Source organism: Bufo bufo, chromosome 4, assembly GCF_905171765.1.
Source record: "Bufo bufo chromosome 4, aBufBuf1.1, whole genome shotgun sequence".
NCBI lineage: Eukaryota > Metazoa > Chordata > Amphibia > Anura > Bufonidae > Bufo > Bufo bufo.
In genome coordinates, this window is record NC_053392.1 from 54,995,098 (window position 1) to 55,139,276 (window position 144,179).

Here is a 144,179-nt window from a genome sequence, read left to right on the forward strand (position 1 = left end):
TGGAAAAATGTTGCCTGGTCTGATGAGTCTCGATTTCTGTTGAGACATTCAAATGATAGAGTCCGAATTTGGCGTAAACAGAATGAGAACATGTATCCATCCTCTGATGGCTACTTCCAGCAGGATAATGCACCATGTCACAAAGCTCGAATCATTTCAAATTGGTTTCTTGAACATGACAATGAGTTCACTGTACTAAAATGGCCCCCACAGTCACCAGATCTCAACCCAATACAGCTTCTTTGGGATGTGGTGGAACAGGAGCTTCGTGCCCTGGATGTGCATCCCTCAAATCTCCATCAACTGCAAGATGCTATTCTATCAATATGGGCCAACATTTCTAAAGAATGCTATCAGCACCTTGTTGAATCAATGCCACGTAGAATTAAGGCAGTTCTGAAGGCAAAAGGGGGTCCAACACCGTATTAGTATGGTGTTCCTAATAATTCTTTAGGTGAGTGTATATAGGGGAGAAAATCCTGCACTTGTGGCCCGTTGCTAATGACGATCCCCAGCAAAAATGCACACAGTGGAGGATGCCCGCAGCGAACCACAAGTACCACAATAGACCTCCTTCACAAGATAGCAATTATGTGGATGTGATAATCAATATAGCAATATAACAAAATAATAACAAAGACAGGTACACTCTGCGGTCTCAAGACCGCAGAGTGTACCTGTCTTTGTTATTATTTTGTTACAAAAGCAGGAGTGGGTCCAAAACGCAGAAGGCACACACATTTCGATTATAGCTTTTCTCTTTAGGTTCCACTCCTGGTTTTGGCTTACAAATACTGACCAAGTACTGATGTAAAGTACTGACCAAATTCTGACCGTGAGGCCATAGGCTTGTTTCACACAAGCATATTCAGTCTGAGAAACACACTCCATGTGACAGCAGTATTTCCTGGGCTGAACACTGCTCCTGGAATTCACAGGATTATAAATCATTATAATTAGTGTTGAGTGAATTGAATCTGATGAAGTAGAATTCGATCTAAATTTGAGGGAAAATTCGATTTGACACAAAGCTGCATTTCCTCATGCTTCGTGGTAGCGAATCGATTTTCCCTGAATGGCAATAAAAGACAAAAAAAGAATATACTTACCTCATCTATTTGCTCGCGACAGGCCGGCCGCCACCACCTTGATTGAAGTATGACGTCACCATGCCGACTGACATGATGACGTTATTTTTTTACATTTTATACTGTGTTATTACTGTGAGATGCCGCGATCATCTATGAATATGGTATCTGAGGTGTACAATGATGGGGAGTAATGATGGGGAGGTGTACAATGTGCTTTGCGAGAAAGTAATTAATCACAAATAAAAAAAATTGTTAAATTCTGCGAAGCGCCAAATATAATTTTTTTAATACTTCTCTCATATCTAAATATGATGCTGTGAGTTTGTTCACAGGACCAGTGTTCAGCCCGGGAAATACTGCTGTCACGCAAAGCATGTTTCCCGGACTGAATAGGCTAATGTAAAACTGGACGTACACACGCTAAGAACAAGGCGCTTTATTTCCTCCTATTTATAACCAGGTCCTAACTAGGATGTAATCTAATGGCCACACATGTGACCCTGACCTCAGCCAAGCCCTAGGCCCACGGCTACAGTGTTAAAGGTATATTATACGCTAAATGTGGTGTTTGTATAAAAATTATATTGGTCTTTTCACACAATCCTCGTTCTAGCACACTTGTAAAACGAAGCCTGTTACAGAATGTATCATATAACATGGCAAATATAACGTCATGGCGGTCACCAGTTACTTCACTGATGGTTTAGGATACCATTTGCACGATGTGGGGTATTTAGGTGCTGTTACAGTTATCGTTGGAGCATGCTCTCAAAAGTATATTGGAAAACTGTATATTTTTTGATTATTCATTATAACATTTATAATGTTTTATCTTTAAAATCTGTATTATCTTTAAAATCTTTTCTATATTTTTTACTTTTAGGTAAGAGAAGTTATGCTGGGGAAAACTTGGCTAAAATGGAACTGTTTATCTTCTTCACAACATTGTTACAAAACTTCACATTCCAAGCACCTCCTGGTGCTAAACTGGACCTTACCCCTGGAGTGGGTTCTACCAATGCTTCCAAACCATATGAAATTTGTGCCATATCTCACAGATAAGCAGTTTATGCCTAATGTAAAGTTTTCTCTCTTTGGTATCCTTTGAAACCTTTTGTCATGCTCCGCCTCCTCAAGCCCTGTGTAACAAATGCATCAATTATGCTCAGAGTGTTTTAAACGTGTTGTTCAAGATTTTGAAGTGATGGCTGTAGGTTGGTGCCAGAAGTCTGCACTGTAACTACACAGATACACCTATGGTGTAGTGTACAGACAGGTATTGTCTGATTTTAGGAGTAAAGTGGACATTCTTCTGGGATCTGCCTGAAATAAATAACATGAAAATACCTCACAGACCCTGTACTGCCAATCTGGATCTTCTGACGGACTCTATTTACGGGCTTTAGCAGTGACGTCATGTTGACGACACATAACTATACAGCCAATTAATGGCCTTATCGGGTTCTGCTGACAACTCAGAAAGAACCATTGGGTTCTGCTGACAATCCATTGAACTGATTGGTAACCAGCTCTGTCCACTACGCAAAAATATTTCCAGAACCAGAGCTACTCCAGAACAGTTGATTGAAAGGTGTGGGATGTTGGATCCCTGTCCTTCAGATAGTGATGTCCTCTTTTGAAGACAGAACATCACTTGCAAAATCTTGGACAATACCCTTAAAGGGGTTGTCTGGGAAAAACAAATTTCTCACAGGTGTCGGCAGACTGCCTCCCCTACACAAAATTTGCTTTCTTCCTCCCAGCATGGCAACCACTGGCTTCAGTGGTAAATTATCTCTTGTGGACACATCACTGGTGAAGCCAGTAGTTTGCTGAAGAAGATCAAGTGAGCGTGCCCACGTCGGGAGGAAGAAAACACACTGAGGACCCAGAAAGATAGAGATAGTGGACCAGAGTGTTGGGGGAAGAAGTAAATATGAGCCTTTTAGTAGGGTAGGCAGGCTGCCGGCCGGCACCTGTCAGAAATTATGTATTCACAGACAAACCTTTCAAGCTAATGTGAATATAATGCTACAGTTATTTTGCTATGTATCATATAATAAAATATAAATTTTCAAAACATATAAAGATTTTATTGGACATCTGTGGATCTAGGGATATTGTAACATTACTAAAGCACCATGATGCTAAGAACCATATTACTGTAGTGGCTCCTAGGTCAATCAGCACTACCAAACTGGATTTATATCACTTACCAGTATAAACCCCCTCAGTATAAACAACCTCTTCTTAACCGTGTCAGCCAGATTTCAGTCTTAACAGTGCCAACCACACTACCAACTAAATACTGCTAAAAAGAAGTCTCTGAAGTAACATCACAGCCTGAATAGCCCCGTGCACTAATGTAGCCTTGGTACATCAAGAGCCCTTTTACATTGTCTTGTCCTCTCTACCAGTGTCTCTTCCCATCCACTCTTCTGGTTCTTCTACTTATCACTTAGCCTTTGCAGTCTCTGGTTTTGGACTCTCCACAGACACACTGCGACTTGGCAGCACACCATCCCTACTTTCTGCAAAAAGATGGCTAACCCTGCCTTCCTACCAGCCTCACTCTCCTACAGCAATTGGTCACCATTTGCCTCTTTTTGTATCCCCTTCCTGTTGCTCTGTGCAACTCACTGCACTAATCAGTGCAGCACCCTGACCACACTCACCACTCACAAAATCTACTCTTCTCAGGATCCGATTTGCCTCCTTTTGTACCCCCATTATAGGCTACCGGGGGAACAATAGGAGTCATTATTAGAGGAAGTCCAGGAAGCATGGTGAATTGGTGAAGGCTGGGTGTTCTGGCCCACATCTTATCTCCAAAGCCTCCTGCTCCATATTCATATTAGAGAGAATTGGAGGAGAACAAAACATGACCACCACAGAGGGACAACTTGGGATGGCATTCTGTGCTGCACTATGGTATTACTGACACTGCTACCTTGTATTGAACCCATCTACTTCTGCTGCCTCACCTTCTGTTGGTTTGGATTCATCTATAACATTGGGCCCACTTTTAGGTTTTTGCCAGGGCCACTTTAATTTTCCAGTCCGTCCCTGCCTCCATGGAATGTGGAGATTTTCTCTTATGCAGGTAAACAATCTGCTCCTCAAGTGTGTCCACCGTGTGACTTTAAACTCCTTGACAAATGGCTATGGAGGCTCAGTGGTCCTTTTCAGATAGCAATTCTCTAAAGACCTTTTCTCTACACCTCCTTTTTTTTATATCTGGCCTGCTTCCAGAGTATGCAAGGTATTTTGGGGCCTCGCACTAGTTGACACCTAACCCAGGGCTAGTGTCACCGCCAGTTCTGTGAGAAGGTCTGACAGACGTTCTTCTCTACCTCTTGTATGACGTTCTTTGTTTTGGTTTTACTTTGTCATCTCCTTACCTTCTGCCAGGTGTCACTTATTTAGACTAATCGTCTTCCTTTATATTCCCTCCCATACTGCCTCACTTTGCGGTTTACACTACTTCCTGGATGAAGTGTTCACTGCTGGAGGCTGCTGCTGCTGTTTGCTCAGATAAGTCTTTTCCTTTATTGTGTTTCCTTACTGGCTTGATTCTAGGTGACCCTGACTCCGTCCGTATTAAGTTCAGGGAGCCGGTGGTTGTGTCCCCTCACTATTTTAGGGTTTTCAGGTGTCACACAGTCTTAGGTATGTGGGCATGCAATCGTCTACCGTTGAGACCCTTGCATGTGCATAGCAGTCAGGGAGAGCTCTTAGGGTTTCATAGGGCTCACCTATATGCTCCTTAGTTTGGGATCAAGCCAGTCGGTCGTTTATTTATAAGTTCCAGCTATCTGCAACTTCACCTGTGACAGCTAGCTTCTATTTCAGCTCTTTCTCTTAACATGTGTACTATCTTCAAAGTCTGAACTCTAGCTCTAAAATATGCTAATTCAATCTTCCTTATGGGGAATGGAAAGCAGCTTGACTTCGTGACTGATGGTGGATACTTTGGTCTATTAATACCTTGTGCATACATATACAGGAGTTAATTTACCACACAAAATATATTTTAACCCTTTTAGCAGTATCTGCTGCTCTGCAGTTGGACACTACAAGAACCACCATTTACAAATGTTGAGCTACAAAGAAATACCCCCTGCACAAACCGTGTAAGCCTACACAGGACCACAACATTGCTATTCTAGGACTGCACAACAGAGGGTTTTATCTTGAGCCGAAAAGTCCTTATGCCCTATATGAAGACACTAGTAATATAAATCACACATGGTGTGTAAGGCCATAGGCCTAATTAGTGGAGTGCAGGATGAACGGAGGTCCTTGGCCCACTTAGATGACAGTTGTATTCTCTGCCCATTCCTGTGCTGGACCTCTAGCTATGCCTCTGGTGGAGGCCATGTTTCAGATTTTGCACTGGGATCCAGGAGCTTCAGGTTATACCTCTATTTTCTTCTGTCCTAGTAACTGCACGGATTGTAGCTTTCAGTAAACTTTATCTAAATCTAGGAATTCTACAACCAATATGACTTTCATATCAGCTACGACAGGGTCTTTCAGATGATTTATGCATTCCGTTCTGCCATTATTGACTCTAAGACAGATAAGTCACTACCTCTGTGGAAGTTGTAATCACTGGAATACCGGTTGTCACCCAGCGGTCCCGGAGGTTGATGCAACTTAAAGGGCCTCTGCTGGCAGATTTGTACCTATGAAACTGGCTAACCTGTTGCATGTCTGCTTGGCAGCTGGAGGCATCTGTGTTGGTCCCATGTTCATATGTGCCAGCGTTGCTGAGAAAAATTATGTTTTAATGTATGCAAATGAGCCTCTAAGAGCAACAGGGGTTTTGCTTTTACATCTAGAGTCTCTACTCACTCTGAAACTGCTGTGCCCTCTGCACCACCTCTGGTCCAGTGAATCAAAGTGGAGAGGGTGCGCCAGTTTTAGAGAGGGGAGAGTCTTTAGGTGTAACGGCAACACCCCCGTTGCTCCTACAGGCTCATTTGCATATATTAAAACATAATTATTCTCAGCAGTGCGGGCAGATATAAACATGGGACCAACACAGATGTCTTCAGCTGCCAAGTGCATGTGTAACAGGTCAGCCAGTGTCATAGGTACAAATCTGCTGACAGAGGCCCTTTAATAATAGCTAAATAAAAGACTTAAAGAAGTTGCACAGGTTAGAAGACCCGTTTTCACTTATCCTAATTCAGATTTAAAGGGATTCTCTGAGACCAGGGACCCATTTTCTTATTGCCAGGCAGTGTGCAGGTGTTGAAAAATGTCATTGGCTTTCTGGTTCAAGTTCCCTTCTCTTACGCTTCTGGTCCCTGTTGGATTGGAAGTGCGACATGTTAATAGTGCTGTGGCCTGCACATGTCGAGGCTGAAGCTATTAATTGGCCTGCAGGGATAAAATGCATGTGAACAGCATATCCCTCTGCTGTTACAGCCAGGACTGGAAGCTAACGAGAAGAGAGCTTGGTGCTGTACCCAGTGTGCCAGTCACAGGTGAGTCTTTTTACTCTTACCCCTGAATCCTACCCAGCCATATGGAAAAGAGTCCTGGTCTCGGAGAACCCCCTTTAATAGAGGGAGGTCCTCTGATCAGAATCCTCCTCTCTTGGCCAGAGTGGAGAGCGTCTCTTTCTCTGGAGGACCTGTCCTGCCTTGCGTCCTATAACTTATTGATTTGAATGTTGTTCTGTGTAATGCTTAATGATCCCTGCGGAGGCGCTCCAAAGAAATTTAACACAAGGTTTTTCTATAGATTACAGAGTGTAAAATAAAAAAAATTCTTACCTGATCCATTTTCTCGCTACGGGGAGGCTACCACCATCTTGCTTGAAGGTCTGGAGTGAAATCTTGCGTGGTTCGAGATGATGTCATCACACTGACTGGCGTTGTGATGTCATATGTCACCTCACATTGGATTTCGGCCGTGATCTTCAAGCAAGATGGCAGCAGCCAGCCCATTGCGAGCGAATGGATCAGGTAAGTATTATTTTTTTATTATTTTTACACCATTTCAGTTTAATTTGATTTGCTACCACGAAGCACGAGAGAATTCAACTTCGCAGCAAATCAAATTTATCCTGAATTCAAATCGAAGTCCACTTCATGGACTTCAATTCGCTCATCGCTACAAAGTATTATCAAGTAAACCTTCAAACACATAGGGATTGTCCAAAATGTTTTAAAGGATACATTCTACAATAAAATCATGAACATTCATTTAAAAAACCAAAATGCTTAGTCATAATTTACAGGTTTGCAAGTTGTTTCTCCTGTGAAGAGCCTGCAGTAGTAATATTACACCATCAGCAGAAGACAAACCTTGTGATGAGGAGGGGTAGGTTGTATTACACAATGCAATGAGGAGGGACCACGTGTTACATAATGCAGGCAGGTAAAAGGTGAGATTCTTCTGCTTGTAGAGGAAGGGTGAGACAAGATTAGTAGTAGGAAGTCATCGTGGGAGGAAAGTTAAATCATGCAGGTTATTATCTACATGGACATAGCGGTCAAATGTGTGTAAACTTTAGTCATGTTACCAACTCAGGAGTAGCTGAACAGGTCCCGATAGGATGTGACATAATAGATGGAAGATACTTGTGTTCTATATATTATATTGATAAGATCATTCTAGTGCACCTCTTTGAATGACTCTGTCCTGTGCTGTTCCTCTGTTGTGTGCCTGCACAGGGTGACACCATCTTACCAGGGCTGTCAGTGGCAGATTGTGCAGGGACGCACCTCCACCTAGTAACAGGCAGTCGGCAATCCATTTATAAACTTCTAGCAGGTATCACAGAGGCACAGCACCACATATGTAACGCCCCTAGTGGCATTACCACTCCTGCGCCCTTCTTCTGTCTGTATATATTTGCACCATCATAGCATATACGCTATTGCTAACCTTGATTGTGAGGCTGCAAACCAACACTATACAGGGTCAGTCCTCAGCCCACTATGATATAGATGTATGTATTGGTAATAATTTATTAGTATCTCCATTTCAGTTTTTTATTTCTATTAACATTCTATTTTTTTATTATTTTGAATTTTATTTTATACATGTATTATTGATAAAAACATATTTGTACATAAATAATGAATTTGATTGAGTGCCCTCCAATATATATAGTTTCTAAAACCAGTCATGAGAAGTGGCAGCTACTCCTTATCAAAGACGTGATGGCCAGAGGTAATTAAGTTGAGCTGGACTGGTCTATGAAAGCACTAGAACAGGGGTCAGCAACCTTCGGCTCTCCAGCTGTTGCCTACCCCTGCACTAGAAGGTCCTTCCAAGTGCCCAAGATCTTCAAGCATGATTCACAAATACCCTATTCGATCGTAAGGTTAGGTGATGTCTCTCAACAACATCTGCCCCGAGAAGAGGAGCCAACAATCCCAGAAAGGGGTCAACTTGCAGGAAAGGGGTGTGGTGCAAATTTACCCCAAAGTAGATGTTTTGGTGTTGTTTTTGTAGTGTTGAGCGAATCAAAATGTCCAAAGTGGACTTTGATCCGAATTTCAGCCGAGCTTTATGGTAAAATGGGGTAAAAAAAATTGTACTCACCTCAACCGTTTAAGTGTGAAGATCCCGTGTAAAATCTTGTGCGCTGTGATGTATGACATCCCCACGCTGGCAGACATGATGACATCATCACGCATTGCGTGAGATTTCACGCTGGATCTTCAATCAAGATGGCGGCTGAGGGCTCTTCATAATCAAATGGATGAAGTAAGTATGATTATTATTATTTTTTATATAGACCTTAATATTAATGTCAGATGCCGCGATCAGCGATGAGCACGGCATATGAGGGGTACAATGATGGGGAGCGGCACAATCGCAGTTCCCTGTCATTGCACCCACTACTTACAAATGAAGTAATTTGTCACAAAGCAAATTTCTTTGTAAAATATCTTTGTAAATCTTCACTCATCTCTAGTTGTAACCACTGGAAACGAGCCGTGTATAATGTGATGGAAAAATGTATCAAACCAGCAAAGGAGGCAATATGGACAATCACAGTACATTAGTAAGAGCATTGTATTAACTATGTCTACATGCATTTTAGAGAAAAGGCCCAATACCTTTTGTGTCCTTTGGGCTAATAGGATAGAATATACACTCACCTAAAGAATTATTAGGAACACCTGTTCTATTTCTCATTAATGCAATTATCTAGTCAACCAATCACATGGCAGTTGCTTCAATGCATTTAGGGGGGTGGTCCTGGTCAAGACAATCTGCTGAACTCCAAACTCAATGTCAGAATGGGAAAGAAAGGTGATTTAAGCAATTTTGAGCGTGGCATGGTTGTTGGTGCCAGACGGGCCGGTCTGAGTATTTCACAATCTGCTCAGTTACTGGGATTTTCCCGCACAACCATTTCTAGGGTTTACAAAGAATGGTGTGAAAAGGGAAAAACATCCAGTATGCGGCAGTCCTGTGGGCAAAAATGCCTTGTGGATGCTAGAGGTCAGAGGAGAATGGGCCGACTGATTCAAGCTGATAGAAGAGCAACGTTGACTGAAATAACCACTCGTTACAACCGAGGTATGCAGCAAAGCATTTGTGAAGCCACAACACGCACAACCTTGAGGCGGATGGGCTACGACAGCAGAAGACCCCACCGGGTACCACTCATCTCCACTACAAATAGGAAAAAGAGGCTACAATTTGCACGAGCTCACCAAAATTGGACTGTTGAAGACTGGAAAAATGTTGCCTGGTCTGATGAGTCTCGATTTCTGTTGAGACATTCAAATGGTAGAGTCCGAATTTGGCGTAAACAGAATGAGAACATGTATCCATCCTCTGATGGCTACTTCCAGCAGGATAATGCACCATGTCACAAAGCTCGAATCATTTCAACTTGGTTTCTTGAACATGACAATGAGTTCACTGTACTAAAATGGCCCCCACCGTCACCAGATCTCAACCCAATAGAGCATCTTTGGGATGTGGTGGAACGGGAGCTTCGTGCCCTGGATGTGCATCCCTCAAATCTCCATCAACTGCAAGATGCTATCCTATCAATATGGGCCAACATTTCTAAAGAATGCTATCAGCACCTTGTTGAATCAATGCCACGTATAATTAAGGCAGTTCTGAAGGCAAAAGGGGGTCCAACACCGTATTAGTATGGTGTTCCTAATAATTCTTTAGGTGAGTGTATATATATATATATCAAGGACTATTTAAGTTCATTTGCATCCATTTCTTCCCAGAATCCTAGAGGAGCATGTAAGGCCTATAAGTCTTCTCATGTTGACTAAGACACTCTGCCCCAAGGAGAGATAGTACCCCCAAAAAATTTTAGAAGAGTATAATCCTGGTTCTAGTTCTGTTGTCTCACTTTCAGTTTAACCTTACTTGGGTGCGTCTCTCTGAAATTACTCCCAAAATGGTCAAATGGATTTGCACACTCTTAAGTCTAAAAAATGAAAATATGTTGCAAATCATTTAAGACAATAAAAAGACATCTGCATATGAAAAACATGTGTAATTCGTCTTTTCTTCCCAAAAAGAGTTTAAAAAGCTGAGTGTTTTACAACGAAAGCATACCCTTCCAGTCATTGCTCAGCCGTTTAAACATACTTACGGATGTAGCAGTGTTAACAGTCACAATGTACTAACTAGATGTGATAACTCACCAAGTGTGTAAGTTAACTCTGCTGCATTTGTATTACTTTGCATAAGAAGTACAGCTGCAGTAGAGTTAACAGTTACAATGATAACACGTTAAAGGGAACCTGTCACCTGGATTTTGGGTATAGAGCTGAGGACATGGGTTGCTAGATTGCCACTAGCACATCCGCAATACCCAGTCCCCATAGCTCTGTGTGCTTTTTTTGTGTTAAAAAAACCTGATTTGATACATATGCAAATTAACCTGAGATGAATCAGAGCTTGAAAATTTGACTCTTCTCTGGTCACACAAGTAAGATATGACTCTTTTATGTTAATTTGCATATGTATCAAATCGTTTTTTTTTTACACAATAAAAGCACACAGAGCTATGGGGACTGGGTATTGCAGATGTGCTAGTGGCCATCTAGCAACCCATGTCCTCAGCTCTATACACAAAATCCAGGTGACAGGTTCCCTTTAAATAGATGCGATAAACAAGTGCGTTTGTTAACTCTGCTACATCTTTATGTAGCAAAACATCTAACAAAACTTCACATCTGCAACTAGCTCTTCTAGAACAAATACCTTTGATCAGAGCAAAGCAGATAGAATGAGCTTTGCTAGTTGAGAGGCCTTGGGAGGACCTCTGGGCAGTTACTATTTCTACTATGGAGACTAGTTAATAAAAGTGATGAATGTTGTAGGCTAGGCAAAGTTAGCACATCTGACATATGTTGATATCAGATAGGCTTAGGAAAGCTAATTTGAATCTGTCCCAGAAACCCAGAGGAGCATTACCTGGCCTAAAATACTACATGTACGTACTACACGTACTAGATGCTCTCCATAATGAGAAAGAGTACCAAACCAGACAACATACATATTACTGAGCTACCCAGAGTAGCATACTAGGAACTGTCTCAGAATTGATTCATAAAAAATTTGGAGTACCTGAAATTAATTGGATCTTAAAAGGTCATTCATCTATACTTGACTGTAGTCTTAAAGGGAACTTGTCATCTCCCAAAACCATCCCAAGCCGCCAGCAGTGGGTTTCTGATGATGCCTTTCTTCCTGAAGGCAGATGCAGCAAAAATACAGAATTTTTTTTTTTTTTAGCCCTTCCCGGCGCGCTTCTCCACTCATGCTTGAAGTCAAGGAGGCAGCGGCCTCCTTGCTTCAAGTCATGGTAACCGCGCCCCCTTCCCAGCCCCTTTGCTGTGACTGAGAAGTGCCCCGGGCAGGGGATAAAACAACGTTTTCAGTTCTTTTGCTGCATCTGCCTTCAGGAAGAAAGGCATCATCAGTAACACACTGCTGACTACACGCAGGTACTGCTGGCGGCTTAGGATGGTTTTTGGAGGTGACAGGTTCCCTTTAACCTTTGTCTCAGAGCTTGTTTAAAAGGTTGATGATTGTGTTCCCATTGAGAGTACCTTTTTCTCTTTTAGGAAATAGAGGTAATTTGCTGTGATTATTCTCATGTTTCTTATACTTTACTTGTAGGTTTGAACACGTTCACAATGGAGCTCATCTCACTTCTTCTATCTGTTCTCGTCATCCTGTTTCTGGCCAATGTGATCAAGAATCAGAAAAAGTACAAGTACAGCAATTTTCCTCCTGGGCCTAAACCTTTACCAATTATTGGAAACTTGCACATAATCAGCTCACTGAAACCTCAAAAATCATTTATGGAGGTAAAAAGAACATTAAAGTACAGAAGTAGAACATAGATGAAGCGGAATTTGGTCCGAAGATTAGGCAAACTTCGATTCCAAACAAGTCCGAATTTCCTTGCGCTTCATGGTAACAAATAAGTTTTCCTAAAATGGTGGCTGCACATGTTAGAAAGTGAAAGTAAGTGTAGAGGAGACAAGCTCAGGAACGCTAGATCACCCATAATGCTGTGCAGTCAGCCAATCAACAGGTAGCCATCCCCCTGTGATGTCACAGCTAGACAGAGCCATCTAAAACCCTGATCCACGTGGGCGCTGCCATTTTCCTGTGAGCTGAGCATAGGGGGCCATAGGGACAGTGTTGTTGCAAACTCTTAACAGAGTGCAGGGAGGGCATAGGAGACTGCTGAACTACAGACTCTGCTACAATTTATCGCCATGTACATAAGTGTGCAGTGCACCGATATTCATAGTTTATCCTTATTGTTAGCTGTAGAATTACTGTCAGACACACTGGCAGTGCATGGGTTCTTAAAAGCAGAGGCAAGCAGGCATCACGCAGTGTTAGGCCTCTTTCACACGGGCGTTGCGGAAAAATGTGCGGGTGCGTTGCGGGAACACCCGCGATTTTTCCGCGCGAGTGCAAAACATTTTAATGCGTTTTGCACTCGCGTGAGAAAAATCGCGCGTGTTTGGTACCCAAACCCGAACTTCTTCACAGAAGTTCGGGCTTGGGATCGGTGTTCTGTAAATAGTATTATTTTCCCTTATAACATGGTTATAAGGGAAAATAATAGCATTCTGAATACAGAATGCTAAGTAAAACAGGGCTGGAGGGGGTTAAAAAAAATAAAAAATCATTTAACTCACCTTAATCCACTTGCTCGCGATGCGGGCATCTCCGTCTGACTCTTTTACTGTATAGGACCTGCGGAGAGCATTAACTATAGTTTAAGGACCTGGGATGACGTCACTCCGGTCATCACATGGTACGTCACATGATCTTTTACCATGGTGATTCACCATGGTAAAAGATCATGTGACGTACCATGTGATGACCAGAGTGACGTCATCCCAGGTCCTTAAACTATAGTTAATGCTCTCCACAGGTCCTATACAGTAAAAGAGTCAGACGGAGATGCCCGGCATCGCGAGCAAGTGGATTAAGGTGAGTTAAATGATTTTTTATTTTTTTTAACCCCCTCCAGCCCTGTTTTACTTAGCATTCTGTATTCAGAATGCTATTATTTTCCCTTATAACCATGTTATAAGGGAAAATAATAAGGTTCGGGTCTCCATCCCGATCGTCTCCTAGCAACCGTGCGTGAAAGTCGCACCGCATCCGCACTTGCTTGCGGATGCTTGCGATTTTCACGCAACCCCATTCATTTCTATGGGGCCTGCGTTACGTGAAAAACGCACAAAGAGGAGCATGCTGCGATTTTCACGCAACGCAAAAGTGATGCGTGAAAATCACCGCTCGTGTGCACAGCCCCATAGAAATGAATGGGTCAGTATTCAGTGCGGGTGCAATGCGTTCACCTCCCGCATCGCATCCGCGCGGAATACTCGCTCGTGTGAAAGGGGCCTTAGAGAGAAAATGTGATACTCGGCAGTGTGGGAATGTTTCACACAGTCAGTGGGGGATATTAGCTTGGCGGTATGCTGGATGTGTGGGCAGAAGGTGAAGCGCGGCCCGAGTGCTAAAACACTGGTTTTAATAAATTATTCCAATAGTTTTCAACGATCCGCAGCTGTTGCTAGGGGGAGTTTTTTTAAGCTCATTTATAAAACAATATGCAGCAAGCTCTTAAAGGGAACCTGTCACAATCAAAATTCTAATTTATCTGCAGGCAGCATGTCATAGAGCAGGATGAGATGAGCGGATTAACGTAGAGTTTTGTGGGAAAAGATTCAGTAAAACTTGTGTTTCATTTATTTAAATTCCTGCACATTCTGGGCTTTGTCAAGGAGGTGGTCCTATCACTGATTGTCAGATATCTGTGCATACACAGTCATTGAGGGACAGCCTCCTTGACATCGAAACCCAGAATTATCACGGGTATAAATTAATAAATTTTTGGTTTAAATGAATCTTTTCCCATAACATGTTATATCAATCTGCTCAGCTTCACCTGTTCTATAACATGCTGCTTTAAGCTTAAACACCATCCTCAATGTGACAGGTCCCATTTAAAAGGGTTGTCCAGACAATAATATTAATGACCTATGGTCAGGATAGATCATCAATATCTCATCGGTTGGGATCTGACACCCGACACCCCCGTTGATCAGCTGTTCATTACCCTGCACTTCGTCTCGGAAGTGAAGTGTAATTCAAGTACTCACTCCATTCAAGTAGGTGGAGCGCGTGCTTATAATTACACTACGTCACGGCTCCACAGGAAATGAGGCCAGGAAATGAGACCAGGAAGCGGCGCTTGCATGATATGCCGCCTTCTCGTCAAACAGCTGTACAGTGGGGGTGCCAGGCGTCAGACCTCCACCGATCAGATATTGATGAGCTATCGTGACAATAGGTCATCAATATCAACGGCTGGACAACCCCTTTAAGTTTAGTTTAGAGGTGACTAGAGGCAGCTGGAATTGTACATTGTGAGGAATGTGGAATTAGGATTTAATGTCAGCCATGATCCAATTACAGCCATCTACTGTGAGATAGCAGAGGTAGTGAACCTTGCAGGGGTCCTGACTTCAAGCAGGCCACAGGCATACAAATATACACCTCCTCAGCCAGCACGGAGGCCTACAGGAAATTCCCCCTGCAGGGGTCTCAGCTAGTAACCAGTTCAATCAAATCTATTAGACATCATGGAAATGGTGATTCATAAGGAATTATTAATTACCCGTCCATCCCAGGCATAAACCAGCTATATATCTGCAACCCTGGGGCCAAGACGGACTTGCCCCTGGTCGTAGTTTGGTGGTAGGATACCAGGAAGGGGAGATACAGAGATCTCCCCGCAGAAACCTAATAATGGTGCAATGTTTGGTCTTCACCTCTAGCTGGGACCCGGGTGAACCCGTTGGTCCCAGAATCATCTCCCTATGACCTTCTGGTCTGGAGCTATGGGCCCTAATGGGTTTTGTGGGTCATTTGGCTACCAGGACCAGGAGGGAGAGGGGACCCATCCCAGAGGCAGGGAGGGGCATGGCCGACTACAGGTGAAAAGACCCATGCAGGCAGAGTCCAGCGTCTTTTCTCTGAAGGTGGGTCACGTCATTTTAACGTGTTTGGAGGGACCTGGAAACGTCTGACATCACTGCCCCCATGTGACTATAGCTAAGCATTACAGCAATCCAGAACTCAGCATAAACCAATGGACTACTGGTAACTGACCCTTGCCTGTTTAACTCTTTTGTACCATACCACCTGTATTTGCACATCCGACCACTATATATATTCCCTATGTATATTGTGTTATGTCTTGTGCGCCCTTGAGGCAATTAAATATATAATTTAATCTTGTGCTGTTCTTGTATCTCGATCACGAATCCCCACGTCCGTGTTTCGGCATAGTCATACGCTACAGCAGGTTGGTTTCTCACCCTATATAATTCCGTTAGCGGACCGGACTTATATCAAACGAGGAACTGGTGGCAGTCTACTGGGCTGAGACAGCGCTGTTTCCCTGGGTCAGTGGAAAGGCTCTCTCAGCTTGTGGCCTCTCTGTTCCCACGTGGACAGGAGGCACCTGTGTAAACTGTATCAAGCTGACCTTACGTCCTTCTAGGGAGGTCGTAACGTCATGGCTTGGAAACCAGTGACTATACCATATCTCGTGAGCTCGACGTAGTTGACATCAGGCGGGGCCTTGAGGTGCAGTATTCATCACATATATTTTACAGATGTGTCCTTCCTTACTGTACCTTTTCGCAGAACATTTCTTGATATGCGTGTCACAAAATGACCATCTTAAAAAACAACAACTTGATAGATAGATACCTGTCCTATATGTGTCTAGGTGTGGACACCCAGTGGTTGTGTGGTTAATTGCAGTCTGTTAACGGTTTTGCACAGAATCTTACCCCTAAAAAAACACTGTGTTTTAAGATGGGTGCTCATGTATTCTGCTTTCAGTTATCCAAAAAGTATGGCACGGTATTCAGCGTACAGTTTGGCACAGAAAAGATAGTTATCCTGTGTGGTTACGACACAGTGAAAGATGCTCTTATCAACCATGCTGAAGAATTTGCTGGAAGACCTGTTACTGCCATAGGTTCTAGGACATCACGTGGAAATGGTAAGTATGTGCATTAATTCAAAGTGATTAATAAAGGAGCATATAATAGGTTTAAAGTTATAACTAACTACCATCTAACAGGGCCAATATGGGGTACAGTCTCAACTGGCCCTGGAGCCTGAGATGGCCCATAGGATCCCTCTGCCTCATATGGAGGCCAGTATTGTTAACTATACATGATAGTTGAGGAGCCTTGTTAAAGATTTTGAATCGGGTCCAAGAGCTACAAGATATGCCACTGCCTTCATGTGTTCATATGTGTCGCCTGAGCATTCAAATGTATGGGAATTTTAGCAGACTCACTCTTCTAGAGAGTTGGCACAAAAACACCAAAGTTAATAGACTTGCTGGGTCTAATAGGAGGAAATATGGCTACCACTAATGTTTAGCATTGATATTTAGAGGCTCACTTTTATGTCAGTTATGGAGACGCATTAGGTGTCAATATAGGGGTATTGTCTTTTATAGCTATGGGGCACTATGACTTATCACAATTATGAGGACACTGTAACTAAAACTACTATAGAGGATTTCTGGTGGGTAGCTGTTACCATGTAGAAGTGCTTAAAGAACATGACGTAGGTCTGTTAGGCCAGAGCTTGCCCATTGGTAGTGCAGTAGTAAACTGGAGGCCATAGAGGGCTTCTTCACTGTGAGTGTGTTGGTGGACTGGAGGCCAAAGCAGCCTTTTCATCATCAAGAGATATGGTGGGAAGAAGGCCGAAAGAGGACTTATCCTTGTTAGTCTGGAAGTATGAGAAAATGTTTAAATGTGGGCAAGAGGGAATTTGTGTTTGTTCATGCTTCATGAAATACTCTTAGATAGTGGATTACCTTCAATAGAAGTAGACCATGCAGCTGCTATGAGGCCCATGGGGAAAAGGGGCCCCGCAGTGAACCAAAGGCCCCTCCACTGAATTACACTCATTACTGTCCAGCTCCAGTATAGTATTCCTATCATCAGTGGAGAAAGCTGATGTCATCACAGGTCCTGTACATCTAGTAAAAGAACTGCAGAGCATGGTGTAGTTCCCAGGTTAGAGAGGAACATCTGCCAGGACCTGTGATTACATCATCTTTAGCTTCACAGGTCCTGTGAATCTAGTAAAGGAACTGCACAGAGCATCATCACAGGTCCTTCAACCCCCAACAGCATGGAGAAGAACTGCAAGATAAGCTCTCCATTGAGACTAGAATGGAGGAGGATCTCTTCATTTGCCCCCATTTCTATTTTACTCATTAAATTTTATATATATATATATATATATATATATATATATATATATATATACAGGGAGTGCAGAATTATTAGGCAAGTTGTATTTTTGAGGATTAATTGTATTATTGAACAACAACCATGTTCTCAATGAACCCAAAAAACTCATTAATATCAAAGCTGAATATTTTTGGAAGTAGTTTTTAGTTTGTTTTTAGTTTTAGCTATTTTAGGGGGATATCTGTGTGTGCAGGTGACTATTACTGTGCATAATTATTAGGCAACTTAACAAAAAACAAATATATACCCATTTCAATTATTTATTTTTACCAGTGAAACCAATATAACATCTCAACATTCACAAATATACATTTCTGACATTCAAAAACAAAACAAAAACAAATCAGTGACCAATATAGCCACCTTTCTTTGCAAGGACACTCAAAAGCCTGCCATCCATGGATTCTGTCAGTGTTTTGATCTGTTCACCATCAACATTGCGTGCAGCAGCAACCACAGCCTCCCAGACACTGTTCAGAGAGGTGTACTGTTTTCCCTCCTTGTAAATCTCACATTTGATGATGGACCACAGGTTCTCAATGGGGTTCAGATCAGGTGAACAAGGAGGCCATGTCATTAGATTTTCTTCTTTTATACCCTTTCTTGCCAGCCACGCTGTGGAGTACTTGGACGCGTGTGATGGAGCATTGTCCTGCATGGAAATCATGTTTTTCTTGAAGGATGCAGACTTCTTCCTGTACCACTGCTTGAAGAAGGTGTCTTCCAGAAACTGGCAGTAGGACTGGGAGTTGAGCTTGACTCCATCCTCAACCCGAAAAGGCCCCACAAGCTCATCTTTGATGATACCAGCCCAAACCAGTAGTCGGACTGGAGCTCTCTGCCCTTTACCAATCCAGCCACGGGCCCATCCATCTGGCCCATCAAGACTCACTCTCATTTCATCAGTCCATAAAACCTTAGAAAAATCAGTCTTGAGATATTTCTTGGCCCAGTCTTGACGATTCAGCTTGTGTGTCTTGTTCAGTGGTGGTCGTCTTTCAGCCTTTCTTACCTTGGCCATGTCTCTGAGTATTGCACACCTTGTGCTTTTGGGCACTCCAGTGATGTTGCAGCTCTGAAATATGGCCAAACTGGTGGCAAGTGGCATCTTGGCAGCTGCACGCTTGACTTTTCTCAGTTCATGGGCAGTTATTTTGCGCCTTGGTTTTTCCACACGCTTCTTGCGACTCTGTTGACTATTTTGAATGAAACGCTTGATTGTTCGATGATCACGCTTCAGAAGCTTTGCAATTTTAAGAGTGCTGCATCCCTCTGCAAGATATCTCACTATTTTTGACTTTTCTGAGCCTGTCAAGTCCTTCTTTTGACCCATTTTGCCAAAGGAAAGGAAGTTGCCGAATAATTATGCACACCTAATATAGGGTGTTGATGTCATTAGACCACACCCCTTCTCATTACAGAGATGCACATCACCTAATATGCTTAATTGGTAGTAGGCTTCCGAGCCTATACAGCTTGGAGTAAGACAACATGCATAAAGAGGATGATGTGGTCAAAATACTCATTTGCCTAATAATTCTGCACGCAGTGTATATATATATATATATATATATATATATATATTAGTTCTTCAAACATTTACAGCCATTATTACTTCATGTACCTCACACAATAAACATAATAAATAACTGACCACATATATCTGTACAAACTGCATCTATTATATCTTGTATTTCTTACATCAGTACACTATTCAATTATATCTATACACTCACCTAAAGAATTATTAGGAACACCATACTAATACGGTGTTGGACCCCCTTTTGCCTTCAGAACTGCCTTAATTATACGTGGCATTGATTCAACAAGGTGCTGATAGCATTCTTTAGAAATGTTGGCCTATATTGATAGGATAGCATCTTGCAGTTGATGGAGATTTGAGGGATGCACATCCAGGGCACGAAGCTCCCGTTCCACCACATCCCAAAGATGCTCTATTGGGTTGAGATCTGGTGACTGTGGGGGCCATTTTAGTACAGTGAACTCATTGTCATGTTCAAGAAACCAATTTGAAATGATTTGAGCTTTGTGACATGGTGCATTATCCTGCTGGAAGTAGCCATCAGAGGATGGATACATGTTCTCATTCTGTTTACGCCAAATTCGGACTCATTTGAATGTCTCAACAGAAATCGAGACTCATCAGACCAGGTAACATTTTTCCAGTCTTCAACAGTCCAATTTTGGTGAGCTTGTGCAAATTGTAGCCTCTTTTTCCTATTTGTAGTGGAGATGAGTGGTACCCGGTGGGTTCTTCTGCTGTTGTAGCCCATCCGCCTCAAGGTTGTGCGTGTTGTGGCTTCACAAATGCTTTGCTGCATACCTCGGTTGTAACTAGTGGTTATTTCAGTCAACGTTGCTCTTCTATCAGATTGAATCAGTCGGCCCATTCTCCTCTGACCTCTAGCATCCACAAGGCATTTTCGCCCACAGGACTGCCGCATACTGGATGTTTTTCCCTTTTCACACCATTCTTTGTAAACCCTAGAAATGGTTGTGCGTGAAAATCCCAGTAACTGAGCAGATTGTGAAATACTCAGACCGGCCCGTCTGGCACCAACAACCATGCCACGCTCAAAATTGCTTAAATCACCTTTCTTTCCCATTCTGACATTCAGTTTGGAGGTCAGGAGATTGTCTTGACCAGGACCACCCCCCTAAATGCATTGAAGCAACTGCCATGTGATTGGTTGACTAGATAATTGCATTAATGAGAAATAGAACAGGTGTTCCTAATAATTCTTTAGGTGAGTGTATATATATATATATATATATATATATACATACACGTACACACTGCATCTAAGATACAGTATAATAGATGCAGTGGACACAGGTATGTAGTTTATCCAGCAGTGTACTTATATGTAGTGGACGAATATCGGCTGTGACGTTTCGCGAACGCGCGTTCACGATCAAATGTTTGCAAACGTTCGCGCCGGGCCCCATTGGCTTTAATGGCAGGCGAACCTTAAAAACCTTCAGGTCATATTTGCAGCCACCAAATACTTCCTATAAGTGCACAAATAGTCCCACAACATGGACAGTGACATACCAGAGGGGGATCATTGGCAAAAATTCCCATAAAAAATATGTACTTTAATCAGGGGCCATTTTTATGTGTCTTAAAGGGAAACTCTCAAAAATGTGCCCTGCTGGAGCGTAGAAAATTTTATTTTAGGCCACTGGAGTACAGGGCCCCAAAAATTAGGCATTCACCTGACAGAAAAGAACTTGTGATTATGTGGCTGGAAGTACATTAGGCAGTCACTAGCTAAAAATTTGACTGTAGGTCAGTACAGGCCCCAAAAATTAGGCATTAAACTGACAGAAAAGAACTTGTGTCTCACGATGCGGTTCGCCGTGATGTGCTTTGTGCCCCCCAGGCGGTATCGTCTCCCTGTGGGTATTCAGGTCTGTTGTGCCCTCTCATTCTGGCTGCGGTGTTCTGGTTGCTAGGGGCAAAGTCCTGTATCACAGCTTCTTTGCTGCGGTTTCTTGTTTACCTGATTAGGTACCTCCCTGCTTGGTTCTGATGGGGTTAATCTCCCTCTTCGGTTCCTGGGTGTGTCCTTTCAGGTGCGCTCGTTAGGCTGCGACTTCTGTCTTTGGGCGTGGAGGTTCAGGGCTCAGTCTGCATAGCTTGTGGTCAGTTCTGTTAATTCAGTCAGTTCCTGTTCTTGTGTGCATTCTGGGGGTCAGTACTGTTAATTCAGGCTGTCCAGTACCCTGCTATGTTTCTGCTCTTCAAGTCTTCATGCCACTCCATGCCATTCCTTGAGGGTATCTGTACCCTGCTATGTCTTTGTTCATGTCTGTCCTTGTCCATGCCCGGTGGATGTCATGCCCTTTTGTCTCTTTCATGTCTGTCTATGTTTTGCTTTGCTTGGTTTTGCGTTTGCCTTTGTCCTGCCATCTAAGTCTCGTTATGGACCGCCTGGTTCTGCATTGTTGTCTTCTGTTCCGTTCCGTGTCTTGTACCCTGCTTTGCCTGTTCATGTTTCTATGCTATGTTCATGTCATGATTGCTGCACTCCTAGTCAGCTCCAGTTGGCTCCAGGTTCACCTTCGGAAGAGGGTTCCATGTGTTTCCCGAAGTCGGAATGCCCTTTCTTTGCGATGGCTTGTCCCCACCTTGCTCGCAAAGCGTCCTGGAGGTACCCCCGGAACCTCCGGCACGTGACATTGTGATTATTTGCCTGGAGGTACATTAGGCTGATTATTTGCCTGGAAGTACAGGCCCCAACAATTAGGCATTCATCTGACAGAATAGAACTTGTGATTATGTGACTTGAGGTACATTAGGCAGTCACTGGATAAAAATGTACTGTAGGCCAGTACAAATACATGTTGAATACATATGTTTAAAATAACAAAAAATATAAAATTGGATTAAAAACACGGCTAACGAAATCCCCCCTCTTGAATAAACCCCAAATGATAATAGGTGAAATTAGATAACACGTGGTCATCACAGGTGTTGAATTCCTCCGAGGCCCCAAAAATTAGGCATTCACCTGACAGAAAAGAACTTGTGATTATTTGGCTGCAGGTATATTATGCAGTCGCTGGATAAAAATTTTACTGTTGACCACTGGAGTACAGGACCAAACAATTAGTCATTCACCGGACAGAAAAGAACTTGTGATTATGTGGCTTGAGGTACATTAGGCGGTTACTGATTAAAACATGTACTGTAGGCCAGTACAAATACATGTCAAAACATATGTTTAAAATAACTAAAAATATAAAATTGGATTAAAAACATGGCTAACGAAATCCCCCTTCTTAAATAAACCCCAAATGATAATAGGTGAAATTAAATTAAAGGTGGACGTCACAGGGGTTGAATTCCTCCTAGATCCATGCCTTATTCATTTTTAGAAATGTGAGGTAGTCCACACTGTCATGATCTAGGCAAGTGCGCTTATCAGTCACAATTTCCCCTGCTGCGCTAAACGTCCTTTCGGACAGGACACTCGACCAGAGGAAAGCCAAGAGTTCCATGGCAAATTGTGCCACAGGTCAAGCCTGCACACCCAGTAGTCCAGGAGTTCCTCGCTTCTTAGAGCGTCCACATCGGCCGTTAACCCGATGTAGTCGGACACCTGTTGGTCTAGGCATTCCCTGTGGCTGAATCCAGAGGGCGGCTATCGATGGGTTGGCCGCAAGAATGATCCCATATCTGAAGTGACCAACACATCTTCAAACCGCCCTCTTCTTACAGGTGCTGTAGGATTGGTACCCGCACCTGTTTCGCTGTGGGAGGAAATTCCTCTGCCAGTGCCCGCAACAGCAGAATGCAGCATCTCTCACAGCAAGGCATTGAAATGCTGCATTCTGACAGCCCTCTGTGATGCTGGTAACATGTCCGCCATGTTGTGTATGTACCGGGGGTCTAAGTACGTTGCCACCCAGTACTGGTCCTTGCCCTTAATGCTTTTTATACGGGGGTCCCTCTTCAAACACTGGAACATAAACGCCCCCATTTGCAATAAATTGGAAGCGGATGAGCGCCTTGGCTCCTGCTCATCGCCCAGGAGAATGTTGTTCTCGGTCTCCTTCCCCCAGCCACGGACAACACAAAGGAGCCTCAAAAAGTTTAAAGTCCCCCTCAAAGCCTGCTCTTCTTGCTCCCCCTCCTCCTCCCCCCAGCCACCATCCTCCTCTGACTCCTCTTCAGACTCCTGCTGACTTGTCTCAGATGGAGTAGCCCCCCATGGAATAAATTCAGCATTGCAACTTCCTCATCTTCCAGTTCCTGCTCCTTGACTGCTTAAACAATTACACGACGCAATGCACACTCCAGAAAGAAGACATAATGTACGATGTCACTGATGGTGCGACTGACCAGTTTGGTGATCTCATCAAATGGCCGCATAAGTCTGCATGTGTCGCACATGAGCAGCCACTGGCGCAGTGAAAAGAAACTAAGCTCCCCAGAACCTGTCCTGCTGCAGAGTTCGTACAGGTAGTCGTTAATGGCACTTTGCTGCTGGAGCAGCCTATCAAGCATATACAAGGTGGAGTTCCAGCGTGTCGGGCTGTCACAAATCCGACATCTGACGTGTTGTAGAAATTCGCTTTCATCAGACGCACATATCCAAGCTACGCTAAAAGTGCGCCGAAGTACGCCAACCACAAATAATTTCCCCCATGCTTAAAAGCACATTTTGTGTAAGGTAAGGTAACCCTCTTCAAGAGTCAGACAAGGTGTTTCATTGTAGACCTTCTGTTCAGCACTCCTCCTCCTCCTGCCCAGTCTCTTCACTTTTATTTTATAGACACCAAAGTGGTAACAATAGAAAGGGGCAGGCCCGTCACCCGACCACTTCCTTCATGTAACAAACATACAGGAAGTGATGATATACAGAAACATGAGAAACCACCATCACTTAAAATAACATAGCCAGCTAACAAAACAGTTGTATACAATAATCTCCCATTACCACTGGAGTGAACTATATCCAGCCTTGCTCAGTGATCAATGCCCAATAAAGTTACTATGATCCTCATGCATGTTTAATTACAGGACAACATCATTATCTCCAGCGGCTGATCAGGCGCACTAGAGACAACAAACGCACGTTCCTTTCATATATTGTTCTCTTAACAAATGCATCCACGCCAAGCCAATAAATCCACATCATGCGTGGGGGCCCTAGGCGGCATCCATACATTCGCCAAGAAAACACTGTTCTGCCGAACACTTCAGTCTCCCCCAGGCCACAGCCCAGTGCATAGCACATGGACCGTTCGCCAACGAAGACCTCTGCGTCTGCCAGCTGTGTCTCCACATCCACAGGAAGATATCCACTCCAAAGGTTTACACTGACACTGAGTGACATGATGACAATACACAATATATTAAAAACATATCCTAATAAAATTTCCACAACGGTCCCTCCTCTTTGTATGCTCCCCAGTGTCACTCGATGAATCTCCATCTTATTCTTTGAAAAAAATAGTCTCTTGTCTACGAAAAAGCCTGCTTAAAAAGAAATCTTGACTCAGAGATTTTTTTCTTTGGTAGGTGACTCAGGACGTGGCGTTTTGCATTGGTCGCCAGCTGGTTTGGAATCCTCTGCATCTGGTCCATAGTTTGGTCTTCAGGGCGTCTTGTCTGTTCGGGCTTCAATAACTCGGTCGATTAGACATCAGGAACATCTCTCTCCGGCGCATAGAAGAAATGGAAACAAAAAAAAACATAAGTACATGTCCTATTTCCTTTAGCCCGGATCCAATGGAAAACCAGTGAGCCCCAAGACCTCCCAAATCTTTAAAAAGGATTCCAACCTTGTCACTGGTGTCTGCTAGCCAGGCACAACCATCATCTAATTCACAGAAACCCTCTTTTGGATGCTCTACTGTCATTGATTCTCAGTGATCTCCCTCACAGCCTCAACGGTTTCATTGAACATCTCATCCACTATGGACGAGAAATTGTTCAATCGCTTCATAAGTCCAACTCCACATCCCGTCCAAGTAAGGATCCATACCCAGGCCTTGTCTGAGCCAGAAAACAACTCTCTTCCAGCTGTCCCTGCCCTTCTTACCTCCTTCCACACCATCAGTTCCTCCCAATCGGCTGCAACGTAAGATGCAGGGACAAGCTTCACTAGGACACATGAACCTCTGGCATTAGGGGGAATTACCTTATAAGCGGTTAACCCGCATAGGAAATAGTACGGACCCATCAACTCCACATAAGAATTTCTGACGCTCACGGGCCTCCAGTTATAACTGAATAGACTGGGGGATCGCTCCCTCAGTCTGAACTTCACACCCTTCTTTTCAGGAGATATAATCTGGTCTATGGGTGTTATTAAAGAGATCAGGGGTTTCATTGGTAAGGTTGACCGTTATACGTTACTCACAACTAGAGGATCCCACAAACTTATGCCCTTTACCACATCTACAGGCCACCTAGCTGCCCGGACACCCATACAGGATTGACAAGCGAGGAGCAGGAGCCAGAGCTACTATTAAACCTATAGCTGATATTACCCTCTAGGAATGTATCGTTATGTGCTATCAACAATTGTCTCCTTGTGGCCCTGGCTAGTTTGAGGTGCGTTCCCCTCCCTAAAAACTAAACTAAACAAATAAACAAAATTGATACTCTTCATTCTTTAATGTAGTTGAGCAGCTTCTTGCAGTGACTGGTGTGGATCCAGTTGTCTCATCCCTCAAACTTCAAAGAGGTTGGTGTCATCAGCAGCACCTGGAATGGCCCAAGATATCTCAGCTCTAGTCCCGTCCTTGGATGTTTCTTTAGCACAACCCAATGACCTGGTTGACTAGAATGAACACTGGTTAATGAGTCTGGGTCCGGGAGAGACTCCCGAACCCGGTGGTGGACATCGGGTGATAACCCGTGGGGCTGCCTGAGGGCATCCCAGATTGAATAAAGGGCTACAGCGGAACAATCAGGCCATGGATCGGCCGTGATTTTTACCTTCTTTGCAAAAATCTGACCCAAGTACCGTCAAAGAAAAGGCAGTCGTGATGGTTCTCGACGTGCTTCCCTGCTAGGTTAGAAAATTGATTGACAGTTGAGAGGTTAGAATGGTTAGTAAAAAGTTTGAAAATTGTTGTTTTCTGCACCACTTTCCCCCCCTTCTCATCATCCTCAAAACCAGGAAGAAGAGAAGCTGGATTCAAAATGGTGCATCGTCTCAAGGTTAGATGGAGAGATGAGGGAGGGATGAGAGAGAGAGAAAAAGAGACAGAGAGACAGAGAGAGATAGAGAGAGGGAGAGAAGCGACCCTGTCAGTAGTGGAGGTGGAAGTGACAGTTGGGGACTCACTTGGGTACTGGTTGTGTTTCAGTAGGCCCAGGTTTAGTGGATCCGGCCTGTTTCAAGAAAGTCAGCCCAGATAGAGCCTTTTCTGCTTCCTGCATCAGATCCCTAACCTCAGTTTTCCCCTCAGGCCAGGTGTACATCACTGGGTTCTTCCGGATTGAAACCGCTTTCTGTACGCCCTGCTTAATTACCACGATTGACTTTTGCAGCAACCATTGTGCTACCTCCAACATTTTTGCCGACTGGAGCCTGGGCCTGAACTTTGTAATAATTTTTTCCCATCTCCATACGTCAAAAATACCTTCCAAAGGAATACTCCAATTAGTTCCCTTGGACCACCTACTCCATTCTTTAAGGGGCTTTGTGGCCTTCACCCCATTACTAGATCTCATGTGCTGAACAGCCATCTGACCCCACGAGGGGACTATTTTTCTTCCCCCGAACATGGATCTGCCACAACCCATCTTTGGTTAACCAAGTCGTTACCAGTGTTGCCTGCGTCCAGGGACACGCTTTTGACCATACACGAAGGGTACCGCCCGGCTCCTTCTTACGGTACGGTACGACTTTTACACAGCCTATGTTGGACAGCTAGAAATCTCATGCACTGAGAGCGGCCTATTGCTACTCTCAATGCTATTTACAATCCCACAGGGCCTTTAGGCCAGAGCTCTTTTTGCTGGATTCCCAGTATGCTTCCTAAAGGGCTATACACACAGCTGAGCTACACCTGTGTTTGGCCAGCTGAGGCTACCCAATAAATGAGACCTGCTTTTCTCCAGCTCAATATGGCTCCTCCAGTCAATCTCCTGCTGATAAAGTAAAAAGAAATACGGAGTAACCTCTGGTTGTTAAAAGATAGAAGAGTCTCGGAGTGGAGAACTGTCACTTGGAAAAGAGAAATAGAAGTAAAAAAGTATGCCAAGATCGAATATAGAACTGCAGAAAAAGGTAAATATAAAACTTGCCTCACTATGCAAAGGTAAATCCTGTAATTAATCAAAGAAATACCTAAACAAAAATAGACAAAAATGACTGAAAATAAAACCGAAAAAAGATGTCAAAATATGAAAAAGGAAAAAACTGAAAAAGAACTCGATTACAACAATAAAAACCTAAAAATAAAAATGGGTTAGTAAAAGAAAACCTGTAAAAATTAGAGAAAACACCCCCAAAAAACCTAGCCTTCTCAAGAATCAAAAATGCCCAAACGATAACATGAAAAAAAAAACACCACTGAAGCACATTCTCTACCAAAAAAAACTTCAGTTCCTGGAAGTCTTGCTATATACATTGAGATTCAGTAAAAAGTACATTTTTACTTAAAACCGAAACTGAAATACAAAAAAACTAAAAACCTTTGGAACACATACAATTGTATAGGACTGAATTAACACATCAATGTCTTGGAGGGTTCGCCTGAAACTGTAAACACTGGCAGGATAATTTCTTCCCACCCAGTCATTGAAATGCTAATTTGCCCAGCCCCAAACCAACTTCAGCTTCATTTTACCAAAGAAGCAGGATTTAACATTACAAGGTCCCCAAAACTGGTTTCCAAGGAAAGGGAAAAGTCAATTTAAATTAGGTCTTAGAGTTCCTCCATATATTTTTTTTAAATACAAACAGTAAAATGGTTTACAAAGACCTCAATACCATCTCTTCATTTCCCCTTCTCTAGCACACAAAATTAGAAACTCTGCTTAATTCCAGGAACCGATCTCTTTATTCTCTAAGCTTCTCATTTTAACCGTTCATATTGGGATTTAAAATCTGCTTCCTGGATCTATGACCTTGGCTGTCCCTGGCTTCTATGCCTTTGCAAAGAATCATGTCTGGGACCATTACCCCACCTTGCTGAATAAACCACTTTACTTCTAGGTGTAATTCTGGGGTACTTAACATACCTGTGTCTGTTGCCATTAGCAACGTCACAATATCTTGCAATGTGCCCAAATCCCCTGCATGCAAAACAACAAATAGCTTGTCTCCCTGCACAAAACCTTCTTTGGGCACATGGTGATCTGCCTTGCTGCACAACATAGAAACATAGAATGTGTCGGCAGATAAGAACCATTTGGCCCATCTAGTCTGCCCAATATACTGAATGCTATGAATAGCCCTTGGCCCTATCTTATATGAAGGATGGCCTTATGCCTATACCATGCATGCTTAAACTCCTTCACTGTATTTGCATCTACCACTTCTGCAGGAAGGCTATTCCATGCATCCACTACTCTCTCAGTAAAGTAATACTTCCTTATATTACTTTTAAACCTTTGCCCCTCTAATTTAAAACTATGTCCTCTTGTAGCACTTTTTCTTTTTAAAACTTCTCTCCTCTGTTACCTTGTTGATTCCCTTTATGTATTTAAAAGTTTCTATCATATCCCCTCTGTCTCGTCTTTCTTCCAAGCTATACATGTTAAGGTCCTTTAATCTTTCCTGGTAAGTTTTGTCCTGCAATCCATGTACCAGTTTAGTAGATCTTCTCTGAACTCTCTCCAAAGTATCAATATCCTTCTGGAGATATGGTCTCCAGTACTGCGCACAATACTCCAAATGAGGTCTCACTAGTGCTCTGTAGAGCGGCATGAGCACCTCCCTCTTTCTACTGGTAATTCCTCTCCCTATAGACCCAAGCATTCTGCTAGCATTTCCTGCTGCTCTATGACATTGTCTGCCTACCTTTAAGCCTTCTGAAATAATGACCCCTAAATCCCTTTCCTCAGATACTGAGGTTAGAACTGTATCACACATTTTATATTCTGCTCTTGGGTTTTTACACCCCAGGTGCATTATCTTGCGCTTATCAACATTAAATTTTAGTTGCCAGATTTTTGACCATTCCTCTAGTTTTCCTAAATCATTTTTCATTTGGTGTATCCCTCCAGAAAAATCAACCCTGTTACAAATCTTTGTGTCATCAGCAAAAAGACACACCTTACCATCGAGGCCTTCTGCAATTTCGCTGATAAAGATATTAAACAATATGGGTCCCAGAAAAGATCCCTGAGGTACCCCACTGGTAACAAGACCATGGTCTTAATATACTCCATTGACTACAACCCTCTGTTGTCTGTCCCTCAGCCACTGCCTAATCCATTCAACAATATGGGAGTCCAAGCCCAAAGACTCTAATTTATTGATAAGCCTTCTATGTGGGACAGTATCAAAAGCCTTACTTAAGTCTAGATAAGCGATGTCTACTGCACCTCCGCCATCTATTATTTTAGTCACCCAATCCAAAAAAAACAATAAGTTTAGTTTGACATGATCTCCCTGAAGTAAACCCATGCTGTTTTTCATCTTTCAATAGATGGGATTTTAGATGTTCAACAATCCTCTCCTTGAGTATGGTTTCCATTAATTTCCCCACTATTGATGTCAGGCTTACTGGCCTATAGTTGCCAGATTCCTCCCTACTACCTTTCTTGTGACTAGGCACAACATTTGCAAATTTCCAATCTTCTGGGATGACTCCTGTTACCAGTGATTGGTTAAATAAATCTGTTAATGGTTTTGCTAGTTCACCGCTGAGCTCTTTTAATAGCTTTGGGTGTATCCCATCAGGCCCCTGTGACTTATTTGTATCAGTCAGTGAAAAAAAGCGATAAGACATTCTTCAGATACATAAATGAAAAAAGGAAACTAAAACAATGAATTACCAAATTAAAAATAAAAGAAGGAAGGTATATGGAAGAAGATAAAGAACTAGCTGACTGTCTCAATGAATACTTCTGTTCAGTTTTTACAAAGGAAAATGAAAGAAAAGGACCTCAGTTTAGAAGGAAGACTAATTAATCTGTTGATGCATGTGTCTTTACAGAGAAAGAGGTTCTAAGTCAGCTGTCTAAAATAAAAAAAAAACATTAACCATCACCAGGATGACTAGATCCCACACTACTATCTGTATTGAGCCCTCTTACCACGGACTCATCTGAGGAATCTTCTGCCATTGTGTTAATAGTTCCAACTCCTGGGTCAGAAAAATTGTCTATCTCCATCCCTGAATCGGTTCCAGTATCTGACCCAAAGTCCTCAGACTTCTCCATACTTACAGCCCATACATTGCCTCGAACCCCAGACACATTACTCTCTAACGGTTGTTTCAATGACTCTGGCTGCGCTAAGCACTGAGAATGTTCAACTTCTGTCCTCCTGCAGAGAGCAGACAATTCCCTTACAGCACACTGTGCGTGCATCAGGCTTTCAGACAACCATTCATTCTCCTTGCGCAGCTCAGTATTACACCTCACAGTACATTCAAAATCAGTGCTAGCTTCAGCTGCCTGTTGGACAAGAGTTCTCAATTTACCAATTTCCACTTTTAAATCTTCCACTTCTCCTTCCAAAGTCAGCTTCAGCCTACAAGACTCCTGATATTTATCCGCTATCCACCCAGCCGCAAAAATTAGAGCATACTTGCCTTTCCGTTTGCGCCATTTTCTGGTACCGATCAGGTTTGCTACACAATTCTGAGCCTGCAGCCATGGATCAATAGATCCCTGCATAGCTTGAAGAATGGCCGCCGTGTCCTTCAACTTTGCAACTTCTTTAAAAATGCTTTCCATTGTACAGGAATATAAACACCACAATGTTTGCTACAAAAAAAAAACACTGGTACCGATTTCTAGTTGTCCCAATACTTTTGGCACAGAACTATAAGCACCTCCTTTCTACACTGTAGTACCCGTATTAACTATGCCAAACAATTCTACAATTCAGTGCAACAGCCACAGATATACAAACATTAGGCAGAATCATCAACTGTAGGAAAATTTCACTGCTAATCTTCACACAATGATTCCCCTATCAGACTGGTCACTGAGCTATACCATAACCAAACACTTAACCGATATCCAGCACAAAACTTACCAAAACAAAATCAAACTGTACATAGAAAGGTTACAAAAAGACAAAATAACTATTCTGGACCAAACTGACATTTGAGGCAAAAACAAACAAACTGCTTTCCATAGACACCAAAACTAAAAGCTAAAGGTAAACCAGCTCAAACTAAAATGAATTCCTTGTTAAAACATGCAGCACCAAACTAACCAAGATGTCTGCCAAAGCCACATGGTCTTTACACAAAGGAAATCAAAGATGGCCGACAAAACCAAATGGCTTGACACACAAAGGAAGACAAAGATGGCCGACAAAACCACATGACTTGACACACAAAATCCAGCAATAGTAAAACCAAATTAAACAAAACAGTTTATCTGTTCCTTGTGCCCCACCCCCGAAACCAGAGCAAATCTCTACTCTACAGGCTAACAGTATAAAAATCCTCTCTAAATGCTGTCTCTCCTGTACAAACACTGCCTCTACAAACAAAAATCACCTTTTACAAAGACAGAGTAACAAAAGTTACACACAAACAGAGAAAAAAACATGATACCCTGTACTGGTCAGCACACACATCACAATCTCACAATACAATCTCTGTACAATCAACTCAGATCCACCAAAAACTGCACAATGGAAAAACACTTACCTCGTCCTTACACAAAGAGAGCGAAAACGTTCTTTTACCAAGCAGAAATTTCCTCTGACGCAACAGACAAAATTACAGTTTACTTTCTCTCCCCTTTTACCTGCTGTGCAGAGGAAAAAGTCAGTTGGTTCCCTTGATATACCTAGCTCGCCACTTTGTTGCATTAGATGCACATATCCAAGCTGCGCTAAAAGTGCGCCGAAGTACGCCAACCACAAAGAATTTCCCCCGTGCTTAAAAGCACATGTATCAAGCTCTTTTGTGTAAGGTAAGGTAACCCTCTTCAAGAGTCAGACAAGGTGTTTCATTGTAGACCTTCTGTTCAGCACTCCCCCATCTCCTGCCCAGTCTCTTCACTTTTATTTTATAGCCACCAAAGGGGTAACAATAGAAAGGTGCAGGCCTGTCACCCGACCACTTCCTTCATGTAACAAACATACAGGAAGTGATGATATACAGGAACATGAGAAACCACCATCATTCAAAATAGCATAGCCAGCTAACAAAACAGTTGTATACAATAATCTCCCATTACCACTGGAGTGAACTTTATCCAGCCTTGCTCAGTGATCAATGCCCAATAAAGTTACTATGATCCTCATGCATGTTTAATTACAGGACAACATCATTATCTCCAGCGGCTGATCAGGCGCACTAGAGACAACAAACGCACGTTCCTTTCATATATTGTTCTCTTAACAAATGCATCCACGCCAAGCCAATAATCCTGCATCTTGCGCGGGGTCCCTAGCCAGCATCCATACATTCGCCAAGAAAACACTGCTCCACTAAACACATCAGTCTCCCCCGGCCCACAGCCCAGTGCATAGCACATGGACCATTCCCCAACGGAGACCTCTGAGTCCGACAGCTGTGTCTCTACATACACAGGAACATATCTACTCCAATGGTTTACCCTGACACTGAGAGACATGATGACAATACACAATATATTAATAACACATCCTTATAAAATTTCCACAACAGACGGTCAGATGGTGTCGCCACTGAATGTCAGCAAGGCGAGCCTTGGCCGTGTAAGATCTTTGAAAATGGAGATTTTCCTGGCCTGCTGCAAAACGTCCTGAACCCCGGGGTATTTGGCAACGAATCGCTCCACGACTAAGTTCAGGACGTGTGCCATGCATGGCACGTGTGTCATTTTGCCCTGTTTCAGCGTGCTCAGCAGATTAGCACCGTTGTCACACACCACTTTACCAACTGTCAAATTGAGCGGGGTTAGCCACTGATCAGCATGTGAACGTAGAGATGAAAGCAGTGCAGGACCAGTATGTGGCTCTTGGCTTCCAGGCACAACAGCCGCAGCACAGCATGGAAACGTCTCACCTGGCATGTCGAATAGGTTCTGGGGAGCTTGGGGGGTGCAGCGGAAGAGGCAGTAGCAGAGGAAAAGGAGGAGTCAGCCGAAGAGAAAGCGGAGAATGGAGTAGGAGAAGGAGAAGAATAGGCAGGCCTGCATGCAGTCCCTGGCAGTAACACCCAATCCACACGGGTTACATGCTTGACTGCCTTCAAAAGGTTCAGCCAGTGGGCAGTAAAAGTTATGTACCTTCCCTGCCCGTGTTTGCTAGAACACGTGTCTGTGGTGAGATTTAATTTGGCACCGACACTGTGTGCCAGAGATATATTCACTTGCCTCTGAACGTGGCCATATAGCTCTGGGATGCCCTTGTGGGAGAAGTATTTTCTTCCGGGGACCTACCATTGAAGTGTGCCAATGGCAACAAATTTTCTATAGGCCTCTGAATCCACCAGTTATATGGCAGTAGTTGGCGGGCTAGCATTTCTGACAAGCCAGCGGTCAGCCCTTGGGCAAGAGGGTTATCCGGTATCATCAACTTTTTACGCTCGAACATTTGGGCTACGGAAGCCTGCCTTTTGCCAGATAAATGTGACAATGGCACGGTGGAAGGTGGAGTTTAGGACAAATAGGAGGAGATAGGAGAAGGAGAAAAAGCAGGACGTGAAGCGCCGAGAGTGTGGCTTTGTGGGTTCTGATGGCAATGCTCCCACTGTGCTCGGTGATGGGAGGCCAGGTGTTTTCTTAAGGCGGTCGCCGCAAGGTGAGTGTTGGGCTTACTGCGACTTATGCATTGACAGCACAGGCTGCAGATGGCAACACTATTGTGAGCAGCTGACACGTTAAAAAAAAGCCCACACTGAGGAGTCATGTGAAAGTTCCCTGGGAGCGCAAGATGTTACCGTGCATGGTGGATGGCTCGCTACAGATACATTTGCAGTCTGCTTTTTGCCTCCTATGCACTGCGAGTTCTGCCTGCTTCTCCTCTTTCTCTGCTGCTCCATCTCTCCCTCTGAACTACCCTCCTCTTCCTCTCTTGTGGGCACCCATATGACGTCCATCGACACATCATCATCGTCAACTTCACCACCACTGACATTAGAGATCTCGGAGTAGGCAGCAACAGCAGGGAACACCTTCTTGGGATATTCTGGGTACTGTAGTCAGACCGCTGGGTGGCAGCCGTAGCTGCCTCCTCTTCCTCATCGGATGCCAAGAATGGCTGCGCATCGGTAAGGTCTGGGAATGGATGGGAAAATAATTCCTCTGACTCGAGTGGAAAAGCTATGGTGGTGGTGGTGTCTTTGGGGGTGTACACAGCAGAGACTGAGGAGGGTGCAGATACAGAGGATGAGGAGGGTGCAGTAGCGGAAGACTGATTAAGCCACTCAACCAACTGTGGTGCGTCCTTTGACCTAATCACTTGCACCTTCTCCAACTTCCCATTTAGGCTCCGGCCTGGTGGACCTGCCCGACCTCTACCACCCCTGTGGAACGCCTCTTCCTCTGCCTGTCATTTTCAAAATGACCCTGTGCCAAAGTCCCTAGAGAAGAGCAGTATTTGTTGAAGCCAATGTATCGCAGGCCGCAATCAATATTTGGTGTAAGCAGGTATATCGCACCCCAAAATCTGTATTTTGTGGAAGCAGGTATATAGAACCCCTTAATTTGTATTTTGTAATAGCAGGTATATTGCACCCCTCAATAAGTATTTAGTGGAATCAGGTATATAAAACCCCATAATCAATATTTGGTGGAAGCAGGTATAATGCACCCCTAAATCAGTATTTTGTTGAAGAAGTTGAATCACAGGCCTCAATCAATATTTGGTGTAAGAAAATCTGTACTTTGTCGAAGCAGGTATATATTTTGTAATAGCAGGTATATTGCACAGCTCAATAAGTATTTAGTGGAATCAGGTATATAGAACCCCTGAATCAATATTTGGTGGAAGCAGGTATATTGCACTAGTGATGGACGAACATCTGCCGTGACGATCAAATGTTCGCGAACCGCAAGTTCACGGCGGGTCCCATTAATTTTAATGGCAGGCGAACCTGAAAAACCATGAGCTCATATTTGCAGCCAAGAAATAATTACTAGAAGTGCACAAATAGTCCCACAACATGGACAGTGACATACCAGATGTATTATTCGAATTTGCGATCTCCATTCATAATTTTTTTCAATGCGAAATATCGGCAATATAATTTTCGCGTACGCGCATGCGTAAATGCACTATACAGTACCCAAATGCACTATAAAGATAGTATATTGGTATATAACACCCCACTTCAAACGTTTTTTTTTGGGGGGCGACTGATATATCACACAAGTAGAAATGATTTGTTCCAATAACGCTTGTCCCTCTATATACCTGCAGTATCGCAGCAGAACCGCACACTACTGCCGCACAATACAAATGCACTGTAATATACTTTCTAACATAGAAAGTAAATTATAACATTGTACAAGGAAGGCAATCCATTAGAATATACATAAAGATAAAACGTAACCTTTAGTGGTAGGCAAACATGTTTGCCGTATTTGTGGGAGGGGAGGCTTGTTACCCTATATAAACCCCCCTCCCCTAGCAGGGTTCTCGACGGCGAATGCTTAGAGCGGCGTTACTCAGCTGAGAGGCACTTCCGGTTTCACGGCCAGACTGGGGTTCGCGTTCATTGCAGGAAGCAGCGGTCAGAAGACTGTGGTAGGATCGGGGCTGGGTTGGGGGGGGAAGCTCCGGACGGTAACCTAGTGCGGGTAGTTGGGGGTGAGAGGGAACGCAGGCAAGCCTGATCATACAGGGGTTTGATGTCGGCATCAGCGCCGCGGCAAGGGGGCGTGTGTCAGGTGCCGCGGCGTCGCGTTCTCTCAGCTCGGTACTGATGCTCAGGTCGGGTATGCTTACTCTGGCCTCTTGTGTATGAGGGGCAGCACGGTCAATATGTGTATGATAAGTAGAAGCGGGAGGTCATAGCGATCTGGTGTATGGGGCAAAAAAAAAAAGGGGGGGGCAGGGAAGAGGGGGAATATATGGGAAAATATATATATTATATAGGGTAGATTGTAGCATGCTTTAGCTTGGCGCAAGAAGGAGTTGTTAAAGGTAGATATATAAAAAAAAAAAAAAAAGGGAGAGAGAGGGAAGTAATATGGGGTAGATTATAATAAAGTTATATCATGGGGGGCGGGGAGGGGCGTTTTAAAAAAAAAAAAAAAAAAAAAAAAAGGGGGGGGGGGGGAAAGGTACATAGTGGGGATTTATTCATTTAGATATACAGTTAAGTTAGTGGCTACGCTGGAAGCCTAAGTCTATAATATGATGCATTTCGTAGGTTAGAAGCTTGTCGACTGGTAAGAGTATACGGCTCGTCACTTCATTTTGTTGGAAGCTTGATAGCAGGTAATTAAAATAAAAAAAAATAATAATAATAAAGGGGGGCTATAGACAAGGGGGACGGTGAGAGTATTAAAAAAAATAAAAAAAATATAAAAAATATATATACATTTTTTATTTCAGTATACGTTCACATACAGCATAAGACCTACGCATCTTTAAAGTTCTATTTTCAAGCAAGAAGTCTGTCACGTCTACAGACTCAATGTAAGTCCTGTCACGCCTTCAGGCAAGCGTACGTGCTGCCACATCTGCAGCTATTAAGACCTGTCACGACTTCAGGCAGTGGGTTCGGTCTGGCACGTCTTCAGACATATAAGTCCTGTCACGGCTTCAGGCTTCACGTATAGTCTGGCACGTCTTCAGACTCAGTAAGTCCTGACACGACTTCAGGGTCTCGTATAGTCTGTCACGTCTTCAGACTCAGTAAGTCCTGACACGACTTCAGGCACTACGCATGGGGACCTCACATATCACATTGCGGTTCCATTCGAGTTTAAGGGCATTATCGGTTATTTCACGATTGCGGTTCATCGGTTAGGCACAGAGTTGGGTTTGAGAGCACCAGCCGTGGTTATAACTAGTTCACCTTGGCTTCAGGGGAGTGGTTGCCTTATACAGGGGTTTTTCTATAGTTCTGCACCTTATCAGGTTGGTGGCGGGTGCATGGTGATGGGCCCTTTAATAGTGAGGTTACAAGTTCAATGCTCAAAGTTCTCTTTTTACTGTTCTAGTGCAAGATGTCTATTATCTCGGAAATTGGGGACACTCCTAGCTGTCATGGGAGCATTGATCTACAGTCCGAGAGTGGAGGACCTACCTACCGGTCATGGACCGTGCCTAAACTGATGGCAGAATTAACAAGAAGAGGGGTCCCATTTTCCACCGCAGCCAGGAAGGCTGAACTGTATAGACTTTTACAGTCAGAGTCTGCAGGGTCAAGTCAGGACGTGGTCTCTATGAACACAATTCAGACGTCCCTGACGCAACTGCACACTTTGATTAATTCGATGGCTACCTCATTGTCTGACGTGCAAGTTAGATTGGAATCTGTTGAGAATAAGGTCATCTCAGGTTCTTCGGCAGGGGCCAGTCGCCCGGCCACTCAGGGTATACAACAGGAACCCCAAGCAGCTCCTATTAGTTTTCCTGATATCGCGCCCTCGCATTTCGTCCCAAGCAATATTCGGCAGGACATTGTAGAGGGTAAGGATGTCAACTTAGCTACACTCCTTATCGCTACTCATGAAACGCCTGACAACAAAACGATTGCTTGCGGGGAAGTGTCAGTGGTCTTAAAATCAAAAGATGTTAGGCTCAATAGAAAGCTTACCGTTTCTGAATTTGTATTAGCGTTTAGTCTTTGGTGAGATGTTATTTGTTCAGTCACTCCTCAGAGAAGGGAAGAACTGGATTTGTATCTTTATAAGGTTGTGGAACTTGGGTATAAGTATGGGGGTACAGCGTTTTATGAGTACCACAGGTCTTTCTCTGCAAAAGCAGCAGCTGCTTTATCCCAATTTAATCAGAGGATTGACTGGTCAAAAATGGACCCTAGAATTATTCTGCCGACACTTTGCAGGCTTGAAAGCCCCGGCTTGTTCGTTATGCAATTCCTATTCTCATACGACAGCATGGTGCACTAGCAGCAATGGGTTGGTAGAATCTCAGCAGGTGAAGAATTTCCAGTTCCCTTCCACCAGTAAAATGGCTACAGGCATGGATAAATTAGGTCGACCTATCAGGTTCCTAGGCAGGTCACAACTTTGTAATAATTTTAACTTTGCGAATTGTCACTATAATCAATGTAGGTTACTACACTTGTGCTCTATTTGCTTTAGGGCCCACCCAAGGGCAGCCTGTCCACAGAGAGATGTCAAGACCACATGACTAGGTGTGGTAAATATAGATCTGTTCAAGCTATTGCTGGCGGATCACCCAGAGGCAGGTTGGGTACAGTTTGTCCTGGAGGGTTTAGCTAACGGGTTTCATACGGGTTTCATTGCACTCCCGCAGATTCCATACGAGTGTAGTAATCTACGTTCGGCGGATAAGAATCCATCAGTTGTGTCAGATTTAATCCAGCAGGAACTCGACAAAGGTTATCTGATCGGGCCTCTTAGTCAGTCACCATTCGATTGCTGGCGCGTCAACCCGGTGGGGGTTGTGACCGGGAAATTCAATCCTAATAAAAAAAGGCTTATTTACAATTTGTCAGCGCCTCATTCATCAGCCATTCCCAGTTTGAATTCTTTAATACCATCAGAAGAATTCACCATGAAATATGCCTCAATAGACAAAGCTATTCAGGTAATACTATCTTTAGGTTACAATACGTGGCTGTCAAAAGCGGATATTACTGACGCCTTTAAATTACTCCCCTTGCAACCACAGCTTTGGCGTTGGCACGGTATCAAGTGGCAAGATTCATATTATTTTTCTAACAAACTTACGTTTGGCTCAAAATCTAGCCCCTGGTTGTTTGATCAATTTGCGAAGGCCTTACACTGGGTGCTGACAGACAAATTCCGGGTTAATCATGTCATACATTATCTGGATGATTTTTTGCTAATTGAACCATCGTGGCAGGTTCCGCAAGATTTACATATTCTGCAGTCAGTCTTTGAGGACCTCAATGTCCCCGTTGCAGCCAGTAAAGTGGAAGGGCCCAGCACTAGAATTACTTTTTTAGGTATACAGTTGGATACACAAAAAATGGAGGCTTGTTTACCAGCTGATAAACTAGTTAGAATCAAGGAGGCGGTAGCTAACGTTACTCGGGCAACAGTAATCTCCAAAACAGAATTGCAGTCTCTCCTGGGGGATCTGAATTTCGCTATTCGGATAATTCCACAGGGAAGATCATTTATATCTAGATTGTTGAGACTTCTCTCCTCGGCACCGGAGCAAGACAGTCCGATTCGTCTAGACCAGCAGGCCAGGGCGGACTTAAGCATGTGGGACAAATTCCTGTCCCAATGGAATGGGGTCTCATTATTTTTTCCAGCAGCATCCAATCAATCGCCAGTGGTATACTCTGATGCGGCTGCCACTACAGGGTTTGCGGCTATCTACGGTTCACATTGGATGGCGGATCGTTGGCCTCAAGAGATCGGTAATTCCTCCGCGTGTATGCGGTCTTCCCCTCTTTTGGAGATTTATCCTATAGTGGCAGCTGCACAGGTCTGGGGTGTGGAATGGACTAACAAGACAGTCTTGTTCTTGACAGACAGCGCAGTAGTGGTTGAGATTTTAGCTAGAGGTAGAAATTATGCGTTAGAAATTATGTCCTTTGTGCGGAGGCTGGTATGGTTATCCCTACAACATCAGTTTAATTTTGTGTGCTCCCATATTAGTGATCTTGAAAACACGTCAGCAGATGCATTGTCTCGCTTCAATTTCCCTCTTTTCTTCCAGGTTTCCCCAGGAGCAGACCCAGTACCGTCAGTTATACCGCGATACGCAGATCTGAGGATGGATTAGGGCTCCATCTCGAAACAGCGCGCAGGCTCATGCGCCAATCATTATCGAGTAATACGGTTAGACTCTACAACACAGCATGGGCATGGTTCACGAAGTTCAGTGAATCTTACCCAGCGGAGGGTATGGGGCATATTTTCTATATAATGGCATTCATCGGGTTTTGCCACTCTCAGCTAAAATTAGCTCATAGCACCATTAAAATATATCTGGCAGGAATTCAGCATTTTTTCCATTTACTCCGCCCTGAGGAGCCGTCGCTTTTTTCAGCCCACCCCATTAGAGCAGTTCTGAGAGGTATTCAGAAAGAATCAGTTAAAACTCATGTTACACGGCAACCCCTATCAGGCCAGACCTTCAAGTTGCTGTCTGATTTTCTGGTTAAAAAACCCTTCGGGTATGATATCAGCCTTGCCATTAAAGCCGCATTATACGTGGGTTTCTTTGGGTTCCTTAGGCCAGGGGAATTCACGTGTGGTGCGGCCTCCTCTACGTACCTGAGGAAGAAGCATTTTAGTTGGGACGGCGACAGTTATGTACTAAAGTTACCTCACTCCAAAACCGCATCACCAGGGGAAGTGATAGAGGTCAGATATTTTCCTACTAATAATAAGTGGTGCCCTGTTAATACCATTCAGGAATGGTTATCGTTTATCTCAGACAGACCAGATGATTCAGCATTATTCACAATAGCCCAGAAACCCCTTAGCTTATCGGTATTCCTCAAGTATATACGTATGTCGTTAGCCAATGCTGGTGTCAATCCAAGGTCTATTACTGGTCATTCATTTAGAATGGGCGCAGCATCCGCCGCATCTAGTAACGGGATACCGGTTCATGTGATTAAAAGATTAGGCAGGTGGAAGTCTTCATGTTATGGGCGTTACATTCCAAATATGCATAATGAACTGTCTATGGCGTTTCAGAAACTGTTAATGTAACGTAATAAATCTAATGTGCATCGATTAGCTTTGGTTTCTCTTTTTGGCCCTCTTTAGGTTTCTCTTCCTACAGCAGTTACGGCACAATTCTACTGCTTGTTAGAGATAGATAGGCATTGTCATCATGCTCTCGATACGTCTCTGATAGCCGAACCGAGTACAAGTGGTAGGCAAACATGTTTGCCGTATTTGTGGGAGGGGAGGCTTGTTACCCTATATAAACCCCCCTCCCCTAGCAGGGTTCTCGACGGCGAATGCTTACCCACCCTCCCTCCCACTTTACGGATGGTCAGTATAAGAGAGGCCCTCTTTAGGTTTCTCTTCCTACAGCAGTTACGGCACAATTCTACTGCTTGTTAGAGATAGATAGGCATTGTCATCATGCTCTCGATACGTCTCTGATAGCCGAACCGAGTACAAGTGGTAGGCAAACATGTTTGCCGTATTTGTGGGAGGGGAGGCTTGTTACCCTATATAAACCCCCCTCCCCTAGCAGGGTTCTCGACGGCGAATGCTTACCCACCCTCCCTCCCACTTTACGGATGGTCAGTATAAGAGAGGCCCTCTTTAGGTTTCTCTTCCTACAGCAGTTACGGCACAATTCTACTGCTTGTTAGAGATAGATAGGCATTGTCATCATGCTCTCGATACGTCTCTGATAGCCGAACCGAGTACAAATAATGTTACTATGAGGGTCCATTCACACGTCCGTAAGTGTTTTGCGAATCTGCAAAACACGGACACCGGCAATGTGCATTCCGCAATTTGCGGACCGCACATCGCCGGCACTATAATAGAAAATAAATAATCTTGTCTGCAATTGCGGACAAGAATAGGACATGTTTTATTTTTTAGCGGAAACGGAAGCACGGGTAGGGAAGTGCGGATCCGCAAATGCGGATGCAGACAGCACATTCCGGCTCTATTGAAAATGAATGGCTCTGCACCCGTTCCGCAAAATTGCGGAACGGATGCAGACCCATTTTGCGGACGTATGAATGGAAAAGATATCCCTCAAAATGAAAATTAATTAAAATATTAAAGTTAAGCAAAAAGCATAGATGTGGTAGGCAAAAACAAGTGTTCAGCGGCACTAAATCAGAAACCATATGTCCTACCACAATCCGGGGGGTTCCAGTGCACATCCATGAATCCCGGAGGAAAAGCAAAAAACATCTATCCCTGGGCTAGATGATGTGGTATTGAAGGACAGGGTGGGCAAAGAACTGTCCCTGATATTGCCCTACAGGGAGGTGCTATTCTGGCCCTGATAGCCTAACCATAGACCACCTGCCCTGATAAGAGCGACCCCGTCCGGAACCTTACCCTATATAAAAATGGCCCTAGTAAGCTCCTAGCCCCTAGGCCCCTGACTTCCAGCTGATCACTATATAGATCTATGTGTTTTTGACTCATTATAAAAGTATAAGTATTTCGCACCCCTCTGTGTATCACATCTATCAATAGCACACCTATACCAGTCCTTAAAAATACTTTTGTGGCCCTATTAGCTAGCGTTTGGTGTCCCTAACAGCCTGTCCCTGCTCCACACAGCAACCTCTCCCTACACTGGCAAAACACTGAATGTAAAATGGCGGCCAGATCAGGTTTATTTATAAGGTAGGGGGTATGTCCATGTGCTGAAACATCTCAATTGGCTGTCCTGTACCACCTGATGGATGTGTCATGGGTCACAGTTCTGCACAATGTAAAAGAATATGGCGGGCGCGAATATCTCCATATGTTCGCATGTTCGGTGAATCGTGAACACGCAAAGTTCGCCACGAAACGACTGCCGGGCGAACCGCAAGGCCATCTCTATATTGCACCCCTAAATCATTATTTTGTTGAAGCCGGTGTATTGCAGGCCTCAATCAATCTTTGGTGTAAGCAGGTATATTGCACCCCAAAATCTGTACTTTGTGGAAGCAGGTATTTAGAACCCCCTAATCAGTATTTTGTAATAGCAGGAAAATTGCACCCCTCAATAAGTATTTAGTGGAATCATGTAAATAGAACCCCTGAATCAATATTTGGTGGAAGCAGGTATACTGCACCACTAAATCAGTATTTTGTTGAAGCAGTTGTATTGCAGGCCTTAATCAATATTTGATGTAAGTAGGTATATCGCACCCCTAAATCTGTATTTTGTGGAAGCAGATATATAGAACCCCTTAATCAGTATTTTGTAATAGTTATATTGCACCCCTCAATAAGTATTTAGTGGAATCCGTTATATTGAACCCCTAAATCAATATTTGGTGGAAGCAGGTTTAATGCACCCCTAAATCAGTATTTTGTTAAAGCCGGATTTATTGCAGGCCTCAATCAATATTTGGTGTATGCAGGCATATTGCACCCCTAAATCTGTACTTTGTAGAAGCAGGTATATAGAACCCCTTAATCAGTATTTTGTAATAGCAGTTATATTGCACCCCTCAATAAGTATTTAGTGGAATCAGGTATATAGAACCCCTGAATCAATATTTGGTGGAAGCAAGTATATTGCACCCCTAAATCAGTATGTTGTTGAAGCCGGTGTAACGCTTGTCCCTATACCAGTCCTTAAAAGGACTTTTGTGGCCCTATTAGGTAGTGTTTGGTGTCCCTAACAGCCTGTTCCTGCTCCACACAGCAACCTCTCCCTACACTGGCAAATCATTGAATGTAAAATGGTGGCCAGATCAGGGTTATTTATAAGGTAGGAGGTATGTCCATGTGCTGAAACGTCTCAATTGGCTGTCCTGTACCACCTGATGGATGTGTCATCGGTCAAAGTTCGGCGCAATGCAATAGAATATGATGGATGTGAATATCGCCATATGTTCACATGTTCGGTGAATCGCGAAAGCGCAAATTTCACCACGAAATGACCGCCGGGCGAACCGCAATGCCATCTCTACTTATATGTGAGGTACAAGATATAATGAATGCACTGTATTAAGATATATAGTATATATAGTATATACAGCAGTGTACTGATATGTAAGTTACAAGTTGTAATTTATAACTTATACTTTATATATCAGTACATTGCTGTATATACTGGCCCAGGGGCTACGAATGGGGCATGGGGGCCCAATTTAGATTTTATGAGGCCCGGTGATTTCTATGTCCTGCTCTTGATATTGGATTTAAGAGAGAGTGCTGTAAATTTAACAATGGTCCAAAAGGTCTGTGTGTGGGTAACACTGAACTGGGTTCCTTGTGGAGCTGACAGTGGCATTCCAGAGTATAACTGTTCGGGATAACAGGTGTTCAGGTTGAGTTCCGGAATATTTAACCATGTGGCTAAACCTGGAGTGAACCGCAGCTACGAAGCTTCTGTTCCATATGTGAGAAGCTGTGACCATAGATATTGTTCTGGTAATGGACTTAACGAGACATACAGACGTCCCCACGACAGAAGATCTGGGAGACTGGCAACACGTGCTTTGATCTGACAGGTTACCTTGTGGATCAATAGGTGTCTGTGTTGTTTCGGATACTGGCCACACCTCTAACTTCCAGGTGTTGCTACTGTGGTCATTTAACTTTTCTTGTTTATAGTTGCTTCTCCCACAATGCTGTGCGGTTTATAGCTTCGGTGGTATCTGTGGTCTGCTGGTGTTTGGTTCAAGGCTGAGTTCCTATTGCTGCCAAAACTACTGGAAAGTTAAGCGTTTCCTTTCCCTTTTGCATTTTGTTTTGGTTTATCTGTGTGTTGTTTTTCCCCTGTCCTTTGTTGTAGGCCTGAGGGAGACTCCTGTTCGTACTTCCTTTCTGGAGGAACAGGTAGTCTCAGTCCTGTCATTATCGCTAGGGTCTTATAGGGTGAGTTAGGACTCTAGGTACACCTGCGTATGAACTCACCTACCTTTGGAGTCTTTTTACGGTGCTTCGCGGATTCCAGTTGTGAAGTGGGTACAGTTCACATATACAGGTGCGTTTTTGAAGTGGACCGCGCTGCTCCAGAGCAAACAGAAAATCCTCCTTTCCGAATCAAGCAGATATCACTGGATATGGGAAAGCATTCAGGTCACATAGATCCACTTTCTCCTTTCCTTTGTGCACTCCTATGGAGTATCAAGGTTGCTGCAAATAGTGAATAGTGTTGATCACGAATATTCGAATTGCGAATTTTAATCGCGAATATCGGCACTTCGAGAATTCGCGAATATTTAGAATATCCTAAAGTATATTCGTAATTGCGAATATTCAATTTTTTTTCAAATACCAGATCATGCGAATTTTTATGTGAAAATGTTTATGCGAATTTGCCATCAAGAAAATAATGCCTGGAGATCACGAATTCGCGAATTTTCGAATATATGGCGAATATTCGCCCAAATATTCGTGAAATATCGCGAATTCGAATATTGCCCCTGCCGCTCATCACTAATAGTCAAGTACAATCACAGAAATTAAACTGCAAAGATTTTATTGTACTTACAAGATAAAAGAGGGTTACAAGCAGTGTACAAGATATCAATCATCCGACCCGGGTTTCACTCCGAAAAGCTTAGTCAGGGGTATCTCCTCCGCCCTTTCAGGGCGGTCTTTTTAAACCCACAGGTGGGGATGCACCACACCTCCATTAAAACATCATAGCCAATACGGCTCTTTACAAAACAATATATATCCATAATCAATTTATAAAACCCTAAATACAATATACATCCTATAAGTATAAATATAAAATCATGAAAAATACAAACATCAAAAAAATATCCTCCTTCAAATTCCGGAATAGACTAAGCACACCTAATTCAAGGCACATTCCGTAATGTTCTCCTGTACAGAAAAGACCATCCTTCCCACATGGCCTCTGTTCCAGCCAATAGTGAACTACACATCCTAGGACCGTCGACTTTCATTCACGGATAGAAAAATACATCATATCCCACATGATATCCTTTAACCAATCCCCATCCCTTCGTAGTGACACACCCTAGGACCGCTTACTTCCATTCACAGATATTCGGGTACGTCATTGCCCACATGATCCCCTCGGACCAATCCCAGTCCCTCAATAATACTACCAAAGGTCCTTGAACGGCTCCGATGGATACTGCGGTACAGAACTTTATTTCAGGTAAGGCAGGGTTTAAGATCGAATTCTAAATTCATCCCTTTAGGTTGTAACATACCCATCTTATAGATCCATTCAACCTCCCTCCTGTTAATCTGAAGGTATCTTGATACCTTGTACACTGCTTGTAACCTTCTTTTATCTTGTAAGTACAATAAACCCTTTGCAGTTTAATTTCTGTGATTGCCACAAATAGTGAAGTACAATCTTGATCCTCCATACATAGGTGTGCACAAAGGAAAGGAGAAAGTGGATCTATGTGACCTGAATGCTTTCCTATATCCAGTCATATATGCTTGATTTAGAAAGGAGGATTTTCTGTTTGCTCTGGAGCAGCGCGGTCCACTTGAAAAATGCACCTGTATATGTAAACTGTACCAATGTAACGGGGTGCCGAAGGTGCACTCGGTCCCCCATTAGCCGCAGACCTGCTGCTTAGCTTCGGGAGCGAGGATCTGTGTTTGACCTCGTTCCCAGGGCAGCTTTACTAGCTGGGTGGCTCCCTGCTCCTAAGTCTGCCTTGAGCGCCGAGCTGATCACTCGGTGCTTGACTGGTTGGTCTGTCGGTCATGTGACGCTGGCCACGTCACATGACCCTCACTCCCCACTATAAATACAGGCAGCCTGCTGGCCACAGGTTGCCTGTTAATTTAGGTTCCACCTGTGGTTTTGTCTTTCATGCTGAATTCCTGACGATCCTCTGTCTGCTCCTTGTGTACTTTGCTGCTCTCCTGGTATTCTGACCCCGGCCTCCTCCTGACGATCCTCTGCTGACTCCTTTGGTACTACACGACTCTCCTGGTATTTATGACCCGGCTTCTATTGACAATTCTCTGCTTGCTCCATTTGTACTTTGTAGCTTTCCTGGTATTGACTCAGTCCGTTCACGTTATGTTTGTCTGTCTGTCATCCCTGCACTTAGTCCAAGCTAGGGATTGCCGTCCAGTTGTCCCCTGTTATTAGGACTCGCGAGGCAAGTAGGCAGGGCCAGGGGTGAGGGTGGAGCGCAGTGGTCACTTCCCTCCCCCCTGTGTGTGTGTGTACGTGACCGTTACAACCAGCTTCACAACTGGAATCCGCGAAGCACCGTAAAAAGGCAACGTACTAAAGGCTGTTTTATATTTTTACTTGTATCTGCACGCATTGTGGGTTAGCCTTGCAAGATGGACATTTTTTATTTTAGAGCTAATTTGAGGTTTGATGTTAAATCTGTTTTTTTCTGGCAATGAGGTAGCAGAAACTTCCACTACTTTGGAAGCTCTGTTTTCTGATTTGGAACGTAATTTGATTAAGGAGATTCGAACCACCTGGGATATTGCATCACTTGAGAAATATCTCTGTGAGGCCAAAATCCCGGAGGTTTTGAGATGGCAATTGCAGCTGAACTCTGAAAACCCCGATGATTTGGGGGAATAGGAGAAACTAATGAGTGAGTGTGGTTTTTGGGCCATGAGGTTTATTATAAATATGCGGAAAAATAAATTGCAGATGATTAAGACCAGTATAGATTTGCTTCAACAACAGCTGAAGCCGTATAAAGACCAGAAAGAATATGCGGTCTTATGTGAGAAATGTAAAAGTGGTTTAATGAAAATAGAAAAAGATGTTACCAGTAAAAAACTGAAAAAGTATTTTAAAACGTGGTGTTTACCAAAATAATAATGTATACAAATGGAAGAATAAGGAGGAACAAGGAGGAACAGAAAACCACTGGAATAGACTCGGCAAACGAGATTATGGGTTCACCGATGCAGGGATATAGCACAGGAAATCAAAGGTGTATGCAGACAAATGTGAATGACAATGGAAACAATTATAACAGTCACAGAGAGAGAACAGAGGGTTTTAATTATGATCAGAGGAGAAATTATGGGACACAGAGATTTATGCCTTGGTTTAGAACACACCATAATTATGACTATTATGGTCAGTATAGATCGCATAACTATAGGAACTATAATGGAAATTACCATCCTGCACAACAAGGGGCATATTATCTCCCGAGGCAAAATAATTAGTGGGAGGAATTTCTCCAATACCCCTAATTATAGGAATTATGAGAGAGTGAATTCTGGGAGACCCATGCCACGGAGTGAACAATTTGATAATGGGGAGAGAGCGAATTCTGGGAGACCCATGCCACGGAGTGAACAATTTGATAATGGGGATGGTATCTATTGAGATGCAGAGAAGTGTGACCACAGAGGCCCAACATTTTCCCCACCAGGGAGTAAAGGGGGTACAGAGGACCGAGATAGAAAGACAGGCAACCCCAATAAAGAGAAGCCATGCAGAGGAAAATGAGGGGGGAGGAAGCACCAGCCCAAACCCCAAAAAAAGTATGGGGACCTAATGGGAATTTTCAATTTGAGTTCACATATCCTGTCAGATCCTGAAAAAGAGGTTTTGGGGAAAGGCCTCAAGTTTGCACCTACTTTGAGGATCAACAAGTTTGAGGCCTTTCTGGATGTGCATAAGTCTGTACGAAAATTGAATATTGCAAAATATTGTCTAATGAACTAAGCCCCTTTGAGAAATAGTGAGGAAGGTGGAAGGATTGTGCATACACACCTGAAAGAGAAATCCACTTTCTTTCCAAAAAATAAACATAACAAGTGCATAGAAGCTTTTAGAAGAGGGGTATTACAGTCATAAGATTGTTATAAAACCGGCGGATAAGGGAGGGGGGTGGTTGTCATGGATATAGAGAAGTATGAGGCAGAAATGTTTAGGATGTTGTCAGATGGAGAAACATATCAGGTTTTAAAAAAGAATCCCACAGTTGAGTTTAAATCAAAACTCAACCAGCTTCTGACAAGAGGCTTTAAAAATTAGATCATTAATAAGAAAGAGTTTGAGTAATTGAATAATAAGTTCCCGGTCACGGCGGTGATATATTTTTTTAACCAAAATACACAAGAGTTTGACCAACCTCCCTGGCAGACCCTGAATATGTGGACTTCTTTCTTCAAAAGTATGTCCCACTGATACCCTCTTATATAAGGGACTCTGGTAGCATTTTGGATCTGGTTAAAGGGTTTGGCTCTTGCCCTGCTGATATGTGGCTAGCCACCATCAATGTAACATCCCTATACACTGTGATTCCTAAAGACTTGAGCCTTAAGGCGATAGAGGAAGAGTTGAAACAAGACCCCTTGATGACCGAGGTACAGGGGAGGTTCATCCTCGACTGTCTGGATTTTTGTCTCTGTCATAATTATTTTTGGTATAGGGACAGCTATTACCTGCAGCGAACTGAGACAGTGCTGGGGGCGAAATTCGCCCCCAGTTTCGCTAATATATTCATGGGGTCCTGTGAAAAAGAAACTATCAGGCCAGTCCTTAATAAAGTAACCGAGTTTGGTGAGCTTATCATTTGGAAGAGGTTTATTGATGACTGCTTGATTATTTGGAGGGGAGGGGAACAGGGCCTTTTGGATTTTATAGGTAACCTGAATGTAAATCAATGGAATCTCTCCTTCACAAGTACAGTCAGTAAGAATATCATCAATTTCCTCAATCTAACTATATTTGTAGAAGATGACCATCTGAAGACTAAAACGTTTTTTAAGGAGACTGATGTGAATGGATATATAGACACCTCTAGCTACCATTACAAACCTTGGATTAAAAATATACCAAAGGGACAAATAAAGAGGGTGCATCATAATTGTTTGAAAGAAGAAGATTTTAGGACGCAGAGTGAGGCTGTCAGTGAGCAATTTGTAGAAAAGGGATACCTTTAGAGAGGATCTAGTGAAATGTAGGAAAGAAATGGAAGGAAAAATTGAAAAAGAAGGAAGTTCGCTTAAATTAGAAAAAGATTTCCATTTTTCTTTCATCACAAAATTTACGGTGCAGGCCGTGATTATAAAAAATGTGATAAAAAAGAACTGGTCAATAGAGATGTCCCGAACTATTCGCCGGCGAACATCGCTTGTTCACGTTCGCCGCGGCGGGCGAACATATGCGATGTTGGGTCCGCCACCTACAAGTCATCATTGAGCAAACTTTGACCCTGTACCTCACAGTCAGCAGACACATTTCAGCCAATCAGCATACCCTCCCTCCCAGACCCTCCCACCTCCTCTAAAAAAGCAAGGACGGCAGCCCTCTTAGATTCATGGTACATCAGTCTGCTTTTATTTATTTTTTTCTATATATATATTGCAGATGCCTGCCCATGTGTGAGAGGCCACAGGCCCACAGACTGTACTGTGTGCACACCACTCATATAGGGTACCTTGCAGATAAAAAAGTCATTTAATTTTATCTCTGTAATATAATTGCAGTTGCCTGCCAGTGAGTGTCAGGCCCACAGACTGTACCGATGCTCACTGCCCACCACTCATATAGGGTGGCACAGTACCTTGCTGTTAAAAAAAATCATTTCATTTTTCCTCTGTAATATAATTGCAGTTGCCTGCCAGTGAGTGTCAGGCCCAGAGACTGTACTGTGCTCACTGCCCACCACTCATATAGGGTGGCACAGCACCTTGCTGTTAAAAAATTCATAACATTTTTCCTCTGTAATATAATTGCAGTTGCCTGCCAGTGTGTGTCAGGCCCACTGACTGTACTGTGCCCACTGCCCACCACTCATATAGGGTGGCACAGTACCTTGCAGATAAAAAATTCATTTAATGACCTTCAATGAGATGAGTGATGACGAGGAACGGGACATGAGTAGCTCGGCATCCAACCTTGTGCAAATCGGGTCTTTCATGCTGTCTCATGCCTGTTGAGGGACCCTCGTATAAAAAGGCTAAAGGAGAACGACCTGTACTGGGTGGCCACTCTACTAGACCCCCGGTATAAGCAGAAAGTGGCTGAATTGTTACTGAATTACCGGAAGTCGGAAAGGATGCAGCAGTTCCAAAACAAGTTAAAAAGTATGCTTTACACAGCGTATAAGGGTGATGTCACAGCACAACGGGAATCTAAACGGGGAAGAGGTGAAAGTAATCCTCCTCCTACCACGACCACGCCGGCAAGGACAGGACGCTTTACAGACGTGTTGTTGATTGAGGACATGCAGAGCTTTTTTAAGTCCTACGCATCGCCACAGCCCTTTGGGATCCACCCTCAGAGAACGACTCGACCGACAGGTAGCAGACTACCTCGCCTTAACTGCAGATATCGACACTCTGAGGAGCGATGAACCCCTTGACTACTGGGTGTGCAGGCTCGACCTGTGGCTTGAGCTATCCCAATTTGCGATAGAACTTCTGGCCTGCCCCGCTTCAAGTGTCCTGTCAGAAAGGACCTTCAGCGCAGCAGGAGGTATTGTCACTGAGAAGAGAAGTCGCCTAGGTCAAAAAAGTCTATATTACCTCACCTTTATTAAGATGAATGAGGCATGGATCCCGAAGGGACTGACAGTGGGAGATGCATTTGACTAAAAAAGGCCTGATAAGATGCCTTGGGCTAAAAATGATCCCCACGCTGCTGTATTTAATCTCTGTATTCCAAACAATTTAGGAATGTTAGGTGATTTATGCCCTTTATGAATTAAAACCAGACTCTGCGTCAACTACGTAATTTCCCATGGGAGTTTTGCCATGGATCCTTCTCCGGCATGCCACAGTCCAGGTGTTAGTCCCCTTGAAACAACTTTTCCATCACTATTGTGGCCAGAAAGAGTCCCTGTGTGTTTTAAAATTCGCCTGCCTATTAAAGTCTATGGCGGTTCACCCGGTTCGCCCGTTCACGAACATTTGCGTAAATTCGCGTTCGCCGTTCGCGAACGGAAAATTTTATGTTCGCGACATCTCTACTGGTCAACCCTGAAGAATGATCCGGTGTTGAGGAAAAATATCCCGGATCATCCGAGTGTGATTTTCAGGAAGGCTCCGAGTCATCGCACTAGATTAGTTCACAGTTCAATACATTTTGAGGATCTAAGAAAAGGAAACAGATTTACCTGGTGTGGGTTCTGCCTGCCGTGTCAGAATAGGAAAAAAGAAAAATGGACACACAGACTGTGCATTCTAATCAGAAGGATCAGGATTATAAAGTAAAGGGGCTTATTACCTGTGAGAGTGTAGGTGTGGTCTACATGTTGAAGTGTCCATACGGCCTCCAATATGTAGGCCGGACTATGAGAAAATTGAAGGTGAGAATTCAGGAACACGTCAGAACCATAAGAAAGGGATTAGAGATGCATAGTGTCTCAATGCACATTAAAACTATGCACCAGAAAAATCCTAGAGGCCTGTTATCTGTCGGAGTCGAGCTGGTTAAACCGCATTGGCGGGGAGGGAATTCCATTTAGCAGATTAACAGGAGGGAGGTTGAATGGATCTACACTGCGTGCAGAATTATTAGGCAAATGAGTATTTTGACCACATCATCCTCTTTATGCATGTTGTCTTACTCCAAGCTGTATAGGCTCGAAAGCCTACTACCAATTAAGCATATTAGGTGATGTGCATCTCTGTAATGAGAAGGGGTGTGGTCTAATGACATCAACACCCTATATTAGGTGTGCATAATTATTAGGCAACTTCCTTTCCTTTGGCAAAATGGGTCAAAAGAAGGACTTGACAGGCTCAGAAAAGTCAAAAATAGTGAGATATCTTGCAGAGGGATGCAGCACTCTTAAAATTGCAAAGCTTCTGAAGCGTGATCATTGAACAATCAAGCGTTTCATTCAAAATAGTCAACAAGGTCGCAAGAAGCGTGTGGAAAAACCAAGGCGCAAAATAACTGCCCATGAACTGAGAAAAGTCAAGCGTGCAGCTGCCAAGATGCCACTTGCCACTAGTTTGGCCATATTTCAGAGCTGCAACATCACTGGAGTGCCCAAAAGCACAAGGTGTGCAATACTCAGAGACATGGCCAAGGTAAGAAAGGCTGAAAGACGACCACCACTGAACAAGACACACAAGCTGAAACGTCAAGACTGGGCCAAGAAATATCTCAAGACTGATTTTTCTAAGGTTTTATGGACTGATGAAATGAGAGTGAGTCTTGATGGGCCAGATGGATGGGCCCGTGGCTGGATTGGTAAAGGGCAGAGAGCTCCAGTCCGACTCAGACGCCAGCAAGGTGGAGGTGGAGTACTGGTTTGGGCTGGTATCATCAAAGATGAGCTTGTGGGGCCTTTTTGGGTTAAGGATGGAGTCAAGCTCAACTCCCAGTCCTACTGCAAGTTTCTGGAAGACACCTTCTTCAAGCAGTGGTACAGGAAGAAGTCTGCATCCTTCAAGAAAAACATGATTTTCATGCAGGACAATGCTCCATCACACGCGTCCAAGTACTCCACAGCGTGGCTGGCAAGAAAGGGTATAAAAGAAGAAAATCTAATGACATGGCCTCCTTGTTCACCTGATCTGAACCCCATTGAGAACCTGTGGTCCATCATCAAATGTGAGATTTACAAGGAGGGAAAACAGTACACCTCTCTGAACAGTGTCTGGGAGGCTGTGGTTGCTGCTGCACGCAATGTTGATGGTGAACAGATCAAAACACTGACAGAATCCATGGATGGCAGGCTTTTGAGTGTCCTTGCAAAGAAAGGTGGCTATATTGGTCACTGATTTGTTTTTGTTTTGTTTTTGAATGTCAGAAATGTATATTTGTGAATGTTGAGATGTTATATTGGTTTCACTGGTAAAAATAAATAATTGAAATGGGTATATATTTGTTTTTTGTTAAGTTGCCTAATAATTATGCACAGTAATAGTCACCTGCACACACAGATATCCCCCTAAAATAGCTAAAACTAAAAACTACTTCCAAAAATATTCAGCTTTGATATTAATGATTTTTTTGGGTTCATTGAGAACATGGTTGTTGTTTAATAATAAAATTAATCCTCAAAAATACAACTTGCCTAATAATTCTGCACTCCCTGTATAAGATGGGTATGTTACAACCTAAAGGGATGAATGTAGAATTCAATCTTAAACCCTGCCTTACCTAAAAGAAAGTTCTGTACCGCAGTATCCATCAGAGCCTTTCAAGGACCTTTGGTAGTATTACTGAGGGACTGGGATTGGTCCGAGGGGATCATGTGGGCAATGACGTATCCGAATATCTGTGAATGGAAATAGGCGGTCCTAGGGTGTGTCACTACGAAGGGATGGGGATTGGTTAAAGGAGATCATGTGGGATATGATGTATTTTTCTATCCGTGAATGAAAGTAGGCGATCCTAGGATGTGTAGTTTACTATTGGCTGGAACAGAGGCCATGTGGGAAGGATGGTCTTTTCTGAACGGGAGAACATTACGGAATGTGCCTTGAATTAGGTGTGTTTAGTCTATTCCGGAATTTGAAGGAGGATGTTTTTATGATGTTTGTATTTTCCATGATTTTATATTTATACTTATAGGATGTTTATAGGGTTTTATAAATTGTTTATGGATATATATTGTTTTGTAAAGAGCCGCATTGACTATGATGTTTTAATGGAGGTGTCGTGGATCCCCACCTGTGGGTTTAAAAAGACTGCACCTGAAAGGTGAGTGCACAAAGGAAAGGAGAAAGTGGATCTATGTGACCTGAATACCTTTGGAATCTGTTCATACCGATAGCCAGTCAGGACTGTGACTAGGGATTTGACTAGGAGGTGTCCTTCTTTCTTCCAAGGCTTTAAGGTCTTGTTCCTTGTTCACTCTCCTTCTTCGTCCGGTGTGGTGTCTCCTTCCCACACATATTTTTTTTAAGGAAAACCCTTTACCGCCTTGTCAATGTTTTTACAAGATTTCACTTATTTTGGTTTTTGAATTTCAGAAGATAGATGAAGCTAGCATTTTGTAATTATAAAAAAACCCAGAGCAATGAAGATAAGGAAATCTACAAGATTAGGCAGAGAGAGGTCAAGCAAGTTATAAGAACTTCTAAAGCGCAGGCAGAAGAAAAACTAGCTCAGTCTATGAAAAAAAGGGGATAAGACATTCTTCAGATATATAAATGAAAAAAGGAAATTAAAACAAGGAATAACTAAATTAAAAACAAAGGACGGAAGGTATGTAGAAGAGAATAAAGGGCTAGCCGACTGCCTTAATGAATACTTCTGTTCAGTTTTTACAAAAGAAAAAGGAGAAGGACCTCCACTAGAAAGAATGACTATTAAATCGTTTGATGCATGTATCTTTACAGAGGAAGATGTTCTAAGTTTGCTGTCTAAGGTGAAGACAGATAAGTCACAGGGGCCTGATGAGATACACCCAAAATTATTAAAAGAGCTTAGTGGTGAGCTGGCAAAACCGTTAACAGATTTATTTAACCAATCATTAGTAACCGGAGTCGTCCCGGAAGATTGGAAATTGGCAAATGTCGTGCCCATTCACAAGAAAGGTAGTAGGGAGGAATCGAGCAACTATAGACCAGTGAGTCTGACATCAATAGTAGGCAAATTAATGGAAACCCTATTAAAGGATAGGATTGTGGAACATCTAAAATCCCATGGATTGCAAGATGAAAAACAACATGGGTTTACTTCAGGGAGATCATGTCAAACAAATCTTATAGATTTTTTTGACTGGGTGAATAAAATAATAGACGGTGGAGGTGCAGTAGACATCGCATATCTAGATTTTAGTAAGGCTTTTGACACTGTCCCACATAGAAGACTTATCAATAAACTGCAGTCATTGAGCATGGACTCCCATATTGTTGAGTGGATTAGGCAGTGGCTGAGTGACAGACAACAGAGGGTTGTAGTCAATGGAGAACATTCAAAACAAGGTAATGTTACCAGTGGGGTTCCACAGGGATCTGTACTGGGACCGATTTTGTTTAATATCTTCATAAGTGATATTGCAAAAGGCCTCGCTGGTAAGGTTTGTCTTTTTGCTGATGACACAAAGATATGTAACAGGGTTGATGTTCCTGGAGGGAAACGCCAAATGGAAAAGGATTTAGGAAAACTAGAAGAATGGTCAGAACTCTGGAAACTGAAATTTAATGTGGATAAGTGCAAGATAATGCACCTGGGGCGTAAAAACCCAAGGGCAGAATATAGAATATTTGACACAGTCCTGACCTCAGTATCTGAGGAAAGGGATTTAGGAGTAATTATTTCAGAAGACTTAAAGGTGGGAAGACAATGTAATAGAGCAGCACGAAATGCCAGCAGAATGCTTGGATGTATAGGGAGAGGTATAAGCAGTAGAAAGAGTGAAGTGCTTATGCCGCTGTACAGAACACTGGTGAGACCTCACTTGGAGTATTGTGCGCAGTACTGGAGGCCATATCTCCAGAAGGATATAGATACTCTAGAGAGAGTTCAGAGAAGAGCTACTAAACTAGTACATGGATTGCAGGATAAAACTTACCAGGAAAGGTTAAAGGACCTTAATATGTATAGCTTGGAAGAAAGAAGAGACAGAGGGGATATGATAGAAACTTTTAAATACATAAAGGGAATCAACTCGGTAAAGGAAGAGAGCATATTTAAAAGAAGAAAAACTACCACAAGAGGACACAGTTTTAAATTAGAGGGGCAAAGGTTTAAAAGTAATATAAGGAAGTATTACTTTACTGAGAGAGTAGTGGATGCATGGAATAGCCTTCCTGCAGAAGTGGTAGCTGCAAATACAGTGAAGGGGTTTAAGCATGCATGGGATAGGCATAAGGCCATCCTTTATATAAGATAGGGCCAGGGGCTATCCATAGTATTCAGTATATTGGGCAGACTAGATGGGCCAAATGGTTCTTATCTGCCGACACATTCTATGTTTCTATGTTTCTATGAGCATCAGACTGATTTGTGGTCAGATGGAACTGCAGCCAACACTGCAGAAAGGCCAGAAAGTATGTTGGTCAAAAACAGAAGTGTCAGATTGGAGTCTAGTCAGACAGAGCTATGGATCAAAAACAGGAGTATCATACTGGAGTGTCGTCAGATGGAGTTGTTAGACAGAGCCAGGAGTATCAGACTGTTTCACAGTCAGATGGTAAGATTCGTAGGTCATGCCCAAGACTGGAAAGTTTTCAGACAGAGATGTGGGTTATAACCTGGAGTACTGAAATGGAGTATGGCAAACGACAATGGCTCAAAACTTAGAATCAGAATCTAGAGACTAGGAACAAGTCAGGGGTCAGAACTAAGAACATGACAACCAGGGATCGAGGCAAGCTCACATTTCAGAAGCCCTTGGTGACAGGATGGAAGAGGAGGGTGCTATAGATGGGGGTGGTGAGTGGAGTCCATTGCAGTTGACTTGTTCTCACCATACAGCTGCTGTGTAATAAAAACATAATTTTAATGTCATAACCTTTTCTCATTTCATACAGGCATTTTATTTTCAAATGGAGAGAACTGGAAAGTAATGAGGAGATTCACTCTGTCAACATTACGAGACTTTGGAATGGGGAAAAAGAGTTTAGAAAACAGAATAATTGAAGAATGTGAATGCTTAATGCAGAAATGTAGGTCTTATGGAGGTAATTAAGTTCATTTTCTCTGATCCTAATGGAATTGTGTACGAGTAACCCATTAAAGGGAATCTGTCAGCAGTTTTCACCATGCTAAACTGTTGACTGTAATAGGTAGGGGCTGGAGAAAGTAGTGGACACTAGTGATGAGCGGGAGGTGCCATATTCGATTTCGCGATATTTCGCGAATATTCAATTGAATATTCCTTTTTTATTAGTCGAAATCGAATATTCGTCATTATTCTTTTTATCGTGAATAATATGCGATTTAAATTATTTGCGTATTAAGATTTTATTTGAACTGTATAAGGTATAAAGGCAACTTTGTTGGCTATGGCGCTATTTGTCTATGTGTATTATGCGAATGTTCTCTATATCGCTATAACTTTGTATTTTAGAATATTCGTAATATTCTAAAAAACAAAGTTATCGTGTGATATTCGTTAAATTCTTTTCTATGTCGCTCGCTATTATGTACGCGCGAACGAACAAATAAGGGCTGTAGGCTATTGGCCGATTAGACGAAGATAGAGAATATAGGAAAACTATAAATCAGTAATGATTCTCATTACTATTAGTAATAGTAATTTACTATTACTAATAGTAATAAGAATCGTTACTGATTTATAATTTTCCTCTTTATGTAAGATAGTTTATATTATGCGATAAATCGACAATTAAATATGCGAGTGAATCTCGTAACATTAACTATCTTACATAAAGAGGAAAATTATAAATCAGTAAAGATTCTCATTACTATTACTAATATTAATGAGAATCGTTACTGATTTATAATTTTCCTCTTTATGTAAGATAGTTTATGTTATGCGATAAATCGACAATTAAATATACAAGTGAATCGCGTCGCATAAGGGTTTTAAGCTACTATATGCTATTGGGTTGGCTTGGTCGAATAGACGAAGATAGAGAATATAGCGCTATATTCGACAATTCTACCAAGCCAACCCATTAGTGATAGTAGTAATTTTTACTATCACAAAATTTGTGATAGTAAATTACTAGCACAAATTAAGTGATATTAAAGTAAATTACTAATATGACTAATGGGTTCAGATGGAAAAAAAAAGAATATTCGTTATAACGAATATATCTTAATATATTCGAAATATTCGCAAATTTATGAAGTTTTAATATTCGTACGAATATTTCGCTATTCGAATATTCGCGCTCATCCCTAGTAGACACACCTATTTATGTACTGATGTCGCAGATTTTTTTGCAAGCCATTTTACGACAAAATCTGCGACTTTCCCCCCTTATGCCACTTTCCCGACAGGTCTAAAAAGGGGGGTGGGGGGTTGGCATGAGCAGGGAAGAGAGCAGGCCCTTCTCATTGATCATTTTGTAGGCCAATTTTTGGTGAAAAAAAAATTACTTAAATCTACGCCAGCAAGGGAACCTTAGTAGATTTTAGATTGTTGCACGTCCTGCTGGAGGAAGCGACAAAGTTATCTAGAGTCCTGCTTCTCCACTACATAACTTTGGCACTTCCTATAGCAGTGCAGGCACAATTTAGACCATCGTCTAAATTCCTGGCCCTAATAAATGTGCCCCATAACCATTTTTTTTACGTTTTTCTTATCAGCAGTGTGTATATGAAGTGTTATTCTGCCAGATTCCCCTTATAAGGAGTCTGTCACTACAATCTTGGACTTTTATCTGAACTGCTACATGAGTAGTACTATAGATGATGAGTGCAGATAACTACTTTTTATTTTCCTACTGCCCCCTTTTCCCCACTGTCAGCACTCAAAGTTGCACTGAAATACATAATCTGGACAGCTAGGTATGCCATGCTAGTATAATGGAGGGGACTCATGTGTGCGTGCAAGGCAGAACCAGCAATGCATTTCAGCACAGCTCTTAGTGCTCACAGAGTGACAGCTGTGGCATACAACCAGGAGAGCACTACAGCCACCACTGAGAGAAGAGGAGAGGTGCTGTGAAGCAGCTCAATGCAAGGAGCATCTGCAGCGTGCTGTCCACAGGGTGGTAGTCCTGGTGTGTAAGATGCGAGTGGTATACTTTGGCCTAATGTTTGTGTCACGGTGCTCCTACCTTCAGGCTGTCATTTCCTGGGGGTCAGTCTCCGTAGCAGAGATTAAGTTGGAGCAAGAAACAAAATGAAGTCCAGACTTTGTGAAGTTCAACTTTTCTTTACTTGAAATAGACTTGCAGTAACAGAACAGTACTTGATATTTCTCTTTTTTGGTCCCAGCAGTAGGCACGGTTCTGGCAGTAGGCCTTGACTGTGTATTCCGTAATGCTATATTTAGCTTCAAGTTTTGGTTACTGTCTCAAACAGAGTCGGGTGTCTTGGACCCATTGTTCCCCTCTAAGATACAAAGTCCTATTCATATTGTAACATCCCAGAGTTATGTTACGAAACTCTTTTACCCCGCTACAACCTGTTAAGTGTATCTGCATTGTCATCCTGTGTAATTTAACATCACATCCTCACTAATGTGCATTGGAATCCTTGTTAAATATATTGTTGTAATTTTCTATGTGCAATGTGTTACCAGGGATTTAGTTCAGTTTAGCATTTCTAGACTGGAATAGTACATTCCAGTTTAGCTCCCCCCTCTTTGTGCAGAGTGGGCTCGCCCATGTCCTGCCTCATGGGGAGAGAAGGAAGTTCAGTTCATGTGTCAGCGACCCCAGCTAGGGGAAGGCTGTTCTGGTAGGATCTCCCAGTTCTAGGGATCCCAACCCAGGATCTTGTCTCGGCTGAGACCAAAGATCATTCCCAGCCTGAGCCTTCAGCCTCAGCTGGTAGAAAGCAAGCAGCCACCTCCAGAACTCCAGGAAGAACCATACCCTGTGAGCACAACTGTGAGTACCGTCCAGAGACCAGGAGAAGCCAAATTCCTCCTCAGCTAGTCAGTCCCATACACAGCAGAAGACAGAGCAGAAGATAGTAATTCCTGCCATATTCTCCAGGCATACGATAGAAGCAGAAGACAGATTCCTGCCATACATTGCCAATACCTGCTGGGACCAAGAACTATTGCTCCTCGTCTAGACTAGGGGGCCATTCAATAATAACTATGTCGAGTCCAATATTCAATAAGAAAAGCGGCGGTACTACCGCATATCACATATAGTTTTTCTTTCTTTATAGTAATGGTACTTCCGTCTATATAGTCACCTTTATCTCTCAGATTGATCATTGACCCATTGACCTTGCCTTTCACATGTGAACTGGTACGGTGTGGATCGCAATGAGACTCTACTAAGAGCCGTTCCAAGTCTGTGTATTCTGTCAGTTTCATGCTTATGTCTATAGATTTTATCTCGATGATTCTACATTTTGATATGTGTGAGGTACTCTAGGAGTGCGACAATGCTCCAGATATGGCAATCATACATTTGAGAACAAGATCGAACATGTAACTATATCCTTTGATGTGTCCGCAAGACCATGGAGTACTTGGAATCTTACATTGTTTTTCCGATGATGTGATACATCTAATCACATGATCGGAGGTGTGATCACATGTTACGATCACATGCTCCAAGGTCCTTGGACATGCGCATCTTAACGATCGGCCTAAACAGGTGATCACGTGATCGGAGTACTCAGGAAGGTCCTTTGACAAGCGCAATGTAATGTCTGAGACGCCGGGACCCACGTACATTGACCCCATTGCGCGCTCCTGTGACCCAGTTCATTATTTTACTGAAGGTACACCTGTACACTTTAGGTTTTTAAGAAGACCTACACCTGTGTTGATTATTGTCACAATTAGAGTATTTTGTTTTATACAGGGAGTGCAGAATTATTAGGCAAGTTGTATTTTTGAGGATTAATTTTATTATTGAACAACCACCATGTTCTCAATGAACCCAAAAAACTCATTAATATCAAAGCTGAATATTTTTGGAAGTAGTTTTTAGTTTGTTTTTAGTTTTAGCTATTTTAGGGGGATATCTGTGTGTGCAGGTGACTATTACTGTGCATAATTATTAGGCAACTTAACAAAAAACAAATATATACCCATTTCAATTATTTATTTTTACCAGTGAAACCAATATAACATCTCAACATTCACAAATATACATTTCTGACATTCAAAAACAAAACAAAAACAAATCAGTGACCAATATAGCCACCTTTCTTTGCAAGGACACTCAAAAGCCTGCCATCCATGGATTCTGTCAGTGTTTTGATCTGTTCACCATCAACATTGCGTGCAGCAGCAACCACAGCCTCCCAGACACTGTTCAGAGAGGTGTACTGTTTTCCCTCCTTGTAAATCTCACATTTGATGATGGACCACAGGTTCTCAATGGGGTTCAGATCAGGTGAACAAGGAGGCCATGTCATTAGATTTTCTTCTTTTATACCCTTTCTTGCCAGCCACGCTGTGGAGTACTTGGACGCGTGTGATGGAGCATTGTCCTGCATGAAAATCATGTTTTTCTTGAAGGATGCAGACTTCTTCCTGTACCACTGCTTGAAGAAGGTGTCTTCCAGAAACTGGCAGTAGGACTGGGAGTTGAGCTTGACTCCATCCTCAACCCGAAAAGGCCCCACAAGCTCATCTTTGATGATACCAGCCCAAACCAGTACTCCACCTCCACCTTGCTGGCGTCTGAGTCGGACTGGAGCTCTCTGCCCTTTACCAATCCAGCCACGGGCCCATCCATCTGGCCCATCAAGACTCACTCTCATTTCATCAGTCCATAAAACCTTAGAAAAATCAGTCTTGAGATATTTCTTGGCCCAGTCTCGACGTTTCAGCTTGTGTGTCTTGTTCAGTGGTGGTCGTCTTCAGCCTTTCTTACCTTGGCCATGTCTCTGAGTATTGCACACCTTGTGCTTTTGGGCACTCCAGTGATGTTGCAGCTCTGAAATATGGCCAAACTGGTGGCAAGTGGCATCTTGGCAGCTGCACGCTTGACTTTTCTCAGTTCATGGGCAGTTATTTTGCGCCTTGGTTTTTCCACACGCTTCTTGCGACCCTGTTGACTATTTTGAATGAAACGCTTGATTGTTCGATGATCACGCTTCAGAAGCTTTGCAATTTTAAGAGTGCTGCATCCCTCTGCAAGATATCTCACTATTTTTGACTTTTCTGAGCCTGTCAAGTCCTTCTTTTGACCCATTTTGCCAAAGGAAAGGAAGTTGCCTAATAATTATGCACACCTGATATAGGGTGTTGATGTCATTAGACCACACCCCTTCTCATTACAGAGATGCACATCACCTAATGTGCTTAATTGGTAGTAGGCTTTCGAGCCTATACAGCTTGGAGTAAGACAACATGCATAAAGAGGATGATGTGGTCAAAATACTCATTTGCCTAATAATTCTGCACACAGTGTATATGGTCATGTTGAATCTGGTATGAGAGGGATCGACACTATATCACTGTACTTAGATCTGAGACAGGATGTGATTGTATTAGTATATAGATAGTACTGTCTGTATCATTATTTTTGAATTTATTATTTCTAATGAATGTATTTAACTTGTTGATTGTTTAATGATGTGAAGTTGCTTAAATATGTACACTGCACTGCCCACTGTTTCACTGCTTGAAAAAAATCCCATTGAGAGGATTAAAAACGTCGCATGTCTGGTGAATAAAGCTTTTTTTCTACTCTTTTACTATTTGGATGTGCTGCGGAATTCTTTATTTATATATATATATATATATATATATATATATATATAGATAAAATCATACTTCTGATACATATGAATCAATTCACAGAAAACAAAATGAGTGGGTGTGCGTCTCTTTTGAAAAATCAATCACTGCCTGTATAGGACGCTAAAATAACAAAATAAATCTTTATTAGAATACTCGGTAAAAAAAAAAGGAGGGAGGGGAACACCAAATAGACAGGCCTATATCAAAAGACCCCACTGTGTATTATAATAGCGCACTCAGCTAGTATGAGCTGCCGGTACATGTGTAGCCCATACTGCCAAGAAAGATAACTGCTCTATACTCCAGCCAAATAGAGTGCTACTGGTGCAGCGGTGGTGCATTAAAGCAGGATGAATACAGTGCTGTCTCGACGCGTTTCTATTGTAAATATTGTCAGGAGCCTAGGTAAGTAGCAACTCTATGTGTTTCAATTCTAAATATCATCAGGAGCCTAGGTAAGTAGAAACCCTATGTGAGCGCACCACCGGGCCAGTACAAGAAGGGAAGGACCCACCCCCAAGGCGGGGCGGGAAGCGCACCACTGCCAGTCAAGAGGCAGAAGCCGGACAAACCCCGGTAAGCTCCGCCCACCTGCAGACAGTGCTTCGTGGATGCTCTCCAGCTGCATAGAGAACAGTGTAAGTGGGAATAAAAAGCTGTTAAATCAGACAGGTGGGGAACGTGGGGATCTTCTGCATAGACCTCAGTGGGACCCAGCACCCTTCCCTCTTCCGAGCAGGGGGTGCTTTGGGTTCTCCCATTGAATTCCACTGAGTTCGGGTGCTCGGTAGAGCACCCGAGCATCCCGAAGTGCTCTACTCGAGCACCCGAGCACACAAGCACATTGGTGCTTGATCAACACTAATAGTCATGCTTTTAGACCCTCGCTACCAAGGCAAAATGGAGGAATGTTTTCCTCTGGCAGAAAGGAAGGACACATTTAGTTACTACCAAGAAACACTGTGTACACAGCTTGGTACAGCTTACAGCGAGCAGATGCCTTCTGCTAGCATGTCTGAAAAGGAGGCCCCTCTCTGCCCCACACAGAATTACCCTACTTACCCTGCCAGCACCATGGTGTCACCGCTAGTGATGAGCGGGAGGTGCCATATTCGATTTCGCAATATTTCGTGAATATTCGATTGAATATTCGTCTTATATTCGTCAAAATCGAATATTCGTCATTATTTTTTATTTTTCGCGAATAATATGCGATTTAATTAATCGCGTATTGCGATTGTTCTTTTGACAGTATAAGGCAACGTTCGACTAATTGACTATGGATAGGCTAATATGTGTATTTTACGAATATTCTTAATATTGCTCTAACTTCGTCTTTTAGAATATTCGTAATATTCTAAAAGACGAAGTTAGAGCAATATTACGAATTTTCGTAAAATACACATATAGATTGTAATTTAGCTAATATAGTGCTATAATCCTTTTTTTTTTGTCTAATATTTTGGGCCTCTTCTGAACTTTAGCTTTGGAAAATATGTACACTATTAAAAAAATTACTATAGCAGTATATTAGCTAAATTACAATCTATATGTGTATTTTACAAATATTCTTAATATTGCTCTAACTTCGTCTTTTAGAATATTTGTAATATTCTAAAAGACGAAGTTAGAGCAATATTACGAATATTCTAAAAGACGAAGTTAGAGCAATAATATTCCACTTTGGCATACTGCTCCACGACAAGCGTCCCCGTCACCATGGGAACGCCTGTGGGTTAGAATATACCATAGGATCTGAGTTTTTATGATCTCAGGGAAAACTCAGATCCGATGGTATTTTCTAACCCACCGGCGTTCCCATGGTGACGGGGACGCTTGTCGGGGAGGTGTATGCTGAAGTTGATTAAATAACGATTTTGTCATGCGGTTGGGTACACGTATTAACCATTATGATTTTTCTGTTGTAATATTCGTGAATTCGAATATTATAACCGAGATTATTGGTTTAGATTAGAATAGGACGAATATTCTAAAATCGAATATACAGCAATATATTCTTTATTTCGAATATTCGTCATATTTGGTCCATCTGAAAACGTGATTCCTTCCAGCTTCAATTCAGTTGCTTGTGGGCCAATGGCTCATTGACCCACAAGCAAAAAGCAGGGAGGAATCATATATTTTCAGATGAAAAAAAAACAAAAAAACGAATATTCGATTTCGCGAATATATAGAACTATATTCAAAATATTTGCGAAATCTCGAAGTTGCGATATTCGAGATAAAAATTCGTTATTCGAATATTCGCGCTCTACACTAGTCACCGCCAGTTCTGTGAGAAGATCTGGCAGACGTTCTTCTCTACCTCTTGTATGATGTTCTTTGTTTTGGTTTCACTTTCTCATCTCCTTTCCTTCTGCCAGGTGTCACTTATTTCGACTAATTGTCTTCCTTTATAATCCCTCCCATACTACCTCACTTTGCGGTTTATACTACTTCCTGGATGAGGTGTTCACTGCTGGAGGCTGCTTCTGCTGTTTGTTCAGATAAGTAATTTACTTTATTGTGTTTCCTTGCTGGCTTGATTCTAGGTGACCCTGACTCCGTCCGTATTAAGTGCAGGGAGCCGGTGGTCGTGTCCCCTCACTATTATAGGGTTTTCAGGTGTCACACAGTATTAGGTACGCGGGCATGCAATCGTCTACCATACAGACCCTTGCATGTGCATAACAGTCAGGGAGAGTTCTTAGGGTTTTATAGGGCTTACCTATAAGCTCCTTAGTTTGGGATCAAGCCAGTCGCTCATTTATTTATATGTTCCAGCTATCTGCTAACTTCATCCGTGACATTATAAACCTCCATAACCATCTTAAGCATGGATCCGGTTTCAGCCTTGATTTACCGCATGCAAGGTCTTTCGCTGGAGGTAGCAGATCTCCGAAAAACTGTGTCTCAGTTTCAGGTGACCGGTTCTGCTGGCGTTCATGGAGTTTGTTCCGAGCCTAAGATCTCGCTCCCGGATACGTTCTCCGGGGGTAGTGAGAATTTTGTTCGCTTTAGAGAGGCTTGCAAACTCTATTTTTGCCTACTTCCCCATTCCTCTGGTGATGAGGAGCAGAGGGTGGGGATCATCATCTCGCTGCTCAGTCTTGGGCCTTTTCTCTGCCGGTGGGGGCACGGCCCCTCCAATCGGTGGATTAATTTTTTGTAGCCCTGGGGCAGATATATGATGACCCGGATCGTATTGCTCTGGCTGAATCTAAACTGCGTCTTTTATGCCAGGGTAAACAGTCCGCAGAGATATATTGTTCTGAATTTCGGAGATGAGCAGCTGATACTGGTTGGAATGATGCTGCACTCCGTAGTCAATTTTGCCATGGTCTTTCGGAAAGATTGAAAGATGCATTCGCTTTTCATGAGAGACCAGCCTTGTTAGAGTCAGCCATGCCTCTAGCTGACAGGCGTTTTAGAGAGAGAGAGGAGACTACTCTTTCCTGTCATATTTAGCCCAAGGACAGTGGGGCTGTCTCATTCAGTGCGCAGGGGTCATGTTTCATCTTAAGCGGATTACCTACTCCTCTAGTGTTGGGGCTACCCTGGCTCACTAAACATAACCCCACCATTGATTGGCAAGCAAGGCAAATAAATGGTTGGAGTGAGTTTTGCAGAGAGAATTGCCTCACGGCATCTCTTTCAGAGGTTTCTACCAAGACTGTGCCATCTTTTCTCTCAGAATTTTCGGATGTGTTTTCCGAGACTGGTGTCCAGGAGTTGCCCCCTCACCGGGAGTATGACTGCCCTAATTATCTCATCCCAGGTGCCAAGCTGCCAAAATCACGACTATATAATCTCTCCCAACCTGAAAGTGTCGCTATGCGTACTTATATCTCTGAGAGCCTGAGAAAGGGACACATCCGACCCTCGAAGTCACCTGTTGCCGCTTTGTTAAGAAAAAAGATGCTTCTTTAAGACCTTGTCTGGATTTCAGGGAGCTGAACTATATCACGATTCGTGACCCATATCAGCTTCCTCTAATCTCAGACCTGTTTAACCAGATTGTTGGGGCTAAAGTTTTTTCTAAGTTGGATTTAAGAGGGGCATACGGCCTTCAATACCCCTGAGGGTCATTTCGAGAATTTGGTTATGCCCTTTGGTTTGATGAATGCTCCGGCCGTCTTCCAACATTTTGTGAACAGCATTTTTTATCATTTAATGGGGAAATTTGTACTGGTGTATCTAGATGACATTTTGATTTTTTTCTCCTGATTTCAAGACTCATCGGGGCCACTTATGTCAGGTCTTGCTGATCCTGCGGGTGAATAAATTATACGCTAAACTGGAAAATGTGTGTTTTCGGTTCCGGAGATTCAATTTCTTGGTTTTCTTCTCTCCGTTTCTGGTTTTCGGATGGACCCTGAGAAGGTCCGCGCTGTGCTTGATTGGGAGCTTCCTGAGAATCAGAAGGCGCTGATGCAGTTTTTGGGTTTTGCCAATTATTACAGAAAGTTCATTTAGAATTATTCCTCTGTTGTTAAGCCACTCACTGATATGACTGAAAAGAGGGTGGATTTTTCCTCGTGGTTAGTAGATGCGCTTAAAGCCTTTTCTAGTATTAAAGAGAGTTTTGCTTCCGCTCCCATTTTGGTACAACCTGATGTCTCTCTACCTTTTATTGTTGAGGTGGACGCTTCTGAGGTGGGTGTGGGTGCGGTCTTATCTCAGGGTCCCTCGACTGTCAAATAGCGACCGTGTGCCTTTTTCTCAAGGAAACTCTCCTCTGCAGAGAGAAATTACGATGTGGGAGATAGGGAGTTGTTGGCCATCAAAATAGCTTTTGAGGAATGGCGGCATTGGTTAGAGGGAGCCAGACACCCTATTACCGTGTTTACAGACCATAAGAATCTGGCCTACTTGGAATCGGCCAAGCGTCTGAACCCGAGACAGGCCAGATGGTCTTTGTTCTTTTCTAGGTTTAATTTTGTTGTCACGTTCCGCCCTGGGGTTAAAAATGTGAAGGCGGATGCCATGTCACGTTGTTTTCCGGGAGGGGGGAACTTTGAAGACCCGGGTCCCATTTTGGCTGAAGGGGTGGTCGTCTCTGCTCTTTATCCTGATTTAGAGGTTCAGGCAGCCCAGGCAGAGGCTCCTGATCTTTGTCCTCCTGGGAGGTTGTTTGTGCCTCTCACTTTACGACACAAGGTTTTTAAGGAGCACCACAATACTGTCCTTGCTGGGCACCCGGGGAGTACAGCCACAGTGGATCTCATTGCTCGGAGATTCTGGTGGCCGGCTCTTCGTAAGACGGTTGAGGGTTTTGTGGCAGCCTGCGAGACCTGTGCTCGTGCCAAGATCCCTCATTCACGGCCATCGGGTTCTCTCCTCCCGTTACCCATTCCTTCCCGTCCTTGGATGCATCTGTCCATGGACTTCATTACGGACCTGCCTCGTTCCTCGTTGTCATTCTCTTCTGCTTTTCACCCGCTGTCAAATGGTCAGACCGAACGCGTCAATCAGAATCTGGAGACATATCTGCACTGTTTTGTGGCGGAGAATCAGGAGGATTGGTATTCTTTTTTTGTCCCTTGCTGAGTTTGCTTTAAATAACCGTCGCCAGGAGTCCTCTGATAAGTTACCATTTGTTGGTGCATTTGGGTTTCATCCGCAGTTTGGGACATTCTCTGGAGAGGGGTCTTCTGGTTTACCTGATATGGAGAGATTTTCCTCGTCTTTGTCATTTATTTGGCAAAAAATTCAGGGTAATCTGAAGAGGATGAGTGAGAGATATAAGCGTGTGGCGGATAAGAGACGTGTGCCTGGTCTGGACCTGAATGTTGGTGATCTGGTGTGGTTGTCTACAAAGAATATCAAACTGAAGGTTCCCTCCTGGAAGTTGGGTCCTAAGTTTATTGGGCCTTACAAGATCTTGTCCGTCATCAATCCCGTTGCCTTCCGTCTTGATCTTCCTCAGAAGATCCATAATGTTTTTTACAAGTCCCTATTAAAACCTTATGTCCAACCCACTGTACCCTCCTCTTTGCCTCCTCCTCCGATTATTGTTGATGGTAATCTTGAATTTCAGGTCTCTAGGATTGTGGATTCTCGCATTATCCGCGGTTCTCTTCAGTACCTCGTTCATTGGGACGGTTATGGTCCTGAGGAGAGGATGTGGGTCCCAGTGGCGGACATTAAGGCCACTCCTCTCATCAAGGCTTTCCATAGGTCTCATCCTGAGAAGGTGGGCTCTGAGTGTCCGATGTCCACCCGTAGAGGGAGGGGTACTGTCACCGCCAGTTCTGTGAGAAGATCTGGCAGACGTTCTTCTCTACCTCTTGTATGATGTTCTTTGTTTTGGTTTCACTTTCTCATCTCCTTTCCTTCTGCCAGGTGTCACTTATTTCGACTAATTGTCTTCCTTTATAATCCCTCCCATACTGCATCACTTTGCGATTTATACTACTTCCTGGATGAGGTATTCACTGCTGGAGGCTGCTTCTGCTGTTTGTTCAGATAAGTAATTTACTTTATTGTGTTTCCTTGCTGGCTTGATTCTAGGTGACCCTGACTCTGTACATATTAAGTGCAGGGAGCCGGTGGTTGTGTCCCTTCATTATTATAGTGTTTTCAGGTGTCACACAGTATTAGGTACGCGGGCATGCAATCGTCTACCATACAGACCCTTGCATGTGCATAGCAGTCAGGGAGAGCTCTTAGGGTTTTATAGGGCTCACCTATAAGCTCCTTAGTTTGGGATCAAGCCAGTCACTTGTTTATTTATATGTTCCAGCTATCTGCTAACTTAATCCGTGACATATGGCAGGAGTGGTGGCACCCAAACAGACCAAGTTTTCCTCAGTCAGTGTCTAAAACATCACTTTTGTCAAAATGAACCAAGCATGGATTCAGGAGGATTTTCACACTCCTCCTTCTGATTCCGATGTATAGACCTCACCTACCTCACCATGCTGGTGGGGCCCCAACTTGCCACTGTTGCTGTCTGTCTGTCTCGCTATTATCATGTTTTGTATTCCTGCTGCTGTGGCCTGCATCAGTTTACGTGTATTCATTTCCCACACGGTTAAAATGTTAAAATTCTGTATGTCATGGCTTACAGATAAAAAAAATGTGGCTGTGTCAATACCGCCATTTTGTCACAGTCCAGGCAATGCTGGGGCCTGCATCATGCCACCAATGCCTGAGGGTCAGTTTCCGTGTAATCACTTTCTTTTCCACATGGTTGAAATAAAAAAATAAAAAATTGGGGGTGGGGGTCAGGGGGGTTGAGACGGTTGAAATGCAAAAAATGTTTTTGCAGGGGAGAATATGTACGTGATTACTGTATTAATATAGAAATGTTCTCACAGTCCAGGTAGGCTGAATGCGATCATCAGACCTCTCCTTGCTGCCTGTGCCCCGTCTTGCTACTCTTGCAGTCTATCTGTCTGCCTACCTACCATCTTGTTCTGTACAGCTGCTTCTGCAGCCTGCATCATGCCACTAATGCCACTTGCCAACCATCATGTTCCCCTAAGACATTTCTTTTTTTCTCATAACACCGTGTGTGTTAAACATCATCTAGCCTGATCAGAAGCTCTGGAATATAAAACAGCATGATACATATGCCGACGCGGTATGTTTTTAAACACACTGTATGTTAACCCCGTCAATTGTGCATTTACCCATAGCTATGTACTGTATGTCAGTGTCACTCAGACATCATTTACTATAGTTGTCATTGCGTTACAGATCTTGGGGAGAGGGAAGGTAAAAAAATTTTATAAAATATAAACAAATAGAGATAACGAGTATTCCTAAAAATTCCTAAAAGGCTATAACGGGGTTTATACAAACTTTCAGGGCAATTGGAGCAACTTCGGTTCAGGCTGAATCTATTCATGTCCGAACTGAACTTTTTCAAAAATTCTGCGAACCGTTCCAGAATCGAATCTCGACTGGTTCGCTCATCTCTACTTCCCAGTACTCCTGATGAGAAAAGCTCTACAAAAGGTATGTTTGTCCTCCAGAGCCCCTATTAAGTGTTGTCAGCAGTTTATCATGATTGAAATTACTAACAGTTTTCCTTTAATGTAAAATGGAATATACAGTCAGGTCCATAAATATTGGGACATCGACCCAATTGTAACATTTTTGGCTCTATACACCACCACAATGGATTTGAAATGAAACGAACAAGAAGTGCTTTAACTGCAGACTGTCAGCTTTAATTTTAGGGTATTTACATCCAAATAAGTTGAATGGTGTAAGAGGTTAAGGGACCAAAAGTAATAGGACAATTGGCTTCTCAGCTGTTCCATGGCCAGGTGTGTGTTATTCCCTCATTATCCCAATTACAATGAGCAGATAAAAGGTCCAGAGTTAATTTCAAGAATGCTATTTGCATTTGGAATCTGTTGCTGTCCACTTTTAAGATGAGATCCAAAGAGCTGTCACTATCAGTGAAGCAAGCCATCATTAGGCTGAAAAAACAAAACAAACCCATCAGAGAGATAGCAACATAGGCGTGGCACAAGCAACTGTTTGGAACATTCTTAAAAATAAGGAACACACCGGTGAGCTCAGCAACACCAAAAGACCCGGAAGACCACGGAAGACAACTGTGGTGGATGACCGAAGAATTCTTTCCCTGGTGAAGAAAACACCCTTCAACAGTTGGCCAGATCAAGAATACTCACCAGGAGGTAGGTGTATGTGTGTCAAGTCAACAATCAAGAGAAGACTTCACCAGAGTTAATACAGAGGGTTCACCACAAGATGTAAACCATTGGTGACCCTCAAAAGCAGGAAGGCCAGATTAGAGTTTGCCAAGCAACATCTAAAAAAGCCTTCACAGTTCTGGAACAACATCCTATGGACAGATGAGACCAAGATCAACTTGTACCAGAGTGATGGGAAGAGAAGAGTATGGAGAAGGAAAGGAACCTCATCAGTGATGCATGGTGGTGGTAGTGTCATGGCGTGGGCATGTATGGCTGCCAATGGAACTGGTTCTCTTGTATTTATTGATGATGTGACTGCTGACAAAAGCTGCAGGATGAATTCTGAAGTGTTTCGGGCAATACAATCTGCTCATATTGCAAAGAAAAAGGGGGTCAGTCAGCACACCCCAATGCGCAGGGGCACGTTGCTATGGCTGAGAACAACAATGTAAAACAAAACATGCAATGCAGCCAAATGATTCAGAACTCATTGGATGGCACTTCACAGTGCAGATGGACAATGACCCAAAGTATACTGCAAAAGCAACCAAAGAATTTTTTAAGGGAAAGAAGTGGAATGTTATGCAATGGCCAAGTCATTCACCTGACCTGAATCCGATTGAGCATGCATTTCACTTGCTGAAGACAAAACTGAAGGGAAAATGTCCCAAGAACAAGCAGGAACTGAAGACAGTTGCCTGGCAGAGCATCACCAGGGATGAAACCCAGCGTCTGGTGATGTCTATGAAAGTTTGATTTATGATTATTATTCTGTCCCATTACTTTTGGTTCCTTAACAAGTGGGAGGCACATATGAAAACTGTTGTAATTCCTACACCGTTCACCTGATTTGGATGTAAATACCCTCAAATTAAAGCTGACAGTCTGCAGTTACAGCACATCTTGTTCGTTTCATTTCAAATCCATTGAGGTGGTGTATAGAGCCAAAAATGTTAGAATTGTGTCGATGTAACAATATTTATGGACCTGACTGTATATATATATATATATATATATATATATATATATATCGTTGGTGGGATGTAGTTCCCATATAATGTATCATAATGTATGTCTCCAGTGTACAGCCTCACTCCTGAACTCTGATCCTAGTCTTTAACCCCCTGAATCACTGTGATCTATACTTATCATGGTACAGAAAATCAGAGTGGGCTTTTTTTGTCCTGTTCCTTTCAACCTCGGAAGCATGATCAGCCCCAGATCTACTGTATTAATGGCTCCCAGGTCTGCAATTGTGCTCTTATGAAACATGGATGAACAGTGCAGATTCACCTATCTAAATTAAAAAGCATCTCTGCTATACAGTGTACTATACAGTGCTATACAGTGGACTGGGGTTTTTGGGCCCACCAGAGGAAATGTTTCTTCAATCAATAGAGTAACAGGTTGTAATCAAATAAATAGAGCCTAGTGACAAGTGGTTGACTTCAAAGGCAGACAAATGGTTTTCTTTTCTTTTCTTTGGACCGTTGGGGCCCACTATGGTATTAGAGCCTCCTGGAGTCTTCTCTGGTGGGCAAGTCCTACCCTTTTTGTAAAACAAAAAGGGGATACTTTATTAAAGACTGGCATTTCACATGGTCTTAGGGAAAACCCCACTCAAGGAACATCCAACTAATTTATTAAGAATTGATTAACAATGCAACAAAATCTTCTGCTGTCCATTCCCTAGGAACTGAAATATATACATACCCAATGTACATGCATACTGCAAACAGAAAAAACCTTGTGTATGGTCTATACACTAAGCAATAGCATTCAGAGAGGCCAACTCTTTAATCGGTCACAAAAGTAGAATTATATACTTGCACAGCTCCTAAGGCTTTTATAGGGATAGTGCTAACAATTTCCAGAATAAATAATACAATGTCCGACAGTCCTAGAATCTTTACAGCTGTCTCTAGAAACTTCCAGTATGCACAGGATGTTTTTTTTCCGATCTCTTACAGAGAAAAGGGAAAGAAGCCACCTTCAATAGTAAAGTAATGTTGGAACTCAGGGCTCTCGTCACACTGGGTTTAGTGTACTCACAAAATAAAAGTAAAATACAGAATAAAATCATGCAGGCTCATCCAACCACAATGCTGCTCAAATCATTCATTCCTGATTGCACTTCCTGCCTCATAAGGGATAACCATGTGCCCACCAAGAACAAGCCCTTTTGGTAACATATCCATAATCTATGACAAGCTAATCTTCTTTAAAGGGGTTTTTGCGGCCTACATGCATTTCCCATAAATCGTTCAACCTTACCTTAAATCACATGTAGGTCTCAGTAAAGTACCGTCTTTATTGATGTTCACCACACTTGCCTAATAGATGATGTCACCACTGTAGGTTCAAATGTTTGTTACCTAAATGTCTTGTTAGGCTGTTCAGCACTTCTGCTTCTAACCAATGTTGGGACACTGGTGCATTAGAAGTTTGAAGAAGTGCATGCATCGGGGAAGCATTGCTTCAACTCCAGATCTTCCGGTCAATAATGTACATGATGCCAGTGAAGATGCCAAGGTCAGAAGAGAAGACACAGTGGAAAGATGGTACAGCAGTGGGAGTAGAGAAATTGTGATGCATGATATGATTGCCGCAGAAAATATGGAATTGGTGGCACTTTGGGAATGTAAGTATGTGTCACAGACGTTCCCGTGGCAGGTACCAGAAGATCGGAGAGACTGGCAACTCGTGGGTTAAATTGACAAGTTCCCTGTGGATCTTATTGTGTCTGCATTTTGGTGAATGCCCCACCCCTTGCTTCAGGTGTTGCTTGTTGGTAATTTACCTTTCCCATAAGTAGCCGCTTCTCACTCTTGGAGGTGCGGTTTATAGATTTTCTTCCTGTCTTCTAACTAGCTGGTCGGTTGTGCTCTGTGCTTCTGGAGTTGCCAGTTTTCTACTTTCAGCTAAGTCTTGTCTTTTCTTATTGTATTGTGTTTGTTATATTCCCTGTTGTTTGTATCTGGGCCTGAGACAGAGACTTCTATTTGTCCATCTGGGGAGGAATAGGTTGTCTCTGGTCCTAACCTCATTCCAGGGCCTGATAGGGATATAAGGGCCTAGGTATACCGCTTATGAATATTCCTACCTTCAAGGTTTATTCATATTGATAGGTAGTTAGGGCCCGGATTAGGGTTGTTTAGGAGGTGACCTGTTCCTTCCCTAGTTTCCAGGCCCAGTTACTGTTCCCCTTCCCTCCTGTGTTCAGTGTAGAGTTCCCCCCCCCCACTGATCGTGACATTATAAACCGCCGAATAACCATCATTTTTTTGTCTGTATCAGTTCAGTCATGGATGTTATCGCTGCACTGACCGGACAGCTACAGGGGCTGTCTATGGAGGTGGATGACCTCCGCACGACCGTCTCACAGATGCAGAGACCACTGTTGGCTGATCCTAGTAGTGGTTACCTGACCTGTCCTGAACCTAAAGTTGCTCTCCCGGATAGATTCTCGAGGGGGAGGGAGTGATAATGGTACTTTAAGCTGCATCCACACTCATCTGGGGACAAGAGCCAGAGAGTGGGTGTGATTATTTAGTTGCTTAAAGGGGACGCGCAGTCTTGGGCTTTTTCTCTGCTGACCGGATCACAGTCTCTCCGATCAGTAGATGCATTTTTTGGAGCTTTAGGTCTCATCTATGATGACCCGGACCGTACCTCCCTGGCCGAGACTAAATTACGCGACCTGCGTCAGGGAGAGCAATCGGGGATACAGGCAGGTGGAGCGAGCTGACACTGGGTGCAAGGAGTGCAGCAGCAAAGTCAGATGAAGCAGAGCTCAGTTAGTGATTTAGCAGTGCTGGAGCTGTTAGAACAGCAGAGCTGAATAGCTCAGGTGCAGCAGGTGTAACAAGCTGAACAGCAGACAGAGGTGTGGTCGACAATCCGAATCATACACTTGAGAGCAGCGAGGTACAGGAGGATCAGACAGAGACGAGGTCAGGATACAGGCTAAGGTCAGAAGCAGGATAACAACACAGGAACAACAAGCTGGAACCTTTGCTGTAGAAAACTACAATATTGCTCAGGCATCACAGGAAGGGGGAAGCACCCATATAAAGGTGGTGCCTGGCAGGGACTGGAGAGAAGGCGGAATCAGGGGCGTGCACGAACCCTTAAAGAAACAGGACATGTGCGGCTCCTACAAGGTGCAACTGAAGCTGTCGCCGCCCGCGACAGTGCAGGAAAGCGGGTCCGGAGCCTGCAGCCGAGAGGAGGAGCCTTGTGTGCAGTTCGACTGAGGTACATAACAGGATGCGCTGCACGCTGGCAGCTGGCATTGTTTCAGGTTATCTGAGAGGCTGAAGGACGCTTTGGCCTTTCATGACAATCCTGAGTCTTTGGAAGCCGCTATGTCTTTGGCTGTACGTATTGATAGACGCCTGAGAGAGAGATCTAAGGGCCCGCTCTCATAGGACGTTCTATTACATAACGTACCGTATTCCTTTGACTCTTTGGGTGAAGAGACTCCTGAGCTTATACCTGGGGATGAACCCATGCAATTAGGGGGCGCGACTCCTGGATCTGCTTGCAAAAGTAGAAGTCGCAAGCAGGGAGTATGTTTTTTTTCTGCGGTCAAAGGAGACATTTTGTCAATATATGTCCAAGCATTCAGCAGCAAAAAGAGAAAGAAAAAGGAGCATCTAAATCCCATCTGGCTATCGGAGGTGTGAGTGAGGAGTCAGAGAATGTGCATTGTCCTTTGCTGGTAGTACTCGATTTCTCCTCACTGCCGAGATGGCGCTAGAGTCAAAAACTGTGGGAATTGAAGTATTTATCGACAGCGGGGCCGGTATGAACCTGATTGATGCTCAGTTTGTCTGCATGCACGGGTTATCACTAGTGATGAGCGAGCATGCTCAGCTGAATACCGGTTCGGCTCAAGCATCTCTATGCTCGGCACATGGCGGTACTCGGCTGAGTCTCCTCGAGTCTCCACCCTGCACGTTTCGCGGCTGCTAAGCAGCCAATAAATGTGCAGGTAAGTACTGCCATCACTGTAATGCCAGTAGACATGTTGGCTGCTGGCATTACAGTGATTGGCTGGCCGGAACGCGTCAGCGAGTGCTATATTGCACCTGATGACACGTGCTCGGATCAGACATAGTCAGGGAGAGCCGAGGGTAGGAAGGGAAAGGCAGTGTAGGGAGCGAAATTCACAGTTATTATTCGCAGAAAGCTTTTCAAAGACCCACAAGTCCTTCTAAGGACTACTGTGTGTGTGTGTGTGTGTTTTAGAGCAGCAATATATTTTTACCTGCGCTAAATTGATGAGTCTCAGGGACATCCTTGCTGAGGAAGGGACAGATAGTGCAGGGAGAGAAATTTGCTGTTTTTACTACCAAAAGCTTTTCAAAGACCCCAAAGTCTTTTTACGGACTACCGTGTGTGTGTTTTACAGCAGCAAGATATTTTTCTTTAATACCTATTAGTGACATATACTGTACATCATCCGCAGACTGTGTCTTTTTGCGTAAATTCAAATAATCTGCGCCGCATTTATTGTCTATAGTGTCCGTTTAATACACATCTGTGACATATACAGTACTCCATGGGAAAACAGTTTCTTTAGCGTAAATTTAAATAATTTGGGCCTAATCTAGTGTCCATAGTGTGTTATTTTCTGTGACATATACAGTACGCCATCCGAAAACTGTTTCTTTAGCTTAAATTTAAATAATCAGGGGCCAGTCCTCATCTACTCTCTCTGTAGTCTGTGTGTTTAATACACATCCGTGACATATACAGTACTCCATCCGAAAACTGTTTCTTTACCGTAAATTCCAATAATCTGGGCCTAATCTAGTGTGCATAGTGTGTGGCTTTCTGTGACATATACAGTACACCATCAGAAAACTGTTTCTTTAGGGCAAATTCCAATATTCTGGGCCTAATCTAGTGTCCATATTCTGTGGGTTTCAGTGACATATACTGTAATGCATGCGAAAACTGAGTTTGTATTGCAAATTCCAATAATCTGGGCCTAATCTATGGTCCATAGTGTGTGGCTTTCTGTGACATACAGTATGCCATTCGAAAACTGTTTCTTTAGGGCAAATTTAACTAATCTGGGCCTAATAAATATAGTGTCCATATTCTGTGGGTTTCTGTGACATATACTGTCCTGCATCCGAAAACGGTGTCTTTAGCGGACTGTAAAACAATCTGCGCCACATCTAGTGACAAAACCATTAATATGAAGAAGGCGAGCACTAAGGGACGGGGAAGTGGGTGTGATGCTGATGGTGCACACAGAGGCCGTAGCCGTGGGTGCAATGAAACTGTGCCTGCTGCCAGTGCACCAGAAAAAATAAAACATCCACCGTACCCAGCTTCATGTCCAACTTAGCTGGGCGGCGCAGGACAATACTGTCCAAGTCGAAACAGTGCGGTCAGTTGGATTGCTGAAGATAATGCTTCCAGTCGGTTAAGCACCACCCTCTCTTCCACCAAGTCCAGTCTCTGTAGCCAAGAGTCTGGTCAACCGAATCCTCACTCTGATCATCCTTCCTCCCACCATGGAGAGGCTTGCCAAACGAGTGATCCCACACTCGAATATTCCGAGGGGCTCTTTCCAGCGCCACTATTACATTTGGTCCTCGCGCCCAGCATGCTTGAAGAGGGACCTGAGATATTGTGCCCTGATGTAAGCCATGTACCGGGGAGGGCTCCCCAGGATACAGCGAAGTCACAGACGAGAAAAGCGACACAAACTCCAGCTTTTAGTAACCAATAAAACTTTACTAAACATTGACAGCCAACATAACGATGTAGGAATACACAAGGTAATATTTCCCCACCCTTGAGTCCTGTCCTAGTCCGGCTAGCCGACCCTACTCGTGGCGTGAACAGCAGAGCCTGAAAAGTTGATACTGTGCGCGGAATAGAACAATGCATCGCCTATACAAACAAACCCAATAGCCCACATGAATAATGCCAGAATATACTCATATAATCAATCATGAATCTTTAATTATAACAATAATTAATTGGACAAGGTGAAAACAAAAGAAAAGGGGGTAGAGATCAAAAAATCTCCTCACTCCTGATACCCCTGATAGAGCGAATCGCACAGGTACTCAGCTGATTATGATGATGATATAAAATATCCCTGGGTAAAACATGTATACATAGCTCCCACAATGCACAGTGTGGATAAAAAACACTGTAACTATGCAAAATGATAGTAGTTGATAGGGTGGCCAGTAGGGTGGCGAAACGCGCGTTGGGGCATAGGCATTTCTGTTGCCTCGGGTACTCCGCTCATCATGGGTAATTAACAATGTTGGTCTACAGTTATATTGTCTTACTTACAGCAATGGTTGTGTGGTTTGTGGGTGTACGATTGGGCTTTATTATATGATCTGGTAGCGGTTATCTGTCTGACATACCACTGGTCACCCCTAACCACCTGCATGCAGCTGTATCTCCTCTGTATGTTCATTGACATATTCACTGTGGGCATGTGTTGATGTATCTGCACTAGTGTTCATTGCAGTTAGCAGCTGTGGTCACTTGTAGTCCCCCTCTGTATACACACCTTGATATGCGGACCTTTTGATCTATTTTGTGCCATTTGACTGGACATTGTTCCGGCTTGATATTGGTCCCCATTCATCATGTGTATATTTTAGTTGCACCATCAACTACTATCATTTTGCATAGTTACAGTGCTTTTTATCCACACTGTGCATTGTGGGAGCTATGTATACATGTTTTACTCAGGGATATTTTATATCATCATCATAATTAGCTGAGTACCTGTGCGATTCCCTCTATCAAGGGTATCAGGAGTGAGGAGATTTTTTGATCTCTACCCCCTTTTCTTTTGTTTTCACCTTGTCCAATTAATTATTGTTATAATTAAAGATTAATGATTGATTATATGAGTATATTCTGGCATTATTCATGGGGGCTATTGCGTTGGTTCGTATAGGCGTTGCATTGTGTATGTCCTGGCCCCCCAGTTATTCATATTGATTTATCTGAGATATATGTTGGTTCGCGGAATAGAACAACCCTGACCGATGGCGCACACAGCAGAGCCTGAAAAGTCGATACTGTGCCGCAAACAATCCCGGGCAGCCTGCCAAATACAGATCCTTCCTATCTAGCTAATGGCAGGTACAAGCTCAGTATCAGATTCTTCAGGTACCACTAAAACAGTGCGATGAACACAACAAAACCCGGGTTCACTGACCTGATACCATCTGGTAACAGAGGATGTTTCCCATCAGGACAGTTCCCAGCCTGTAAGCACACATGCGGCCTTGCTGAGTAGATGTCCCTTTCTTTCAAAGCTCCAATCATCTCTGCTGGAGACAATCCCTTCTCCTGAGGATAGGATCTGGGTACGGAACAGGTGACAGTCCCTCTCTACTATCACCCCGATCACTGCAGGACACTCCAACGCCGTGATGAGACCGGCTTCTGTCTCACTCACACCATACTCCCAAGATGTCTGCCTCTCTCCTTTCTGTTCCTCTCAGAAAACAGCCTGTATGAGTCATCGGCATGAGTCATCAGCTCCTTTGCATATTCAAATCCAGCAGTCACTTTAGCTGTGTGGGGAAACAGCGGCCTCTTGTGCCCAAAATGCCAAATGACACTTCCAATACAATTATGCACAAACATTATACAGGAAGAGCTGTTCCACAATCTCACACTGATTCCCAACCTTTTGAGCCTTCACAGTCTCAAGAAGATGACGGTGGTGAACTGCAATCATTCGTTCACGAGGTGGATGATGATGAGACACAGTTGTCAATCACTGAGGTTGTGGTTCGGTCAAGTCAGGAGGATGAGCAGAGTGAGGAAGTGGAAGAGGAGTTGGTGGACGATGAGGTCACTGACCCAACATAGGAAGGTGATAAGCCGAGCGAGGACAGCAATATAGAGGGGGAGGGATCCGCAGCACCGCAACAGGCTAGAAGAGGCAGTGGGGTTGCAAAAGGGAGAAGACGGCAAACAAAAAAACAGGCACGCAACCATTACACCGAGCACCCCAATGCGTAAATCTAACTTGCCAAGGGGTAGGTGTTCCGCAGTATGGCGCTATTTTGAGGAAAGTGCAGATGACAAAAGAGTGGTTGTTTGCAACCTGTGCCGTATCAAAATGAGTCGGGGCGTGAACACAAGAGACCTTACCACCACCAGCATGATCTTCCACATGACATCCAAGTACCCAAACAAGTCGCCAAAACGCCTGGGTCCACAATCTGGGTCTGCGGGTCCCCCCACTGCCACCTCTTCCCCTGTGTTACGCACTGCTGGCCAATCCCCTGTCAATTGCGCAGGCCCAGATGCCCCTCGCCCTGCACCTGGACCTTTGCATGAACTATCAGCAACAACATCTACTTTCCTGTCCCAGCGCATCGTCCAAATGTCCATAACACAGTCATTTGAACACAAGCGCAAATAACCACCCACAGGCCATAGCACTAAATGTGCAACTTTCCAAATTACTGACCCTGGAAATGTTGCCATTTAGGCTTGTGGACACTGAGGCCTTCCGCAGCCTGATGTCGGCGGCCGTCCATCGGTACGCGTTCCTAAGCCACCACTACAGTTGCAAGAAAAAGTATGTGAACCCTTTGGAATGATATGGTGTTCTGCACAAATTGGTCATAAAATGTGATCTGATCTTCATCTAAGTCACAACAATAGACAATCACAGTCTGCTTAAACTAATAACACACAAAGAATTAGATGTTACCATGTTTTTATTGAACACACCATGTAAACATTCACAGTGCAGGTGGAAAAAGTATGTGAACCCCTAGACTAATGACATCTCCAAGAGCTAATTGGAGTGAGGTGTCAGCCAACTGGAGTCCAATCAATGAGATGAGAGTAGAGGTGTTGGTTACAGCTGCCCTGCCTTATAAAAAACACACACCAGTTCTGGGTTTGCTTTTCACAAGAAGCATTGCCTGATGTGAATGATGCCTCGCACAAAAGAGCTCTCAGAAGACCTACGATTAAGAATTGTTGACTTGCATAAAGCTGGAAAGGGTTATAAAAGTATCTCCAAAAGCCTTGCTGTTCATCAGTCCATGGTAAGACAAATCATCTATAAATGGAGAAAGTTCAGCACTGCTGCTACTCTCTCTAGGAGTGGCCTTCCTGTAATGATGACTGCAAGAGCACAGCGCAGACTGCTCAATGAGGTGAAGAAGAATCCTAGAGTGTCAGCTAAAGACTTACAAAAGTCTCTGGCATATGCTAACATCCCTGTTAGCAAATCTATGATACGTAAAACACTAAACAAGAATGGATTTCATGGGAGGATACCACAGAGGAAGCCACTGCTGTCCAAAAAAAACATTGCTGGACGTTTACAGTTTGCACAAGAGCACCTGGATGTTCTACAGCAGTACTGGCAAAATATTCTATGGACAGATGAAACCAAAGTTGAGTTGTTTGGAAGAAACACACAACACTATGTGTAGAGAAAAAGAGGCACAGCACAACAACATCAAAACCTTATCCCAACTGTGAAGTATGGTGGTGGGGGCATCATGGTTTGGGGCTGCTTTGCTGCGTCAGGGCCTAAAGGATTGCTATCATCGAAGGAAAAATAAATTCCCCAGTTTATCAAGACATTTTGCAGGAGAACTTAAGGCCATCTATCCACCAGCTGAAGCTCAAAAGAAGATGGGTGTTGCAACAGGACATTGGCCCAGTCAGAGTCCTGACCTCAACCCGATTGAGATGCTGTGGCATGACCTCAAGAAAGTGATTCACACCAGGCATCCCAAGAATATTGCTGAACTGAAACAGTTCTGTAAAGAGGAATGGTCAAGAATTACTCCTGACGGTTGTGCACGTCTGATCTGCAACTACAAGAAACGTTTGGTTGAAGTTATTGCTGCCAAAGGAGGTCAAACCAGTTATTAAATCCAAGGGTTCACAACACTGTCAATGTTTACATGGTGTGTTCAATGAAAACATGGTAACATTTAATTCTTCGTGTGTTATTAGTTTAAGCAGACTGTGATTGTCTATTGTTGTGACTTAGATGAAAATCAGATCACATTTTATGACCAATTTGTGCAGAAATCCATATCAATCCAAAGGGTTCACATACTTTTTCTTGCAACTGTATATTTCACAGTGTGCCATGCCCGCTTTACACCAGCATGTGTCCCAGAACCTCACCCATGCCCTGACAAACGCAGTTACTGGGAAGGTCCACTTAACCACGGACACATGGACAAGTGCTAATGGCCAAGGACGCTACATTTCCCTGACCGCACACTGGGTGAATGCTGTGGAGGCCGGGAGTGAGTTGTACCCTGGGATGGTACAGGTGCTACCCACGCCCAGGAATGCAGGCCCTACGTCCATCAGGGTCTCCACCAGCAGCTATGTTACTGGCTCCAACCCCCACTCCGTTCTGAACGGATACCATCGTTTGCATTATAGGAGCGGATCCGTCTGTGCAGACACCAGACGGATCCGCTCCGAACGCAAGTGTGAAAGTAGCCTAATGCAGCCATCAAAATCAAATTGGGTTTGTCGGTTCCACCTCATCTCAACAGCAGGCCCGCACCTAAAATCTTTTACTAGGTCTGCTCACCTGCAGACCAACAACTCGAATCTTTCACTGGGTCAGCTCACATGCAGGCACTCGCATAGAACTTTTTAGAGGGTCAGCTCAGCTGCAGGCCTCGCATATAATGTTTTACAGGGTCAGCTCACCTGCAAGCCCGCAACTCTTGCTGCCTTGCTTTGAAGTAGTAGACTTTTATCAGGCTCCCTCTCCAAAATCGAACAATGATTCCCCGTTACCGGTGGTCACATGTTAGGCGCATAAAAGAACATCGAAAATTGATAGGGAAGATATCCAAATGGATCGTGGACATCACGGGAACGTGCGATCAGGCAGAGTCAACAAAGCGGCAGCAGGGCCTCTCCTGTATAACATTTCCTCATCCAAAATACCACAGTGACATTCCCTGTAATTTTTTTATTACTCATTCCCAGGGGCGGACTGAGAACCCTCAGGGCCCCCGGGCAAAATAAATCAAGGGCCCCCTTACAGGACCCACCCATGTTCTGCTGCAAGCCCCACCCTTGTCCCTCCTCCATGCCCCGCCTCCAGCCACACCCTACACAATCTTTAAAGGGTTTCTACCACCTCGTTTTGAGAAATTTAGCTGTCAGACACTAGCGATCCGCTAAAAACTAACTTTTATCGATATGCTAATGAGCCTCTAGGTGCTATGCGGGCGTCTTTTCAGCACCTAGAGGCTGGTTCTACTCACACAAAATGCCGCCCAGCGCGTCCCTCCAGCCCGCCCATCTCCTCTGGAATGCGATCCTCCCTCTGAGTCAGCGGACGAATTCTCGCGCATGCGCCGTGCGCGTCTGTCTTCGGCGCAGGCGCAGTTTATGTCTATTAGCTCCCTGCACAGACATCTCCACTGCGTCTGTTCCTCGGAGCACTATGACGTAATAGGCGCAGGCGCAGTGGAGATGTCTGTGCAGAAAGCGGTCAGACATTAACTGCGCCGAAGACAGACGTGCACGGCGCATGCGCGAGAATTCGTCCGCTGACTCAGAGGGAGGATCGCATTCCAGAGGAGATGGGCGGGCTGGAGGGACGCGCTGGGCGCCATTTTGTGTGAGTAGACCGAGCCTCTAGGTGCTGAAAAGACGCCCACATAGCAACCAGAGGCTCATTAGCATATCGATAAAAGTTAGTTTTTTATGGAAACGGCTGCACAAAAAGCTATTATAATAGCATTGTTTGGTAGAGCAGACACTAGCGGATCGCTAGTGTCTGACAGCTAAATTTCTCAAAACGAGGTGGTAGAAACCCTTTAATAAGATTTCAAAGTTAAAGTGACACAAAAGGCACCCAGACCACTTCAGGTCATTGAAGTAGTCTGGGTACAGTGTCCCTTTTGCAAATCGAACTGCAATGTTCTAGAGAAACTGCATTGTTTACGTTCCAGCAATAAGTCGGCCTCTAGTGGCTGGCAGCCACCTGAGGGCTTCCTGGAATAAAACAGACCTTTGGTCTGGTATCTGACGCTGGACGTCCTCACACTCTGCATGATGACCTCCAGGGTCAGATTTTTCCCCATAGGAAAGCATTGATTCAATGCTTTCGTATGGGGTGATCTAATCTCAGGGTCCATTAGTGAGACTCTGTTAGAAGCAGTCCCCTCCACCTTGTACTTGTTCCACTGATCTGCTACTTGCAGGCTACGTGGGCATGAGTTCAGTCACTTCGGCGCGTGATCCCGCGAGACCCGTGACCTACAGTGGCGGGTCTCGCGGGATCACACGCTGCAGGACGGGATTGCGCACCGAACTGACTGAACTCATGCCCGCACAGCCCACAAGTAGCGGAACAATTACAAGAGCGGTGGGGAATAGCCAAATTAAAAAATATTTTTAACCAAAAGGTGTGCTTTTGGTGAGTTTTGAACTAATGGTGGTCTGTGGATGGCACTGTCGTGGGGGCTCTGTGGATGGCACTGTCGTGGGGGCTCTGTGGATGGCACTGTTGTGGGGGCTCTGTGGATGGCACTGTCGTGGGGGCTCTGTGGATGGCACTGTCGTGGGGGCTCTGTGGATGGCACTGTCATGGGGGCTCTGTGGATGGCACTGTCGTGGGGGCTCTGAGGATGGCACTGTCGTGGGGGCTCTGTGGATGGCACTGTGGGTGACACATATATAGCACCTTATGCTATATATGTGTCATCCACAGATCCCCCCCCATAACAGTGTCCCTGTGAGAGAATGACCCCCAATACAGGGTCTGGGGGCTGGCATCTGGTGTTGAAATGGCAGCGGGGCCCTGTGCAGTCACTGTATTCTATCGCACCGGGCCCCGCTCACTGTAATACTAAGTTTCATATGTGAACAAGAAGCTAAATCCTCTGCGATCCTCTCCCTCTCTGTACTCACAAACTCAGTAACAGCCTGGCAGGCCGGGCGGCAGCGCAACTCACTGAAGTCACGCGCCTGCTCCTCCCACTTTATGAATGAAGCAGGCGGAGCAGGCGCGTGACGTCAGTGAGTTGCGCTGCCGCCCGGCCTGCCAGGCTGTTACTGAGTTTGTGAGTACAGAGAGGGAGAGGATCGCAGAGGATTTCTCTTCTTGTTCACATATGAAACTTAGTATTACAGTGAGCGGGGCCAGGTGCGATAGAATACAGTGACTGCACCGGGCCCCGCTGCCATTACCACATTGTTATTTTGCGGCGGGCCCTCGGACCATGTCCGAAGTGCCTGACCGGTCAGTCCGCCCCTGCTCATTCCAATAACAGGGCATCTTAAGAGTCCTGTATTGTTATTTATCGTCACTACCTCCACAAGTCGGGAGTGTGTGATTTGAGCTACACCCGCTTGCCTTCCTTAGATGTGTTAGCCGTTTCTCAAGCTCGCTCTCCGGCATCGAACCCTGATTCCCCGTTACCCGCGATCAACATGGTAGGCGCAGAAAAGAACATAGAAAGTTGATATGGCAGATATTCAAATGCATCGTCGCCGTCACGGGGACATGCAATCTCCCAGAGGTTATCTAGAGTCACCAATGTGGCAGCAGGCCCTCGCCCCTAAGAGTTTAGATGGTCAGATCAGCAGGTCCTTGCTCCAAGTGTATTTGAGAGTCACCAGCAGGCCATCAACCATAATTTTTCAAGGGTGTGTATGATGCCCTCCCTTATGTGTAACAAAGGGTGTATTGGAGTGCCAGTTCCTTGTAAATTTTGGCAGCCCTTTCCCTTAGTGCATAGGCTTTATGAGTGTAGGAGTCCCACTACCTGAACAATTGTACCACAATGTGAATGAGGCCCTCCTTTATGTGATATACAGGCTGTTTCGGAGTGCCTCTTGCTTGTAAATTTTGGCAGCACTTGCACTTTATATACAATTGAATATACAGGAAAGAATGTTTCCTACCAATTTTTCCTGTAAAATTGCTTTTTTGAGGGGGATTTTGTGCATATTTTTGTCAGTCTGTAAAAGTGGAGTACAACTCGGACAACATGGTTCCCAGCAGCAACTTGGGAGTCTAAGATGCATCCAGACATCGTCCCCATGCTGTTCCCGATCCATTTTGGTGGTGTTTCTGTTACTTTCTGACTTTTTCCTAAGGACCAGGCACCCTCCCCTCTTCAGAGCAGAGGGTGCCTAGTTGTCTCCCATTGACTTCCATTATACTCGGGTGCTCGGCCGAGCACACAAATATAGCAATGTGTTCGGGCCGAACACACGAACACCTGAATACTTTGGTGCTTGATCTTCACTAGTTATCACCAAGTAAATTAAAAAAAGATATTCCTGTAAGTGCTTGCCGCAAGTTTTGCATGATATCAGATTAAGGCTACTTTCACACCAGCGTTTCGGTGTCCGCCTGTGAGATCCATTTCAAGGCTCTCACAAGCGGCCCCAAACGGATCAGTTTAGCCCCAATGCATTCTGAATGGATGCGGATCCGTTCAGAATGCATCAGTTTGGCTCCGTTCTGCCTCCATTCCGCTCTGGAAGCGGACACCAAAACGCTGCTTGCGGCATTTTGGTGTCCGCCTGGCCGTGCGTAGCCAAACGGATCCGTCCTGACTTACAATGTAAGTCAATGGGGACTGATCCGTTTGACGTTGACACAATATGGTGCAATTGCAAACGGATCCGTCCCCATTGACTTTCAATGTAAAGTCAGGACGGATCCGTCTGACTAACAATTAGACTTAGACTTTTTTTTTAACATAGAATGCAGACGGATCCGTTCTGAACGGATACCATTGTTTGCATTTATAGGTGCGTATCCGTCTGTGCAGATACCAGACGGATCCGCACCTAACGCAGGTGTGAAAGTAGCCTAAGAGTGGGTGACTTTCATCAAAAAGTTATCTTGTTTTTTGTCTTGGAAGGTCTCCCTGCACCTATGGTTCTAGGTTTACCGTGGCTCATCAAGCATAATCCAACTATCATTTGGCAAGCTAGGCAGATTCTGGATTGGTGGGGACTTCTGCATTGATAATTGTCTCAATACATACTTTTCTGTGATTACTACTAAGGCTGTACCCTCTTTCATATCCGAGTTGGCCGATGTGTTTTCTGAGAGTGGATGTGAGGATTTACCTTCCTATTGGGAAAATGATTGCCCTGTCAATCTTATTCCCGGGGCTAAATTTCCTAAATCTAGGTTGTATAATCTTTCTTAACCTGAAAGGCAGGCCATGAGAGAATATATTGCCGAGAGTTTGAAGAAAGCTCACATAAGACCTTCCAAGTCTCCAGTGGCTGCAGTGTTCTTTTTTGTAAAAATAAAAAGGATGGAGGTCTTTGGCCATGTCTGGATTTTCGTGAACTCAATCAGATTACTATCCGTGATCCTTACCCTCTTCCTTTGATTCCCGGTTTGTTTAACCAGATTATTGGTGCCAAGGTGCTCTCCAAGTTGGATTTAAGGGGGGCATATAATCTGGTTAGGATCAAGGAAGGGGATGAATGGAAGACGCCTTTTAATACTCCTGAAGGGCACTTTGAGAACCTGGTCATGCCTTTCGGGTTAATGCCTGGGCGGTCTTCCAATATTTTGTGAATGACATCTTTCATCACCTGGTGGGGAGGTTTGTGATCGTGTATTTGGATGACATTTTTATTTATTCTCCTGACATGGAAACACATCAGAATCATGTGAGCCAGGTGTTACAGATCCTAAGGGATAATAAATTGTTTGCAAAATTAGAGAAATTTGTTTTTGCGGTACACAAGGTGCAGTTCTTGGGCTACCTGCTGTCATCTTCGGGTTTTCGAATGGATCCTGAAAAAGTCTGTGCTGTATTGGACTGGGATCGACCCGAAAATCTAAAGGCTTTTATGCGTTTTTTATCCACCTCAGCCCCCAGTGCTTAAACACCCTGAAAGACCAGGCCACTTTTTACACTTCTGACCTACACTACTTTCACCGTTTATTGCTCGGTCATGCAACTTACCACCCGAATGAATTTTACCTCCTTTTCTTCTCACTAATAGAGCTTTCATTTGGTGGTATTTCATTGCTGCTGACATTTTTACTTTTTTTGTTATTAATCGAAATTTAACGTTTTTTTTTGCAAAAAAATGACATTTTTCACTTTCAGTTGTAAAATTTTGCAAAAAAAACGAGATCCATATATAAATTTTGCTCTAAATTTATTGTTCTACATGTCTTTGATAAAAAAAAAAATGTTTGGGTAAAAAAAAAAATGGTTTGGGTAAAAGTTATAGCGTTTACAAACTATGGTACAAAAATGTGAATTTCCGCTTTTTGAAGCAGCTCTGACTTTCTGAGCACCTGTCATGTTTCCTGAGGTTCTACAATGGCCAGACAGTACAAACACCCCACAAATGACCCCATTTCGGAAAGTAGACACCCTAAGGTATTCGCTGATGGGCATAGTGAGTTCATAGAACTTTTTATTTTTTGTCACAAGTTAGCGGAAAATGATGATTTATTTTTTTCTTTTTTTCTTACAAAGTCTCATATTCCACTAACTTGTGACAAAAAATAAAAACTTCCATGAACTCACTATGCCCATCAGCGAATACCTTGGGATGTCTTCTTTCCAAAATGGGGTCACTTGTGGGGTAGTTATACTGCCCTGGCATTCTAGGGGCCCAAATGTGTGGTAAGTAGTTTGAAATCAAATTCTGTAAAAAATGACCGGTGAAATCCGAAAGGTGCTCTTTGGAATGTGGGCCCCTTTGCCCACCTAGGCTGCAAAAAAGTGTCACACATGTGGTATCTCCGTATTCAGGAGAAGTTGGGGAATGTGTTTTGGGGTGTAATTTTACATATACCCATGCTGGGTGAGAGAAATATCTTGGCAAAAGACAACATTGTATAAATAAATGGTAAAAGTTGTCTTTTGCCAAGATATTTCTCTCACCCAGCATGGGTATATGTAAAATGACACCCCAAAACACATTCCCCAACTTCTCCTGAATACGGAGATACCAGATGTGTGACACTTTTTTGCAGCCTAGGTGGGCAAAGGGGCCCATATTCCAAAGAGCACCTTTCGGATTTCACTGGTCATTTTTTACAGAATTTGATTTCAAACTCCTTACCACACATTTGGGCCCCTAGAATGCCAGGGCAGTATAACTACCCCACAAGTGACCCCATTTTGGAAAGAAGACACCCCAAGGTATTCGCTGATGGGCATAGTGAGTTCATGGAAGTTTTTATTTTTTGCCACAAGTTAGTGGAATATGAGACTTTGTAAGAAAAAAAAATAAAAATAATCATTTTCCACTAACTTGTGACAAAAAATAAAAAATTCTAGGAACTCGCCATGCCCCTCACGGAATACCTTGTGGTGTCTTCTTTCCAAAATGGGGTCCCTTGTGGGGTAGTTATACTGCCCTGGCATTTTCCAGGGGCCCTAATGTGTGGTAAGTAGGTAAATGACCTGTGAAATCCTAAAGGTGCTCTTTGGAATGTGGGCCCCTTTGCCCACCTAGGCTGCAAAAAAGTGTCACACATGTGGTATCGCCGTACTCAGGAGAAGTTGGGGAATGTGTTTTGGGGTGTCATTTTACATATACCCATGCTGGGTGAGAGAAATATCTTGGCAAAAGACAACTTTTCCCATTTTTTTATACAAAGTTTTCTTTTGCCAAGATATTTCTCTCACCCAGCATGGGTATATGTAAAATGACACCCCAAAACACATTCCCCAACTTCTCCTGAATACGGAGATACCAGATGTGTGACACTTTTTTGCAGCCTAGGTGGGCAAAGGGGCCCATATTCCAAAGAGCACCTTTCGGATTTCACTGGTCATTTTTTACAGAATTTGATTTCAAACTCCTTACCACACATTTGGGCCCCTAGAATGCCAGGGCAGTATAACTACCCCACAAGTGACCCCATTTTGGAAAGAAGACACCCCAAGGTATTCACTGATGGGCATAGTGAGTTCATGGAAGTTTTTATTTTGTGTCACAAGTTAGTGGAATATGAGACTTTGTAAAAAAAAAAAAAAAAAAAAAAAAAATCATCAGTTTCCACTAACTTGTGACAAAAATAAAAAATTCTAGGAACTCGCCATGCCCCTCACGGAATACCTTGGGGTGTCTTCTTTCCAAAATGGGGTCACTTGTGGGGTAGTTATACTGCCCTGGCATTTTCCAGGGGCCCTAATGTGTGGTAAGTAGGTAAATGACCAGTGAAATCCGAAAGGTGGTCTTTGGAATGTGGGCCCCTTTGCCCACCTAGGCTGCAAAAAAGTGTCACACATCTGGTATCGCCGTATTCAGGAGAAGTTGGGGAATGTGTTTTGGGCTGTCATTTTACATATACCTATGCTGGGTGAGAGAAATATCTTGGCAAAAGACAACTTTTCCCTTTTTTTTATACAAAGTTGGCATTTGACCAAGATATTTCTATCACCCAGCATGGGTATATGTAAAATGACACCCCAAAACACATTCCCCAACTTCTCCTGAGTACGGCGATACCAGATGTGTGACACTTTTTTGCAGCCTAGATGCGCAAAGGGGCCCACATTCCTTTTAGGAGGGCATTTTTAGACATTTGGATACCAGACTTCTTCTCACGCTTTGGGGCCCCTAGAATGCCAGGGCAGTATAAATACCCCACATGTGACCCCATTTTGGAAAGAAGACACCCCAAGGTATTCAATGAGGGGCATGGCGAGTTCATAGAATTTATTTTTTTTTGGCACAAGTTAGCGGAAATTGATATTTTTTATTTTTTTCTCACAAAGTCTCCCTTTCCGCTAACTTGGGACAAAAATTTCAATCTTTCATGGACTCAATATGCCCCTCACGGAATACCTTGGGGTGTCTTCTTTCCGAAATGGGGTCACATGTGGGGTATTTATACTGCCCTGGCATTCTAGGGGCCCTAAAGCGTGAGAAGAAGTCTGGAATATAAATGTCAAAAAAAATTTACGCATTTGGATTCCGTGAGGTGTATGGTGAGTTCATGTGAGATTTTATTTTTTGACACAAGTTAGTGGAATATGAGACTTTGTAAGAAAAAATAATAATAATTCTGCTAACTTGGGCCAAAAAAATGTCTATATGGAGCCTTACAGGGGGGTGATCAATGACAGGGGGGTGATCAGAGAGTCTATATGGGGTGATCACCCCACTGTCATTGATCACCCCCCTGTAATGCTCCATTCAGATGTCCGTATGTGTTTTGCGGATCCGATCCATGTATCCGTGGATCCGTAAAAATCATACGGACATCTGAATGCAGCCTGACAGGGGGGTGATCAATGACAGGGGGGGTAATCAATGACAGGGGGGTGATCAGGGAGTCTATATGGGGTGATCACCCCCCCTGGAAGGCTCCAGGGAGACGCCTGTATGTGTTTTGCGGATCCGATCCATCTATCAGTGGATCCGTAAAAATCATGCGGACATCTGAATGGAGCTTTACAGGGGGGTGATCAATGACAGGGGTGTAATCAATGACAGGGGGGTGATCAGGGAGTCTATATGGGGTGATCACCACAGTCATTGATCACGCCCCTGTAAGGCTCCATTCAGACGTCCGTATGCGTTTTGCGGATCCGATCCATCTATCAGTGGATCCGTAAAAATCATGCGGACATCTGAATGGAGCTTTACAGGGGGTTGATCAATGACAGGGGGGCAATCAATGACAGGGGGGTGATCAGGGAGTCTATATGGGGTGATCACCACAGTCATTGATCACGCCCCTGTAAGGCTCCATTCAGACGTCCGTATGTGTTTTGCGGATCCGATCCATCTATCAGTGGATCCGTAAAAATCATGCAGACATCTGAATGGAGCTTTACAGGGGGTTGATCAATGACAGGGGGGTAATCAAAGACAGGGGGGTGATCAGGGAGTCTATATGGGGTGATCAGGGGTGATCAAGGGTGATCAAGGGTGAATAAGGGGTTAATAAGTGACAGGGGGGGGGGGTGTAGTGTAGTGGTGCTTGGTGCAACATATTGCTGAGCTACCTGTGTCCTCTGGTGGTCGATCCAAACAAAGGGGACCACCAGAAGAGGACTAGGTAGCAGGTATATTAGACGCTGTTATCAAAACAGCATCTAATATACCTGTTAGGGGTTAACGATCGCCGCTGGCAGGCTGGAGATCCACTCTCTTACCTTCCGTTCCTGTGAACGCGCGCGCCTGTGTGCGCGCGTTCACAGGAAATCTCGGCTCGTGCGAGATGACGCATATATGATTGACTCTGCGCAGGGCTGCCACCTCCGGAACGCGAATCTGCGTTAGGCGGTCCGGAGGTGGTTAAGATTCACCAACTATTACCGAAAATTTATTAAGAATTATTCGACAATAGTAAAACCCTTAACGGACATGACTAAGAAAGGGACGGATGTCTCTGTATGGTCTGATTCGACGTTGCAAGCCTTTTCTGCGATTAAGAAATGCTTCTCTTCTGCTCCCATATTGGTGCAGCCAGATGTGTCACAACCTTTTATTGTGGAAGTGGACGCATCCGAGGTGGGAGTAGGAGCAGTTTTCTCACAGGGCCCATCACCTGGTAAATGGCGACCATGTGCATTTTTCTCAAAAAAAATATACCCCGCTGAGAAAAATTATGATGTGGGTAACAGAGAGTTGCTGGCCATTAAATTGGCTCTTGAGGAATGGCATCATTTGTTGGAAGGGGCGATTCATTCAATCACGGTATTCACTGATCACAAAAATGTGGCTTACCTGGAGTCGACGAAACAACTGAACCCAAGACAAGCCAGATGGGCCCTGTTTTTCACCAGATTCAATTTCACTGTCACCTATCGTCCTGGGATTAATATGTGTAACACTTCAGAGTTGTGTTACGAAACTCTTCTACCCCGCTACAATCTGTTGAGAGCCTTTACCTTGTCATCTGATATGATTTTACATTATGTCATTCACAAATGTGCATAAACCATGTTAATTGTAAATTTCTTTGTAGTTTTCCATGTTCACCAGCAGGTGTCAGCAATGGCTTGGTAGGGACTTAGTTTCAGTTTAGTATTTCTAAGCTGGAATGGTTCATTCCAGCTTAGCTCCCCCTCTGTGGAGGTGTGGACTATTCCCACAGCCCACACCCTGGGTGGAGAAGGAAGTTAGTGAGGAGTGTAGCCCAACCCCTGCAAGGGGTAGGGTGTGTGTGTTAGGAGCTCTCCGATATAGGGAACAAAGCCAAGATCTTGTCTCGGCTGAGACATTGATCAAATCCCCAGCCTGAGCCCTGCAGCCTCAGCTGGATGAAACAGCAGACAACCTCCAGTTCCAGGAAGAAAGCATTCCCTTAGAAAATATCTGTGAGTAAAGTCCAGAGATCCAGGAGCAGCCATATTCCTCCTCAGCTAGTCTGTCCCCATAAAGCAGAAGATAGAGAGAAGTGCAGAAGCCAAATTCCTGCCACAGTTTTAGAGCTACTAAGCAGACATTCTATCCTGTAAGCTCCAGATTGATAGAGCAGAAGATTAATTCCTGCCAACCATTGCCAACGCCTGCTGGGACCACAGACCAAAGCTGTACATTGCTTGGATGAAAGTTATCTTCAGTAAAGACAAGTTTGAACTTCATCTAAAGGTCTGGACATCAATTTCTGCTGCAAAATCCCTCTATTACACCTACTATCACTACACTCAATTTATTGCAAGTGAGCCAGGAGCCAGGAGTCCAGCTGTACCCAGGTAGGAGACACCGTTGACACCATTATCATCACCATACAGAGACATTATAGGCAATCACACCACTCTGGCATTCCTACGCTGGGACGTGCGTTATAACACCTTAGAAGGACCCTGGGGTAGTACCCTGCGCATGCTGCAATTGGCATCACAAACAAACTACAAACCCATTTCCTGACCCACTGCATAAATGGCGTCAGCATACCCGTTACTGGTCACTGCAGATGTCAAGGAGGACACCTTGTAACGTAGTTTCCCTGGAGGTGGTGATTTGGAAAACCCGAGTTCCATACTGTCTAAAGGGGTGGTGATAGCCACTCTTTACCCTGAACTTGAGGTGAAGGTGTTAGAGGCTCAGGGAGATGCACCGGACTCGTGTCCCTCTGGGAAACTATTTGTGCCACTGGGATTGCGTCACAAGGTGTTGGAGGAACATCATTGTATGGTTCTTACAGGACATTCTGGGAGTAGGTCTACTGCCAACCTCATATCTCGTAGATTCTGGTGGCCGGGGTGGAGTAAGTGTGTGAAGGACTATGTGTCAGCCTGTACTACCTGTGCACGTGCCAAGTTGACACATACTCAACCTTCTGGATCTTTACTTCTGTTACCCATTCCGTTCAGACCATGGACTCATGTATCCATGGACTTCATCACTGATCTACCTAATTCTTCAGGAAAGACAGTTATTCTGTTGATCGCTTTAGTAAAATTGTAAATTTTATTGCATTACCAGGCCTACCTAATGCTAAAACCCTTGCACAGGTATTTGTTGACAACATTGTGAGACTCCATGGCACTCCCTCTGACGTGGTCTCGAATCGCGGCACTCAGTTTGTTTCCAGATTCTGGAAGGCGTTCTGTACTCGTCTGGGAATTCAACTGTCCTTTTCTTCGGCTTTTCATCCTCAGTCGAATGGACAGACGGAGCCCACTAATCAGAGTCTGGAGACTTACTTGAGATGTTTTGTATCTGAGAACCAGGAGGAGTGGTCTTCCTTTTTGTCTTTGCCAGAGTTTGCCATAAACAATCGTAGTCAGGAGTCCACTAGTGAGTCACCGTTTTTTGGGGCCTATTGGTTTCACCCGCAGTTTGGCACATTTTCTGGTTCTAATACTTCTGGTATCTCTGAGGAAGAATGTTTTCCGTCATCATTGTCATCGATATTGCAAAAAATTAAAAATAACTTGAAAACTATGGGCAACAAATATAAACGTGTGGCTGACGGGAAACATATGAATGGTCCGGACCTAAGTGTGGGTGATTCTGTGTGACTGTCCACAAGAAATAATAAGTTGAAGGTACCTTTCTGGAAGTTGGGTCCAAGGTTTATCGGCCCATATAAGATCACGGCCATTATTAATCCTGTAGCTTTTCGTCTTGAGCTTCCTCAGGCCCTGAAAATTCATAATGTGTTCCATAGGTCTTTGTTGAAAAAATATGTGGAACCTTTACAGCCATCTTCCTTGCCACCCGCTCCTGTCATGGTGGACGGTAATTTGGAATTCGAGATCGCGAAAATAGTTGACTCTCGAGTTCTCCATGGATCCCTTCAATATCTTGTCCAATGGTTATGGACCGGAGGAGAGAATGTGGGTGCCGGCATCCGACGTTAATGCCAATCGTTTAGTGAATGCCTTTCGTAGATATCACCCGAATAAGGTCGGTCCTGGGTGCCCGGAGGTCACCCGTAGAAGGGGGGGGTACTGTCACGGACATTCCCGTGGCAGGTACCAGAAGATTGGAGAGACTAGCAACCCGTGGGTTAATTTGACTGGTTCCCTGTGGATCTTATTGTGTCTGAGTTTTGGTGAATGCCCCACCCCTTGCTTCAGGTGTTGCTTGTTGGTAATTTACCTTTCCCATAAGTAGCCGCTTCTCTTGAAGGTGCGGTTTATAGATTTTCTTCCTGTCTTCTAACTAGCTGGTCGATTGTACTCTGTGGTGTTTCTGGAGTTGCCAGTTTTCTACTTTCAGCTAAGTCTTGTCTTTTCTTATTGTATTGTGTTTGTTATAATACCTGTTGTTTGTATCGGGGCCTGAGACAGAGACTTCCATTCATCCATCTGGGGAGGAATGGATTGTCTCTGGTCCTAACCTCATTTCAAGGCCTTATAGGGATATAAGGGCCTAGGTATACATCTTATGAATATTCCTACCTTCAAGGTCTATTCATATTGATAGGTAGTTAGGGCCCGGATTAGGGTTGTTTAGGAGGTGAACTGTTCCTTCCCTAGTTTCCAGGCCCAGTTACTGTTTCCCTTCCCTCCTTTGTTCAGTGTGGAGTTTTCCCCCCACACTGATTGTGACAGTATGTCAGAAATAGGTTTCTCTCACACAAAAACAATACATTTTGGATTTTCATAATTCCCGGAGTACCACTATAACAGCAACAACCAATAAGTTTTCATGACTTCTTTGTATCCTTACTGTACTTTTTTCTATTTTTAGGAAAACCCTTTAATAATCAAATTGTCATAAATGCTGCAGTGGCCAACATAATCGTGTCCATATTGATGGATCAAAGATTTGATTATGATGATCCTGCAATACTGAAGTTCATGAGATTAATCAATGAAATGGTCAGCCTTGCAGGAAGCACTATGGTCAGGGTAAGTATTCTTCAGTCACTAACAGATGAATACTAAGGGGTTTTGTCTATATACAGATGGGGGAGGTGCTGGTAATCTTTATATATACAGATGGGAAGGTGCTAGTTCATTTAACCTGTAGATTACTGCAAAGTAAATTTTATGCCAAGAGTTAAATGTTGAGATTTGTTGTTAAAGTACTCTTTATTTTGCACTTTGTAAATCCAAAATGGTTATGTATGGGCAACAAAAAGTTAACACTGGCAATTCTAGTTAGGTTGCCGGGAGATGGGCTATCCCCCAGTTTTTAGTGGGGGGGGGGTCTAGTTATCAGAGCTAGAGGGAACATGTGCATGTGTGAGCTCCTGAAATGTAGGCCTGGAGAGAAGCTTGACCAAAAGAATCTTCACCCCTGAGTCTGAAAATTGTTTGAGAGCAATCTAACTGAAAGGCTACCTCCGAGAGAAAGATAATGGACATTCACAGATGGCAGAGATCAACTTTAAGGCTGTGTTTCAAAAGACAGTAAGGTATGACAAAAGACTTGCTTGAGTTTAGTTTTTATTTTTCTTTTTTGCTTCATCACCCATTACACTTTGAGATGGATTGGCCATCTGGATCTAAGACCTGCAGCATGGGAATTGCAGAAAGAGTTAAAGAGAACAGAGCTGCACACCTAGGGTTATTCGGGAAGACTGCAGAGTGTATCTGTGTATCTATAGAGCGACCAAGGGAAGAATATTACCATCATTGCTACTGTCTATGCACAGCTATTTGGAGAAGGCTACTCTGCAATATACCTACTTTGCAAGGGTGGGGACCAGTTCCAGTTAATTCTAGCTTACTCTCTGCTAGGGGAAGGGTGTGCAGGGGCACGTCTCTGCTGGACGTGCCCACGCCATCCAGAGCACCTTAAGCTCTGCTGACCCTGGAGGCCAAAGCTTAAAGCATCAGGAGCCAGGAGGAAAGTTCCCTGCCATAACCTAGAAGAGTCAGACTACAGAGAAGAAGTGCAGCATAAAGAAGAAGTTGAGTTATACAGCCAGCCTGTCAGTGCAGCAGAGTCAGAGAGCAACAGAGACATAGTAGAGTTGAGTTTGCTTGCCAGTTTAATGCTAAAGCGTTCTGGAACCAAGACAAAGCCTGAAACAGTTTGGAGAAACGTTTATTCAAGTAAAGCTACCATTGAACTTCATCTCAAGGTCTCAAGTTATTCTTTCCAATCCCTAAATTATTCCTAAATTATTAAATTATTCCTAAATTAATCCCTAAATTATTTATTGCTTCAGAACCAAAGCCTGGGGTCCAGCCGTATCTAGGTAGGAGCACCGTGACACATAAAGAAACAGATAGGCCACACTATATAACTTGGCATTCCTACACCTGGGACGCAATATACACTCACCTAAAGAATTATTAGGAACACCATACTAATACGGTGTTGGACCCCCTTTTGCCTTCAGATCTGCCTTAATTCTACGTGGCATTGATTCAACAAGGTGCTGATAGCATTCTTTAGAAATGTTGGCCCATATTGATAGGATAGCATCTTGCAGTTGATGGAGATTTGAGGGATGCACATCCAGGGCACGAAGCTCCCGTTCCACCACATCCCAAAGATGCTCTATTGGGTTGAGATCTGGTGACTGTGGGGGCCATTTTAGTACAGTGAACTCATTGACATGTTCAAGAAACCAATTTGAAATGATTCGAACTTTGTGACATGGTGCATTATCCTGCTGGAAGTAGCCATCAGAGGATGGATACATGTTCTCATTCTGTTTACGCCAAATTCAGACTCTTCCATTTGAATGTCTCAACAGAAATCGAGACTCATCAGACCAGGCAACATTTTTCCAGTCTTCAACAGTCCAATTTTGGTGAGCTCGTGCAAATTGTAGCCTCTTTTTCCTATTTGTAGTGGAGATGAGTGGTACCCGGTGGGGTCTTCTGCTGTTGTAGCCCATCCACCTCAAGGTTGTGCGTGTTGTGGCTTCACAAATGCTTTGCTGCATACCTCGGTTGTAACGAGTGGTTATTTCAGTCAACGTTGCTTTTCTATCAGCTTGAATCAGTCGGCCCATTCTTCTCTGACCTCTAGCATCCACAAGACATTTTTGCCCACAGGACTGCTGCATACTGGATGTTTTTCCCTTTTCACACCATTCTTTGTAAACCCTAGAAATGGTTGTGCGTGAAAATCCCAGTAACTGAGCAGATTGTGAAATACTCAGACCGGCCCGTCTGGCACCAACAACCATGCCACGCTCAAAATTGCTTAAATCACCTTTCTTTCCCATTCTGACATTCAGTTTGGAGATCAGGAGATTGTCTTGACCAGGACCACACCCCTAAATGCATTGAAGCAACTGCCATGTGATTGGTTGACTAGATAATTGCATTAATGAGAAATAGAACAGGTGTTCCTAATAATTCTTTAGGTGAGTGTATATATATATATATATATATATATATATATATACACTGCTCAAAAAAATAAAGGGAACACAAAAATAACACATCCTAGATCTGAATTAATTAAATATTCTTCTGAAATACTTTGTTCTTTACATAGTTGAATGTGCTGACAACAAAATCACACAAAAATAAAAAATGGAAATCTAATTTTTCAACCCATGGAGGTCTGGATTTGGAGTCACACTCAAAATTAAAGTGAAAAAACACACTACAGGCTGATCCAACTTTGATGTAATGTCCTTAAAACAAGTCAAAATGAGGCTCAGTAGTGTGTGTGGCCTCCACTTGCCTGTATGACCTCCCTACAACGCCTGTGCATGCTCCTGATGAGGTGGCGGACGGTCTCCTGAGGGATCTCCTCCCAGACCTGGACTAAAGCATCTGCCAACTCCTGGACAGTCTGTGGTGCAACGTGACGTTGGTGGATAGAGCGAGACATGATGTCCCAGATGTGCTCAATTGGATTCAGGTCTGGGGAACGGGCGGGCCAGTCCATAGCATCAATGCCTTCGTCTTGCAGGAACTGCTGACACACTTCAGCCACATGAGGTCTAGCATTGTCTTGCATTATTAGGAACCCAGGGCCAACCGCACCAGCATATGGTCTCACAAGGGGTCTGAGGAACTCATATCGGTACCTAATGGCAGTCAGGCTACCTCTGGAGAGCACATGGAGGGCTGTGCGGCCCTCCAAAGAAATGCTACCCCACACCATTACTGACCCAATGCCAAACCGGTCATGCTGGAGGATGTTGCAGGCAGCAGAACGTTCTCCATGGCGTCTCCAGACTCTGTCACGTCTGTCACATGTGCTCAGTGTGAACCTGCTTTCATCTGTGAAGAGCACAGGGCGCCAGTGGCGAATTTGCCAATCTTGGTGTTCTCTGGCAAATGCCAAACGTCCTGCTCGGTGTTGGGCTGTAAGCCCAACCCCCACCTGTGGATGTTGGGCCCTCATATCACCCTCATGGAGTCTGTTTCTGACCGTTTCAGCAGACACATGCATATTTGTGGCCTGCTGGAGGTCATTTTGCAGGGCTCTGGCAGTGCTCCTCCGGTTCCTCCTTGCACAAAGGCGGAGGTAGCGGTCCTGCTGCTGGGTTGTTGCCCTCCTACGGCCTCCTCCACGTCTCCTGATGTACTGGCCTGTCTCCTGGTAGCGCCTCCATGCTCTGGACACTACGCTGACAGACACAGCAAACCTTCTTGCCACAGCTCGCATTGATGTGCCATCCTGGATAAGCTGCACTACCTGAGCCACTTGTGTGGGTTGTAGACTCCGTCTCATGCTACCACTAGAGTGAAAGCACCACCAGCATTCAAAAGTGACCAAAACATCAGCCAGGAAGCATAGGAACTGAGAAGTGGTCTGTGATCACCACCTGCAGAACCACTTCTTTATTGGGGGTGTCTTGCTAATTGCCTATAATTTCCACCTGTTGTCTATCCCATTTTCACAACAGCATGTGAAATTGATTGTCACTCAGTGTTGCTTCCTAAGTGGACAGTTTGATTTCACAGAAGTGTGATTGACATGGAGTTACATTGTGTTGTTTAAGTGTTCCCTTTATTTTTTTGAGCAGTGTATATATATATATATAGAGAGAGAGAGAGGGCCCTGGGGGGAGGCCGTCCGTTGCTCTTCCACAGGTCAGCTGCTAGCAGGAACTGCAGGCATCGAAACTAAGCTGGCAGCTGACAGCTCTGTGCACCATATAGTGGTTGTGCTGAGTCACTGCAGATCAGTCCCTGCTCTAGTGAACGTTGGACGGCCAGCAATCTGATAATGATGACATCCTAAGTGTAGGTCATCAATATCAAGGTCCTTGAAAACCCCAGTCAAGATGTAGGTTTTTACATTGGTACCTATGCTTGGTTTAATCATTTATCTTGTATTTAGCTGTACAACAGTTATCCGTGGCTCATCAAATGGCTACCCGGGGCCCATAGAAAGATCTTTGAAACCCTCAAAGTGATGCGGGCATTTGTAACAGAAACATTCACAAGAAAAGAGAAAGAACTAGATATAAACAATCAGAGGAACCTCATCGATGCCTTCCTTGCTAAACAAAAAGAGGTACAGTATTCATATGGCTACTTTCACACTAGCGTTTTTTGCAGATCCGTCATGGATCTGCAAAAACGCTTCTGTTACAATTATACAACCGTCTGCATCAGTCATGAACGGATCCGGTCAGTGGAACAACTGCAGCTGGACGTCTATCTATCTATCTATCTATCCATCTATCTAATCTATTTTATATATCTAATATATCTAATATAATGTATCTTATTCTCTATTTTATCTATGTAATATATTTTACCTTTCATGTGTCATTTCATGTGTCATTATATAAATAGCGTAGATGCCAATTACACATATCTGTCTCTCTACCTATGTCTATCTATCTATCTATCAATCAATCCAGAGATGTATCAGAGCTAAATGTTATGCTTCCAATAGACCACAATAGTATGTGTATAGTATTTTGACCACAACATTCATATAATTCGGGCACATAAACCGGTGCTAACATCCATGGGCAACAATTTAAATTTCTTCTGATTTCAATTTGTATATTTTCTGTTAATATTTGCCATTGAGAGATGCAATTATACCACTGACAGTCCGGGACATTGTCCCCATAATTCCTGAAATAATAGCAATTCTATAGACAGCTCTAGGCTGGGTAATACAGATAAATCCCAGTCTTTAAAATAATTTTCTGTTTATCTTATAAAGGGAAAACCAGAATCTACATTGTATTACCATAATGAAAACCTAAGCGTGCTGGTCAGTAACCTGTTCGCTGCTGGGATGGAGACCACCTCAACCACTCTGCGCTGGGGTCTACTTCTAATGATGAAATATCCTGACATCCAAAGTAAGCAATACATGCAATATAAATATATGTGACATTGGTACTATCTCCAAACACAACATCTGTATACTAATACAGGTAGACCTTTATTCAAATATGCTTAGTATGTGTGTGTGTGTATATATATATATTTAAGTTACAGCAAGTTGAAGTGTTAAAATGTTCTTTTTACAAGTTTTCATGTACCTGGTAATGTCACACAGCTCAAACATCCATTGTTCTTCTTACAATATCTTGTATTTGATATAATGGTTGTTGAAAATTAACAATATATTATATTTAAAATAGTTTAAGTATTTTTATATAAATTGGTAAATGTGTATCAAAATTATGCTTTTCTACACAATAATGGTACAGTAATGGGCACAATATGCACCCCACAGCAATTCTGCTTAGTCCATATCCAACATGTATCAACATGATAATACTTTTCTACTCATTAGTGGCACAGCAATGGGTACGATATGCACCCCACAACAATACTGCTTAGTCTATATCCAACATATATCAAAATAATAATACTTCTCTACTTAATAGTGCTACAGTAATGGGCACAACATTCACCCTATAACAATACTGCTTAGCCTGTATCCAAATATATTCTTTATAAATCAATTGTCACTTAAGTTATGATTACTGCTACTGCTATTATTGCCATTTAAATTAATTATAACTTATAATATGTCTCATTTTATCTAATAGCAAAAGTTCAAAGTGAAATAGAAAATGTTATTGGATCTGCTCAACCTCAAGTAGAACATAGGAAGAAAATGCCATATACTGACGCTGTCATTCATGAAATTCAAAGATATGGTGACATTGTACCCGGAAGTGTCCCACATGCCACTACCAAGGACATGACATTCAGGGGCTATTTTCTTCCAAAGGTGAGATGAATTGCTTAGTTTCAGTTGTTGTTGTTTTTTTTGCTGAAAATTAGTCAAGTTTGGGAATCTGGACACTGGATAGAAATTTAGTACTGTCTGTCACTTATTGTTAGTCTGTTTTATTCTATATTTTCTACATTGTTATAATTACCGATTATTACTTTTATTATGCATCTGTCTCACACTGTATGTTAAAGGCTATCAAGGTCAGGTCAGTGGAATACCCCCCAAGATCAGCTGTTTGAAGGTGCCACAGTGCTCAGACAGGAGCGGATGCCTCTGCATTGTTTACCAGACACAGTGCCATACATTTTGTAGTGGTTGGGCATGGCATTGCAACTTAATGCAGCTCCGTCTCATTTAAGTGGATGGGACAGAGTTCCATACAGTACTAGCGCCTGGTAATGAAGTGGCCTTAGTGCTCTATTGAGTTCCGTGGTACATTTCGAACAGTGAATTAGTGAGGATGCTGTGAGTAATCTGATATTAATGGCATATCCTAAAGATAGACCTTCAGTATTAAAATCCTTTACAACCCTGTTACATTTCCTATACAGTCATTTGAAATACAGATAATAAAACTATATGCTTCACCCACTAGAGGCTTGCACATGAATTTATTACAGCTCCATGCAACTTCTGTGCTATATGGAGGCAAAATAAGGTATGCATAGGGGTCTGTACCATACTGTACCATATAATATTCCTCTGATTATGGAGGCAGAGGTGTAGCTATGATAGTTGCTGGGGTTGTGATTGCACCTAGGCACTCAAGCCTAAAGGAGCCCAAAAGGTCCTTCTGAGGAGAACAGTAAAATAAATCACACATACTAGTTTGGGAGGGAAGCGGGGCACTGTTACGGATTTTACAACAAGGCCTAAAGCTTTAAAATCATGCCTTTATGGAGGCATACAAAGATTTATTTTTGACTCCGTATCAATAACTCCATAATACCAAACTGCATAGAGACTGCATATGATGGGGTCCTAGGTGCGAATCCGACCAAAGACATCTGCATGAAGTTTGAGAATGGCTGCATGGAGCAGCTGAAACGTTGCAGTTACTGGGTGAATAAAACCTTGGATTTACTTTATTGTGCTGCCTTCTTCATGCTTATTGCCATTTGGTGAGGATTTGGATTCTATCTCCCTGGAGACGTGCATCTATTTTTCTTTTTTCTTTCTTTTTTGCAATATTTATTATCTCACTGTGCGCTTGTGCATGGAGTTCGTATGTTCTCCCTGTGTTTGCGTGGGTTTCCTCCCACACTCCAAAGACATACTGATAGGGACCTTAGATTGTGAACCCCATTGGGGACAATGTGATGCTAATATCTGGAAAGAGCTGCGGAATATAGTAGCACTACATATATAAGTGCATAAATAACTATGACTGCCTACGGCTCCTCAGTGAAGAGTGCAATAATGTTCTACTTGGACCTTCTTAGGCCCCGCATGGAATCCGGACCCATTCATTTCAATGGGTCTGTGTACATGGGGGTTGTTTTTCACACATCACTTGTGCGTTGTGTGAAAATCGCAGCATGTTCTATATTTAGCGTTTTTCACGTAACGCTGGCCCCATAGAAGTGAATGGGGCTGCGTGAAAAATGCATCACATCTGCAAGCAAGTGCGGATGCATTGTGTTTTTCACTGATGGTTGCTAAGAGATGTTGTTTGTAAACATTCAGTTTTTTATCATGCGCGTGAAAAATGCATCAATGCGCATTTCACACACGCGATAAAAACGGAACCACTGAACGCAATCGCAGACAAAACTAACTGCAATTGCTTGCGAAATGGTTCGAGTTTTTCTGAACACATTCTGAACGCATCCGGACCTAATCCATATCGTTCGTGTGCAAAGGGCCTTACAGTTTACATTAGTGTTGAACATAGCATGCTTTGGTTCATTGTTCCAAAATTGCTTAATTTAGAGTTCCATCTTCGTACAACATTCAAATGTATGGGCTTCATGGAGATAAAATTAGTTAAATCCAAAATCTCACGAGACTACGACTTCGGTGAAGAACTTCGGCATTCAATTCTACAACTTAAAGTTCTGATCCCAGTTTTAAAATGGTTTTAAAGTTGAATAATCGAAGTTCAAAGTTATTCAATGAAGTCTCGCAAGACTTCAGACATAACGAATTTCACCTCCTCAAAGCCCATACATTTGAAAGATGTACAGAGACGGGTCTCCGTACAGCGTTCAAACAGAGTTTTAAACAAAGCAACATTAGATCTGTGATTGGAAGCATACTTCGCTCAACACTAGTTTCCATGAACATGGCTCATGGAATCTGTAATATTTTTTGTCACCCATACATTGTTTTGTCCCGCTAGGGCACCATCGTCATCCCATTGCTGCACTCTGTTCTGAGAGATAAAGCTTACTTTGAGAAGCCAGAAGAGTTTTATCCTGATCACTTTCTTGACTCAGATGGAAAGTTCAAGAAGAATGAAGCTTTTATCCCTTTCTCATTAGGTAATAATCTTTTCCTGTGAATTACCATTAAGCAGATATCATGCAGAGGTGTAAGAAAGCAGCTTTTCTTATCTAATCCTGTAAAACCCCTCACATACTGATATTCTTTTCACCTCTTTATATTTAAAACAGGTAAAAGAAGTTGTGCTGGAGAGAACTTGGCAAACATGGAGCTCTTCCTGTTCTTCACTTACCTGCTGCAGAACTTCACATTCCAGGCCCCTCCTGGTGCAGATCTGGACCTAAACCCTGCCCCAGGGTTCACTAATGCCCCTTTACCCCATGAAATCTGTGCAATCCCTCGTAATGATACATATTTACCTAGTTAAGTAAACTTCAAGCAGTTTTCTCCTGCTGGCCTAAGGCAACACACCTGGATAGTTTTGCAATTCTTGGACAGTCCATAACTTACAGAAGGAGCTACATCTGAGTAATGGTAGCTCTCTGCTCCTACCCCAACTCATAACTCAGAACGGGACTTTTATTTGGACATTTGATCACAGCTGTTAATCTAAAAAAAAATATATTCTCAGGCCTCCAGTTGATGTTGCATGCCATGAGTGTTATCACTGAAATCTCTCTAGTTTAGTGCCCCCCATAGGTAGACCATGGTATGGTCTAAGGAAGTCTCTGACATTTTAATCTTTAAAGGGATTCTGTCATCAGATTTTACCCCTATAACCTAAAGATATCCTCATGTCCAGACTAATAAGAAGAATCCTAAGCTGGCCATATTAAACCTCACTGAGGCTCTATTTGTCCAAAAAACAGGTTTTTATAACCTGCAAATCACTTACTTAAGGTGCCCAAGGGGAGGTCCATTAATACAGGGTGCCCGGCCGCACCCCTCGCCGTCCGGTGCCCAGCGCCGCCTTCCGTCTTCATCGCCGCCTTCCCTGTCTTCAGCGCCGCCTTCTACAGCTCAGCACCGCCTCCGCAATCCTCCCGTCCCTTTGCCAGATCCCGCGCCTGCGCACTAAGCTCAGCCAACCTGCAGGTCATATTAGGGTTGTGCGAAGTGCGCATCAGGCCGGCGCATGCGCACTTCGCTCAATGAAGCCGCTGCCAGGAGTCCGCACGGGCGCATCAGGCCGAGCCTAGTGCGCAGGCGCGGGATCTGGCAAAGGGACGGGAGGATTGCAGGGGCGGTGCTGAGCTGTAGAAGGCGGCGCTGAAGACAGGGAAGGCGGCGATGAAGACGGAAGGCGGCGCTGGGCACCGGACGGCGAGGGGTGGGGCCGGGCACCCTGTATTAACGGACCTCCCCTTGGGCACCTTAAGTAAGTGATTGGCAGGTTATAATACCTGTTTTTTGGACAAATAGAGCCTCAGTGAGGTTTAATAAGGCCAGCTTAGGATTCTTCTTATTAGTCCGGACATGAGGATATCTTTAGGTTATAGGGGTAAAATCTGATGACAGAATCCCTTTAATCATGTACGGAGAAAAACAACAAATAAACAGCGGTGCCGGATCTCTCATTTGAAGAACACCAATGGCACCTAACCCCATTGACTATAATGGATTCCTACTATGATATCCATCATTTTAACATCATGTTACAAAAAAACACAGCATGAGGCAGTATTTTCCCTGGCAATTTTGACTGAATTGGCAACGGAGGTTCCAGTACAGATGTGAATGAACCCCTTAGAGAGTTGATAAGAATGAAAAAAGGGACAGATCTGTCAAGTATAACCTATAATCCTACTGTGCTGATCTAGAAGAAGACAACTTAAGTCATACTGTGATGTGCAGATAAAATTATACAGTGATACATTAACAGTGATATAGTGAAATAGTGAAGATATAACATCACTGTCACCATGCTGTCATTTTTGCATATTGAAATTTCAGTAATTCACATTGCAACTTTGCACTGTTGTGTTACATGTTGCTATATGACATCCTTTATTTTCTTTATGATTGTAAACCAATTTGCAACGTTGTGAAAAAACTTAAAAAAAAGAAAAAGTAATGCAACTAGAGTTGAGCGGACACCTGGATGTTCGGGTTTGACGGGTTAGGCCGAACTTCACAAAAAACTTTGAGTTCGGGACCCAAACTTGACCCGAACCCCATTGAAGTCATGGAGTGGCAAGTGCTCTGCAAACAAATGTGGATAGGGAAATTACTTTAAATAACCTAAAATATGTAAAAATAAAAAATAATAATCTTGATCTAGGAGAACGAGGTCCATATGGAGTAGCAAGTTGAGGAGGCGGAGGATGTGGCGGTGTAGGTGGAAGCGGTGGTGGAGGAGGAGGAGGTAGCCAACACTGGTTTTTGGTTTTACATTTCTTTTTTTTTTTTTTATTAGGGTACACCCCAAAACATTGGGAAATATAACCTGTGATAACCCCCTCCAGTCGTGCTAAACACACGTTCAGACAATACACTGGCTGCAGGGCAGGCCAGCACCTCCAAGGTGTAAAGGGCAAGCTCAGGCCATGTGCTCAATTTGGAGACCAAGAAGTTGCAGGGGCTGACCCCTGTCAGTCAGTTCGTGTAGGCATGTGCACACTTACTGCCCCACCATGTCGCACGTCCACGTGATGTTCACGATCCAATTTGATATCTGCTCTATCAACTTTCGATGTTCTTTTATGCACCTACCATGGTGATTACGGGTGGCGGGGAATCATGGTTCCAGGCCGGAGAGGGAGCGTGAGAAGTTGAAGGGGGCAGACCAATCATTTAGTACGTGTAGGCGTGTGCACACATACTGCTCCACCATGTCGCACATCCCTGTGATGTCGTGGATGCATGGAATAGCCTTTCTGCAGAAGTGGTAGCTGCAAATACAGTGAAGGAGTTTAAGCATGCATGGGATAGGCATAAGGCCATCCTTCATATAAGATAGGGCCAAGGGCTATTCATAGTATTCAGTATATTGGGCAGACTAGATGGGCCAAATGGTTCTTATCTGCCGACACATTCTATGTTTCCATGTCCACGATCCAATTGGATATCTTCTCCATCAATTTTCGATGTTCTTTTATGCGCCTACCATGGTGATCACGGGTGGCGGGAATCAGGGTTCCAGGCCGGAGAGGGAGCCTGAGAAAGTAATACCACATCCAAGGGAGGTCAATGGATGAAATTAAATGTAATTGAGAGGAAATGTAGGACAAAGTATTGAAGCATAAGCTTTAAAGTTAAGGAGGGGGCGCGCGGCAATTACCCACTCCCGACTCGGGGAGGTAGTGACGATAAATAACAATACAGGACTCTTAAGATGCCCTGTTATTGGAATGATTAATAAAAAATTATAGGGAATGTAACCGGGGTATTTTGGATTTGGAAATTTTAGACAGGAGATGCCCTGCTGCCGCTTTGTTGACTTTAGATAACTTCTGCCTGATCGCACATCCACGTGACGTCCTCGATCCATTTGGATATCTTCTCTATCAACTTTCGATGTTCTTTTCTGCGCCTACCATGTTGATCATGGTTATCGGCGAATCAGGGTTCCATGCCGGAGAGTGAGCGTGAGAAAGGGAGAACTCATTCAAGGGAGGTCAATGGCTGCAATGGGATGAAGCAGAAATGTGGGACAAGTTATTAAAGCAGAAGGATCAAATGAAAGGGCCAATTTAAGACGAATTTTAGAAAATTAAGTCCCTGTCAATTATGCAGAGCGGGGGTTTTTCATCGCCAGAAATGGGTTAATGTCACTCACCAATGGAACAGATTATTTTTTAAAATTTCGGTCCATGTCACTTATGCAGAGCAGGGGTTTATTCACCGCACAAATTGTAAACTGTCACCCAAGAATGTAACAGAAAAAATTGTGAAATGTATTAACCTGTCTACTAGGTAGAGCAGGGGTCTATCACAGTCAAAAATTGTTGAATGTCACCCGAAAATGTAACAGAAAAATTTGCGAAATTTATTAAGCTGTCAACTAGGTAGAGCAGGAGTATATCACAGCCAAAAATTGGTGAATTTCACCCAAAAATGTAGCAGACAAACTAGTGAATTTTTTTTTACCTGTCTACTAGGAATAGCAGGGGTATATCACACTTAAAAATTTGTGAATTTCACCCGAAAATGTAACCGACAATTTAGTGAAATGACATAAAATAAAATAAAATACGTACAAAAAAAAAAAAAAAAAATTTGATTTATGAGGTGGAGGTCCATATGGAGTAGGAGTTTGAGGAGGCGGTGGACGTAGCGGTGAAGGTGGAAGCAGCGGTGGAGGAGGTCGAGGTAGCCAACACTGGTTTTTGGTTTTAATTATTATTATTATTTTTTTTTATTAGGGTACACTCCAAAAGAGTGTGAAATATCCAAAATACAAGAATGAGCAATTGCGCTGTAGTATAACAATGGCTGGGTGAGGCCGGTATACATGTCTATTCTGCACAAGGTACGGACAAGTCCTGTGGGATCCCTGCCTGGTTCATTTTAATGAACGTGAGCTTGTCCACATTGGCTGTGGACAGGCGGTTGCGCTTGTCTGTGATAACGCCCCTTGCCATGCTAAACACACGTTCAGATAATACACTGGCTGCAGGGCAGGCCAGCACCTCCAAGGCGTAAAGGGCAAGCTCATTTGGAGACCCAGAAGTTGAAGGTGGCAGACCCGTCATTCAGTACGTGTAGGCGTGTGCACACATACTGCTCCACCATGTTGGTGAAATGCTGCCTCCTGCTAAGACATTCCATGCGTGCTGACAAAACTTCTTCACATTTTTGCCATGCTAACCCTGCCTTCTGAGGTGCTGGCGGTGCCCCAGCTGCGTTGGCGACCTCTTCCTCCTCATCTGCCTTCGCCTTGTGCTTCCACTGTGCCCCCGCTGTCAGGTGGGAATGCCACCAGCAGCGCGTCTACCAGCGTGCGCTTTTACTCGCACATCTTACGATCATGCTCCAGTGAGGGAATTTAGGACGGTACGTTGTCCTTGTAACGGAGATCCAGCAGCGTGGCCACCCAGTAATTAGCACAAGTTAGAATGTGGGCAAGTTGGCGGTCGTTGCGGAGACACTGCAGCATGTAATCGCTCATGTGTGCCAGGCTGCCCAGAGGCCACGAAAAGCTGTCCTCTGTGGGAGGTGTTTCGTCTGTGTCCTCTGTATCCCCCCAGCCACGCACCAGTGATGGCCATGAGCTGGTCTGGGTGCCACCCTGTTGTGAACATGGTTCCTCCTCCTCCATCTCCCCCTCCTCATCCTCCACCTTGTCATCCTCCAGAACTGTGCCCTGGCTGGACAATTGTGTACCTGGCGTTTGTGGGTGCAGGAACCCACCCTCGGAGCCACTTGTGAATGACTGGCCGGAAACCCTATGAAATGATCTCTCTTCCTCCTCCTCCTCCTTCTGTGCCACATCCTCTTCCATCATCGCCAGCAGCGTTTTTTCAAGAAGGCATAGAAGTGGGATAGTAACGCTAAGAACAGCGTTATCGGCACTGGCCATGTTGGTGGAGTACTTGAAACAGCGCAACAAGGAACACGGGTCTCGCATGGAGGCCCAGTCATTGGTGGTGAAGTGGTGCTGTTCCACAGAGCGACTCACCCATGCGTGCTGCAGCTGAAACTCCACTATCGCCTGCTGCTGCTCGCACAGTCTGGCCAGCATGTGCAAGGTGGAGTTCCACCTTATGGGCACGTCGCATATGAGGCGGTAAGCGGGTAGGCCAAAGTTACGCTGCAGCGCTATCAGGCGAGCAGCAGCAGGGTGAGAACGCCGTCGACCCGCACTTTATGCAGCAGCTCTGACATCTCGGGGAAATTTTTAAGGAATCTCTGCACCACCACACTTCTTCATCTGTTGTAAGTTGTATGAGAACAGTTTTTTTTTAAATTTAAGTTTAAGTTCTGCCCTTGTACTCCAGACTGATACTGTACATTGTAACAAACTTTCAGAACAGGAGAGAGACTTGTGCCGCTGATGTGCTTAGCTTACAGAGGATTGTGTATATTGCATGCAATTGTAACAAACCCTCATCTGTGAGAAGTATTAGGTCACTCTTTACAGTCAGAAGCTGAAAACCCCTAGAGACCGAATACTTCTTGCAGTTGAGGGTTTGTAACAATTGTATGTTATTACTATTGTGCCGTATATGTGTGTGTGTGTGTATGTGGGGGAAGGGGGTACAGATGGAGGGAAGCCAAGGAGGGGGCAGGGATGGAGGGATGTGGGGAGACTTAGTAGGTGCATTTGTGAATGGATGATAATTGCTGATAAATAATTTAAATAATAATTGCTAAATTATAACAATTAATAAACTGCCTGCTTGTTTTTTTTCATTTTTTTTTATTTTATTTTATTATTATTTATAATATATATACAGTACGGACCAAAAGTTTGGACACACCTTCTCATTCAAAGAGTTTTCTTTATTTTCATGACTATGAAGGCATCAAAACTATGAATTAACACATGTGGAATTATATACATAACAAACAAGTGTGAAACAACTGAAAATATGTCATATTCTAGGTTCTTCAAAGTAGCCACCTTTTGCTTTGATTACTGCTTTGCACACTCTTGGCATTCTCTTGATGAGCTTCAAGAGGTAGTCCCCTGAAATGGTCTTCCAACAGTCTTGAGATGCTTAGCACTTGTTGGCCCTTTTGCCTTCTTTCTGCGGTCCAGCTCACCCCAAACCATCTCTATTGGGTTCAGGTCCGGTGACTGTGGAGGCCAGGTCATCTGGCGCAGCACCCCATCACTCTCCTTCATGGTCAAATAGCCCTTACTTTCAAAGTTTTCCCAATTTTTCGGCTGACTGACTGACCTTCATTTCTTAAAGTAATGATGGCCACTCATTTTTCTTTACTTAGCTGCTTTTTTGTTGCCATAATACAAAATCTAACAGTCTATTCAGTAGGACTATCAGCTGTGTATCCACCTTACTTCTCCTCAATGCAACTGATGGTCCCAACCGCATTTATAAGGCAAGAAATCCCACTTATTAAACCTGACAGGGCACAGCTGTGAAGTGAAAACCATTTCAGGGGACTACCTCTTGAAGCTCATCAAGAGAATGCCAAGAGTGTGCAAAGCAGTAATCAAAGCAAAAGGTGGCTACTTTGAAGAACCTAGAATATGACATATTTTCAGTTGTTTTACACTTGTTTGTTATGTATATAATTCCACATGTGTTAATTCATAGTTTTGATGCCTTCAGTGTGAATCTACAATTTTCATAGTCATGAAAATAAAGAAAACTCTTTGAAAGAGAAGGTGTGTCCAAACTTTTGGTCTGTACTGTATATATATATTATTATTACTATTATTTAATTATATATTAGATATATTTTGTTGTATCCTTGGACATAAATATGTTACATAGCTAAGTAACTCAGCTCTGCTACACTTACATACATGTTATCAACAGCACTGTTCGACTAAGCAAATCCAAGCAGGCAATTTATAAATTAATTATTTTTTATCATTTATCAATTATTATTTCAATTATATTATGAAATACCATCCATTCATATAGTTAATTCACTATCTTTCCCCCAATGCATCTACTGTATATATCAACAGTCAATCAATTCATCACTCTTTTCTCATTCACCGCAATATCACTTCTCCATTTCATGCTCCAATACAACCTTACATCAGTAATCTAACATCACAACAAACCCTCCTCTTATAACCAGGCATCAGCGATCTGATACCTTCCTCTGGAGCGCTATGAATTCTCCGCTCTCACACGCCTTCATCCAGCATACGGCTGCTTCCCCAGGCTGCCAATCCAAGTCGCCTCCTCCTAACCCGTCTATCCACAGCAGCATATCAGTCATTTTTAATCATTGCAATGAGGTATCATCTGTTTATCATGCTTAACATGGTTTGCCTCAAATATTAAAATCTATAAGTGTGAATACAGGTGTGAGTGTCCCTTTATATGCGTGTGCGCGAGCTACTTTAGAGCTGTGATGTAAGAAAGGGGATGAAAGGGTTAATGGGCATTATGACAGGAGGTCATGGGAACGCTCCAGAACATGCAGGGTCAATAAAGAAAATAAAAAATAAAAAAGGGTAGCATCTCTGCCTCCCCAAAAATTTGGACTGCCATTTTCTTTTCTGACTGGTCCTTATATACCCAGAGGTGTGTTTTCATTGGTTCTAGGAGTCACATGCCCTCCCCTGGCCATTCACATTAATATGCTGTATTTTTTTAATGAAACCTAGTTTTATTAATGTGAATGGCCAGGGGAGAGCATGTGACTCCTGGAACCAATGAAAACACACCTCCGGCTATATAAGGACCAGTCAGAAAAAAAATGGCAGTCCAATTTTTTATTTTTTTTATAAGTTATTTATTTTTGTTTTCAATAAAACAAAGTAACAAGTCACAAGTCAAGGTGTAACATGGTAAAAGATACTGATGAGGAAAAAAAATTACCAAATAGGTATGAGTGTAGTGATATAGTAGGACCAAGATCTATTAAGAGCTATTATAAAGGAGGCCAGGTAATGTTTCTAAAGCCTAGACAGCCCTTTAGAGGAGTAACGGTTGACAAACCAGACATAACTGTGGTGGGGGAGGGTAGAGGGCATTAAGAATGGAAATGGAAAGGGCCATCCCCTGAATCTTGTAAATGTTCGAAGGAGAGACATTGCAATGTATTTTAATGAAACAGTAGAAGCCCACAGACAGACGCACGGCAATTTTGAAGTCTAAAGCTTATTATACTGGTCCGGGAAACCTGTAATTTGTCCAAAGGACCCATTGTTTAAGAAATGCTGGATGTGTGTGTGATTCCCAAGAGGAAAGTTCCTTAAAGCGATAAAGCTGATCTATCTTAAAGAGGACTTTTCATATGGCAAAACATTGTGAACTAAGTGTCATGATCTGTACAGCGGCGCCCAGGGATCTCACTGTACTTACTATTATCCCTGGGCGCTGCTCCGTTCTCCTGCTATGCCCTCCGGTATGTTATGTCACTTGGTTATAGTAGGCGGAGACTTAGGAGACTTGGTTATAGTAGGAGGAGACTGCCCTTGTTCTCCTGGGCGTCTCCTTCTCCCAGGCTGTAGCGCTGGCCAATCGCAGCGCAGAGCTCACAGCCTGGGAGTTTTTTTCCTACCAGGCTGTGAGCTCTGCGCTGCGATTGGCCAGCGCTACAGCCTGGGAGAAGGAGCCGCCCAGGAGAACAAGGGCAGTCTCCTCCTACTATAACCAAGTGACCGAACATACCGGAGGGCATAGCGGCAGAACGGAGCAGCGCCCAGGGATAATAGTAAGTGCAGTGAGATCCCTGGGCGCCGCTGTACAGATCATGACACTTAGTTTACAATGTTTTGCGAGATGAAAGGTCCTCTTTAAGCCTCCACTGCTCCAGAGAGGGTAAGGAGGTTTGGAGCCAACATTTAGGGATCAAGAGGCGAGCTGCAATCAACAGTTAGTTGAAAAGGTAAGGAGGGGAGGAATCTCCCTCATCAAAGTGGGAGAGCAGGACGCCATAGGGGGACATCCTTACCGAGGTCAAACATATTTGGTTACTAGTTTGGAAGATATCTGACCACCATTTGTTTATTATATGACAGTTCCACCAAATATGGAGGAAGGTTCCTCTTTCCTTCAAGCACCTCCAGCAACTGTCCGAAAGAGCCCCAGAAAAAAAGGAGGACCTAATGGGGGTAATATACCACTGAGTTATGATTTTATAACCATTTTCCTGGATACGAACACAACGTGAAGATTTGTGTGGCGAATTAAAAGGTTTAGGTAGCAATGAGATGGGTAGTTCTACCCCAGTGTCTTTTTCCCAACAACGCACGAAAGCTGGTTTGATGGTTAGAGGAGGAGAGCATAGTTTGTTTTATAGTTGTGAGATTAGCTTTTTGGGGGGGTTAGGATGTATTATTAGGGATTCAAACCAAACCAAGGGGCGAAGAAGTTCACCGCTGGTGTTGTTCCTCAAGACAAAGGATCTGAAATGCGGGATTAAGGTAATGTCGCAAGGGTGGGGTTGAGCAAGTTATGCAAGACATCCGAGCTGACCAAATTACTTGGTGGCTCGAGGAGAGAAGTGATTGGGAGGGATGATGATCTAACCACTTTGGAAGAAGAGTCGAGCAAGGTTGGGGGGGAGGTGCCTCGGATATCTCTGACCGTGAGGAGTGGGGAGGGGAATGGGACAGAGCAGTGGGAAGAGCCCAGCCACTTCCAGGCATCAAGCATAGCTTTTATGATAGGGTAAGCAGAGAGCGGATTGTGTGGTAAGTTTTGCTGACCTAAAAGGAGAGCTCGTGTAGGCCTGCCTATAATGCTTTGTTCCAAAGCAACCCAGGGTTTGTATCTGGAGTTTCGTAGCCAGTCCACAGTTCTGGCAAGAAGAATTGCCTTACCATACAACTCTGGGTCTGGAAGCCCAATGCCACCTGTCTGCCGAGATTGGGACAGTAGTGCATAGGAAAGTGCGTTGATATTCCTCTCTCTAAGTTTTTTCAAATGAGATCCTATTCTGATGAATTGACCCCTTATGAAGGGTTTATGTGCGTCCCATAAAGTTTGGGCCGAGAGGGAGAGATGGTTATTCAGCTCAAAGCATTCGTCTATCAGGGAGGCAACTTTCTTGATGGTGTTAGGGTCGCCTAAGAGGGATTCATTAAGGCACCAGTAGAAAAATCTAGGGTTGTGTGAGGGGGAGAGGACTGAGAGAAATACATGGGCGTGATCAGAAATATGGATAGAACCAATTTTGGCTTCAGGACATAGCTGGAGGTGCTCTTTGGAAATAAGGATGTAGTCAATGCGGTGGTAAGTATTATGGACATGGGAGAAGAAGGTGTAATCTTGGGAACATGGGTGGAGTGCTCGCCAGGAATCCACTAAATGGAGGCTTCATAGGGTGTCTCTCATAACCCTTAAAGAGCGGAGAGAATGAACCGATTTATGGGAGGACGAGTCGATTTGAGGATTGAGGGAAACATTTAAGTCTCCTCCCACAATCACTATGCCCTCCTTAAAAGAAGCTATAATCTGAGAGGTATCAGCAAGCCAGCGAGCCTGTTTAGTGTTGGGGGCGTAGAGGTTTATGAAGGTATACATTTGGGGACCAATGTGACCTTTAACCAGGAGGAATCTCCCGTCTGGGTCCTGGATATGTCTAGTATATTTAAAGGGCACTTTTCTCGTCAACCCAATGCTAACTCCCCCTGATGCAGAGGAGCTCCCCCCACAGTGGAACCATAGAGGGTAATGTGAAAATTCCAGGTTGGGGTAGTGATTAAATCTGAAGTGCGTCTCCTGGACGAACAACACACCTGAGCCCGATTTGCACAGCATTGTGAAAATGTGGCTTCTCTTGGACGGGGAGTTGAAGCCCTTTACGTTATAAGTTGTGATGTGAAGATCAGCCATGGTCCCACATTAAACTACGAACATAGCGCTGCTGTATGTTGGCCCCCCAGGAGAATACACAAACAGATTGGAGAGTACTCAACTGATCTAACGGAGAAGCCAGGGTCCAAGGGCTAGCACGCTCCCACTCAAAGGATAGGATTAGGGGAATCTTGTACCTTAAGCCAAACAGGGGAGAGGGAAAAACCATTAGAACATACATTATGACATAGTAGCAACAATGTGTATGTAGAGCCACATTCACATAATGCATGGAGGGGGTTTTGGTCTGTAGACCTAATCATATGCCCTCTAGCACAGTATATAGCAGGGAACATGGTGAGGTAATCAAAATACAGTAAGGGAGAACATATGGAGCACAAGGATAGAGATACCCGGTAAGACATACATTTTAAGGCAGACAGACAGACAAACAAACAAACAAACGAACAAAGGGACACATGGAGACAAGGAGGGCAGGGAGGAGATCAAGAAGGGACATCTAGGTAGTATAAAGAGGAGACAGGGAGAAGAGCTTCAAGATTCTTGCAGATGTCTCCCAGGCGTCGGTTGCTGGGCTCACCTCTTGGCCTTCTGCGCTTTTGGGGTACGTTGGTGTTCAGAAGGTGATATTGTCGGAAGATCAGGTAGGTCAGTGACGTCTCGAAAAAGTTCCCAGTTATCGAACTGTAGTGGAGAGATGCCCAGGTGATCGCATACTGCGTCCAAATCAGTGTATCCTGAGACTTTGAAGCGTCTATCAAGATATGTAGGGAAAGTTGGCAACCAACTAAGAAGATGCATCACAGATCTTGAGCAAGTCTCTTTGGAGTTAGTTGGCGACTCCTTTTTCCGGATCTTTGTGCTTTAGGAGTATGTTGAAATGTGAACAGAGTGACTGTCGGGACACCTGGAAGTACAGCAATGTCTTGAAACAGCTCCCAGTTCTCCACCTTCAAATGAGGGATTTGCAGGTGTTCATAGAGATCATCCAAATCGGAGTGAGCCGAGATATTGAAGCGGTGCCCAGCCAGGGAGAAGGAGAGTCCAAATGAAAAAAAATTCCATCTGTATTGGATTCTATTGAATCTTGACCATTCCGTCAGGGGCCTCAGGGCTCTGCGTTTTCTGAGTGTAGAAGGGGAAAGGTCTTGTTATATTGTCACCTGCGCTCCCTCAAATGATAGATCAGGACGATTTCTAGCAGCCTCTGGAACACCCATTTTAACCTGGAAGTTGAGGAATTTGCAAATCACGTCCCTAGGGGGTTCTTCAGGCTTAGGTTTAGGGTGTAGTGCTATGGGCTCTCTCTATGACTATGTCAAGAGCATAGTCTGAACACAGAAGAGAAGTGGAGAGGCATTGTGCAGATCATTGAGGTAAGTGCTGCACTTTTGGAACGAGCTTGTAGTGGCCTTCTGGTGATCCAGGATTAGCACCTGGTGAGTCTCTAATGTCTCCACCCGATCACCCACTTGCCTGATCTCCTGAAAAAGTGCTGATATTTTACTGAGGATCGGCTCCATGGCTTTGCAGAGGGCTTGTTTCAGGTAGTGTCTCGTGATGGGAAGCGCTCCTGCGGCTCCTCTGTGTCACTTCCTCCTCCGATCTGTCCAGCGCGTGCTCACTGGCTTTGTGCAAGTGTGTCGACCTCCACCTTGGAATCCTGTTCCACAAACGTAGAAGCTGCTTTTTTAATAAATTTATCAATTTCGCCACCAGCAATCTGTGTTTTGTTAGTGGTCGGGTGTTCTTCAGCTTTAGCGGTCCTGATCTTCCCCATTTTCAGGCAGATAGCTGCTGTTAGCAGGTGCTAATGGCAATCTTTGTAACGGAGCTCAGAATCGTGCAGCCATCTCTGACCGGTGCAAGCTCCGCCCCCTTCCCCGGCAGTCCAAATTTTTTGGGAGGCAGAGATACTGCCCTTTTCTTTTTTTTTTTATTGACCCTGGATGTTCTGGAGCGTCCCCCTGACCTCCTGTCATAATGCCCATTAACCCTTTCATCCTCTTTCTTCCATCACAGTTCTACAGTAGCTCGCGCTGAGCGGCAGTATAACATTATTCTACTTTATTCTCCTTCCTCCTCTTTTCTATCTATCTATTTATCGATTTGTGTATCTACTGTATCTATGTATTTATCTATCTCTCTATCTATGTCTATTATACTGTACAATACACTAGAACTTGTGTTTCAAATGGAGGAGGCACACAATCTACAGCCCAAGATTGAAATCAACCTTATTCGGTCCTGTTCAACTGAGATAAAGTGTTTTAGATAAAGCAGGGTTAGGTTTATTAGTTGTAGCAAAGCTGAGCTGTTCATTAACCCATAAGATGTTGTCTACAGATTTACATGGGAGCTTAAAAAGTTCTTATATCTCACACGTCAATGCAACTTCCTGGAGAGGAACGCAGACTCAGCTCTGCTATATCAACACAAAAGTGGTGATTAAACGACGGCTAAGTAATTTTTTTAAATATGTACAGTACAGACCAAAAGTTTGGACACACCTTCTCATTCAAAGAGTTTTCTTTATTTTCATGACTATGAAATTGTAGATTCACACTGAAAGCATCAAAACTATGAATTAACACATGTGGAATTATATACATAACAAACAAGTGTGAAACAACTGAAAATATGTCATATTCTAGGTTCTTCAAAGTAGCCACCTTTTGCTTTGATTACTGCTTTGCACACTCTTGGCATTCTCTTGATGAGCTTCAAGAGGTAGTCCCCTGAAATGGTTTTCACTTCACAGGTGTGCCCTGTCAGGTTTAATAAGTGGGATTCCTTGCCTTATAAATGCGGTTGGGACCATCAGTTGCATTGAGGAGAAGTCAGGTGGATACACAGCTGATAGTCCTACTGAATAGACTGTTAGAATTTGTATTATGGCAAGAAAAATGCAGCTAAGTAAAGAAAAACGAGTGGCCATCATTACTTTAAGAAATGAAGGTCAGTCAGTCAGCCGAAAAATTGGGAAAACTTTGAAAGTAAGGGCTATTTGACCATGAAGGAGAGTGATGGGGTGCTGGGCCAGATGACCTGGCCTCCACAGTCACCAGACCTGAACCCAATCGAGATGGTTTGGGGTGAGCTGGACCGCAGAGTGAAGGCAAAAGGGCCAACAAGTGCTAAGCATCTCTGGGAACTCCTTCAAGACTGTTGGAAGACCATTTCAGGGGACTACCTCTTGAAGCTCATCAAGAGAATGCCAAGAGTGTGCAAAGCAGTAATCAAAGCAAAAGGTGGCTACTTTGAAGAACCTAGAATATGACATATTTTCAGTTGTTTCACACTTGTTTGTTATGTATATAATTCCACATGTGTTAATTCATAGATTTGATGCCTTCATAGTCATGAAAATAAAGAAAACTCTATGAATGAGAAGGTGTGTCCAAACTTTTGGTCTGTGCTGTATATATATATATATATATATATATATATTATATTTAGAATTCAGGCAGGTGTAAATATGCATATAGGTACACAAAAATGCATATATACATATACATATGTGCACATTCATATAGAGGGACACTCACTCCTGTATTCACACTTGTAGATTTTAATATTTGAGGCAAACCATGTTAAGCATGATAAACAGATGATACCTCATTGTAATGATTAAAAATGACTGATATGCTGCTGTGGATAGACGGGTTAGGAGGAGGTGACTTGGATTGGCAGCCTGGGGAAGCAGCCGTATGCTGGATGAAGGCGTGTGAGAGCGGAGAATTAAAATAAAATACAATTCTGCAGCTGAGAAGCTGTCACATCCCATGGACATTTGGATGTGCTCCAAACATCAGAGCATTTGGAGCGCACAGCATCTCTGTACACACTGATGCCGTGCACTCCAGGCCACCAGCACTGAAAGGGTGTCCATCAGTAAGATAACCTGCACTTCATCCAGCCGCAGACAATACCCGGCCTCCCCCTCCTGGAAAAAAGGAAAAATATAACAAAGGACGTGGTGCATTTTTTTTTATCGGGGGTGGGGCAGGACATCAAGTGTGTAACCGAAAACAGCAGAACAAAGGCTCTTTAAAAAGACTGATTGACAAGCCTATTGTTTTCTGTTCCCCTTCCTCCACATACACACACATGGTAGAGATCTATATGCATACTGTATATGGAGTAAGTGCAGATCTATTGGCACAAGCATCTACAGTAAATAGAATATATGAAGATCTGGTGGATTCCGAAAATACTGAAATACTGGATATTCTGAATACTATCATGAAATCCCATTAGTATTGGTCATATTTCACCGGGTGCGTGTTGTATGGTAGAGCGGGGAATGCTCACAACACAACTGGCAGAGTATCGTCCTGGGACGGGGGGCTCACACACGGGGCTGTCCATCGCAGGATCATATGGCAGGAACAAATGTATACAATGGATGTGATGTGCAGATCATTGGTTCCTGCAAATGGCCTTGTATTCATGTATTTATATATTGCACACTATAGGGTGTATAATATTGCACACGTACACAGCATGCAATTGTTACAAACCCTCAACTGCAAGAAGTATTTGGTCTCTAGGGGTTTTCAGCTTCTGACTGTAAAGAGTGACCTAATACTTCTCACAGATGAGGGTTCGTTACAATTGCATGCAATATACGCAATTCTCTGTAAGCTAAGCACATCAGCGGCACAGGTCTCTCTCCTGTTCTGAACCTTTGTTACAATGTACAGTATCAGTCTGGAGTACAAGGGCAGAACTTAAAGAGGACCTTTCACTGATTATTACACTATAAACTAACTATACAGCCATGTAGAGCGGCGCCCGGGGATCTCACTGCACTTACTATTATCCCCGGGCGCCGCTCCGTTCTCCTGCTATGCCCTCCGGTATCTCCGTTCCCTAAGTTATAGTAGGCGGAGTCTGCCCTAGCGCTGGCCAATTGCATTGCAGAGCTCACAGCCTGGGAGAAAATAACCTCCCAGGCTGTGAGCTCTGCGCTGCGATTGGCCAGCGCTAGGGCAGACTCCGCCTACCATAACTTAGGGACTGGTATCTCCGCCTACTATAACTTAGTGAGCGGAGATACCGGAGGGCATAGCAGGAGAATGGAGCGGCGCCCGGGGATAATAGTAAGTGCAGTGAGATCCCCGGGCGCCGCTCTACATGTCTGTATAGTTAGTTCATAGGGTAAGAATCGGTGAAAGGTCCTCTTTAAACTTACATTTAAAAAAAACTGTTCTCATACAACTAACAACAGATGAAGCAGTGTTACATATGTCAGATGAATGATATACAGAGTCAGGGTTTTCAGATACAATGTAGCAAATCCTCAGCTGTGAGTAGTATCACATCTCTGTTTACAGTCAAAAGCTGAAAACCCTTAGGCTGGGTTCACACGAGCGTGTCCGGATTAGGTCCAGATGAGTCCCGGTGTATTGCGGAAAACCCGCGCGATTAGGTACGCAATTGCAGTCAGTTTTGACTGCGATTACGTTCCGATGTTCAGTTTTTATCACAAGGGTGCAATGTGTTTTGCACGCGCGTGATAAAAAACCGACTGTGGTACCCAGACCCGAACTTCTTCACAGAAGTTCAGGTTTGGGTTAGTTGTAGTGTAGATTGCTATTATTTTCCCTTATAACATGGTTATAAGGGAAAATAATAGCATTCTTTAATACAGAATGCTTAGTAGGTGATCAATTGAGGGTTAAAAATAAAATAAAAAAATTAACTCACCTTCTCCTCTTGATCGCGTAGTTACCGGTCTCTTCTTTACTTCTTTAATGATGAACTACCGGCTAGGACCTGTGGTGACGTCAGATCACATGCTCCAATCACATGGTCCATCACCACGTTGATGGACCATGTGATTGGACCATGTGATCTGACGTCACCACAGGTCCTTTAGCCGGCAGCTCATGATTAAAGAAGTAAGAAGAGACCGGTAACTACGCGATCAAGAGGAGAAGGTGAGTTAATTTTATTTATTTTTTTTAACCCTCAATTGATCACCTACTAAGCATTCTGTATTAAAGAATGCTATTATTTTCCCTTATAACCATGTTATAAGGGAAAATAATACAGTGAATAGACTGTCACCTAGCAACCATGCGTGAAAATCGCACAGCATCCGCACTTGCTTGCGGATGCTTGCGATTTTCACGCAACCCCATTCACTTCTATGGGGCCTGCGTTGCGTGAAAAACGCAGAATATAGAGCATGCTACGATTTTCACGCAACGCACAAGTGATGCGTGAAAATCACCGCTCATCTGAACAGCCCCATTGAAATGAATGCAACGTTCACCTACCGCATTGCACCCGCGCGGAAATCTCGCCCATGTGAGCGCAGCCTTAGAGACCTCATACTTCTCAGCTTTTCAATGTAAAGCAGAATGTAACAAGGAGTAGCAGATATTGCAAGTTAGAACCTGGAATAGATCCGTGCACTGCATAATCTCTGCTGTTCCAGGGATTATGTGCAAGGCATGGTATTACAGGGGGAATAAACATCTACACAACCGAGTAGGTAGAGTGCGATATATTATATATATATACAGGACCCATATAGAGTGTGATATATAATATATATGCAGGACCGATATAGTGTGTGATATATTATATATATACAGTAACATATAGAGTGTGATATATTATATATATATGCAGGGCCGATATAGTGTGTGATATATTATATATATACAGGACCCATATAGAGTGTGATATATTATATATATACAGGACCCAAATAGAGTGTGATATATTATATATATACAGGACCCATATAGAGTGTGATATATTATATATATATATATATATATATATATATATGCAGGACCGATATAGTGTGTGATATATTATATAAATACAGGACCCATATAGAGTGTGATATACAGGGAGTGCAGAATTATTAGGCAAGTTGTATTTTTGACGATTAATTTTATTATTGAACAACAACCATGTTCTCAATGAACCCAAAAAACTCATTAATATCAAAGCTGAATATTTTTGGAAGTAGTTTTTAGATTGTTTTTAGTTTTAGCTATTTTAGGGGGATATCTGTGTGTGCAGGTGACTATTACTGTGCATAATTATTAGGCAACTTAACAAAAAACAAATATATACCCATTTCAATTATTTATTTTTACCAGTGAAACCAATATAACATCTCAACATTCACAAATATACATTTCTGACATTCGAAAACAAAACAAAAACAAATCAGTGACCAATATAGCCACCTTTCTTTGCAAGGACACTCAAAAGCCTGCCATCCATGGATTCTGTCAGTGTTTTGATCTGTTCACCATCAACATTGCGTGCAGCAGCAACCACAGCCTCCCAGACACTGTTCAGAGATGTGTACTGTTTTCCCTCCTTGTAAATCTCACATTTGAGGATGGACCACAGGTTCTCAATGGGGTTCAGATCAGGTGAACAAGGAGGCCATGTCATTAGATTTTCTTCTTTTATACCCTTTCTTGCCAGCCACGCTGTGGAGTACTTGGACGCGTGTGATGGAGCATTGTCCTGCATGAAAATCATGTTTTTCTTGAAGGATGCAGACTTCTTCCTGTACCACTGCTTGAAGAAGGTGTCTTCCAGAAACTGGCAGTAGGACTGGGAGTTGAACTTGACTCTATCCTCAACCCGAAAAGGCCCCACAAGCTCATCTTTGATGATACCAGCCCAAACCAGTACTCCACCTCCACCTTGCTGGCGTCTGAGTCGGACTGGAGCTCTCTGCCCTTTACCAATCCAGCCACGGGCCCATCCATCTGGCCCATCAAGACTCACTCTCATTTCATCAGTCCATAAAACCTTAGAAAAATCAGTCTTAAGATATTTCTTGGCCCAGTCTTGACGTTTCAGCTTGTGTGTCTTGTTCAGTGGTGGTCGTCTTTCAGCCTTTCTTACTTTGGCCATGTCCCTGAATATTGCACACCTTGTGCTTTTGGGCACTCCAGTGATGTTGCAGCTCTGAAATATGGCTAAACTGGTGGCAAGTGGCATCTTGGCAGCTGCACGCTTGACTTTTCTCAGTTCATGGGCAGTTATTTTGCTCCTTGGTTTTTCCACACGCTTCTTGCGACCCTGTTGACTATTTTGAATGAAACGCTTGATTGTTCGATGATCACGCTTCAGAAGCTTTGCAATTTTAAGAGTGCTGCATCCCTCTGCAAGATATCTCACTATTTTGGACTTTTCTGAGCCTGTCAAGTCCTTCTTTTGACCCATTTTGCCAAAGGAAAGGAAGTTGCCTAATAATTATGCACACCTAATATAGGGTGTTGATGTCATTAGACCACACCACTTCTCATTACAGAGATGCACATCACCTAATATGCTTAATTGGTAGTAGGCTTTCGAGCCTATACAGCTTGGAGTAAGACAACATGCATAAAGAGGATGATGTGGTCAAAATACTCATTTGCCTAATAATTCTGCACGCAGTGTATTATATATGTACAGGACCCATATAGAGTGTGATATGTAGTTAAGGCTGCCGTGCAGCCTGTATTTGTGGGAGGGGCAGAGGCCACGCCCCTTGGCTATATTAACCCCCTCGCAGGTCAGGGGACGGGACGTGCGGCCAGGTACCTGGTACTTCCGGTTCACGTCTGGTTCCTGCACGTCCCGCTCGTTTTTCGTCTCGGCTGGGTGAGTATTGGCTGCGGCGGCTCGTCTGGTGCTTTCTGTCAGGTAAGCAGGGGGTATCCGATGCCGGGACAGCAGCGGGGGGACCGCACGGCGGGTCGGGTCCTCACCCCGGGGGGGGGGGGGCAGCGCTCGGCTGGCCGGGATCTCAATATATATTGCATAGATCCATAAGCATACACAGACTCCCGATGCGTTCCACGGTGGAACGCATCGGCATGTACAAATTCCGCCCACCTCCCGGAGCTCCACTGCTTCCCCGATGCGTTCCACAGTGGAACGCATCGGCATTCATTAATCGCTTAATCATTAGTAAACCATCCATATCACCAACTTTTTCCCGGCGCTCCACCGGGGGGCACACAGGGGGAACCCCATATACTATTCACCCTGTGCTGCACTATGGAATACATACCACGGCCACTTCCGGTTTCTTGACTGCAGTTATTTATCACATGTATTCAACGCAAGTAAAACATGAAAGTTCTGGATAAACTTGGGCAGGCACTTGCGGGGATGCCGTGGCCGGGCGGCGCGGGCTTGTTGTGCGGGCGGGCGTTCCGGGAGCAGCCGCGTGTGCCGGTTGCTAGGCACGCTCTGCGGCTCCGCCCCTGGTAACGCTCGCACCGTATTGGGAATCCCGCCCACTATGTTGTGCAAGTACCGACTGGCCAGAGGTAACATAGCGGTTACACATTGAGGTAACCACAGCCATATAATTAGTCACCTCTGAGGACTAGAACCGGCATAGGTCCCTTACAACCATGATATTCACTTGTTCCATCATCTAATTATTATCACTATCCTATTCCAGCATCCATTGAGTTCCTATGTCCTTGTCATTGTTACCTCCTGGACCATATATATATTTATTATACATGTGTAAAAGCTCATCCACAGTACACAGAGAAACGGTCAGGTACACCGTTGCTGGTGACTGACCTTAATGCAGGTAGATGCCTTTCGATTGACCGCATCGTTCCGGCCTGCTAGCCGCTGTGGTGTCCACATTGGTTAACCCCTTCGGTGCCAGAATCCCTTGTGCGGGAAGCAGTTCATGAAGTCTTCTATATAACAAGGGTGGGGGAGGGGAACTCAGAGCATGCAATGTAGGACATTCAGTCCGGGTACTGTCACTTAAGGAATCTGGTCTGAGTATGTGGTTATCAGTCGGCAGACCTATGTGGGTCATAGTTCTGTGTGTATATGTGGCCACGGGCGGTAAGTGTCTTTTTGGTATATCGCAAGATTCTAGAGTCCTTTGTCCTGCTCTAGAGCGGCGTGGTTGGGCTCTCTGTGCGGGAGCAGCAGTGCCGATGTTCTGTAAAAAATAAAAAATAAAAAATAAAATAACCCTTACCTTTTGTTTATGTTTCCACTGTTTCCATCAGGCACGTTGCTGATCATCATTGGGGAACATTCTGTTGTTCCCCTCTCACTGTTCCAGTCTCGCTTCAATTGTGGCCAGATATGTGACGTTTGCATGCCTACTTGGCAGTCCTGGGGCTCGCACGGTATTGGTAACCCCGCCGCCGGCCGGGGGGTCTGCAGTCGCACGTACAGAGGCGCAGGTACACCAGCACGGGCACATTCCTAGGCTCGGGGCTGGTTTTCAGGGGAGCGTTCACCCATTTACCCGGTTCCCAGTGTTCCACAGATGTGTATTATTGTTATAGGTGCTCTACAGTACTGAACACAACCTCTTTCAAATCTAATGGGGCATGATATCGTATCGGGGATTTTAGCTTATTCACGTGCATATTCACAGTTGTTCATGTGTTTGTCACGACTAGGGGCTTTTCTTAGCTAACTGCAAATGCCTCTGGCTCTGGTTTTCTCCCATCTGTTTCAATTTCACGGTTGGTTAATGTTTCATTCATGCAAGTGGTTCGGATCACTAATGTCCATGCGTTTGCCTTTAGGTCGGGCTCACGTTTAATTACTTATCATCACGGTAAGGTCTTCCGGGTCGATCCCTTGGCTTCGAGGGGCCTCAGGGCTTCGGGGGCCCGGTGTTCGTTCTTCATGTGGTTCGGTGGGGGGCAATATGGTTGTAGGCTGGTTAGCGTCCTAGGTCATTGTCGGAGAGGATCATGGTTATGCGAGTCCCCAAGTCATACTGGGGCGGCATAGTGGTTGTTAATTAATTAAGAGGGTAATTAAGCCGCCATATGACTCCGCCATTAGGGTCTCTCACGCATGGCTTAGCCATTAGAGTCTCTCACGCATGGCTTCCCCCTTTTAGTGTACATATAACTCCGCCATTAGAGTCTCTCACGCATGGCTTTGCCATTAGAGTCTCTCACGCATGGCTTCTCCCTTTTAGTGTACATATAACTCCGCCATTAGAGTCTCTCACGCATGGCTTTGCCATTAGAGTCTCTCACGCATGGCTTCCCCCTTTTTCGTGTCACGTATGACTCCGCCATTTGAATCTCTCAGGTATGGCTTGTCCCTTTAGTGTTACATATGACTCCGCCATTAGAGTCTCTCACGCATGGCTTTGCCATTAGAGTCTCTCACGTATGGCTTTCCCCTTTTTAGTGTTACATATAACTCCGCCTTTAGAGTCTCTCACGTATGGCTGTGCCATTAGAGTCTCTCACGCATGGCTTCTCCCTTGTTAGTGTCACATATGACTCCGCCATTAGAGTCTCTCACGCATGGCTTTGCCATTAGAGTCTCTCACGTATGGCTTTCCCCTTTTTAGTGTTACATATAACTCCGCCATTAGAGTCTCTCACGTATGGCTGTGCCATTAGAGTCTCTCACGCATGGCTTCTCCCTTGTTAGTGTCACATATGACTCCGCCATTAGAGTCTCTCACGTATGGCTTCTCCCTTGTTAGTGTCACATATGACTCCGCCATTAGAGTCTCTCACGCATGGCTTTGCCATTAGAGTCTCTCACGTATGGCTTTCCCCTTTTTAGTGTTACATATAACTCCGCCATTAGAGTCTCTCACGTATGGCTGTGCCATTAGAGTCTCTCACGCGTGGCTTCTCCCTTGTTAGTGTCACATATGACTCCGCCATTAGAGTCTCTCACGTATGGCTTCTCACTTTAAGGGTACATATGCCTCCGCCATTAGAGTCTCTCACGTGTGGCTTTGCCATTTGAGTCTCTCACGTATGGTTCCCCCTTCAGTGTCACATACAGTAGGACTCCGCCATTGGAGTCTCACGCATGCCTTCTCCGTTTTAGTCTTCACGTATGACGCTGCCATTAGTGTCTCATGCATGGCTTCTCCATTCTAGTGTTGCACATATGACTCTGCCATTAGTCTCTCACGCACGGCTTCTCCCCTTTTGGTGTTACACATATGAATTCACCATTAGTCACGCAGGGCTTCTCCCTTTTAGGGTTACACATGTCTCTGCCATTAGAGTCTCAGGCATGGCTTCTCCATTTAGTCTTACACGTATGACTCCGCCATTAGTCTCTCACGCATGGCTTCTCCGTTTTAGGGTTGCACATGTCTCTGCCATTAGAGTCTTCACGCATGGCTTCTCCATTTAGTCTTACACGTATGACTCCGCCATTAGTGTCCCACGCATGGCTTCTCCGTGTTAGTTTTACACACAAATAAAAATAAATTACACACAGGCCGGCTGCGTGGTCCCATAACAAGTAGTTCCATGTCTTTTCTGTCCTCAGTTCCGCGCGCATGGCTCGGTCATCTGTGGCTCGCAATACAATTTTCTTGGGGTGGCTCGCACGTGTGGCTTGTGCCATTAGAGTCCCACTCTCGTTATTGTTTCTCTGACTCTGTTATTTTCTAGGTTGTTGGGTTTCATTGTTTTCTTTGTAAGCAGTCATTCCAAGCCTGCCGTTGCGGACATCATCTTCTCCCAGGCATGCTTACTTCATCTACAAACTCGGGCTGAGGGTGTTGGTGTCCGGCCTAAGTCCTGGGTATCGGTCAATCTTCCAGTACGAGGTACAGTAATAAGGCGCAAGTTTACGAAGTCTGTCGTGTCACCTGACACGACAAGTCCTATCACGACTACAGGCGCAGCATACATAGTTTATCACGACCTTAAGCATTTTCTGTCACAACTGCAGGTAGTGGGGTACGTCCTGTCCTTGGTACAGGCACATTAGCTCATTAATCATAGTAGCCATATATTTCTGGGGATGGTTCCCCAGGCCTGGTGGGTTTCCACTTCACTGAGTTTGCTACTTCAGTAGGACAACAGGCACCATGTTCTGACTCTTTTTGGCCCTTATTAGGAAGTGTGGCCTGGGGAATAAGTAGAGGTAAGTATTTTTGCCACCAGGAACAGTTGGTGCCCGATCGGGGCCCTTGGTGGATGGTTGGGGTTCATCTGGGCCGGGGGTCGTGGGCTGCGGCCCTCCGGCTGTTGCGAGGTTGTGGCTCTCGCGGTGCCCGGACAGCCTGCAGGTATCTGCCTGCAGCAGGGCGTTGTGGGGGTTGTGGTTGCGGCAGCTGAGGGGCCGCGGTTTGGGATGCCTGATCTAGGCACTTCCAACCGTTTCACCATTGTTTGTTTCAGTCTGCAGCTCTCAGGATTCAGACCTTCTCATATATGATCATCTGTTAGTCAACATAGGAGTAAATCGTTCCTGGTTCCAGACACTCTTTCAATTGCATCAGCATTTAACCAGCTCCAAGAACGGTGTGGCGGTACACATGGCAAGGAGGTAAGGTAGATGGAAGTCACGGTGATATAAGACGGTATATCCCGCACCTCCATCGTGAAGGGTCTTTTCGTTCAAAACGGGTGTCGTAACGGTAGGTGTATATTTACTCTAAACAGGGTCTGCTCCACTCCTTTCGTTTGAGGCGGTGTCTAAGCACCAGATGCCTCCTCAGGTTATCAGGTGCATGGGACGTTGGAGGTAGTCGTGTTCTCCAGATATGGTCCAAGTCCTCCGGTCGGAGATCCGTGATGCTTTCTGTTCACTTGCCCTGTACGGTGCAATGAGTGTTTGATGGTATGGTTGGGTCTCCTTTTTGGCCCCTTTTAGGCCTATCCTCGCTACGGGCTCCCGGCATTTCCCAGCCTGAGGTTAGCTCTAGTTCTACGTCCAGGGGCCGTCGCCCTGACCACAAGTAGTTAAGGCTGCCGTGCAGCCTGTATTTGTGGGAGGGGCAGAGGCCACGCCCCTTGGCTATATTAACCCCCTCGCAGGTCAGGGGACGGGACGTGCGGCCAGGTACCCCTCCCTCCCTTCCCTTTTCTTAGCTCTTCCTTAAGGATAGGCCCCCTTTTAGGCCTATCCTCGCTACGGGCTCCCGGCATTTCCCAGCCTGAGGTTAGCTCTAGTTCTACGTCCAGGGGCCGTCGCCCTGACCACAAATTATATATGCAGGACCGATATAGTGTGTGATATATTATATATGCAGGACCGATATAGTGTGTGATATATTATATATATACAGTAACATATAGAGTGTAATATATTATATATGTATTAAGGCATTTGCCTGGATTTGTGGGAGGGGCTGAGGTCCGCCTCCAGCCTATTGAGGGCACCCCCCTTAACTGGCTCCTGCACCGTCTGAGGTCTGAGCTTTGTGAGAGGAAGTCGCTTGTTGGAGTTCTGAGGAATTTACCTGCGAGCCGCTGATTTTCTGAGAGCTTTTTCGTCGCCGTCTGGTTCTGGTTTTGGAGCATTGCTGTTCTTTTCCCAGCTTCACTCGGTTCACTGTGGGTCGCGTTTGCCCGTCAAACTGTGAGTTATTTCGTACGGGTCAGCAGGGCCTCACGGTTGCCCCAGTACCGGTTCATCTCATTTCATCAAGGCGCACCAATGTCACGGTTTTTCGTACAAGTCACCAGCATTCATTTCTGTCACACCTGTTCATGCGTTCTCATTTACGATCCGCACCACCATTCCGGTCATACACTCTGGCAGCATGCGGCAATGGTTCCTGGTTTAAACCCCCCTTTTTTCTGTTGTTCTTTTTACACACGCTGCACCCATGTCACGGCTGCTCGCAGCAGTCACCAGCAGCTCATTTCTCAGGCCTTCTGACGTCTCCCCACAGGACCGTCACGCCGGTCAGCTCCCTGATGGTCCCAGCCCCATTCCCCCGTTTTGGTTTTCACCCCTAAAAAACATTCATCATGTACACAGCACAGGGGCAGCTGCGGTACACCCCCCCATTTATTTCACACTTCACTGGGCTTGCGGTCTTCCCCCCCCCTGTCGCCTCCTGCCTGTTGCCGCTCCTCCTGCCGCGCGTCCGATGGCGCCCGGCCGCGTCCTGGGGCCTGGTCTGCGCATGCGCGGCCGGGGTTCTGCGCATGCGCAGAATTTTTGTCTGCGCATGCGCGGTGTCCCGGCGGCCGTGGGGGGGGACTCCGGACGCATGGGTTCACAATAAATGGATTTCTTTTCACAGGCTCCACATGTCACTCCTTACAGTCACAAACATCCAAGTGTGTTCCACATGACTAACTTTCACTTCACCAACTCGCGTTCGTGGCCCCCCCCGGTCATTTACGTGCGTAGTCACGGGGGCCAGCGGCGGTGCAACCTGCACACCCCCAATTCATTTACCTGCACTGGGCTCACCACGACCATAACATCCCCTCCCCACCACCTCCTGCCTGGTTACCGCTCCTCCTGCCACGCGGCCGATGGCGCCCGGCCGCGTCCTGGTGCCTGGTCTGCGCATGCGCGGCCGGGGTTCTGCGCATGCGCGGCGATTCCGTCGGCGCATGCGCGGTGTCCCGGCGGCCGTGCGCGCCGCATCTATGTTCGGGTGGCTGCCGTCGGACACCAGGAGAGTCTCCCAGTACGCCCCTCTAGTCACACACTCCCCAGCAGCCACAATAAAAAACAGGGAAACGCATCAACACCCATGGAATAAACAGGAAGATCATGAGCAGGCCCTCTTGTCCAAAATCATGTATGATCTTACCAATGCTCTTCTGGCTGGAAGGGCCTAGACTTCCCATCCGCACTCAGCTACAAGTGACTGTCTCCAAAGTGGTCTTCACCTTTTTCACAACTATGTTCCACCCTGGGGATAGGTCATCGAAAAAAATAAAATAAAAAATACATTATAATTTGTTGCATCGTAATCGATGAATGGGTGGGAATTGCGGGGGCACGGTCCAGAAATGTTCCATGAAATTGCAGGCGCGCACTTTCCGCCTGGGCAGGGCCACACAGCACGCACTGGTCTCTTTCACACCAGGCGCAAACTATCATTTCATGTATAACCGCCATGATCCTCCCGGTCATGCATATGTACCACATGCATTTACACTTTTCATCACACTATGTTATGTCTACCCTCCCCCTTATTTTTTAGGCGGTCAACCTATACTGTTTTACACTACCGTGTATCCGGAGAATTTTTCTTGGTACCAGGTACGTTCAACTGCTCATTTACCAAAAATCTTCCTTACATTTCGGATGGTCCCGTTAGGGTCAGCGTGCTGGCTTTAGGGGCACTATCATCCCACTAGGTACCCCCCCCTTCTTTGGCTTCGCCGGCAGTTAGTGGTCCCGTGAGGCCGACACCCCGCCTCAAACGTACGGAGGCACCTGCCCAACGTGCCACCTCGTTAGTAAGCCGCCTCGCATGTTGCATAGAGAGGGCCTCACCTGTCACTCCCTTCCCCTAGTCCTGTCTTACAGTCACCGAGAGGCCAACGCTCCTGCCGCTACCACGAGTGGCCTCATTACCCCCTCGCGCCAAATCATAGGTAGAGCCTCTCAAAGCCGCTTGGCAATTAGCAGGGCCTCATCTGTCACCATGCAAGTGTAATTTTTTCGCCATTTGGCCTAGCTAGCCAGCACGATCCTGTGTGGCCTCAATTAATCAACTTTTTTATTGTAGTATGTCGCTGGATGGGTTGGAAAACTTCTCCCTACCTGGCACCCCTGCGGTGTTGAGGAAACGGCATGTTCCCTTCCCCGCCACGGCAAGGAAAGCGGAGCTGTTCCGGCTGCTACGTGCATCAACCAATACTAGCGATGCGGGGGAAGGACCCAGCCAGTCCGGCACCGGGGACATCCATGCCATGCTGGCCTCTCTGATGACATCCATGTCAACGGTCAACGCCAGGCTGGAGAGGCTAGAAACGGTCACCACGACCCTCTCCTTGGCGGGTCCGCCACCGGCGGCATCACCGGCACCGGTCGGTTTGCCGGTGATCACACCGTCCACTAGCGTGGAGGACCGGGGAGTCAACCCGGCGCATATGATTCCTGAGCACTTGAAACGGGATATCCTGGAAGGTAAGGATGTAAACCTGGCCTCCCTTCTGATTGCCTCCCAGGACGTGGTTGAAAACACGACGTACGCCTATGACGAGGTGTCAGTTGTGGTCAAGTCCAGGGATGCCCGGCTCAATAGGAAATTGACCATTCCCGAATTCGTGTTGGCCTTCGGAATCTACAGAGAGGTCATCTGTGCGGTCTACCCCAACAGAAGGGAGGAATTCGACCTCTACTTACACAAACTGGTGGATTTGGGCAACAAATACGGAGGGTCAGCGTTTTATGACTATCACTGGTCTTTTTCGGCAAAAGTGGCGGGGGCTTTCTCCCAGTACTGAGTCCGCTCCAACTGGGCGAGGATCGACACGGTCATATTTTGTCGCCACTTCGCAGTCCTTAGGACCCCAGCCAGTGCGCGCTGCTCCTCCACGGCCCACACCACCAATTTCTGCCCGAACACGTTGGTCAGACAGGGCCCCTCCCAGGCAGCTGGTCCCTCCGGGGTCCCGGAAAGACTGGCCTGGGACAAACTGGGTCGGCCGATCAAATTTCTAGGCAAATCCATGATTTGCAATAATTTCAATGAGGGGTCCTGTAATTATAACGGATGTAAATTGTTACATATATGCACCAAATGTTTCCGGGCACATGCCAAGTCCATGTGTCCAAATAAAATGTTTTCAAAACCGTATCTAACAACCATCAACAGGCCAGTTTTTACCGCGCTCATGTCGCAACACCCCTCCAGGCATCTCTCAGATTTCCTCGTTTCAGGGTTGACAGAAGGATTTCACACGGGCATCCTGTATATGCCAACAGGCACCCTGGAATGTCCCAATCTTTTATCCGCTCTACACAACCCCACCGCCATTGACGCCCTTCAAGACTCTCCCATTCGCCACATGGCGCACCAACCCCATTGGCGTCGTCACTGGGAAATCTTCCCAGAAACAGAGGCTCATCATCGACCTATCGGCACCTCACGGGACGGGCAACCCCAGTCTCAACTCCCTCATTCCCTCGGAGGAATTCTCTCTGCAGTATACCACCATAGATCACGCTATCACGGCCATCAGTCAAGCAGGGGTGGGGGCGTGGCTCAGCAAAACCGACATCGCCAACGCCTTCAAATTACTACCGATTCACCCTACACTGTGGCACCTGCATGGCATCAAGTGGTCTGGGGATTATTATTTTTTCTCCCGATTGACCTTCGGGTCCAAAAGCAGCCCGGCCATCTTCGACGTGTTTGCGGAAGCGTTATGCTGGTTGCTATTGAATATAGCAAGGTGCCCGCTGGTTTTACATTACCTTGATGACTTCCTATTGGTGGAAGAAAACACCTCCCCTCCTTCCAGCCTCAGAGCCACCATCAAGCTGTTCAAGGAACTGGGGGTCCCCCTCTCCAACAAGAAGACAGAGGGGCCGGACACGATCATCACCTTCCTGGGTATCCAGTTGGATTCAGCTTCAATGCAAGCCAGTTTGCCGTCCGGGAAGATCCAGGACATCCTCACCCACATACAGGGAGTGCAGAATTATTAGGCAAGTTGTATTTTTGAGGATTAATTTTATTATTGAACAACAACCATGTTCTCAATGAACCCAAAAAACTCATTAATATCAAAGCTGAATATTTTTGGAAGTAGTTTTTAGTTTGTTTTTAGTTTTAGCTATTTTAGGGGGATATCTGTGTGTGCAGGTGACTATTACTGTGCATAATTATTAGGCAACTTAACAAAAAACAAATATATACCCATTTCAATTATTTATTTTTACCAGTGAAACCAATATAACATCTCAACATTCACAAATATACATTTCTGACATTCAAAAACAAAACAAAAACAAATCAGTGACCAATATAGCCACCTTTCTTTGCAAGGACACTCAAAAGCCTGCCATCCATGGATTCTGTCAGTGTTTTGATCTGTTCACCATCAACATTGCGTGCAGCAGCAACCACAGCCTCCCAGACACTGTTCAGAGAGGTGTACTGTTTTCCCTCCTTGTAAATCTCACATTTGATGATGGACCACAGGTTCTCAATGGGGTTCAGATCAGGTGAACAAGGAGGCCATGTCATTAGATTTTCTTCTTTTATACCCTTTCTTGCCAGCCACGCTGTGGAGTACTTGGACGCGTGTGATGGAGCATTGTCCTGCATGAAAATCATGTTTTTCTTGAAGGATGCAGACTTCTTCCTGTACCACTGCTTGAAGAAGGTGTCTTCCAGAAACTGGCAGTAGGACTGGGAGTTGAGCTTGACTCCATCCTCAACCCGAAAAGGCCCCACAAGCTCATCTTTGATGATACCAGCCCAAACCAGTACTCCACCTCCACCTTGCTGGCGTCTGAGTCGGACTGGAGCTCTCTGCCCTTTACCAATCCAGCCACGGGCCCATCCATCTGGCCCACCAAGACTCACTCTCATTTCATCAGTCCATAAAACCTTAGAAAAATCAGTCTTGAGATATTTCTTGGCCCAGTCTTGACGTTTCAGCTTGTGTGTCTTGTTCAGTGGTGGTCGTCTTTCAGCCTTTCTTACCTTGGCCATGTCTGTGAGTATTGCACACCTTGTGCTTTTGGGCACTCCAGTGATGTTGCAGCTCTGAAATATGGCCAAACTGGTGGCAAGTGGCATCTTGGCAGCTGCACGCTTGACTTTTCTCAGTTCATGGGCAGTTATTTTGCGCCTTGGTTTTTCCACACGCTTCTTGTGACCCTGTTGACTATTTTGAATGAAACGCTTGATTGTTCGATGATCACGCTTCAGAAGCTTTGCAATTTTAAGAGTGCTGCATCCCTCTGCAAGATATCTCACTATTTTTGACTTTTCTGAGCCTGTCAAGTCCTTCTTTTGACCCATTTTGCCAAAGGAAAGGAAGTTGCCTAATAATTATGCACACCTAATATAGGGTGTTGATGTCATTATACCACACCCCTTCTCATTACAGAGATGCACATCACCTAATATGCTTAATTGGTAGTAGGCTTTCGAGCCTATACAGCTTGGAGTAAGACAACATGCATAAAGAGGATGATGTGGTCAAAATACTCATTTGCCTAATAATTCTGCACGCAGTGTAGATGGCTATCTTCAACTCGGCACCTGCAACCGCAGAGAACTACAGTCCCTGCTGGGCTCCCTGAACTTTGCCATGCGCATCATACCCCAGGGTCGCTCGTTTATTTCACGGCTTCTGCACCTCTTCCCCTTGTTCCTACACGACTCGCACAGATTGTCCCTGGATGCCCACGCTGCGGCGGATCTGGGAATGTGGAGATTTCTGTCCACCTGGAATGGCAGGAGCTTGTTTCTCCCTCAGCTGTCGGACTCTTCCCCCTCTATCTGGTCAGATGCGGCATCTACCACAGGCTTTGCGGCCATATTTGGGGACGATTGGCTGTGGGGCAGCTGGCCTCCTGAGGTCCAGGGTCTGGAAGGATTCTCCACTACCTCAGCGCTTTTTGAGATCTATCCCATCGTAGCGGCTGCCGTGGCGTGGGGTCATTTATGGGCAAATCTGGCGGTCCGCTGCTACTCGGACAACCAAGCAACCTGCCAGATCATAAACAAAGGTCGTTCTAAATCCCTCACAATCATGAGGTTCATGCGAAGACTTACTTGGCTGGCCGCCTGCAATAATTTTTTCTTGCATTGTTTCCATGTCCCGGGGGTGTGCAATTCGGCTGCTGACAATTTGTCTCGCTTCAAATTTCAGGCATTTCATCAGGATCTCCCATTAGCATCACCCACTGCCTCCAGCACCCCGTCATTTCAGCAACTCATTCTGGACTAGAGGCCATCATGCGGCATAGCCAGTCTTTGTCCTACTTTTTACTATCAGTCAATACACATAGAGCATACAACAGAGCGTTCACGCTATTCAACAGATTCCTGGTAGAACACAACATCACGCACCCTTTCATCATGACGTCTGTTTTGGGATTTGCTTCTTTCTGCCACCTCAAACTAAAAATGTCATACAACACCATCAAACTATATCTTACTGGCATTCAACATCATATGCTAATCTTGCACCCTAACTACACCAGCTTCATGGCCTCCCACCAAATCAAAACAATACTCAGAGGCATTCAGAAGACGGAACCCGCACGTCCAGCCCAAAGGCTGCCTATCAACAGTCATGTTTTCTAGGCATTATCCGACCTGCTGGACGCCACGCCTTTTGATACAAATACCAACGCGGTCATCAAAACTGCTATTTACTTAGCCTTCTACGGGTTCCTGAGGCCCGGGGAATTCACTACCACCTCTACGTCCCAAACCTCATCTTGTCTCCTTGTCTCCCACTTATCTAAACACCTGGATCACTACATCCTGACCTTACCTCACTCCAAGAGTAGTCAGCATTCACCCGTCAACATCTCATATTACCCCACGCACAACAAATGGTGTCCGGTGAGGGTGCTGGACACCTACCGTCAGCTTCACAGGTTCCTACCCTCTCAACCGCTACTTCAACTTCATGGATCGGTGCTCACCACGACCACCTTCATGATCCATGTCAAATCATTTCTCACCCAACTGGGCCTTAACGCTGCCAACTACTCGGGGCACTCCTTTCGCATCGGAGCTGCATCCACGGCCTCCAGTGCCAACATCCCTGCCCATGTTATCAAGAAATTGGGACGCTGGAAGTCGTCCGCTTACGCACGATACATTCCCAATCCAGCGCAAGAGTTAAGAGTGGCTTTCCAAAGCATGTCGGGTTGAGTTGTTTACGTGTTTTATTGGTTACAAATGAACTGGTTTATTTCCATTTTGCCCTCTTCTTTCTTAGGCCTACCTCATCCTCGGTTTCGGCACACCACAACCGACTGCATTTCTTTCCCTGCATCCCAGGGCTCTTCTCTGTACTACCGTAATCACCTAACACAAGTATTAAGGCATTTGCCTGGATTTGTGGGAGGGGCTGAGGTCCGCCTCCAGCCTATTTAGGGCACCCCCCTTACCTGGCTCCTGCACCGTCTGAGGTCTGAGCTTTGTCCCTCCCACCACTCCACTCATTTACAACTCATTTCTTTTATGTCTTTTCCTTGGGTGGGCCCGCTTCTTTCTTAGGCCTACCTCATCCTCGGTTTCGGCACACCACAACCGACTGCATTTCTTTCCCTGCATCCCAGGGCTCTTCTCTGTAGTACCGTAAGCACCTAACACAAATATATATATATATATATATATATATATATATATATACAGGACCCATATAGTGTGTGATATATTATATATATACAGTAACATATAGAGTGTGATATATTATATATATACAGGACCTATATAGAGCAAAAATATAAATATTATGGAGGGGGCTCACACCTGAATATTATAGATAATGAAGGGTGCTGTTGTTGGAAACACCCAAACCAATGAGAATGATGAAAAGAGAATTATAAATCAAGTGCGCACACCTTCTACTGGCTTTGCATAAAATTTTATTTATTATTAATCTATACAGTTACATCTCAATAAAAAATAATTAAAAATTTTATATAATAAAAATAGTCAAAATAGTCAAAGAGATAAAAATGTAAAAATGTATATATCTTGGTGGATTTCACTATGAAATATCATATCGCAAATAGCGATTTTAGTTGTTTGTACACATATTATTCATTATAAGCGTACAATATATACTATTACTATCCACAGTGCTTTCCCCAATTGATTCAAGATTAAATCAGACAATGCTGTTTTGTGTATATTAAGTGTGGGCTTCAAATATACACAATCTTTCTTGAATTGTCCACTACAACATACACGTGGCTATTCACAATGCCTATGTGCATATAATATATACCTGCTGCTCTGGTTTATTGTTGGTTGACATCGAACTATTGGAGGTTGTTGCTTGCAGGTATCACAGTGTATGGCTACGATGGTGGGCATTGAAGCATCGGAGATCGCGGCTTTTTAAACATTGTTACATTGAAGCATTGGAGGCCGTTGTTTTTTTTGTTACAGCACCAGTAACAAATAACTGGAACTCTTGTGGATATCCATTGCATGCGCTATGAGAGAGAGAGAGAGTGATTGTGCATTCTACATCTGAAAACTAAACTAATCTCAAGAGGAATATCTGTCAATTGATATGAGATTTGGAGCTTGATATTGGATTTAACCTTTGCTTTTTGTGTTTTCATCTGCAGTTTATCTAATTAGAACCAACTGGAGATTACGCTATATACTGTAACCTAGATACTGAGAATACTAGATACTACTCAGCGCTCTCTCTGATTTAAATCCCACATTTAAAATACAGTCGTGGCCAAAAGTTTTGAGAATGACACAAATATTAGTTTTCACAAAGTTTGCTGCTAAACTGCTTTTAGATCTTTGTTTCAGTTGTTTCTGTGATGTAGTGAAATATAATTACATGCACTTCATACTTTTCAAAGGCTTTTATCGACAATTACATGACATTTATGCAAAGGGTCAATATTTGCAGTGTTGGCCCTTCTTTTTCAGGACCTCTGCAATTCGACTGGGCATGCTCTCAATCTGGGCCAATTCCTGACTGATAGCAACCCATTGTTTCATAATCACTTCTTGGAGTTTGTCAGAATTAGTGGGTTTTTGTTTGTCCACCCGCCTCTTGAGGATTGACCACAAGTTCTCAACGGGATTAAGATCTGGGGAGTTTCCAGGCCATGGACCCAAAATGTCAACGTTTTGGTCCCCGAGCCACTTAGTTATCACTTTTGCCTTATGGCACGGTGCTCCATCGTGCTGGAAAATGCATTGTTCTTCACCAAACTGTTGTTGGATTGTTGGAAGAAGTTGCTGTTGGAGGGTGTTTTGGTACCATTCTTTATTCATGGCTGTGTTTTTGGGCAAAATTGTGAGTGAGCCCACTCCCTTGGGTGAGAAGCAACCCCACACATGAATGGTCTCAGGATGCTTTACTGTTGGCATGGCACAGGACTGATGGTAGCGCTCACCTTTTCTTCTCTGGACAAGCATTTTTCCAGATGCCCCAAACAATCAGAAAGAGGCTGCATCGGAGAATATGACTTTGCCCCAGTCCTCAGCAGTCCATTCACCATACTTTCTGCAGAAGATCAATCTGTCCCTGATGTTTTTTTTGGAAAGTGGCTTCTTTGCTGCCCTTCTTGACACCAGGCCATCTTCCAAAAGCCTTCGCCTCACTGTGCATGCAGATGCGCTCACACCTGCCTGCTGCCATTCCTAAACAAGCTCTGCACTGGTGGCACTCCGATCCCTCAGCTGAATCCTCTTTAGGAGACGATCCTGGCGCTTGCTGGACTTTCTTGGACGCCCTGAAGCCTTCTTAACAAGAATTGAACCTCTTTCCTTGAAGTTCTTGATGATCCTATAAATTGTTGATTGAGCAATCTTAGTAGCCACAATATCCTTGTCTGTGAAGCCATTTTTATGCAACGCAATGATGGCTGCACGCGTTTCTTTGCAGGTCACCATGGTTAACAATGGAAGAACAATGATTTCAAGCATCACCCTCCTTTTAACATGTCAAGTCTGCCATTTTAACCCAATCAGCCTGACATAATGATCTCCAGCCTTGTGCTCGTCAACATTCGCACCTGAGTTAACAAGACGATTACTGAAATTATCTCAGCAGGTCCTTTAATGACACCAATGAAATGCAGTGGAAAGTTTTTTTTGGGATTAAGTTAATTTTCATGGCAAAGAAGGACTATGCAATTCATCTAATCACTCTTCATAACATTCTGGAGTATATGCAAATTGCTATTATAAAAACTTAAGCAGCAACTTTTCCAATTTCCAATATTTATGTAATTCTCAAAACTTTTGGCCACGACTGTACACAACAGCATTGTCTGATTTAATCTTGAATCAATTGGGGAAAGCACCGTGGATAGTAATAGTTTATATTATACGCCTATAATGATTAATATGTGTCAGTGCATTGTGTACAAACAACTAAAATCGCTCTTTGCAATATATCATATTTCATTTTGAAATCGACCAAGATTTATACATATTTAAATTTTTATCTCTTTCGATTATTTTTACTATTTTTATTATATAAAATTTTTAATAATTTTTTATTGAGGTGTAACTGTATAAATTATTAATACATTAAATTTTATGCAAAGCCAGTAGAAGGTGTGCGCACTTGATTTATAATTTTCTCTCTTTTCTGGACCCATATACTGTAGAGTGTAATATATTATATATCTCCGGAACCAATACCCCGCACTGCCGCAGCGCTCATCTACCACAGCGATCCCCTATACTGTATATCCTGACATTACATAGCATACTCAGCATATCATGTCCGGCTTTTATGTAGATAGATAGATATGATATAGACAGATAGATATTAGATAGATGGAAGCAGCATAGATAATAACAAATTAGCAGTGTGCCAGCAGCTGAGGAGGGGGTTTATAGATCAAAGGCGATGAATGTGAAATAAAAAGTATAAACCAAAATTCAGAAATTCATGAAATGACCAAGACCTATCTATGATGATTAAATTCACCATTTCATGCGCGCACCCTGATAATCAGTAGCGTTTCTGGTAGTCCTATGTAAAATTGCAGATTAAAAATATGATAGAGTTGTGTTAGCTCTTCCACATCTGTGTTTACATACGATAGTTAGAAAGAAAGATAGATAGATAGATAGATAGATAAGATATGTAAGTGTATGTTATCCTGTACAGTAAGTACACTTTCCCTATAGCCGGGCAGTTGTAGATAGGTGACATCCATGGGGTACAGCCCGGTGTGACTCCCCAGCTCTGCACCTCCTCAGCTCTGCTATACTCCGGGAGACCTTCTCCTTGTAACCGGCCTGAGCAACTTTTCAGTCTCCTGCTGCCATAATTAGTGATGTTCCAAACTATTCGCCGGCGAACAGTTCCCGGAGAACATAGCTTGTCCGCGTTCGCCGCGGCGGGCGAACATATGCGATGTTCGGTCCGCCCCCTATACATCATCATTGAGCAAACTTTGACCCTGTACCTCAAAGTCAGCAGACACATTCCAGCCAATCAGCATACCCTCCCAGACCCTCCCACCTCCTATCAAAAAGCAAGGACAGCATCCATCTTAGATTCATTCTGAAGCTGCAGTGTCACAAATTTGACTAAGTTGTAATCGCAATGCGATTAATACAGGTTATATTAATCGCATTGCGAATACAACTTAGAGCTGGGTTCCTAATGGTTGTATTGCTAGAATATAACGAAGATTGAGAATATAAAGCTATATTCGTTATATTGGTCAATTCTAGCAATACAACCATTAGGAACTCAGATCTAAGATGTAATCGCAATGCAATTAAGGCTGAGTTCACACGGGCGAGATTTCCGCGCGGGTGCAATGCGTGAGGTGAACGCATTGCACCCGCACTGAATCCGAACCCATTCACTTCTATGGGGCTGTGCACATGAACGGTGATTTTCACACATCACTTATGCGTTGCGTGAAAATCGCAGCATGCTCTAAATTGTGCGTTTTTCACGCAACGCAGGACCCATAGAAGTGAATGGGGCTGAGTGAAAATCGCAAGCATCCGCAATCAAGTGCGGATGCGGTGCGATTTTCACGCACGGTTGCTAGGTGACAGTCTATTCACTGTATTATTTTCCCTTATAACATATAAAGGACCTGTGGTGACGTCAGATCACATGGTCCAATCACATGATCCATCACCGTGGTGATGGACCATGTGATTGGACCATGTGAACATCACCACAGGTCCTTTAGTCGGCAGCTCATGATTAAAGAAGTAAGAAGAGAACGGCAGCT

The 144,179-nt window shown here is 44.1% G+C and overlaps 1 protein-coding gene across 2 annotated transcripts; it reads left to right on the forward strand.

Annotated features, from left to right (window-relative positions):
* The first annotated feature begins 12,231 nt into the window (after window positions 1-12,231).
* On the forward strand, window positions 12,232-106,864 carry LOC120997253 (cytochrome P450 2K6-like). Of its 2 annotated transcripts, XM_040427264.1 has the most exons (9): window positions 12,232-12,418; window positions 16,500-16,662; window positions 57,729-57,878; window positions 97,363-97,523; window positions 101,881-102,057; window positions 102,724-102,865; window positions 103,565-103,749; window positions 106,097-106,238; window positions 106,371-106,864. In XM_040427264.1, exons 1-9 carry the CDS (start codon window positions 12,245-12,247, stop codon window positions 106,565-106,567), a joined length of 1,491 nt encoding a protein of 496 aa, XP_040283198.1. In that variant the 5' UTR covers window positions 12,232-12,244; the 3' UTR covers window positions 106,568-106,864. The 2 variants fall into 2 exon arrangements, with proteins under 2 accessions (XP_040283198.1, XP_040283199.1); XM_040427265.1 differs by lacking the exon at window positions 57,729-57,878.
* Window positions 106,865-144,179: the final 37,315 nt, after the last annotated feature.

Coding starts and splice junctions, on each gene's coding strand:
- LOC120997253 (XM_040427264.1), top strand. CDS start 12,245: ATGGAGCTCATCTCACTTCTTCTATCTGTTCTCGTCATCCTGTTTCTG. Junction 12,419..16,499: donor CTCAAAAATCATTTATGGAG/GTAAAAAGAACA, acceptor TTCTGCTTTCAG/TTATCCAAAAAGTATGGCAC. Junction 106,239..106,370: donor TTTTATCCCTTTCTCATTAG/GTAATAATCTTT, acceptor TATTTAAAACAG/GTAAAAGAAGTTGTGCTGGA.